Source organism: Herpailurus yagouaroundi, unplaced genomic scaffold (assembly GCF_014898765.1).
Source record: "Herpailurus yagouaroundi ecotype Mexico unplaced genomic scaffold, PumYag 142, whole genome shotgun sequence".
NCBI lineage: Eukaryota > Metazoa > Chordata > Mammalia > Carnivora > Felidae > Herpailurus > Herpailurus yagouaroundi.
The window spans coordinates 37,574,371-37,693,875 of NW_024412397.1; the positions used below are offsets into that span (position 1 = coordinate 37,574,371).

The following is a 119,505-nucleotide window of genomic DNA, read 5'->3' on the forward strand; positions in this document are numbered from 1 at the left end:
TTTTTTAAATATTTATTTATTTTTAAGAGACAGAGAGACACAGAGTGCCAGTGGGGGAGGGCCAGAGAGAAAGGAAGACACAGACTCTGAAGCGGGCTCCAGGCTTTGAGATGTCAACACAGAGCCTGATGTGGGGCTCCAACTCACAAACGGTGAGATCAGACCTGAGCCAAAGTCAGACGCCAAGCCAAATGAGCCACCCAGGCGCCCCTATTTATTTATTTATTTATTTTGAGTGGGGAGTGGGACACGCATGGGGCAGGGTCAGAGAGAGAGAGAAAGAGAGAGAGAGACAGAGAGAGAGAGAATCCCAAGCAGGCTCCGAGCTGTCGTCACAGAGCCCAATGTAAGGCTTGATCTTACAAACCGGGAGATCAAGACCTGAGGAAATAAAGCGTTGGATGCTTAACCGACTGAGCCACCCAGGCGCCCCAGATTCAGACCAATTTTCAAACCAATTTATTTATTTTTTTTAATTTTTTTTTTCAACGTTTATTTATTTTTTGGGACAGAGAGAGACAGAGCATGAATGGGGGAGGGGCAGAGAGAGAGGGAGACACAGAATCGGAAACAGGCTCCAGGCTCTGAGCCATCAGCCCAGAGCCCGACGCGGGGCTCGAACTCATGGACCGCGAGATCGTGACCTGGCTGAAGTCGGACGCTTAACCGACTGCGCCACCCAGGCGCCCCTCAAACCAATTTAAACTTCAAAAGGAAGTTCTTCATTGTGGGGGAGAACAGGCAGGTGCAGGAAGAATATTGTTTGCATGTTTAAATGGGTAGAAAGCATGGAAAATGGAATTGCATAGGATTTGGGAAATAATTGGGGAGTCTGACACAGCTAGAGGCTCGAGAACATAGGGGAGTTGTGACCAATGGGGCTGCCAAGACTAGTAGAATTCAATTAATGTGAACCTTGTACGCCAGACTAAGGACGTGGTTTTTTTCTTATAGCAAAGGGAGCCCATGGAGGTCCCTCACCTGACCCAATCAAAATATACTTATTATTTTTCTCAGTGCATACTTGTGGTCAAAAACTCAAACCTTACTGAAATGTCTACATTGTAAAGAAGACATTACCTGTTTTCTTACCCAGAGAGCTAACCACTAGTTAACAGTTTGATGTCTATCTTATATTAAAGCTGTCTAGCTGAAAGACCTCAAGCACCACATCAAGTTAAAGTTCGGTCGATTTAGCTTGCTGCAACTGAAGAACACACATCAGAGACACTGTGGGTGAGTCTTTAGGAAAGAATTGGGAAGGGCTTATAAGATTTGAGCTTGAGTTGGGTGATTCTATGGAGATTTTAGGGAAAGGAGGGATCTGTTCTGGATTGGATGCTGTCAGGAAGCAGGGAGAATTTGGTGAGTGGGTAGATCTTTGGTAATTTCTATCTACAATGCCAAAGGACTAAGGTGGGTGGGGTTAGAGATATCATTGGTAAAGGAGCTGTAATCATTTATGTTTGTTATAAGAGGAAGACGTTAGTGATTTTTGTGGTTTCAAGGTGGCCTTGACTCTGTTTTGTTCCACAACAGTCACAGAATGACCTTGTCCAGTTACTCTTTATATCCTATGAGGATAGTTGATGTTTTGTTAGGAACACTACAGCCCGGCTATCAGCTTCCAGGGTTATCTTTTTCCTTTCTCAGTTCCCCATGTTAGCAAGGGCAGATGAAGTCAGCCTGCAGGATATGTTATTCTGTGATGTTCAGACCCATTGTCAAGATTTCATTGATTGGAAGGTTGCTTAGAGAACATCATCTGTTATTGCACTGAAGTCAATAATCATGTTTCTTCTGTTGGAACAGGAGCTGTTGAGTCATCTGATGTGACCATGGCTATATTTACACGTACAGGGAAAAACAGCCAAAGTACCCGATCTCCTAATTCCTTTGTTTCCTGGAACATTTTAGTAATATTAATGATTTCAGAGAAGTCTATAGGGATATAAGTATAGTTGACCTTAAACAAGGCAAGGTTTAGGGGTGCCAACCTCCCTGCACAGTCAAAAATCCACATATAGCTTTTGACTATAACTAAAACTTAACTACTAATAGCTTACTGTTGATTGGAAGCTTTACCAATAACATAAACAAATGATTAACACATATTTTGTGTTTGATGTATTCTATACCATATTCTTATAATAAAGTAAACTAGAGAAAGAAATTGTTACCAAGAAAATCATAAGGAAGGGGGCGCCTGGGTGGCTCAGTTACTTGAGTGTCTGACTCTTCATTTCAACTCAGGTCATGATCCCATGGTTGTGGGATCAAAACCCACATTGGGCTCTGTGCTGAGTGTGGAGTCTGCTTAAGATTCTCTCTTTCTCTCCCTGTGTCCCTCTCCTCCTGCTCGTGAGCTCTTTCTCTTTCTGTCTCTAAAATAAAGAAAAAAAAATTGGAAAATACGAAATAAACCATTAATCTAATTATTTCTATTAGACTTCCCCCCCCTTTTTTAGTGCTGAAGTGAAATGCACATAACATAGAATTAATCATTTTTAGTTTTTTTTCTTTTTTTATTTTTTAAGTTTATTTATTTTCAGAGAGAGAGAGAGAGAACTCACACATGAGCACATGAGCAGGGGAGGGGCAGAGAGAGGAGGGAAAATCCCAAGCAGGCTCTGTTCTGTTAGTGCAGAGCCCCATGTGGGGCTCTATCTTATGAACTGTGAGGTCATGACGTGAGCTGAAATCAAGAGTCTGACACTTAACCAACTGAGCTGCCCAGGGGCCCCTATTATTTATTATTTTTTAGTAATCTCTATGCCCAACATGGGGGTTGAACTCACAACCCTGAGATTAGGGGGTCGCATGCTCTTCCAACTGAGCCAGCCGGGCATCCCAGAATTAACCATTTTAAAGTGTGAACTTTAGTGGCATTTAGTACATCTACAACGCACTGCAACCATTACTTCTATCTAGTTCTAAAACATTTTCATCACTGCAAAAAACAACTCCGTTAAACAGTCGCTTCCTTGTTCCCCCCGCCCACCCCCCGCAGCCCCTGGCAACCATTATCTAGCTCTGGCTTTATCTATTCTTGACATCCCATATAAATGAAATCATACAGTATGTGCCTTTTGTGTATGAGTTCTTTCATTTAACATAATGCTTTTAAAGTTCATCTATCTTCTAGCATTTATTGCTGCTTCATTCCTTTTTTTCACTTAATAATATGCCACGCTGTTTTGATTTCTATAGCTTTGTAGTAAGTTTTGAAACTCACTTTGCTTTGCTTTTTCAACATTGTTTTGGTTATGCAGTCTCCTTTGCAATTCCACATGAATTTTAGAATCAGCTTTCCCATTTCTGCACAAAAGGCCACTGGGTTTTAACATGAATTGCATTGGACTTGAAGATTGTTTTATGTAATATTGTTATATTAACAACATATGTCTTTTAATCCATGGACAAGTTGTGTCTATCCACTTATTTAGGTCTTCTTTGATTTCTTTCAAAAATATTTTTGCAGTTTTCAGTGTATACCTGAAAATATCCTTGGTTAAATTTATTCCTGTATTTTATTATTTTTTATGCTATTGTAAGTGGGATTATTTTACTAATTTCATTTTCAGATTGTTTATTGCTAGTATATAGAACATAGAACTACAACTGATTTTTGTGTATTCACCTTAGTTCTGTTTTTTTTGCTGAATTAATTTAAAAATTATTTAAAATGTTTATTTCTTTTTGAGAGAGAAAGAGAGACAGAGCATGAACAGGGAAGGGGCACAGAGAGAGGGAGACACAGAATCCAAGGCAGGCTCCCAGCTTCATGTTGTCAACACGGAGCCCGATGTAGGACTCAAACTCACCAACCATGAGATCTTCATCTGAGTGGAAGTTGGATGCTTAACCGACTGAGCCACCCAGACGCCCCCTGATGAATTAATTTATTAGCTCCAGTGCTTTTGTGGATTCCTTAGGTTTTTTGTTTGTTTGTTTTGTTTTTTTTTTTAGGATTTTCTTATGTGTAAGATCATGTCCTCTGTAAATAGAAATAATTTTATCTCTTCTTTTACAATTTGGATACCTTGTATTTCTCTTTATTGCCTAATTGCTATGGCTAGAACTTCCAGTATAATGTTGAATAGAAGGTGGCAAAAATTTATATACTTGTCTTGTTCCTGATCTTAGGAAGAAAGCTTTCAGTCTTTCATCATCGAGTATAATGTTAGCTGTGGGTTTTCCCATACATTTTATTATGCTATATATATAACATTATATATGTATTATTATTATATAATATTATGTTCAGAAAGTTCCCTTTTATTCCTGCTTTGATGAGGTTTTTTTTTTTTAATCATGAAAGTATGCTGGATTTTTGTCAAAAATTTTTGTTTTTTCACCAATTAAAATGATCACGTGTTTTTTCTTCATTCTTTTAAATTAAAAAAAAAATTTTAATGTTTATTTACTTTTGAGAGAGAGAGATGGGGAGGGGGGAGAGGGGCAGAGAGAGAGGGAGACACAGAATCTGAAGCAGGCTCCAGGCTCTGAGCTATTAGCACAGAGCCTGACAAGGGGCTCAAACCCAAAACTGCAAGATCATGACCTGAGCCAAAGTCAAATGCTTAACCGAGTAAGTCACCCAGGTTCCCTACCTTCGTTCTTTTAATATGATGTATAATATTGATTGGATTTTGTATTTGAACTACCCTTGCATTCTTGGAATAAATCCCACTTGGTCATGATGTATAATCCTTTTAATAGGATGATGGATTGGGTTTGCTAGTATTTTGTTAAGGATTTTTGCTTCCATATTCATAAGTGATATTGGTCTAGTCTCTTCTTGCAACAATCTTTTTTTTTTTTAAGTTGAAGGAGCGCATCTCTTTGTTACTTAGTGGCCATTCCAAGAAAGCCAAAGATAGTTTTGTCTTTAATTTTTTTTTTAAGTTCATTCATTTTTGAGAGAAAGAGAGAGACAGAGCACGAGTGGGAAGGGCAGAGAGAGGGAGACACAGAATCTGAAGCTGTCAGCACAGAGCCTGATGTGGGGCTTGAACTCACAAACTGGGAGATCATGACCTGAGCCAAAGTCGGATGCTTAATGGTTGAGCCACACAGGCGCCCCAAGCCAAAGATAATTTATGGGGGGAAAATGCATCATTCTGATTTAAAATTTTTTTATATTTATTTTGAGAGAGAGAGAGAGAGAGAGAGAGAGAGAGAGAGACTGCAAACGGGGGAGGGATCTGAAGCAGGCTCTGCGCCGAGAGCAGTGAGCCCGATGTGGAGCTCCAACTCACAAACCGTGAGATCATGACCTGAGCCCAAGTTGGATATTTAACCATTGAGCCGCCCAGGTGTCCCAACATTATTCTGAATTTGAGCCTGTATCTGGAAAGACAAATCAAGAAGTATAGTCAGAGGAGGGGTGGCTGGGTGGCTCAGTCAGTTAAGCATGACTTTGGCTCAGGTCATGATCTTTCTGCTTGTGAGTTTGAGCCCTACATAGGGCTCTATGCTGCCAGCACAGAGCCTGCTTCAGATCCTCTGACCACCTCCTCTCTGCCTCTCCCCTGCTTGTCTCTATCTCTCTCAAAATACATAAATAAACTTAAAAAAAAAAGAAAGTGACATAATTTGAAGGTTTTTTTTTTTTAAAGAAGTATAGTCAGAGTATATTATGAAAACAAGTTATAATTATCTAAGGGCATATGCAGTTACAGCCAATATTTTTAAAACACAGCAATTAGTACCAATGTCAGTAAATATAGAACTAACAGCTTAGTGTGGAAAGCCATGTCACATACATGTACAGAATACTGTAGAAGTTCAGAGCAGGAACAGCCAAATCAGACCAAGGACTAAGGCAGACAGAAGAGTTGGTGCTTTTACTGGGTCACTGAGAGCAAAATCTCGCTGGAGAGAGAACAGATAAACTATATAAGCATACATAACATAGATTAGTAGTGTAAGTGCTAAAGAAGGCATTCAAATCAGCAAAGGAACTTTTTACATGCATTGAACTGGCTGGGAAGGAAAAGAAGGTGGAATTTAAGATGGTCTTTAAATTTCAGGTAGAATTGAGGTAGAGAAGGAGGGAGTGGGAAGAATCAGAATTTTAGGTAAAGACATAATTTGGGAGATGATATGTAGGAATTCTGGTGGCTGAACGAGAATAGTGTAGAAGATACACTGAGGTCTCAGAGGACAGGTAAGTTAAACCTGAACAAAGTGAAGGCTAAAAACTAGACTAAGTAGATTGGAAAAACAAAAGGATGTACAATAGGGAAAGACAAGAGTGTAGAGACAGGAATAGACCTAGGAGTGAGAGGAAGAGAAAGAAGTCATCTTACCTTTTGAGGTATGGCAGAACCTCAAACTGTAGTAACATTAAAAATGGGGGGGGGGGGGAAGGGGCGCCTGGGTGGCGCAGTCGGTTAAGCGTCCGACTTCGGCCAGGTCACGATCTCGCGGTCCGTGAGTTCGAGCCCCGCGTCAGGCTCTGGGCTGACGGCTCGGAGCCTGGAGCCTGTTTCCGATTCTGTGTCTCCCTCTCTCTCTGCCCCTCCCCCGTTCATGCTCTGTCTCTCTCTGTCCCAAAAATAAATAAAAAACGTTGAAAACAAAATTAAAAAAAAAATGGGGGGGAGGGGCACCTGGGTGGCTTAGTCGGTTGAGCATATGACTTCGGTTCAGGTCATGATCTCACAGTTCCTGGGTTTGAGCCCCGCGTTGGGCTCTGTGCTGACAGCTCAGAGACTGGAGCCTGCCTCATATTCTGTGTCTCCCTCTGTCTCTCCCCCCCTCCCCAACTTGTGCTCTGTCTCTGTCTCTCAAAAATAAATGCTATTTTTTTTTAATGGGAAAGATAAACTATACCTCCGATCAAACAAACAAAAAACGTATTTGATGCCCAGTTGGTGCAAAATTCTTGAACACTGCTTCTCAAAAGATAAGAATTCCTGTGTTTTTTTATGTATCTTTCTAGAAGTTTGTATTAATGTTTAGAATGTGACAGTACCTGTTTCTTTTGTGAACTATTGTAGTACTATGTCAAAACGTATGGATTTGTCACACATCATGTCATTTGTCATATGTGAAAATGCTAGATTAATTATGGGATTTCTTTTTTTAAATTTTTTTACATTTATTTATTTATTTATTTATTTTTAATTTTTTTTTTAACGTTTATTTATTTTTGAGACAGAGAGACAGAGCATGAACGGGGGAAGGTCAGAGAGAGGGAGACACAGAATCTGAAACAGGCTCCAGGCTCTGAGCTGTCAGCACAGAACCCGACAAGGGGCTTGATCTCACAAGCTGTGAGATCATGACCTGAGCTGAAGTTGGACACTCAACCAACTGAGCCACCCAGGCGCCCCATTATGGGATTTCTGAAATTAGTTTTTAATTATACAAGGAATATGTGAAACCATTCTTGTAAAAAAATGAAAACAATAGAAACATAGCTTAAGGACTCCGATTCTGATCCTCCCTTTGACACCACTATTTAAAAAAAAATTTTTTTTTTTAACGTTTATTTATTTTTGAGACAGAGAGAGACAGAGCATGAACAGGGGAGGGACAGAGAGAGAGAGGGAGACACAGAGTCTGAAACAGGCTCCAGGCTCTGAGCTGTCAGCACAGAGCCCGACGCGGGCTCGAATTCACGGACCGTGAGATCATGACCTGAGCCGAACTCTGACGCTTAACCGACCAACCCACCCAGGCGCCCGACACCACTATTAATGTAGTGTATATTCTTCCAGACTTTTTGCCCTGCATTTACATACTTATGAATTCATATAAAATGTACAATTTTATATTAAAAAAACAAATGTTATACTGTATTTTCCCCCAGGAACTTAAAAAAAAACAAAACCCTCCAATTCACCACTGGATTTATTAATCTTTTGAACTGCTGCATGTACTCTGTAATATGCAGTATTACAATTTTTAGCCATCTATCTGTTGTGAATGTCCCATCTCTTTAGGGTTAGTAAGCCTGACAAGAAACTAGCATACAGCTCCTTGGGCAAGCATGCGATTTCCCTAGCACTGAGGGCAATTAGCGAAAGTGCAGGGTCACAGGGAAATTGTAATTTTAAAATGTAATTATCACGCCAAATAGTCTTCCAAATTGGCTATGCCAATTCACACGCCTATGTAGATATTTTTAATCACTCCTTTCTTGGCAGACAGTTTTAACCTACGAGGGTTCCAGACTGGGCAAACCCCACTCCGCCCCAGCCTGGCCCAAGCGGCACGCCCCCACATGCCTCCCGTGCGCCAGTTTTGGCCCCGCCCTTCCGCTCAGAGGACCTGCCGCTTGGCCTCGCCTCTTCCGAGGGCGGGGCGTGGGTCGGCCGTGACGTCACTGCCGGCCGGACGCCATCTTGCTGGTTTGCGGCCGGTCTTGGATGTGGCGGCAGCAGTGGTGAGGGCGTGGGGAAGGGTGGGGTGAGGGGGCGAGGCCGCGGCGCGGGCGGCGAAACTCTCCTCCCCTCAGCCCCACCGCGTGGGACGGCGTGAACGCGGTGTCGGAGGGATGTCAGCCTTCTCTGAGGCGGCGCTGGAGAAGAAGCTGTCGGAGTTGAGCAACTCGCAGCAGAGCGTGCAGACCTTGTCCCTGTGGCTCATCCACCACCGCAAGCACTCCCGGCCCATCGTCACCGTGTGGGAGCGGGAGCTGCGTAAAGGTGAGTCGCCCCGCCACCCGGCCTGTTCCCTGGTGCCGCCGGGACCCCCCTCCCCGCGAGATCCACTTCCCCAGCGACCCCAGCTCCCCGCTGCTCGGCACCGCCCTACCCAGCGTGCCCGGCTTCCTGGCGTCGGTGGTCCGCCGGCTAGGAGGAGCGGCGTGCACTGCGCTTCCCGCAGAACCTGCGGTTAGTAGGTATTGTTGCATAAGGAGTGAAGGATCAAAACAAAACACAACTCCTTCTGATTTAACACAGAGGCCGTAGCCAGGAATTCGGGACTCTGCCTCTCATTAGGGCCAGAAATTCAGGCAGTCAGGTATCTTTTTCATTCTGTGGGTTATAATGGAGGGTAAGGGTGAAAAAGGAAGTGGAAAGGAAAAGATTGGCGTGCGGATGGGAGTTAATTCCATCATTTCTATAACACATCAACTCAGTCTTGAAAAATTAATAGAGGAATCGGAATTTTAGAATTGGGGAATGTGAAATTGCATCCATGCCTGATGCAGTGAAGGAACCCTGAATTTGTAGATTTTAGAGGACTAGCATTCGGTGAATTTATTATTAATTTCTGGATTGCGGTTGCCTCACCTGAAAATGAGGGAGTTACATTGAGTCATCCAAAGTCTTTTCTTGCTCCGTGATTATGTACTTTCAGGGCAGCATGTTTGTTTTGCAAAACATCAGTCCTGTAAATGAAGTTAACTTTTTTGAGCAGTAGTCTGCTCTCGCTAGAACACTCAGAATCAATTCACTTCTGCAGAGCGACTTTTATCTGTAAGAACTGATTGTCAGTGAGACTAAATCATTTGCTTAGAGTCTGGGTTTTAACCGTAATTCTTAATTCATTGCGTAGAAAGAATGTGCGCTTCTCGTTATTGCTTCAGACATTCTCATGTATCGATATGCTGGTTATTTATTAATTAGGGGTTTTAACAGCCATTTTAATCAAAATGGATGCTTGTTTACTGACCTATATGAAAGCTGTATGATGTGATGTATTAATATGAGAGCTAAAATGTGACATTGGCTACAGGGAATGGAAACTGTCCTTTTCTTGTCTATTTGCTTGTGGTTAATCTCTTAAGAGAAATGGACCTTGGAGTGAGGTTTTTCAGTTCATATGTGTGTCTCTGTATTGGTGCTCAGGGAGGAATTCATCTTCTGTGAGTGACCAGAAAGGTTTGAGAAACATAGGATAAAAAGGTCTGGAAAATAGCTGAACTCTGAGAAGGAAGTAGTTGTCTTTGCTCCTATACTTTACTAGATTTCGAAATAAGCAAAAGGCTTATACTTTTTTGGGGTTAGGGAAGAGTATCAGAAACACATAATCAATAAAGGATTGGTACCCAGACTATCTTAAGAACTACCACAAAGCAATAGAAAAATGGCAGTACTATTAAAGGTGTCCCATGAGCAGAAACCTGAAAGGCCAATGAATGATACTTAATCTTACTGATCAGGAAAGAATAAACCAATGAGGTACCACTTTATACCCTTCAGTTTGCAAGAATTGGTGAAGATGAAAAAAAAAAAAGAATTGGTGAAGACGGGGAGAAACAGGAACTCTCCTACACTACTGGTTGAAGTGTAAAAAGGAGATAAGCTCCATGACTTCCTAATGAAGTTGAAGGTATATATCCTTTGATCTAGCAGTTCTTCTAGGAATGTGTCTTAGAAACTAATACATGTCCTCAAGGAGTCATGTTTATTGTAGCTTCTTAGTAACAAAATTAGAAACAGCTGTGGGCGAATATATTGAAACATTCATGGAATATAATACCGACCAGCAGTTTTTGTGAACAGACTAGAGCTCCATGAAACAACATCACTGAATGAAAAAAACAACAAACAAGGAAAATGTTGAGCTAAGAAAGCAAGGTGCAGACCAGTATGCCATCTGGTAAAGTTTGAAAACATGCAGGAACAATACTCTGCTTTGTTCACAGATACCTGTAGTTACAGTTAGAAAAACATGCATAGTGATGATTAACATCACGTTGCAAGATAGTGCTTACCATAAGGGAGAGAGGAAGTGAAAATGGATCTGTGGTATCTTACATTTCGTATTTTTTTTTAGTCATTTGATACCTGGGGGAAAATGATAAGATGTGCTATTAACTGGGCTTGGGGTTATTTCCATATGTTTAAACGATTTATAATTAAAAAAAAATTGAAGGCATATAAATAGATACTGTAGGAGGCGAGTGGTGTTGGGTGATGATGGTGATGATGGTAATGGTGGTGATGATCATGCTGCTGCTGCTGCAGTTTTGTTTGGTTTTGCATTATCTGCCAGAAGTTTCCTTTCCTTGACATGACTGTACCTTTGCAGGGTAGAGCCTTTGTGTTCCCCCACCTTTGCAGTGTTTTGCTCATCAACTTTATTTTTTTTAGTGTTTATTTTTGAGAGAGAGAGAGAGAGAGAGAGAGAGAGAGAGAGAGAGAGTTTGTGTGCGCACGCATGCACGCAAGTTGGGGAGGGGCAGAGAGAGAGAGAGAGAGGGACACACAGATTTCAAAATAGTCTCCAGGCTCTGAGCTGTTAGCACAGAGCCTGACGTGGGACTCAAACTGATAAAGTGAGGAATCATGATCTGAGCCAAAGTTGGACTCTTAACTGACTGAGCCACCGCAGCGTCCCTCCTCATCAGCTTTAGGATCCTCCATGGCCTGTAGCATAATGACAAGGGGAATAGTTAACTGAATATCAGCATTGTTTTAGCCATCTTACTGTGATATTGTGAATCCTCACATAATCTATAAAATAAATATTTATAAAAGGAATTGGTCAAATTTGAAATAAATCAATAAGTAAAATCAGTAGAACATTTTGTATTAAGCTTGGCATTCTTTAGTTTCTTGAAGTGATTAAAGAAGACAAATGTGACATGGGTAGGAAAAATTACTGTTCAAAATATAAGAATTAGGTAAAATGGTAATGTCACACATGGTAATTATCCAGTTATGAAGATTTCCTTTTTTGTTCCACCTTCCTTATTTTTGCCTCTTTTAAAGAATTTCTGGGGTGGGGACAAAAAAAAGAATTTCTGTTTGCAGGTATATATCCCAAGGCCTTTATGAAGACTATAAAGTAGCCTTATTTTCCCTGAGAAATGTGATAGAGTGTAACCAAAAAACGTAAGGATTTTGTTGTTTTCTAACTGCTTTATTGAGATATAATTAACGTATCATACAATCACTCATTTAAAGTGTATAGTTCAGTGGTTTTTAGTGTATCGTAAAGTTGTGAGACCACCACCATAGTCAATTTTAAAACATTTTCATCACCCAGAAAGAAACTCTATGCCTTTTAGCCATTATCCCCCAAACCCCTCCACTTTCCCTAGCCTTAGGCATCCATTAGTTTGTGTTGTCTATAGATTTGCCTATTCTTAGCATTTCACATAGTGGAAGTATACAACATGTCATCCTTTGTGCTTGATTTCCTTTGATTAGTATAATGTTTTCCAGGCTCATCTGTGTTGTAGCATTTTTAATTCCTTTTCATGGCCAAATAATAATCCATTATATGGATTTATCCATTCATCAGTTGATAAGACATTTGGTTATTTCTGTTTTTTGCTATTATGAGTAATATTGCTATGAACATTTGCATACAGGTTTTTGTGTGAATGTTTTTTCATTTTTTTTGAATATATACCTATGGGTGGAATTGCTAGGTCATACAGAAACTCTATGTTTAACCTTCTGAGGAACTGCCAGACTTTTCCACAGTGACTGCTTCATGTACTCCTACCAGCAGTGTATGAGGATCCAATTTTTCTACACCTTTGTCAGCACTTGTATTACCTGTCTTTTTTGTAGCCATCCTATTGGGTTGTAAAGTATGATTGTGGTTTTCATATGTATTTTCCTGATGGCTAAGGATATTGTGCACATTTACATGTGCTTAAGGCTATTTGTATGTTGACTTTGGAGAAATGTTTGTTCAGATTCTTGCCCATTTTTACATTTTTTTTAAATGTTTTTTTTTATTTTTGAAAGAGGGGAAGGGAAGGGCAGAGAGAGACACACACACACAGAATACGAAGCAGGCTCCAGGCTCTGAGATGTCAGCACAGAGCCCGACACAGGGCTCGAACTTATGAACTGTGAGATCATGACCTGAGCTGAAGTTGGACACCTAACCGACTGAGCCACCCAGACGCCCCAAATTGATTTCATGTTAATGTAAAATAACATTTAGTAAAAGATAACGATTTCCTAAAAATATTAAGGATTGGAGTGATTTACATTTTTGCAAATCTTTGTATCTCTTTTTTTTTTTTAATTTTTTAATGTTTATTTATTTTTGAGACAATGTGAGAGTAAGTGCAAGCAGTGGAGGGGCAAACAGAGGGAGACACAGAATCTGAAGTGGGCCCCAGGCTTTGAGCTGTCAGCACAGAGCCCGACACGGGGCTAGAAGTCACAAACCATGAGATCGTGACCTGAGCTGAAGTTGGACACTTAACCGACTGAGCCACCCAAGCACCCCTAAGATACGTATTTTTTAATGTTTATTTATTTTGAGAGAGAGAGAATCTCAAGCAGGCTCCATGCTCAGTATGGAGCTGGACTCGGGGCTTGATCTCACAAATTGTGAGATCATGACCTGAGCTGCAATCAAGAGTTGGACACTTAACGGACTGAGCCACCCATGTGCCCCTAAGATATTTGAAATTTTTATGTTTATAAAATGCGTTAGGAGGATTATAATGAATTATTTAGTTACCTTGCTGTCTTCTAGGTCATTTGGTCATTTTTGGTTCTGTAGCATAACTCTTGGCTGCTCTCAGGTACCTATAATCTTCTTTTTATAATTTTTCCTTAGTCCTTCTTTAATAACTGAGAAATTAAGTAAAAATTTTACTGTGCTTACATTAGATGCTTGGACTTTCCAGGTGTATTAAAACATACACAGATATATCTTAGTAATAACATGCACATAATGTAAAATTCAAAAGCGAAAAAAGGTTATAAAGAGGGGTAAGACTCCTTCCCATTATTCTTCTCTTCTTTACCCACAGATTTTCCCCACCTAGAATCAGTTTAACAGTTTATATATTTTTCCAGAATTTTCTATGTATATACAGTCATATAATTTTTTTCTTTCTTGTTTAGACAAATGGTAGAGTATTACATAGACCAACATGTAGACTTTGCTTTGCTTTGCTTTTCTTCCTTTTAATATATCTTTCAGATTGTTGCATATTGATAAAAATGGTGTTGCTTCATTAAAAAAAAAATTACTGCATTGTGTTCTGTTTTTTGGACGCACCAAAATTTATAACTGTTTCTTTATTGATGAACATATAGGATGGGTCTGTTTTTAATATTAATATTTATATATTAATTTTTGTTACTAAATATTCTAGTGTTTTTCTTAATGGTTTCAGCTGACTTAAGAGACCATAATAGAGGGGCCCCCTCGTTGGCTCAGTCAATGAAGCGTCCGACTTCGGCTCAGGTCATGATCTCACGGTCTGTGAGTTCGAGCCCCGCGGTCGGGCTCTGTGCTGTCAGTTCAGAACCTGGAGCCTTCTTTGGATTCTGTCTCCCTCTCTCTCTGCCCCTACCCCCCCACTCATGCTCTGTCTCTCAAAATATGAATAAATGTTAAAAAAATTTTTTTTTAAAAGAGTAATTTCATTTAAAAAAAAAAAAAAGAGAGAGACCATGATAGAAATGGTTAGGCATTAGTGTATTGTACCATTTTTTTTAATGTTTATTTATTTTTGAGAGAGAGAGAGAGAGAGAGAGAGAGAGCGAGCATGAGTGGAGGAAGGGCAGAGAGAGAGAGAGAGACAGAATCTGAAGCAGGCTCCAGACTACAAGTCAGCACAGAGCCTGGTGCGGGGCTCGAACTCACAAACTGTGAGATCATGATCTTTTCAGTTTATATATTAGCTTAAAGAGAATTCACATCTTTTTAATGGTAAATCATCTTAGGCTGAGAATCATGCTGTCTTACTCTAAATGTATTTATTGTAATTCTTTAAATAAGTGGTTCTCAAGCTTGTTTATATATCAGTTCTTGATATTTTATAAAGGTTTGTAAAGACTATTGTGCAGTGCACCCTTAACTTTAGAATAACTTTGTGCTAAATGTATCTTGTTTAATTCTAGTACAGACTAACAGAAGGATGTGTCAAAGGATTAAGCCACGTTACACAGAAAGACTTAAAACTGAAAAAATATTTTTTGTAAATTGAGAAAATGGCTTGCCTTAGTTGATTTTTGTGATGGCATGCTTTGGTCTAGCTCAGGGAACATCATTCTGCTTCAAGAGCGTGACTTAAAATCCTCATCTACTCACCAGTGTTTGTTTCATTAGTATTTGTGCAAATCGTACTGTGTACTGTATTCTGTTTTATATATTACTTTTTAAAATAACAAATTTATTTGGGTAGTCAAGGACCGTATTTTGCTTATCAGAAAATTCAGTTTTCTTAGAGTATCATGAATTATTATCTTTAACAGCACTTAATGATGGTTAATTTTATGTGGCATGCCGACTGGGCCACGAGGCAGCTAGATATTGGGTCATACAGTATGTTTGTGAAGTAATTTCTGGAAATTTAACATTTGAATGTATAGACTGAGTAAAGCAGATTGCCCTCCTTTAATGTGAGTTGACCTCTGTCAGTTGGAGGCCTGAATTAAAAAAGGCTGACCTTCCTGTAAGTAAGAGGGAACTCTTCCTGCCTGACTGTTCTTTCTTGCCTTTGGACTCACACTGAAACATGGACTCTTCCTGGGTCTGGAGCTGCTTGCAGACCGGACCCACGGGACCTAGCTGCAGATCTTGGGACTTGTCAGCGTCTATAATCTTATAAGCTACTTCCTTTTAATATTATAATCTCTTTATATGTATATACACACATATTTTATTGGTTATGTTTCTCTGGAGAACCCTTATAACATAGCAGCTTTATCTGAATTTACTACGATTTCGTTAGTAAATCAACTATATTAATTGTGGATTTAATCCAAATAAGTCCCTGTTTGAGAATTTTTAAAAAGCAGTTGATATGCTATAACTAACATATAGCACATAGAAAACTCTTCATGAGTAAAAATAATTTCATTTTATGTGTTTATAATTTGGTGCTTTAGATGTTAAGTGATGGTAGAAACATCAATATGCTGATCACACTTAGTGATCCCTTTTTTTAGCCCCTGTTTCAGTGTTACTGAATGGTATTTCTTGAGCACTACAAACTCACCTTGCACAAAACAACCCTTTGTTATCTTTCCCCACTCTCATCCCACTGTTTTTTTGGTTTTGTTTTGTTTTTTTTTGGGGGGGGGGGCTTTCCTGGTCCAGTGAAAGACATTACTGTCCACCAGTTGCCTAAGCTCAGAACTTTAAGTTTGGCTTGGCCCCTTTCCACACGTGCCTCACCTTGAGCTATTTTGTTGCTATTTTAGCACTATCTCTACTGCCCAAGTCCTCATCTTTCACTAACACCCTTGCAATAGCCTCCCATCTAATTTCCTTGTGTTTAGTCTCTTTAGCCATCTGCTTGTCCTCCTTACCAGTGTTAGCATAGAATTACCATATGACCCAGTAATTCCACTTTTAGGTATATGTTCAAAGAGTTGAAATATTCAAGGATTCAAACATATATTTTACAAGACTGCTTATAGCAGTGCTATTCAGAGTACCAAAAGGTGGAACAACCTGAATGTCCATCAATGGATGAATGAATTTATATGGTGCAGTGGAATTCATGCAGTAGGATAGTATTCAGCCAGTAAATAAAAAGGAATGAAGGGCTAATTCTGCCACAGTGTGAATGAACCTCAAAAACATGTTAAGTGAAAGAAACCAGAGACAAAAGGTAACATTTTATGATTGTATTCATATGAAATATTCAGAAGAGATAAATCCACAGAGATAGAAAGTGGTTGTCAGGAGCTGGGAGGAGGGGAGGAATGGAAAATGGATGACTTTAATGGGTATGAGGTCATCTGGGGGCATGACAAAAATGTTTTGGAACTAAATACTGTATAGGTGATGGTTGTGGAACTTTATGAATGCATTAACTGCTGCTGAATTAGATACTTTAATGTGGCTAATTTTGTTATGTAATTTCCTAAAAGAAAAAAGTCATATAAACACCTTGCACTTTTATATGTCTCTGTGCTTTTATATACTCTGTTTCTATTTCTACTCTGTCTCCTAGCCTCTAAGCTCTGGTGTCTACCTACTCCTCTCTGCAGCTTCCCCTAGTCCCCAGGAAGAGTTAATTGTCCATTTATAGTCCCTAATCCTTTTTTGGGAATAAAAATTCCAGTTAACATCCTAAATTTATAATAATCTAGTTTGAATTGATAGTAACTTTTCTTCAATACTACAAAAACTGTTCCTATAGAGCTGTCTCCCCCCCCCCCCCCCTTTGTTATTACTGTCACAAGTTACATCTTTGTAAGTTGTGTGCCCATTAAAAGACTTAAAATTGCTGTTTTATATATTTGTCTTTTAGGTCATATAGGAAACAAAAAGAGGGTTACAGATTAAAACATCAATTAATACTGGCTTTTATATTTAATTATATAGTTACCTTTACTGATGATCTTTATTTATATGTCTTCTAGTTACTATCTAACATCCTTTCATTTCAGCCTGCCCGAGTCTCTTTACCATTTCTTGTAGGACAGATCTGCTAGTGACAAAATCCCTCAGCTTTTGTTTAGGTTAATATGTCTTATTTTCTCCTTTGTATTGAAAGATAGTTTTGCCAGATTTCTTTCAGTATTGGCATCTTTTAGCCTCCATAGTTTCTGATAAGTTGGTTGTCCTTGTTACTCAGTCTTATTGAGTCTCTTTTGTGTGTGAAAGTGAGTCATTTCTTGCTGTTTTCATAATTCTTTGTCCTAAAGTTTGATTCTGTGTCTCAGTGTGGGTCTCTTTGAGTTTATCCTACTTAGAGTTCATTGAGATCCTTGGATTTGTAGATTCATGTCTTTCCTAGATTTGGGGACATTTTTGGCCATTGTTTCTTTAGATATTCTTTATGCACCCTCCTCCCTTCTGGGATTCTTGTAATGTGTATGTTTGTTGTATTGATGGTGTGCCACAGAACCCGAAGGTTCTGTTCATTTTTCTTCATTCTTTTTCTTTCTGCTCTCCACACTCCCATTTCAGTGGTCTTCTCTTCAAATTTGTTGGGTCTCCAACTCTGACATCAAGTACTTGCTACTGCTATTCTTATACTACTTATTGTACTGTATTTTAATGGTTCTGTGTTGAGTTTCCTATTGCTAGAGGACTGAGCCTATTTCTTTGTTGCCTCAGAATCTAGCATGAAGTAAAATACGTGATGAGTTACTGAATGAATGTTGGAAAGTGTGTAGAATCTGAGATTTTTAGATCTTGGAAGGAGTATTAAAGAATGTTTTGCTTTTAAACAGTTTCTTTTAAAGATAGTGCCTGACTTAGGAACTTCCAACATTTTAAGACAAATAATGAATTCCAGTTGTGAATATTTCCCTTAATGAGAAAAACTTGGAAAATTTCCACCATTTTCAGTCTGTCATACTGTTCTGCTTTTCCCATATTTATCAGTTCTTAGGGTAGTGGTTCGTCAAATGTGGTCAGTGAATCACCAAGACCTTTTTAGGGAATGTATGAGTCCACAAGGTAAAAATTATTTTTGTAATACTTCTAAGATATTTTCCCCCTTTTGACTGTGTTGACGTCAGTGTAAAAAGCAGGTGTGGATGAAAACGGTTAGTGCCTAAATATTAATAAAGGTAGAGGGACCATTCTACTGAAATTCATTGTACCTTTCACGTGACATTCACAGCTGCAAAATATATCACATTCCTGACTGCTTATCAAAGCAGCGCACGCTACTAATTTTGTTGTATCTTGACCCTTGAGTGCATGACTCTGTGTGTGTGCACACACGTGCACATTTCTTTATTGTGGTAAAGTATATGTAACATAAAATTTAATGTTTTAATGTTTTTTCTTGGTTTTTTGTGCGGTAGGTTATATATAATATACGTTTACCATTTTAACCATTTTTTACATGTGCAGTTCAGTGGCACTGTGTATTTTAACATTGTTTTGCAACTGGCATCATCATCCATCCTAGACCTTTTCTCAGCAGGGAAGGGGCAGAGAGAGGGAGACAGAGAATCTCAAGCAGGCTCCACGCTGTCACCACAGAGCCCCATGTGGGTCTCAAACCCACAAACCATGAGATCATGACCAGAACTGAAACCAAGTCAGATGCTTAACCAGCTGAGCTATCCAGGCGCCCCTGAATTTTGCTTTTGATAACAAGTTTAAGAGCTTTGCTTGGCCCTGTATTTTGAAGATTTCTTCTACATTTTGTTCTAAAATGTTTATATAGTTCTACATTTAAGTCCATGATACCTTTTCAGTCGATTTTTGTGGAAGGGGTGAAATTTAGGTCAAGGTTCAGTTTTTGTATGTGGATGTTCAGAATCTCCAGTACAGTTTGTTCAAAGGCTGTCTTTCTTTCATTGAATTACTTCTGCATCTTTGTTAAAATTGATTTGAGCTTATTTGTATGCGTCTTTTTCTGGGTTCTGTATTGATCCATGTGTCTTTCCCTGTACCAATAAATACCACACATAGTCTTTATTATAACTATGTAATAAATCTTGAAATTGAATAAACTTATTTCTTATATATTTTTCAAAATTATTATAGTTGTTCTAGTTCCTTTGTTCTTCCATATAGACTTTAAAATATTCTTGTCTATATCAATAAAAATTATTTTGATGGGATTTTGATAAGGGTTCTTTAATCTTGTATACCAGTGTAAGGAGAATTGACCTTTATTACTCTGAGTCTTCCAATCTATAAACATGGCATATCTTCCCCTTTCTTTACTATCTGTGCAGAGCCTGCTTGGGATTCTCTATTTCTCTGACCCTACCCCACTTGCGTGTGCACTCTTTCTCTTTTCCAAAAATAAATAAGCTTTAAAAAAAGTATTTATCTTGTTTTGTGTGACCTTGCTGAACATACTTATTAGTTGTAGGAGTTTTTTGGTAGGTTTCCTTGGGGTTTTCTGTGTAGACAGTCATGTCATCTGCAAATGGGTATGGTTTTATTTTTTCATCTTTGACCTCTGTGATTTTTTCTTTTTCTTACCTTATTGAACTTGCTGGCATGTCAGGCACAGTGTTGAATAAGAATGATGAGTGGACATCCTTGTCTTTTTCCTTAGTGGGTAAGCAGTGTTTTCACCATTACATATAGTGTTAGCTGTAGTTTTATTTTTAGATTCTGTATCAAGTTGAGGAACTTCCTCTCTGTTCCTGGTTTTTGAGAGATACTAAAATAAAATGTTGATGAAATTTGTCAAAAGCCTTTTTTGCATCAATTTGATCATGTGATTTTTTTTCTTTCGCCTGTTAATATGGTGTATTATGTTGATCAGTTTTCAAATCTTGAACCAGCTGTGCATCCCTACAATAGATCCTACTTGTTTGTGGTTGTTAATTCTTTACATATATATATAGCTGAATTCTGTTTGCTTAATTTTGTTAAGGGTATTTACATCTGTATTCAGGAGGACTGTTGGTCTATAGTGTGTGTGTGTGTGTGCGCGCGCACGCACATGTGTGTCTTGTTTTGAAATCAGAGTAGCACTGACTTCATAAAATGAATTGAGGTTTGTTCCCCTGTTTTCTGGAAGAGGTGTAGAATTTTTAAAATTCTTCTTTAAATGCTTGGTAGAATTATTTGGCAGAAACTATCTGGATCTGGAGAGTTCTTTTTTGGGAGTTTAAAAATTGCATATTCAATTTTATTGTTACAGGGCTGTTTAGGTTTTCTGTATATTTTCTGTATATTCATATATTTGGTTTTCTGTATATTTTCTGTATATTCATATATTTGGTGAGTTTGCAGTGGTTTGTGTTTTTCTTGAGGAACTATAGTCCATTTTTTCTAAGTGTCAAATTTATGTGTCCAGGGTTTTTCATTGTTTGCCTTTATTATCCTAATTGTCCTTTCAATACCAGTGGTAATGCTCGTATTGAAAATTTGTGTTTTCCCTTTTTTCCTTGTCATTCTTGGTAGAAGTTTATCATTTGAATTCGTATTTTCAAGGAAGCAGGTCTTTGATGCTCAACATTACTAATCATTAGGAAAATGCAACTCAAAACCACAATGAGATATCACCTTACACTTGTTAGAATGTCCATCATCAAAAAGAGAGAAATGATGGAGAGGATGTGGAGGAAAGGGAACCCTTGTGCCCTGTTGGTGGGATTATAATCTGGTACAGTTACTATGGAATTAAAAATAAATTAAATAATTAAAATTGGAGGGGTGCCTGGGTGGCTCAGTTGGTTAAGCACCTGACTTCAGCTCAGGTCATTATCTCACCACTCATGAGTTCAAGTCCCTCATCGGGCTTTGTCCTGAAAGCTCAGAGCCTGGAGTCTGCTTCAGATTCTGTGTCTCCCTCTCTCTCTGCCCCTCTCCTGCGCGCACTTTCTTTTTCTCAGAAATAAACGTTAAAAAAATTTTTTGAAAGAAAATTAAAATAGATTTAAAACTTAAAAAATAAAACTGCCATATGATACAGCAGTTCCCCTTCTGGAATATATCCAAAGGAAATGAAAATGCCAACTTGAAAAGCTGTCTGCACCCCCATGTTAATAATATCAGCATTATTTACAATCGCCAAGACAAGGAAACTACCTAAGTGTTTATCATCAGATGAATGGATAAAGAAATTGTTTTATATATACACAATGGAATATTATTCATCCATAAAAAATGAGGAAATGCTGCCACTTGTAACGTGGATGGACCTGGAGGGCTTTATGCTAAGTGAGATAAGTCAGAGAAAGACAAATACTATATGATCTTATTTATACGTTAACAAACAAACCCAGATTCAGCAAAAAGAGATCAATTGGGGCGTGGTTACCAGAGGTGGGAATGTGGGAAGGGGCATTGTAAGGAGATGATCAAAAGGTATAAACTTCCAGTTACAAGGTAAATAAGTACTAGGGATATAATGTACAACATGGTGACTGTAATTAACCTTGCTGTGTTATATAAATCAAAGTTATTAAGAGTAAATCCTAAGAGTTCTCATCCTATGGAAAAAAATATTTTTTTTGCAACTGTATGTGATGATGGATGTTAAAACTTATTGTAGTAAGCATTTCACAGTATAAGTCCTTCCATTGTGCTACACACCTTAAACTTGATGTACAATGATGTATGTCAGTTAAATCTCAATAAAACTGGTGGAGAAAATAGCTCTTTGTTTCACTGATATTTTTTTTTCCGTCTATTTTTCTTTTCGGTTTCATTAATTTCTGCTTTTACTTTTATTTCCCCATTCTGTTTCCTTGGGTTAATTTTGCTCTTATTATTCTGTGTTTTTGAGGTGAGAGTTTAGATTAGTGATTTGGGACTTGTTCATTTTTTCCATTATATGCATTTAGTGCTAAAAGTTTCTCAGCCCTGCTTCCGCTTTATACCACAAATTTTGGTACGATACCTTTTCAGTTTATTTGCATATGTTAATTGAAGTGTTCTTATGATGGATACCTTAAAATAATTCTCATACCTTTGTCATTGTGGCGTTAGCATCTATTGATTGACCTTTTTCATTCAGTTTCACATCCCCCTGGTTCTTGGTATAATGAGTGATATTTGATTGATTCATACTTTTCTTTTTGAGAGAGAGCGCGTGCCTGTGCAAATGGGAGGAGTGGAGGAAGGGGAGAGAGAGGGAGAGAGGGAGAATCTCAAACAGGCTCCATGCCCAACTTGGAGCTCAACTCAGGGCTGGATCTCACAAGTGTGAGATCATGACCTAGGCCAAAATCAAGAGTCAGACACTTAACCGACTGAGCCACTCAGGTGCCCCGATTCATAATTTTTTGTATGTATTATGTTTTGAAACTCTGGACTTTATTTAATCCTGTTTTATCTGGATTTCTATGATATTAACCCATCAGGGGAAGGTTAGGTACTCTTTGTTACTGCTGAGTGCAAGTGAGTTTGGCTGACACCACAGAGTAAGGGGTTAGGAATGTGTGGTGTTAGTATTGCTGGGCCATGGTGAAAATCCTGACTCTTCACTGGCACATCCCAGGGGGAGTGCCTTCTTACCGCTAGGTAAGGGTGGAAGTCCAGGCCTTTCTAACTTTGCCTTCTCTGACACCACTCTTGAGAGGTGTTAGTCTCTATATCACAGCTTGGTTTCCTACTTAGCCTTTGCTGATATGGATGTGAGTGGGGCACTGTTTTGTGTTTTTGGTTTTCCCCTGTCATGTTTGGCTGGAGTAGATTGGTTATTGTCTAAAAGTTTTCTGTCTTTCTAGGCTGTCCTTTTCTTGGTCCTTTGGCTGGAATGAGAAGGTTTGTGTCTCTTTATGTCTGCACCTGTTAGGATTTCTGGGTTGCTGACTTTTTCAACTCCCAATCTGAGATAAAGGCAAAAAGAAAACCCCGAGAGCTCATTTTGTATTGTTCTTTGGGTTGCAAGGTCCCTAGCCTGTCTGTTGCCTTTTTTGTTCTTATATTTGTTTTATTTATAATGCCCAGGATTTATAGTTGTACTTTCCAAGAAAAATAGGGAAAACTACATCTGCTCTTATCTTCCTGGAAGCAGATGTTCCCTACAAAACTGGGCTTTATATTGGAACTGGGGCACATCAGTTTTACTGGTATTTTTACTAGTATTTTCTTGTCCGAGATATTATAAGATACTTTCTGGTTTGCATCTGGTATTAGTATTTTAATAAGCTTATTTTAATATAACTGCTAAACAGTTCTACTTTTTATTGTTTTAAAATACACACTTGTAAAATTTAAAACAGCACAGTAGTATGTAAATTGCTAAGTAAAAATGTATTGCAAAGAGGCCAATTATCCCCAAATTAATTTATAAGTTCAGGGCAGTTTATAAGAAATGTGTTCTTTTACAAGACATTTTACAAGGCAAGGTCTTTTATAAGACCTCTAAATCTAGGGGCACCTGGGTTGCTCAGTTGGTTGAGCATCTGACTTCGGCTCAGGTCATGAGCTTGCCATTCGTGAGTTCAAGCCCTGTACCGGGCTCTGTGCTGACAGCTTGGAGCCTGCTTCAGATTCTGTGTCCCCCTCTCTCCACCCCACCCCTGCTTGTGCTCTGTCTCCCTCTGTCTTTCAAAAATGAATAAACATAAAAAGGTTTAAAAAAAAAAAAAGTCCTCTAAATCTAGAGGTCATTGGGAAAAGTAAATGTGGAGGAACAGCCAAGGCCATTTTTAATTTTTGTTTTGTGAATTTTGACAGTTTTGAAGGGAAAACCGTAATGGAGGTATTGTGCACAGACTGTGAAGGCACTGAAGGTAGAAGAGTATGATGTTGATAACAGAAATAAAAATATGTATGGAAGGAACAGACCAGAGATTTATGAGGAAACCCATTTTATGTAGTAATTTGGTAATCATTAATTTGGTAAAGTAAGCACTTTAAATTCATGCGGAAAAGGCTAGAATATTAAATGATTCTTAGGTTTCTACTTGATACCATACATAAAGTTAAAGATATAACACTGAAAAAAAAATCAACTGTGGAATCCTGTAAGGAAAACATGTTTATAGTTGTTTCTAGTCTTACACTGTGTAAAGATTTTCTAAATAAGGTCCAAGAGGTCTTGTAGGAAATAGATCTGGCTAATAAAATTATAAAATCATTGAATATAGAAAATACCAAATTTCAGTGCCTAGTTATAAGGAAATAGTCAATGCATATATTTTTTAATACAAATATAATTAACATACAGTGTTTCAGGTTTACAGTCTGATGATTCAGTAATTCTATATATTTCTCTGTGCTCATCGAAATAAGTGTACTCTTAATCCCTTTTATCTATTTCATCTACCCACCCACTCTCTTCCCCTTGGCAATCATCGGTTTGTTCTCTGTATTTATAAGTTTGGTTTTGTGTTTGTCTCTTTTTTTCTTTGTTTCTTAAATTCCATATATGAGTGAAATCATATGGTATTTTTCTTTCTCTGACTTATTTAATTTAGGATTATACTCTCTGGGTCCATCTGTGTTGTGAATGGCAAGATTTTATCCTTTTTTTTATGGCTGAATAATATTCCATAGTGTATCCATCATCTTTATCCACTCATCCACCAGTGAACACTTGGGTTGCTCCCATATCTTGGCTATTGTAAATAATGCTGCAATAAACATAGGGGTGCATAGATCTTTTTGAATTAGTGCTTTTGTTTTCTTTGGGTGAATACCCCCGTATTGTTTTCCACAGTGGCTGTGAGAATTCCACAATATTATTTTTAAAACGTTATTCTTAAAGGAGCAAAAAAGTTTTTAAAAAAAAAATTTTTTTTTTTTTAACGTTTATTTATTTTTGAGACAGAGACAGAGCATGAACAGGGGAGGGGCAGAGAGAGAGAGGGAGACACAGAATCAGAAGCAGGCCCCAGGCTCTGAGCCATCAGCCCAGAGCCCGACGCGGGGCTCGAACTCACGGACCGTGAGATCGTGACCTGAGCCGAAGTCGGACGCCCAACTGACTGAGCCACCCAGGCGCCCCAGGAGCAAAAAATTTTTAGTCTCCATCCTACTGTAGTGGCATAATGGGAACAAACCATATAGTGTGTATTCTAACAACTCTTCCATTTGACAGTGTCCTTTATAATGGTCTGATGGTTCAGGATGAAGTTTGTTCTTTTTAAGATTTAAAAAATTCATTTGTTGCATATATCAAAATAAAAAAATTTAAAGTTACTTCAGGAACTTGAATTGATTTTAAACTATTAGACTGGGAAAGATATCCATTTGTTTGGGTGTAGGTGGAGGTGTGCCTGTTTGTTTGTTTGTTTTTACCAAACATTGAAATAGGAGAGACCATTGATAAATACACCTACAGGACAAAGTCATATTGGTGGAGGAGCACTGAGTCAGCACTACCCAAAAGGCGTTTTCAGCATGTAGGTTCAAGTTAATTGTTTAATATACCAACACATGAGTTGTTGGTAACTTTTTTTTTTTAATTTTTCAACGTTTATTTATTTTTGGGACAGAGAGAGACAGAGCATGAACGGGGGAGGGGCAGAGAGAGAGGGAGACACAGAATCGGAAACAGGCTCCAGGCTCTGAGCCATCAGCCCAGAGCCCGACGCGGGGCTCGAACTCACGGACCGCGAGATCGTGACCTGGCTGAAGTCGGACGCTTAACCGACTGCGCCACCCAGGCGCCCCTGAAGGATTTTAAAGCAAAGGGTGGGCTGCCAAAAATCTGAGGCACTGTGGCAATGGTACAGGAATACGCTGGCTTTATCCACCTCGTTTTTCACCCACATCATCTGTTAAGCAGCCAGCTGCAGATGACTGAACTCCGTGGTCCTGTCTGGGACAGATAGAATCCATTCAGGAATCACCTGTGGATTATACAGTTTCTGTGACAAAGAAAATTAGTTTCTGCCATATAACCAACTATTTATCTATATGAGCATCTCTTCTAGTCTGTAGTGATAATCAGTTTACCAGGGAAATAAATGAGGCTGTCCAACAGTCAGTAGTAAGTCTTTAATAGAATTTTATTTCAAGGTAATGGCTTTTCTTCTGATTTCTTTCTGTAAGACCTATAGTAATGCTCATTGGTGTGTGTGTGTGTGTGTGTGTGTGTGTGTGTGTGTGTGTGTGTGTATTCAGTTACTTTGTTTAGAGAGAGAATATGAGAGCAGGGGAGGGACAGACGGAGAGAGAATCTTAAGCAGGCTTCATGCTCAAGTGTAATGCCCCACGTGATCCCACGACCCTGGGAATGACTTGAGGCGAAGCCAAGTCTGATGCTCCACCCACTGAGTCACCAGACACCCATTTATTCAGTTTTTTTGCTGCTTCTCCCATTTATAGGGCTTCCTCTGTAAAGAGTGTTCTTGTGTTAATAGGTAACACAGTAAAATTTTAGCTATTTGTTGTATTTATTGGCATTATTATCTGTGATTTTAAATTTCAGTCCCTGTAAAAACATGGGTGATTAAATTATATTATAATATTCTGTATTATGTCAAAATGAATAGGTATATGCTTTGTACAGTGTAAGAAAATAAGTAATGTTGTTGGTTCCTGATTATGAATAAGTAAAACGGAATTCTGAACTGATTATGAATTAGTGAAACTAGGTGGAATTTATGTAGTACTTTGACTAATTAAGTTTGTTTCATATTGTTTATCTAATAGTCCAGACTCTTCTTTTTGAAGCCTTGTAGTTGATCTTTTTTTTATTTGAATTATGTGAATTATGTAACTCTTTCTTACTTGTGTGACGAACTGAACTTCTATTGCCCTTTAGGGGATATGCTTAACATTTTAGGTAATATGATGTCCTCACATATTAGCCAGATTTTATTATTTTTATTTGTTTTGATGTACCTGTTTACATACAAGGTCCGAGGAAAAGGGGCTATACTTAATACCCATAGTAGCTTAAAATTTATAGTTCAGACAGGTGAGATATAAGAAAATGTTTCCTCACAATATAAATATTGACCGGTCCTTAATTGCTTATACTTTATTGGTGCAAATATAGCAGTACAGACACATACAGATACACTGGGACATAATATTGTATTTAAGATTGTTTCCAGTGTTTGTGTGATACATCGTCGGAGAGAGGGAATAAAGAAAGAGAACTTACATTTTTAGTGATGTGACCTATCACGTACCAGTTTATATAGAGCTTACAAGCTCTTGATTGAATAGGAAAGGTTATTTTTGATCTGTGCCCAGCATGGGACGCTATTTAAATTGAATGGAAGATTTGGAAAATAAGGAACCCTGTGACAGTAGAAATAAAGGAAGTGACTAGATCAGACTCGGTTTTAAGCCTTACTGCCAACAGTTTTTCTTTAAGGAATTATGAAATGGTTTGTTGCTCTTTCTGTTAATTTTGTATGCCTTAATAAAAATTTATGGCCCTGTTATTTTCAAATTATCAAAATTCACTTGAAAGTCATTTTTGTAATTTTCTTCTGGAATTGCTTGTTTTGATTAGTTCCTTTAGTTTAATTTGCTCTACATAAAGGTACACCTAGCTTTAAATGAAAGTAAATTTTTTCACTGAAAACTTGGAAAAGAGTGTACATTACAGCAGTTTCTAGGTATGTCTCATATTTTAGCCTGGATTCCACAAGGGAAACAAAATGAAAATAATGTCTTGATATTTGTACCCCATACCAAATCCACGCTCCTGGTATGATTTGTTTTTGGAATACACTGGGAACTGCAGTTTGAAATCTTGTGAATTTTTGCTTTAATGTATATTGTAGTAACTTTTCTGCATTAGTTTTAAGAGATGGTAGCCCATGGATTTAAAAAATACTGTAAAATACACATTTTTTAATTTGCATAGTAAAGTACACATAACAGAATTTACCATTTTAACCATTTCTAAGTGTTTGGTTTATTGGTATTAAGTACATTCACACTGTTACGAAACCATCATCACGATCCATTTCCAAAACTGGAACTTTTCATCTTACAAAGCTGGAACTCTATACCTATTAAACAGTAACTCTCTATGCCTTTCTTCCCCCAGCCCCTGGCAATAGCCATTGTACTCTCTGTCTCTGAATTTAACTATTCTAGGTACTTCATATAGCAGGACCATATAGTATTTGTCTTTTTGTGACTGACTTGTTTCACTTAGCGTAATATCCTCTAGGTTCATTCATGTTGTAGCCTGTGTCAGGATGTCCTTTCTTCTTTCTTTCCTTTTCTTTTCTTTTCCTTCCTTCCTCTTTCTTTCTTTCTTTCTTTCTTTCTTTCTTTCTTTCTTTCTTTCTTTCTTAAAATTTTTTTTTAAATGTTTATTTGTTTTTGACACAGAGACACAGCTTGAGCAGGGGAGGGACAGAGAGAAAGAGGGAGACACAGAATCTGAAGCAGGCTCCAGGCTCTGAGCTATCAGCACAGGGCCCAACGCGGGGCTTGAACTAGTGAACCGCGAGATCATGACCTGAAGTCGGCTGCTTAACTGACTGAGCCGCCCAGGCGCCCCAGGATCCTTTCTTTTTAAGGCTGAATAATATTCCATTTATATCGATGTACCACATTTTGTTCATTTATCTGTCCGTGGATACTTGGATTGTTTCTACCTTTTGCTGTTGTGAATAATGCTGCTAACATTTTAAAATATTTTGATTGAGTTGCTCCTTGATCTTTTCCAAAGGTAACATTCTCTTTCATTTATAACATAGTCATAAGAGGCATAGTCCAGTTATTAAGAGGGAAGCTTGGGTGTTGGACTTTGGATTCAAATCCTGGCTGATCCCTTCCTGGATATTTCACTGTGGGCAATTAACCCTTTTGATGCCAATTTGTTAAACTGCCAAATGAAGGTAATAATCGTACCTCACATTCCTTGGATTAAATTAGGTATTAAATGTAAATTATACGTAAAGTGCCTAGCATAGTGTGTAACACATAGTAAAAGTTTGCTGAATGTTACTGTTATTTAGGAAAAGGAGCCCATTGGTTCAGGTACCCATTCAAAGTACTGCAGATGTTCTCCCAATTGGGTAATAACACTAATTTGAATTTTTAAAATCATTTTGATGCTGAGAAAGCAAATACTTCGATTAAGTAATATTAACCTTTCCTTTGGGTAAGATTTTCTTTGGGCAGGGTTAGGTAAAAAAAAAAAAAATAGGGTTGAATATTGGGAAAGTTGACATTATTGTCATCTTCATGGGAAAAGGTCCTAGTATCTTCACCAGTTATACTGTATAGTTTATCTAACCAGACAAGCCAAAAAAAAAATCAGAAGTTGGTCTTTGTTATTGCCATCTCTTTCATATCTCTATTCTATTCCAAGACTTTGAAAAACATGAAAAGTGTGGGGTCACATCTTTAGATAGGCAAACAAGATTCTGCAGCGGATAGCATAGGTTTGTAAAGTCTGGTCATCTCTAACTCAGTATTTTAGTTTCTTGTAAGATCGTGTTACTAGTTTCCCCTCAAGAAAGATGTGAACTCAGAAATGGCTTTTAATGCATTGAACACTTAAACTGAATACTCAAATCTAGAGGACCAAATATAGCCTGCCTGTTTTTGTCTTAAAACCAGTAAGTGGCCAACATTAATGGTGCACTGGATTATCATTCCTGACCAGAAGTTTCCTCCATCATTGAATGTGGATGCCACAAAGTACAGTGTTTCTGAATATGATGGTACGACTTTGAATAATTTAGATTTAATTCTGATAAAATTACGTTATGAAAGTAGTCAGTACAAAAGATCATGTTCAGCTAACTAAATTTTACCCATTTGTAAGACTCTTACTTGAGTCATACTTAATAATAAGCCACTTAACCTTGTAACCAGTAAAAATGTATTCTGGCCCATAATTGTTGAAATCTTTTCTGTTCTTTTTAGAAGGATGACTACTCCCACAGAATATAGTGAGTAGGGACATATTTTTGTCAAGATGAATTCGGTTATTTAAGGTCATGTAATTCAAAGCAGGGGAAAATCTAAACCACCCATTTGGTCTCTCTAACATTTAGTCCATTAGCTTGGGAAATATTTATTTCATAAACAAAATCCATAATTATTGAAGTGATGTTTCTTTCAACCTATTTTATGTTTTGTACTCTTGTTTCACAGTAACTTAATGATCGACTGTAAAGTCAACGTGGGTATTAAAACAAATTCAAGATTTAGGGTACCATTTTAATGGTACCAGTTGCCATCTTACTTTATTTTATTTTTTAAAAAATGTTTATTCTTGAGGGAGAGGGAGACAGAGCATGAGCGGGGGAGGGTCAGAGAGAGGGACACACAGAATCTGAAGCAGGCCCCAGGCTCCAAACTGTCAGCACAGAGCCTGATGGAGGGCTTGAACCCACACATCATGAGATCATGACCTCTGAGCCAAAGTCAGATGCTTAACCAACTGAGCCACCCAGGCGTCCCATCTTACTTTAAATAAGCTTTATTTCAGGTAGTGTTTAATAGTTTTAGCAAAATTTAGTACAGAAAGAGTTACAGAGATGCAGTTTTACAGAGATGAGGATTCAGTGTATAAAACTATTAATTTGGGAATTGTGATAAGACTAGGAATCAAGGGTAAGTATTTTGGGCAGTTTGGTAAAAGTGCAAGGAAACAGATTAATTATTGATTTTCTCTGCCTCTTGAGTCCTCTTTTTTCCTCACATGATCCATCTCCAGAAATTATAGAAACCTAGTGAGGTAAAGAATTGTGACTTTGGTAGTAGAATGAGAAGCTAGAGTTGAATATATTACATAAAGGTTAGTAGCCATGTTGTAGTTCTCAAACTGCTTCATTCAGATATTGAAAATGTTTGTCTAACTTAAATGAGGATATTTTAAGTAGATTTTTAAATTTTTTTATTTTTCAGCCAAACCAAACAGGAAGCTTACTTTTCTCTACCTAGCCAATGATGTCATTCAGAACAGCAAAAGGAAGGGGCCGGAGTTTACAAAAGATTTTGCGCCAGTTATAGTGGAGGCTTTTAAACATGTTTCAAGGTATGATAATTGTTTTGGGTACTAGGTAATGTTTTAAATGCATAGTATGGCCTTTTGTTAAAATTTACTGTAAGCCATTCAAACAAAAAACAGAGAATGTATTTCTTTGAAATTTTCATTTGAAAAGACTTAACTATAAATGGCATTTATAAATGTGTTAAATACTTTCTGTAAAGGAAAATTTTTGAACTGTCACAAAGTGGTAGGCTTTTGGAGTACTTGAATTAACAATTTTCCTTTAAGAGACCGAAAAAAGCAACTGCCATTTTGGAATGGACTTCATTAAGAATGAATGAGTATTGAATTGAAAACTGTGTGCTTATAAAGCTGTCTGTTTTCCAGCTATTATTTCTGGATAAACGTTGTACCCTTTACTTGCATATAATTTGAAAGTTTTTTTAGTGTTTGGGTATATATCATAATACTTTAAAGTGTTTTGGAAGTACAGGAATTTATTTAGAATAATTATAAGCCTGTTGAAAAATTTTGCTACAGAAAAGTTCTAAGGGTAAAAGTTGGTGCTTTGGCTTATGCTCTTTTTAAATGCTTATTTCCAAACATATGCAAATGTTTGGTAGATTTCTGGGTAAACATTATTGGGGTAGACTGTTAAATCAGTCTAAATTACAGAATTCAGTGGTAAGTGAAGATCTGTGTTGAATGATTTAAGGATGAAAATATGCTCACCACATGCCCAAAACCTTCAGTCATAGTGGATGCATTTTTTAAAAACTACAGTGTATGAAATACTACCATATGTTACTTTCTTAAATGAACATTATTTATCTTTCAATTTAGATACTGTCTTACCATCTTTTCAGATGTTGCCATTTTTTTAGAGTTCAGTCCTAGTCCCTCTTCCTATGGTCATATTCTTCACTTGACCTTTGGGTGATTTCATACACTGCATATATTTAGTTATTACACACCCTAATAACTCAATTAACTGTGAGATCAAGACCGGAGCCGAAGTTGGACGCTTAACTGACTGAGCCATCCAGGGGCCACTGGATGTGTTTTGTTTTAGACCTGTGGTGTCTAATTGCCTAAGGAATTTCTAGTTGTATGCTTCCAGACATCTCAGATGGACTCTGTCTCATATTGAATTCACATCACTGCGCCCCTGTCAGACTTGCTCCTCCTTCAGGTTTCACTCTCCCAGTGAATGGCAACTCCGTCTATCTGGATGCCCATATGAGAAACTAGGTGTCATCTTAAACTTTCTTTGATAGTGTAATTTATAGTGTATCACATTCTCCTTTCTCTTTCACTCCCCTTATCCATGTAGTATATATAGTTCCCACAGTTTAGATTTTTTCTATAATGTCATTTCTATATAATTTGCAAGAACCTCTAGTGTTGTTTAATCCATTTAGGAAACTAGCCACAGTTGCAGAGCTGATCACAACACTCCCTTGCCTTTGAGTTCTCAAAACTTGATCCCAGAGATCAAGTCTGAAGTCCTGAGCAGGACTTAAGGTGATGATGCTTCTTCATGGCCCTGTGTACATCTTCAGACACATGTCTCACGTTCCTTCCACACACCCACGCTTTATAGTCCACAGTTGAAGCTAACTGAACCTCTTTAAGTTCTTTCTCCCTTAAGGTTTTTATATATGTTGCCTCTCCCAAGGAATTCAATAAAATATTTCTTGACTGCCTACTGTGTGCTAGCCCTGACGATACAGTAGTGAATAAGATAAAGTTCTGTCCTAGTGGAGCTTACATTTTAGTTTTTGACCAAAGTAATAACTAGGTGGACAGATGAATATGTATTATGCCAGTAGATAAGTAATGTGAAGAAGCAAAGTAAGGAAGAACTAGAGAGTATGACAGTGCTCATGAGAACTTTATCTTATGAGATAAAGTTTTGGATAAGTGGCATTTGAAGGAAAGGATGAAATGAGTCACTTGAGCATCTAAAAGACAAGGATTCTAGGTAGAGGGAATACTTGGCAGAAACAATGAGACAGTTGTGTGCTGGGCATGTTTGAGCATCAGCAGGGAGAATTGTATGGCAGAAGGTATTAAGGGAATGTGGACTGAGAAGTAGCCAGAAAGCAGAACATATCTACCTTATAGTCTGGGATAAGGCTTTTTGGTTTTATTTTTGGTATGATTGATAGCTCTTAGCAGATTGAAGAGCATTATGATTTGATTTACAATAGTAGAGCATAGAGTGAAGAGTAAGAGCTGAGGACACCAATGAGAAGACTTTTTTTTTTTTTTAATTTTTTTTTTCAACGTTTATTTATTTTTGGGACAGAGAGAGACAGAGCATGAGCGGGGGAGGGACAGAGAGAGAGGGAGACACAGAATCGGAAACGGGTTCCAGGCTCTGAGCCATCAGCCCAGAGCCCGACGCGGGGCTCGAACTCACGGACCGCGAGATCGTGACCTGGCTGAAGTCGGACGCTTAACCGACTGCGCCACCCAGGCGCCCCTGAGAAGACTTTAAAAATCCAGACAAGAGGTAATAGCAGTTCAGTCTGCAGTGGTAGTGATGAAGGCAGTAGGATGTGGTTGGGAGAAGTCTGTTTGCCACTTCCTTGATGTTCCAGTCCTCAGATCTCAAATACTGCTTGCTCAGATACCTTTTCTAATCTCTCTTGAACTGGGCCAGATCTCTGCATGATGCTTCTCTTTAATACTTGGTTCTTTTTTGTGGCACTTGTAAATAACAGCTTCCATAAAGCTCCATTTGTGTCTCCAGTGTCAAAGATTCTGCCTTGATCAATAAATATTTGTTAAATAGGGGCGCCTGGGTGGCGCAGTCGGTTGAGCGTCCGACTTCAGCCAGGTCACGATCTCGCGGTCCGCGAGTTCGAGCCCCGCGTCGGGCTCTGGGCTGATGGCTCAGAGCCTGGAGCCTGTTTCCGATTCTGTGTCTCCCTCTCTCTCTGCCCCTCGCCCGTTCATGCTCTGTCTCTCTCTGTCCCAAAAATAAATAAACGTTGGAAAAAAAAAAAAATTAAAAAAAAAAAAAATAAATAAATATTTGTTAAATAAACTTAAAAATCACCTATTTGAAATCTTCTTGGCCTCATAATCAGCCGCCATTAGGTTAAGGGCATCTTCTCTATAAACACCTGTAGCTTGTACAAGCACTTTTTTGGGCAATTTTTTGTTTATTAAGATGTCTGGGAGCACCTGGCTGGCTTAGTTGACAGAGCGTGTGACTGTTGATCTCAGGGTTGTAAGTTTGAGCCCTATGTTGGGTGTAGAGATTACCTAAAAATAAAATCTTAAACAAAAATGTCTGTAAGCTTTTAAAGGAAGCTGGGAGTATGTCTGTCTTGATCACTTCACTCTGAACTTCTGATCACATAGTCGTGCTCAGTAAAAATTTGGACTGCTTTTTCTCAGAGAATGAATGTCTGTATTTTAAATCACCATTGCCTTTTCAGTAACACTGTTAATTGTTAATATTTTTATTTTTTCTTTAGTGAAACTGATGAAAGTTGTAAGAAGCACCTTGGAAGGGTATTATCTATTTGGGAAGAAAGGTCTGTTTATGAGAATGATGTGTTAGAACAACTTAAGCAAGCTCTGTGTAAGTGTGTAATCTTTTATCGTGATCTCTCCATTAAAGTGTTTCCTTTCATTAAAACTTTTGATGTTCTTTCAATTCAGATGGCGATAAGAAGCCTAGGAAGCGAACTTATGAACAGATAAAGGTGGATGAAAATGAAAACTGTTCCTCTCTGGGATCTCCAAGTGAACCACCACAGGTAGAAGTTTTTCTCTGTTAAGGGAGTTGTGTTACTATTACTTCATGTGGCCACTAAGCTTTATTAATTTTGAGGTTTTACTAATATAAATTGACTTTTATTATAATTCTGAGTGCAAGAAAGAAGCTTTGTGAATATCTCTTCTGATTAACAGATTGCTTATGTTTATTATGGTATGTTGTATGTTTTATATTAGGCAGTTATATTTTACATAGAAAGAGGTTATCTGATTGCTAAGTATGATTAGGTCTGGTGAGATATCTGTCACTTAAATAGTTTCCTTTTAAATAAATGAAACATTGTATGATAAACCCTTTGTTGTATGATTTAACTACACTGAGAATGCCATTCTTAGAGATATACAACTGCCCTTTACTGTATTTTTGCTTTTAAACATGTAAAAATGAGTGTTATAGCAGCATGTACTCCTACAGTTCCATGTAACTATATAGAACCATATAGTTCCATGGTAAAATAAGACAGATTAGAGTTATTATCTTAATACCCCATGTCCTCCCAGGTTGGTACAGTATAGCATTCCTTAGCCATCAAATGATTCCAGAAAAACATTTTTAACTTTTAATTATGTGGGCATTGAGTGTTAAAGCTTCCTCCTTCTATGTTTCAAACATATAGGAGGGACAGATAAAATTTAAAAGGAGAAAATGAAGACATAGCCATACTCATAAAACAAGGTAAATATCTTTGTGGACTAGAAATGGTACAGAAGCACAATTCAATATGTGGGCCAGAGCCTGGTTCTTGCTGAGCTTTGGTCAGGAAACAGACATGGCTTTCCAGAAATAAGTATCCTGTAGGGTAATAAGAACTCACAGTGCTCCATGGGAGTTGGAGGACTGGACCTGAATTCACTGCATGCAGCCAGAGGCTGGTTGAAACTCTTTCCCCAGTGAAAGGAGCTAGAAAGAAAGATAGAACCAATCACTGCCTAGAACTTTGTGTGTATATTCGTAGTAGTACTGGGGAGGCAGAAAGAATCTGACCAAGGTGCTCAGCTGGGACCTGAACCAAACTGCCTGTTCACTCATTGATAGGAGGTACTGAAGCCCATATGATCACCAGGGACAAGAGCTTGAATAAAAAAGTAATAAGAACATAATGTTTTGAACAACCAAACCTTAAGGTGTATATTTTTTTCTATTTGGTAATAATTTAAGACAAAGCACTTTGTGCAACAGGCCCTTTTATGATTCCATGAACAGTATTTTATCTGAGTTTTAGATACAGAGTCTGATCCTTTTTTATTTTCCCTGATGACAGACTAACTCCAGTTGTACTTCTTAGGAGTATCTAGTACTTAAATAAAACACTGTTGCTTTTCATTTTATGATGACTATTTTCAGATTAGTTGTACTGCTTAATTTTCAGTGGTTCAGCTTTGTAGTTACCATTTTGTGTCATTCTTTATAAGAATGACTAAAATTTCTCTTCGTAGGATCCGTTTGAACTCATTTCATTCTCCTCTATTAGAAAGTTGTAGGCTAGTGTTGTTTTCAGACAACTGTGCTTTTTTATCTGATCTTTGACCCAGCACTAGAAACTTAGAATTAACTCATGTGGGAATGTGAATGTGAGATGAAAGCATGCGTATCAGGACCATAAAGCCAGATGACTTTTCAGAACTTCAGAAAGCTTTAGAACTTTCTAGGACTCATTAAGAAATGACAATATAAAAGTTAATTGGGGCCCACGAGAAAAAAAGCTTCATGATAATCGTCATTGCTCTTAAGCTCACTTTCATTTGTAGGGGGGATGTATCTTATAACAAAATTATTTTGTAAAATAATAGAATGTTAAAAACATAGTAACGAATTAAAAGCATACATGGGATAGTATATTTATTAGGTGTCATTCATTGTTATCATGCTGGATCATCTACTGTGTGCTAGACCCCAGTGATAGCATTTTTTTTTTTTTTTTTTTTGGTCAGGGAATAGCTTAAAGAAAAATCAGTAACTATCAGTGTCATCTCAATGTATTCACAGAATTGGTTATATCCTATATTTTTCAAGTGTGTGTATAATTTCCTACTGTTCCAGGAACTAGTCTTAGAGATTAAAAAAAAAGGAGGTGGACAGGGATGGAAACCAGTAAAAATAAAATATTCATTTTTCTTTGGAGTAAATTTATAAATATTATGAATTGTGAAATTATCAGCAAAGACTTGCCCTTTCTTCCTAATTATATCTTATATGAAAACAGTATAAGTAAAATATTCTAATGATAAAATAATTTTTACATTGGTTAAGTGTAATATAAGTATTAGCCGTCAGATATATGGAATTTTGTGATCTCTTAATGATCTTATTAGCAAACTGTAGGATAGTTGAAGATAACCATATTTGAACATATTCCAAAACTACATTGCTTTTGTGCTTTAAGTACATCATTTAGAAATAGACTTTGTGAGACCCTTCTGTGTTGTAGCAGAACATGATTTGTATCCTCCTTCCCCCAATATCTAATTTAGTATTAAAAATTCTCATGTATAATAATATAATGAATATGTCATATGTAAAACGTGTAATGTCTAGGTTGAAGTTATAGCCTGCTTTCCCTTCTACCACTGTATGTATTTGGCATATAAATCAACCATGTCACTTTCAGAGCCCAGTAATTATTTTTACACTGTCTCCATTGCTTGAGTATGACTTCCTCAAAGCTGACGGCCATGTCTTATTTTAGTTTCCAATTTATATATTTCCAATGACTAACATAGTATAGTTTCTTTTTCTTAATATATAAAAGAAATGGACTATCTTTAAAAGCAGTTTATACTTGAAACTTTAAACAAGTATATAGCCCATAAGGATAAAGGAATATGAAATAAAATTGAGGTCTTTTGTATTTGTTTAAGCTTCATTTATTTTGGTTCTAAAGTTGTGTAACTTTTTAGACTCTAGATCTTGTTAGAGCATTACAAGATCTAGAGAATGCAGCTTCAGGTGATGCAGCAGTTCATCAGAGGATAGCGTCTTTGCCTGTTGAAGTCCAAGAAGTATCCCTACTAGATAAAATAACAGGTAAGAAAAGAAAATGTGATCTGGAACTTTTTGGAAGTCAGGGTGAGGGAACGATATATGGCATTGTTTTTGTTGTGTAATAATTCTATTATTCTGTGCTTTTCTTAGATAAAGAATCTGGAGAAAGGCTTTCTAAAATGGTAGAGGATGCTTGTATGTTGCTGGCAGATTACAATGGCAGATTGGCGGCTGAAATAGATGATAGGAAGCAACTCACTCGAATGTTAGCCGATTTTCTTCGTTGTCAAAAGGAAGCCCTTGCAGAGAAAGAGCATAAATTGGAAGTGCGTAACCTTTTCCTTCTTTAGTGCTTAGTTGTTTAATTTATTTTTTGGTAGGAATTTCAAAATATTTCTGTTCCTGTACATTTTGCATATTTTTAGACAGTGACCCAGGTAAGCTTCTCCTTGCAGGAAAGGGCTTCTTTCTACTTGGACCAAGTCAACCTAAGTAAACTTAGAAATGTGGAATTACAGAAACGGGCTGCTTTTTAAAATTATTGATGTGAAATCCCAGTAATAGTAATTCATCATAAGAGTTTAAACTCTTCAAGAACAAAACTAGTGGGAAAATAGCAGTTAGTATGAAGTCTGGTGTCATCTATAGTAAATTATGGTTGGATTTATTGAATTCCTGTTCAGAATACATGCAGGCTTTTAGGTATACAGTTCAGAAATAAAGAGAGTTTTTTTGGCATAGAATTTGTTGTGGGTATGCTAGTCCCCCTCTCCCAGTCCCTGAACAATTCATCAGTTTTGTTCACAAAGTCAGTCTTCAAGTTACTCTTTTGTTCCATCCCTGATTCTGATGCTTAACATATTCCCACCTCTCTCCTGGCTCATACACACCCTTAGGTAGAAAGTCGCTCTTTTAAATTAAATGGTGATTGCTGCAGTTGATGAATCTGGAGGTGCAGGGTGAAAAAAGAAACATTCTCATATTTTCTTTGAGCAGAGTATCTGTTGTTGGGTAGATGGGCCAGATTTGTTTTTGTTTTTGTTTTTTTTTTAAGAATCTTTTTTGACTAGTTCTTGTTTAAATTGTTTATTGCTGTAGCAATTTCCTGTTGTAATTTGATGTAATAGATTTCTAACTTGTCTGGATCCCTTTATTTAAACCGTTCTCTGTAAATTTGTAGGTCTGTTAGGATACTGCCTCTATTAAGTTGCTTTTTAGTGTTCTTGTTTTAGCAGTCTCTATGCCAAAGAGGATTGTCCCTTCTACTTGTGAGACCTGCTGTTTGATCAAGAGCTTTCCCACCCCAAATTCTCAGCTCTTCATTTAGCATTACCCCTTTTCAGTGTGGAGCAAAGTTGTTGGCACCATGCTCCACCTTTAGAAAGGTTTCCCAATTGTACATAAAAAGGAAAAGGTAAACAATTTTAAAAAGGTACATGTGATACGTAACTTGCCAGTTTTGATCTTGTGATGCAACTTGTCTTAAACCTACTGTACTTGTTTTACTGTTAGCAGAATTAAGGGTAAGTAATGTGCAATTCTTGTCTTTAGTCTTTTGGTATGGTTTCTTTAACTTCTATTGAGCTTCTGTTGCAGGTATTGGACATGGGCGTATCTTCTAACGATGTCATCATCATTAGCATATTCTTCCTGCTAAAAATAAATATCAAACTCCAAAGCCTGTATCGTCTCCTGTTTTTGAAGATTCAAGACTGAAACTTTGTTTTTCTACTGTATGCTTTTTCACTTAAGTTGTTTATTTATTACTGGTTACAAAAATAGAATTTATGGGGGCGCCTGGGTGGCGCAGTCGGTTAAGCGTCCGACTTCAGCCAGGTCACGATCTCGCAGTCCGTGAGTTCTAGCCCCGCGTCGGGCTCTGGACTGATGGCTCAGAGCCTGGAGCCTGTTTCCGATTCTGTGTCTCCCTCTCTCTCTGCCCCTCCCCCGTTCATGCTCTGTCTCTCTCTGTCCCAAAAATAAATAAACGTTGAAAAAAAAAAATTAAAAAAAAAAAATAGAATTTATGTTTGAAATGTAAGTGTAGGAATAGATCAGATGTCACCCTCCAGTTACCTCTTTTCCCAGTTCCTTTCAGCTAGATTGCGTAGTTGATAGTTCTGGTGATGAGGTTGATGATAATAATAACAGTAACATTTACCATGTGTCAGGTGCTATTGTAAGCATGTCACGTCTGTCAGCTCATTTAATCCTACATAGCAGGCAGAATTATCCCCACTTTACAGGTAAAGAAACTGAGGCACAGGGAAATTACATAACTTACCCAAGGTCACAAAGAGATTGTAAATTGTTAAGAACCCAGGGACTCCGCCTCCAAAAGACACATTTGCTTCCGGGTTTTACTTAAAGAAATGTAAGATCAAAGCAAAAACTGAAACCCTATCCAGTTCTTTCTGCTTCCTCTCTCTTCAGAGGAATCTACTCTTCAGAGAAATCACTGTCTTAAAGTATTCTAGGAACGTTTTTGTTTTTCAGCGTGGATATTATCATAGTAAAAACAGACGACCTAAATTATGCTAAACATTTTTTTACAAGTAAAAAAAATTTACATCTCTAATAAATCAGGAAGTCATTCTACAGAACTCTGTAAATTATCATTTATAACTGATTTCTTTCTCAGAAGATTATGGAAATGATTTTAGATATTTAGACATTTTTTGTGTCAAGTAGGTGGCATCACTTTGAAGTTGAGACAGAGAGGTCAAGATTTATACTTCCCATGTAAGCTGTGATGTCATCAGACAGTTTTCAGTTATCTGCATCTTTGAGCATCACCTGTCATTGACCAGGTATTGATGACTCACTGGTTTTTCGTTTTTTGTTTTTTGGTTTTTTTTTCTTTAAATGGAACAAAAATTTAAAGTATCAGTTCAGGGATTGTCTATTTCATGTTTTTTAAGGAGGTTGCTGTTAAAGCATTTGTAATGAATGAAAAGATGAAGTGTTTTTAAAAATTTTGGGTATTATGAATCATTTTTGGAACTTTAGCTGGTTATTAGGCAGATAACTGTCTAAATGCACTATTAATCTAATTTGTATTTATAAAATCCATGTCATAGATTGTTGTAGAAATCATATTTCTACATGATTCAGAAATTCTTTCACATTCAGTAAGGTAATGTCTTTGATGCTCAATTTTGGATTCTTTTTCATGATACAGTCAGTATAAGAAAACATGCTTTTATCAAATCCCTATCTATGTCATTGTACACTGACAGTGTGCTAGGATTCCATAGAAAATTGTCTAGTTTATGGAGTAGTTTTACATAGAAAATTGGAAATCACAATTTGATTGATGGCTCTTAAATTATAGTTCTAAGGTTTGGAAATCAGGATGGACTTCATAGAGGACTGTGTTTATCTTTTGCAGTCTTACATCAGTATGTTCTTATTTAGCTCATTTTTTTAAATGAGGCATAATATTAATTGTATGAATGTTGTTTATTTAAGTCTGTCCCTCTTCTCATGGCGTTAGATTGCAGCCACTGAGTTGCTTTTATTAGTTTTGTGCATTATATATAGTGCTGCAGAGAACATCCCATCCTGGTGATCAGGCCTGTATAATTGTGCAGGTATATCTGTGGGATTGATTCTTAGAAGCAGAATAAAATAATCTGGGTCCAAGGGAATGTATGTTTAAGTGTTGACAGTATACTCAAGCCCACCAAAGCATTCTGCCGTTTCAATTTTTTAAATTTTTTTGTGCTGCATCTATTTATGTATGTATGTATGTGTGAATATAGTTGATGCAGTGTTATATTAGTTTCAGGTGTAAAGGCTCTGCGTTTTTTGTGTGTTTTTTTTAATGTTTATTTCTGAGAGAAAGAGAGACCAGAGTGTGAGCGGGGAAGGGAGAGAGAGAGGGAGACACAGAATCCGGAGCAGGCTCCAGGCTCTGAGCTGAAGTCGGACACTTAACCAGCTGAGTTATCCAGGTGCCCCAGGTTCTGCCTTTTTAAACTCCGTATCGTAGGAGTACATCTTTTCCTGTGTAACCTAGCACTTACTATCAGTGATCTTTTAAATTTTTGCATATCTGATACTTTATAAATTATTTTTTTGTTCACTCAGATTGGTCATCTTTTAAAAATATTTATTGCCAGGCGCCTGGGTGGCTCAGTTGCTTGAGCATCTGACTCTTCATTTCAGGGTTGTGAGTTTGGGTCCTGCGATGGGCATGAAGCAGTGTCAGGCATGAAGCCTACTTAAAAAAAAAAAAAACAAAAAAACCTAGCCATTTTATTTCCGTTTCAAATTTCCTATATCCTTTAACTACTTTTCTCTTTGGTTCTAAGTTTGTATGTTAATATTTGTCTTTGTTTTTGTAGATTTTGGGCTTTCTGGATATAGTTAAGGTGGTCTTCTCAATTCATTACTGTAAAAATACTTTGCTCTTTTTCTTTGTTTTTTCCCCTAATATTTTTATCCATTAGGATTTTTTTTTGTTTATGATGTGACATAGAGATCTAATTGAAAGTAATAGTGAATGTCCCTTGTCATGTATTAATGATTAATCAGTGACTCAGTCTGTCTCTTATTATGTTATGAAGTGCCATTTCTGTTATACTTAATTCGTGTGTGTGTGTGTGTGTGTGTGTGTGTACACATGGGAATGTAGTTAGTCCCTTTTCTATTCTATTGGCCAATTTGTCTTACCTACCTTTACTTATGCAGATTTTTGTTTGTATTATTTTTGGTATTGTTTGTATCTACAATTTAAATAATGATTATTGTATACATGAATTTTTACTTCCCACTTTATACATATTTATAGCTTTCATACTTGATATTTCTCATGCCATGTTGCTAAGTAGATGTTTCTTAATTTACTTGGCCTTTTACTTGTTTCTGAATGTACTGTTTACTCTTGTTATCCTTCCCCTCTATCTGCTAGATGGTATTTTCCTGATTTTCAAAAGTATTTAATTTCATAAAACTTTGTTTTCTCGGGCACCTGGGTGGCTCAGTTGATCAATTGTCCAACTCTTGATTTTAGCTCAGGTCGTGATCTCCAGGTTTGTGGGACTGAGCCCCCCGATGCTTAACCTAATTTTTATTTTTTAAATGCTTAAGAAAAATTTTGCTTTACCTGAGGCATTTATTATTTGTTTGTTTGTTTTTAATTTATTTATTGTGAGAGACAGCAACAGCACAAGTGGGTGGAAGGGCCGAGAGAGGGAGAATCCCAAGAGGGCTCTGCGTTGTCAGCACAGAGCCCAATGTGGGGCTCAGACTCATGTGAGATCGTGAGCTGAGCCAAAATCAAGAGTTGGACACTTAACCAGTTGAGCCACCCAGGTGCCCTTTCCCTAAGGTATTTAATGATTAGAAATTTCTAATATTAATTCTCTTACTATAGGAAATAATGTTTTAAATAGTACTGAAAATTTTAAATTAAAATTTTATTGCTGGAGGTGTTTACCTGCATGTAGCAGGTTGAGCTGCTGGTTGTAACAGTCCAAAGGATGGAGAGGAATGGTGGCAGTGGCAGTGTTTGACAGTCTGATTGAAGTTACTGAGTGGATTACAATGGGGACAAATTTCAATAGGGAAACAGAGCTTAATTAGAAAGTTTTATATTGCAGATAATGTAGGCCTGAACCTTACTTGATGATAGCACTGAGAAAACAAAGGAATGGGCGGGATGGGAACAATTGAATCATAATTTAATTGGGTCTGAGCATAGAAAGTAGAAGGAATCAGTGATAAATGAAATTTTGGAAACCATGGGGCAAATGAATCTGGCATTGACTAAAAGGATACTAAAATAAGGGACTAGTTTTGCTGAGGAAGATGATGTGGTTTTAGGCAGGTCAAATTTTTTAACTTTTTCCTTTCATTTTTGTGCAGTGAGGTATATTATTATTTTTTTCCCAGTTTTGTTGAGATAACTGGCATATGAGTGAATTAAAGGGTTTTTTTTTTGCTTTCTTAAAAAATTGAAACATAGTTGACACCAGAGTTTTTCTAGTTGTAAAAGTAGTACATGTTCCTCGTAGTTTAGAAGCCATTCATAAGCACACACAGATGCCACCTAAAATCTCATTACCTCCTAGAGAACCATTGATAAGATTTAAGAGATGGAATCCCAGTGTATGCTATTTTATGTAGTCTTTTTTACATATTTACAGTAAACATGATTCTCATGTTTCTCATGATTCTCATCTAAAATGAAGTATTTCTTTAACCAGATATTTATTGTTCAGCGTTTGTTTTTTCCAGTTTCTTGTTATCAGAAAAACATAGTTTTGAATCACACTTTAGGTAAATCCTTGCTTACTTTTGATAATTTTTTCTTTTTTTTAATGTTTGTTTATTTTTGAGAGACAGAGCATGGCTTGGGGAGGGGCAGAGAGAGAGGGAGATACAGAATCTAAGCAGGCTTCAGGCTCTGAGCTGTCAGCACAGAGCCCGACGTGGGACTTGAACCCACGAACCGTGAGATCATGACCTGAGCCGAAGTCGGACACTTAACCGACTGAGCTACCCAGACACTGTGATAATTTTTTCATAAATTCCTAGATGTAGGGGGAAAAAATGAAAGCAGTGAGGCAAAGGTAATTTTAATGCTCAGTCTTCTAGAATTTAAGAAAACAAAATGATATTCTGTCTGGTGACAAAGGGAGGTGGAAGTGGAGACGTCTCAACTGCATATCAATTGATATAAATTCATAATGACACAACCTGTGTGAAGACAGTTGATAATAAGTATCAGAAACCCTTATTTTTACATAATTATTTTTTCTGCTCTTTTCCTTTTACCAGGTCATTTAAATTGCATAATGCTCTCAGAGTAGCTAGTTGGTAGGGAGAATTCTGGGAGCCATTAAAGTGATGGTATATTTTTTGCTTTTGTATTTTAAAAAACCGTAGTTGGGGCACCGGGGTGGCTCAGTCGGTAAGCATCCAACTCTTTGGCTTGGGTCATGACCTCATGGTTCCTGAATTTGAGCTCCACTCTAACAATGTCTCCCTGTGTCTCTGCCCCTCCTACACTTTCTCTCTCTCTCAAATTTAAAAACTTAAACAACATGTGGTAAAATACACGTAAAATTGACCATCTTAACTATTTAAAAACATTTTTTTTAAGTTTTATTTTTTGAAAGAGAGTGTGTAGAGGGAGGGAGAGAAAGGATCTTAAGCAGGCCACCATGCCCACCAGGGAGCCTGATGGTGGAGCTTGATCTTGTGATTGTGAGATCATGACCTGAGCTAAAATCAAGGGTCAAGGATGTTTAACCCACTGAGCCATCCAGGTGCCGTGACTATCTTAACCATTTTTAAGTGTATGCTTCAGTAGTGTTAAGTACATTCTCGTTGCTGTGCAGCCTATCTCCAGAATTCTTTCATCTTGCAAACTGAAACTCATACCCATTACGCAGCTCTTCATTCCTTACTGTCTCCGGCCCTGACAACCACCATTCTTTCTGTCTCTGAATTTGACTAGGTACCTAATATAAGTAGAATCATGCACTTTTTGTGATTGGCTTACTTCACTCAGCATAATGTACTCTAGGTTTATTGGTGTTGTAACGTGTGCCAGAACTTTCTTCCCTTTTAAGGCTGAAATACTCCATGGTATGTATATACCACATTTTGTTTTCCCATGTGTCTTTTGGATACTTGGGTTGGTTCCACTTTATTGCTGTTGTGAATAATGCTGCTATGAACATGGGGTCTTAGCATGTATTTATTTTGAGTCCTTACTTTCAGGTCTTTTGGGTTTATACCCAGAAATGGTATTGCTGCATCATATGACAATTCTATTTTCAAATTTTTTGAGAAACTGATGTACCATATAGCATACCATTCATAACAGTTGCACCATTTTATGTTACTACCAAAAATGCACAGGGTTCTCATTTCCTCACATCCTTGACAGCACTTTTTATTTGGGTTTTTGTTGATAGTAGCCATCCTAATTGATTGGCTATTTGTTTATCATCTTGGAGAAATGTCTGTTCAAGTCCTTTGTCTATTTTTTAAATGGGCTGTTTGTTTCATTGTTGTTATAAAGGGATGATAGATAGATAGATAGATAGATAGATAGATAGATAGATATAGTCTAAAGTTGATACTTGTTATTAAAAAGAGTTTGGAGATAATTTAATGCACCAGTGCTGGAAATTATTCTAGAACATTTCCCAAAACACATTCTCTACTTGAATGTTTCTGATGTAAAGGGAACACACTGTTTTGAGAGCAGTCTTTTTCCATTTTCTGGAAAACTGCTAGAACATACATACTTTTTTATCTTAACATTTTCACAAATGTATTTGCTCAAATATATATATATTTGTGTGTGTGTGTGTGTGTGTGTGTGTGTGTGTGTGTACATACACATTTATTCATTGGGGAAAATGGAAAATACCAAAAATCCAGAATGGAAGATAAAAACCAAAATCTGCTATTGATATTGAAAATGCATAATTTGAAATAATAGCCCATTACTCTCTTCCCTTCCTTTTTATAGACCCAATTTTGTTTATAGGATCTTAGATCCTTTTATTGGTGTGTAAAGAATCCTATTTTTTGTGTGTTATTGCCATTATTCATGTATTATTTGTCATGAAAAAATTTACATGAATAGCTATTTCTGTCAACTATGTCAAAATAAAGGACAGGATATAGCAGTCATGAAAAATAACAAAAAGTCCTTGCATGTCTGAGAACAGCTTTCTTTTTTGCTCACCCATCACTGACTGCTTCACTGAATGTAGAATTCTTGGATCATGTCTTTTCTTTTTTTCTTTTGGCCTAGTTAATGTATTTTTGCTTTCTCTTGCACATTTAACACTTTGCCTACACATACATAGGATATTGGTCTTTTAATTTTGCCTGATGTTTGAGGGGTGCCTGGATGGCTCAGTTGGTTGGGTGTCCTGCTTTGGCTCAGGTCATGATCTCACAGTTCACGAGTTGGAGCCCCACATCAGGCTTTTGCTTAGGATTCTCTGTCTCCCTCTCTCTCTGCCTCCCCCCTTCAAAAATAAATAAACATTTAAAAAAGTAATTTTGTTTGATGTTGATGTTCCCTTTAATTGCAAAGATCTAAGTTGCCTTTTATTTTTGCTTCTGATTTTTTATGGTTTCTCCTTTTTTTTAAGTTAAAAAAATATTTTAATGTTTGTTTATTTTTGAGAGAGAGGGGATGGGGGATGGGCAGAGAGAGAGGAAGACACAGGATCCAAAGCAAGCTCCAGGCTCTGAGCTGTCAGCACAGAGCCTGATTTAGGGCTTGAACCCATGAACTGTGAGATCATGACCTGAGCCGAAGTCAGACGCCAAAAAGACTGAGCCACCCAGGCACCCCTCTCTTTAACTTATGTGTATATTGAGTATTCTGAATCTTGACTTCATGTTTATCTTTTTTCATTTTTCCTCATGTCTATAATCTTCCTTTAGTTTCCCTTGAGTGTTTAAAAAATATATGTTTTAGTGTTTATTTATTTTTGAGAGAGAGAGAGAGAGAGACAGAGTTAAGAGTGGGGTAGGGTCAGAGAGAGAGGGATACACAGGATCTGAAGCAGGCTCTAGGCTCTGAGCTGTCAGCACACAGCCTGACACAGGCTTGAACTCAAACAGGGAGATCAGACCTGAGCCGAAGTTGGATGCAGGTGCCCCATCCCTTGTATTTTTTTTTAAATGTTCATTTTTTAGAGCGAGAGCATGCGTGCAAACTGGGGAGGGGCAGAGAGAGAGGGACAAAGGATCTGAAGCTGCCTCTGCACAGACAGCCCAGAGCCTTGTGCGGGACTCGAGCTCACAAATAGACAAATAGTTAAAGTCTGACACTTAACCAACTGTGCCCCCCAGATGCTCCAAACTTTTTTTTTTTTTTTTTTGATTAGAGTATGCGGGAGAGGGGCACAGGAAGAGAGAGAGAATCCTAAGCAGGCTCCACACACAGTGCAGAGCCTCATATGGGGCTTGATCCCATGACCCCAGAATCACAACCTGAGCCAATGTAAAAACTGGGTACTCAACTGACTGAGCCACCCAGGTGCCCCTTCCCTTGAGTTTGTTGTTTTTGTTGTATTCTTCCTTACAGCCTGCTTGTCTGATGTTGGGAGTGGAGATTGTTTTCTCACCTTTTTATGGGACTCTGTTGAAACAAAGGGATTTATTAGAGCTTTTACTTGGACAACTCACAGATCCTCCCATTCTGGGACAAATCAGAAGGAAATCAGTCAGAGGAGATGGTAGTGCCAGAGTTTTGTGAGTTTGACAAGTCAGCCCAGATCTGGCTGGAACCTTACCTCTGTTTTGCCAGCACACCAACCGCAGCCTTCAGTACTGATTTGGTTGTTGCAGTCCCTGGATCATCATGGTATTGGGAGTCCCAGCAGGCACAGGTTCCCTGTTGAAGTGACCCATAGGAGAATTCAAGTATAAATGTTCCTAACAAGTTAGTTACACCTCGAAAAGCTTGATGCAATCTGCAGTAGTGTTTGGACCTATTTAATGTAAATGTAAAATACTGTTTAATTAGACACTAAGTTTTATAAACCTTAATGTGGTTTTTTTTGTTTATCTTTTTTTTTTTTTTTTTCTGCAATGAGTGCTTAAAGCTTTTGTTCTCCCTGGTTTTACATTACTTTTTCTAATCCATGGGTTTAGGAATTATGCGAGTAAATTTGTGAGAGTGTATGTCTGATGCAAGCAATGGGCTCTGAGAAAGAATCTAAGCATCATTTCAGTAAACAAAATGTAACTACAGTAAGACCTATAATGTCTTTATATTTCTTATTTTTAAAATAAAGAATATTTAAGTAAGGTCCAGTAAATACAGTTTTTTACTACAGCATGAATAATTTATGGTGTTTATTTCTGCTGTGTATAAGCTTTACTTCTAAGCTCTGAAGTATTTTTTTTTTATGAAGTGTAATATTTTTGACAATGTAGCATCAGCATTTTTGATCATGTTAATTTTGGTACTACTTCATTGCTTTATTTTTTTAAGTTTGTTAATTTTGAAAGGGGGGGGCAGTGAGAGAGAGAGAGAGAGAGAGAGAGAGAGAGAGAGAGAGAGAATCCTAAGGCTCTGTGCTGTTGGTGCGGAGTCTAACACAGGGTTCCATCCCACAAACCGTGAGGTCATGACCCAAGCTGAAATCAAAAGTTTGGGGATGCTTAACCGACTGAGCCACCTAGGCACCCCTAAACCTCTTTATTTTTTTAACATCAGCCATTCTTGGAAGTTGTTCATCAAATTCTTATAAAATTAATGTTTAAAATAATATATCTTTCTTATCTTAGTGTTTCATCCTATGGGATTTCTTAAAAACTTGACTTGTCATTTCTTATTTTGGCTTGCTTTCTTTTTAGATTTCTTAAGAATATATTTATTCTGAATTAAAGATTAAAATGTTTTTATGTGTTAAAGATATAAGGCCAGGACATAGGTCTGTGGTTAGAAGTTTTTCTTAGGTGACTTTGGCCTTAGAGCAGTGAACACTTCAGGAAGCACTTTAGCTTTGTGATGACGAGTGAAGACTCTCGAACTGGATTATAGGAGTTTAAATTCTGGCTTCAGCGCTTACTAGCTCACTGACATTCAGCAAAGCATTTGGCCTCTTTGTACATCAATTTCCTCGTCTGTAAAATAGGGATAATACTTACACCTGCTTTATATGTTCATTATGTGATTTACATGAATTGGGTGCTTAAAACTGCCCAGCTTATAGTAACTACCTCAGAAGTTCCGGCCCAAACAAGAAAACGTGGAGGTTTTCTAGCCAGCCTGTGTCTTGTCTTACTGTATCTATAGTTCCTCTCAAAAAAGGAGATGTTTATATTGCTAGTTATAGTCTTAGCATCTCAGGGATTGTGCCTGGATTCCTAAACTCTTAATATGTATAATCATTTTTTGAGATTCTGATTTATCTGTATCAAGGCCTACTTGTCTGTTTATGGAATCTACCTCTTTAAAATTAGGTACCAAATAAATAAAATTAGGTACAGTATTTGCAATACTGTAATAATTTGCAAAATTAGGTACATTTCACCCTTTTGGTAATTTTTCATGATTTCTTGAAGGTAATTGTCTCAGAAATTAAGTTAGTCTAAAATGTTTTCTATATTTCACCCCAGTGTTCTGGAGTGTAGTTGATTATGTTAAGAGACTTGCAGTCAGAGTGTCACATGATTTCCTTGATGATTTAGATTTTCATTCTATTCCATAGAAAAAACAAAAGCAGGATAGTTGTTCAGACATTCTACCCATGACTTCTATTTTAAGATGTTAGAATAAATATATAAAACTTAGTGTAACTAATAAAGATGTATATAAAGATACATTATATATTATGTTACATATCTTATTTGCATAAATGCAAAATAAAAAGATCTAATGAAAAGAGGGGAGAGAAATAAAATGGAAAGACAAGATGAAGGAATTGAGGTGAAATATAGAGAGATAGCTGCATGCACTATTCAGTAGGCCCCTTGCTGTTTGTGCTATTTAAATTAGTTAAAATTAGGAGCCTGGGTGGCTCAGTCAGCTAAGCATCTGATTCTTGATTTCGATTCAGGTCATGATTTCAGTTTGTGGGTTTGAGCCCCGTGTCAGGCTCTGCTCTGATGCTCTGGAGCCTGCTTGGGATTCTCTCTCTGCTTGCTCTCTTAAAATAAATAAACTAAAAAAAGAATAATTAATATTAAATAAAACAAAGTTTAAATCCTCAGCACTATCCAGATTTCAGATGCACAATAGCCTCATGTGGCTTTTGGCTACTTTGTTGGATAGTGTAGATACAAAACATTTTCATTGTCACAGAAAGTTCTGTTTGTAATGATTGATCAGCCTTGCATAAAAGATAGGTATAGATAAAATGGAGAGATATATGAGAAATGAAGAAGTTTTATTTACTATATATAAAATATGTAATAGCTCTGCTCTAATAGAAGAAATGCAGTTGGTGCCCCCTATGGCAGTATTCTTAGAAGGCAGATCCTGAACAGGAATTGAAGAGAGGAACCACATCTTGGCATTTACTCTTCTTCAGGTGGGAGCGTTTACACAAATGCTCTTTGCCCCACATTGAACACCTGGAAGCAGGAGGTTGGAACTAAGAGTGCTCCAGTGGAAACAACCAGGAGGGTCAGCTCCTGTGCATCTCCTTTCTTGGACCAGATTGCAGTAGTGAGGAACCTCTCTGTATGGGATCTTGGAGCAGAGGAAAAGCAGTGTTCCTTCTGCCTGGTGAGGCCCAGGAGTGATGGTGATCATCTGTATCTGGAAAACAACTCACTGCTGTAATCCATGTTGGATCTTGCCCACTTTACTGACAACCCAGGCAGGTTGTACTTACAGTCTGTAGTTACATAAGATAATATCACCAGAACCACCAAGCATTTTCAGAAAGACAATATATAAGTAGAATCAGAGGGAAGAAATTTCCCCTAGGAAATAGTTCCATAGAAACCTGTCTCCTTTTCTCTCTCTCTCTCCCTCTCCCTTTCAAAGTAAGTAAACTTGAGGGGAAAAAAGGATGCGCCTGGTGGTTCGGTCAGTTAAATGTCCGACTCTTGATTTCAGCCCAGGTCTTGATCTCCTGGTTCATGGGATCAGGCCCTGTGTCAGGCACTGTGCTGACCATGTGGCCTGCTTGGGATTTTCTCTCCCTCTCCCCCTGCCACTCCCCTCAGCCACCGTCTCCCTCAAAATAAATAAATAAACTTCAGAAAAAAGAAAACCCAGCATTGTGATGTGCTGAAAATGTCTAAACACCGGGAGGTCCCAGCCCGCCCCTAATGAGTAGCCATCAGCAGATAGAGTGTCCTCATAGCCCTGTTAGGGAAAGCTCTCTACTTTTTTTATTCTTATCAACAAAGGAATGGTTGGGAATTCTAGGCAAGTAAGCAAGCAAACTATAAGCAATAGCTGTAATAATGGCTGTAAAATGGGAGTATAAGACAAACAGTGGGACAAGTGAGCTACTTTGTGAGATTCTGAAAAAGTAAAGCTACTGATGAAGTTTAAACTTAGTATAGTAAGTCAGTGCTCCATCCTTCCATGTAATGCATTCCTAAAAATGTGAATAAAAGTAAATGACATTTTAGAACAAAATTTTTGTAAGTATTGGTCCGGTTTTTATTTGTAGCTCTATGAGGTAGATAACTATAGTTACACATGTTTTACAAATGAGAACACTGAGGCTCAGAAATATTAACATATTCCAAGGAAATTTGAAAAATCCATTTAAATGAATACATTAAAACCACTTAGCTCCTGAGAACATTTTCATACATTTTCTTTTGTCTTATGAAAATCATAGATTTGAAACATTATTGTAAACTGTAATAAAAAATGGGGGCGGGGAGCACCTGGGTGGCTCAGTCAGTTAAGCATCCCAACTCTTGCTCTTGGCTCAGGTCATGATCTCATGTTTTCATGAGATTGAGCCCCATGTCAGACTCTGTGCTGACAGTGTGGAGCTTGCTTGGGATTCTGTCTCCCTCTCTCTGCCCCTCTCCCCCCACCCCCTTCTGTCTCTCACTCAAAATAAGTAAACAAAAAAATGTTTATCTTGAAAAACAGTTAATAGCCATACTGTATGTACAAATTTACATTCTACTTGGATATCTTAGTCTTCAGTGAATAGAGTATGGATTTAGAATAATGAACCTAGAACTTAAGGGTTATGAGTTCTAGAATTTACTATATGAACTTGAAGAAATTGTATAGTATCAAACCTGTTCTTTTCTCAACCTTAGGATGTAGATGTATTATAAGGTCTATTAACGTTCTAAAGTTCAGTGCTCTTGACTTTTCCCCCTATTCCTTATGTTATACTTGGGAATTTCTAAGTACTTTATCTTAATTCAACTTATAAAAGCAATATGCCATTTTCTTCATACAGTAGTCTCCCAGCATAAAAACAATACATGTTTATTATAGAAAGTAGGGGCGCCTGGCTGGCTCAGTCGGTAGAGCATGTGACTCTTCATCTTAGGGTTGTGAGTTCAAGTCCCACATTGGGCGTGGAGCCTACTTAAAAGGAGAAAAAAAAATCCAGAAAATACTGAAAAAGAAATAACAAAAAAACATTCACTGGTTTACATGAACCAGTGAAAACATTTAATTAATATTTTGATGTACTTGTTCCACTCTTTTGTTTTTAAGTAGTTGTGTATATTCAGTTTCATTTTTTTAAATTGTGTAAGTGATTTTCTAAACATTGACAGCTGCTGGCCAGCATTTATTTTTTTTGTTTGTTTGTTTCCTTCATTTCAAATAGGAGTGGAGCTTTAAGGGGGAAAAAGACCATTTATCCATATTAAGTTAAATAAGTTATACCTGTTGGACCTATTTAAAGAACTAGGTCTCTGTGACAAAATTGTGGAGGAATATGTACTATCAAGAATATTTAAATTTTAATAAAAGTCATTGCCTCTTTATGTCTAATTCCTTCAGCACACCATTGTAATTAGGGGAGTAGTGGTATTACTTGTAATTATGCCATTTAATTTATCCACTTCTTGCTTTTGAAGTAAGATTTGTGTTAGAACTAGAACTTAAGTCTTGATAATTTTAATACCATTGCACACATCAGACTTGTTCAAGTAAAATGTGAACCTCTCACGTAGTTCAGTAAATGAAAAGTTTAAGGAGAACTGTGCATCGTTTATACTAACAGTCTCCTAGAGCTCTGTCAGACTTAACTTCCTAACATGAGAATTCTTTTTTAAGCATCTCCTGAATCTGGTCGTGTTTAGATCAGTTTTTGGAGAAAATAACTGCTTCAGAGCAAAGCCTGTTCTTCTTGGAACCTTTCTAAGATCCAGTCATCTGACTCTAATATAAAGTAATATTCTTGGGAGGTTTTAGGATTAATAAGCAATACATTTATTTAACAATACATTTTAAAACAATGCACATACAACAAAATGCATAGATATTAAGGCAGCTCATTATCAGTAAACTTGATCAATTTGATGACTTACTAGATGCTAGACCTAACATTATGCTGCAGTTAATATGTTTTGTATTCTAATTCTTCATAAAATGCTAGTTACTGTTTGACTTTTGGGAATATGGTTAAGTGTGTTTAGGGTTTTTTTATTTAAAAAAAAAAGGAGTGTTCATGAAAATCAGGAAGATTATAGAATACGAGAAGAACATAGACGTTGTTAACCTTTTTTGAGTTGTCAGCATCTTTGAAAAATCCACATATGCACATAAATTTGCTTACAACTTCAGTTGAATTAGGGCCACCTCTGAGACGAACAGTGATTCACAGTTTAATGACCTTTGCTCCGTAACCAGTGCAAAATTAATGGGATCTGTGGGAATCTTGCATTACTTTCTCTGCTTAAAAACTTCCAGTTATTTCCTCCTAAACTCACTGCATCAATACAGTTAGGACATGGCTTGGCATCACTTCATGAGAGAAAGCACTGGTCATGCAGCAGTTAGCATTGTGACGTAGCTGGTATAAACAGTGTTAAGCTACACCAAGTTTTCAGAATATGCCAAGTAAGTACTGTTTCTTTGAAAGCTGGTTCAGTCACAGCTGGGTTTCTGTATTCAACTCTGGATTGCACATTGGCTAATGGAATTAACTACAGTGTATCCAGAGGTAGGGGCCAGGATGGCAAAGAAATAGAAACACAATACCTTGGAGAACAGTTGAAGGAAATGGGGAATATCAGAGATCAGACTTGTGCTACCTATCTTCACATGCTTTGAAAACTATCAGAAGAGATGAGTTAGGTTTAGGCAAGAGCGCAAAACTAGGACCAGTGGGTATGTTACAGGTGACAAGACCATTCTGCTAGTTAGAAATGACATTAATATGAAAGAACTATTAAAGTAATGAGTGTCAGCCTCTGCTGTCTGTATCTACAGCAAACACAGCCCAACTCCTGGCCAGATTAAGATAAAACCTCACAATAAAGGCCTACTTACCCCAGTTCCTGATAATCAAGTTCAGCTTTTGAAAAAATTACAGGGCATGTCAGAAGTCACGAAATGGTTTGAAGAGACAAAACAGATTCATGTAGGACACAACTTTTGGAGATGTCAGACCAGGCGTTTAAAGTAACTGATTAATATGTTAATAACTCTAATGGAAAAGTAGGTACCATGCTAGAAATGAGAAACAATGACAAATGAGTGCCTTTGGTGGTCACCTCGGTAGATTGGACATTGCTGGGGAAATGACCTATCAGCTATGTAATAGGTCAATAGAAATTTCCAAACTGAAATGCAAAAAGGAAAAAAAAAAAGCCCAACACAGAAGATTCAAGAATTATGGGAACATTTTGGAAAGATGTCATGCATATTCTTGGAACACCAGGAAAACAATTGAAGCAGAAGAAGTATTTGAAGAAGTAATGACCAAGAATTTTCAAAATTAATGACTGACATCAAACCACTGATTAGGAAATTCCAAGAACAAATACGAGGCAGGATTACAAAAAACGAAACAAAACAACAAACCCACAGTCTACACTTAGACATATCTTCTTCAAACTGTAGAAAACCAAGATAAAACCTTGAAAGAACTGGGGCAAGGGATACCTCTTACCTATAGGATGAGAATTAGAGCAGGTTTCTCAGCTGAACCACTCAAGGAAGAAGGAAAGAGGAATGAAAAGTGTTGAAAACATCACCAACCTAAAATTCTATATCCAATTAAACTATTCTTCAAGAATGAAGGTTAAATAAAGTAGTGCATTTGCTGTTGGAAGTTGTCAAGAAGAGGTTGAATGACCAGGACAGGAGAAATGTTGGGTCTCTTGTTTGTATTCTATATATAAACTATTAGCCCTGCGAGATGGTAGGATGTATTCATCAAAAATGTGTTTCAGTGATTTTGAGGAATTTTACAAAGCAGATTCTGCTCTTGGAGCTTTGCCCTGGACGTGAGCATATTAAGGGTTGGAGCAGGGATGTAGCTAAGAAACTTATTTTTTGCTTCAAAACAGCCCAGAATCTCTGAGTTATGGTCTGCCTGTTAAAACCTTGTGCAGCAGTGTTCCATGAAACACCCAATTTGGGAAGCCCCAGATTAGCTGATCTTTATGACCCTGAGAGTCATTCTTTAGTAACTGGATAATACATACTAAGGGAGTGAGGCTAAAAACTTGACAGGAAGACGAGAATAAAGATAGCATGACTAAGTCTACTTCTTCATTTAAACTTTAGTACAAATAGAAAAAAATCACCTTGATTGTTATAGCTCATTTACTTAAATTTCTTCTCCCCACTTGGTTTTTAAAATTTATTTATTTTGAGAGCGTGAGCAGGGAAGGGGCAGAGAGAGGAGAATCCCAAGCAGACTCCGCATTGTCAGTGCAGAGCTTGATGGCATGAACTGTGAGATCCTGACCTGAGCCAAAATCAAGAGTTTGACACTTAACTGACTGCCATTTAAGTTGTTTAATAAATAGAATCAGCCTAAGTTATGTGCTGTTAGCTTCTGGACAGCCTCTTCCCCACCAAAGTCAAAACATTATCGGCAGGTTCTGCTTTCCTGGAATATTCGTCATCATTCCTAATTGGACTAGCCCCTTGTGTCTTTTCCCTTGTGTCTTTGTGTTGCTGTTTTTTATTGGTCTCTTGTGTTTAGAAACATTAATAGGCCCATGTGCTATAATTCATAAGAAAAGGACAACTCTCCACTATTGGGAATTCCAGAGATTTTTTTTTTAATTTCTGTTTTTGAGAGAGAGACAGTGTGTGAAAGAGGGAGGGGCAGAGAGAGAGAGAGGGAGGGAGATGCAGAATCTGAGCTGTTGACACAGAGCCCATGGCAGGGCTCGAACTCCTGAGCCAGCATATTGAAGTCTGAGCCAAAGTCAGATGCTTAACCGACTGAGCCACCAGGCGCCCCCTCCAGAGATGTTTTAATGGCAGAAATAGACTACCTAATACAAGTCACAATTCGTTTAGTTACAGGATTTTGTTTTATGGATATGAATTAGCCCTGTCACTGTGGTGGTCCTGTATTTGGTATTAAGTAGCTTTCAGTTGGATAACCTACTTCAGAATACCCATCCTGTTAATAATTCCAAGATATGAAAAGCAGGGTAGCTTAATGGTTAAGCATGAAGACTCTGAACCCAGACTGTCTAGGTTTGAATTCCTTTTTGCTCCTTAATCTGTTGACTTTGAGGAAGTTTCTTAATCAATGGTTGATTGTGCTCTAGTTTCATTATATGTAGTGCATGGTTAATAATTCTACTTATGAAGATTAAATGGATCACTTAGAACAATGATTGGCATTTAGTAAGTATATCAAAATTTTAGTTAGGGTCACAGTATACTAAATTACATCTAGAAATACATAAACTTAATTATAACAGTATCCTCATTACAAGTTAGCATTGATTTTCCAAAACTCAGTTGCTAGCCAGGTATGGGCATTGGGTTCCTTGCAGAAAAATTAGTCCCTGAGTAAACTGTCTTTTCCACTTGTTTGCTAGCAATTTAGAAGGCTAATGAACCTTTGCAGTAATAGAATTGAAACTTAACAGGTGGAAATTGCTCATTTCAAGGATATTTTTAAAGTAAAATCTGTCTTTAGAAAACTTCTTTAAGAGAATGATAGTAAGCCTTCAAAGGATGTCAGAGGGTGTGTAGAGGTTATTCATTTACCCTAAGTATTTCCCATTAAATGGTAAAGCTGCACACTGTCAGGGAAAAATAACTCCATCAGAGAGGACTGGGATGTGAGAAGAAATGAGAGAGGATTTGATACCTGTGTTTTATATTTTAAAAAAATTATCAAAAGCAGGATTGGATTCCAAGCTAAATTTGGGTATTTTTATTTATTAAAAAAATTTTTTAATGTTTATTTTGAGGAGAGAGAGAGAGGGAGTACGAGTGAAGGAGGGGCAGAGAGAGAGGGAAACACAGAATCCAAAGCAGGTTCCGGGCTGCGTGCTGTCAGCACAGAGCGTGATGTGGGACTTGAACTCACAAACCGTGAGATCATGACCTGAGCTGAAGTTGGACACTGAACCAACTGAGCCACCCAGGTACCCCTGGGTATTTGTTTTTAGAAGATAAGTTAGAGCAAACCACTGAGATCTTCCCTCTTTCTCCTAGAGATGGCAACTGACTTGACTAATCAGTCTCCAGAAAGTCCCCAACATCATGGAATTTTTTTTGCCTTAAAAGAAAAAAACTGCCCTTTTTTGGGTTTTTATTAACTTTTTGTATCCTAGGAAAGAGATCCAATCTGAGAACCAAAATGAAATAAATTATAGTGGATCCTGAAAAATGAGAATCAAAGCTTATAGTTGAATTGAAGAGAGAGGCTTAAGAAAAATGTTTGTGTTAACTTTTTAAGAGAGGCAAAGGACATAAATACATGTCAAAGAACAAAACCATTTAGGGGTTTGCAAGAGAACAAAAGGAACCACGATTGTGAAAGTGGGGTTCTGTAATATAAAGATTATGTCTCGATATTTATTTTGAGTGAAGATAACTAGCCTTATCTTCAACATTAGTTCTTTTGTGATCCAAGAATTCACTTAATTCCCAAATATTTAGTTATAATAAGGACTAATAATAATGATAAAATAGAGAAATTTTAAATAGAACTGAATCATATTTCGGTCTAATGATACATATATTGAGATCTACAGGGAGAAATTAAATTGTTTAGATATTTGCTTTCTGGAATATGTTGGAAATAAGGAGTTATGAGAATACTACAACCCTATCTCTATCTTTAAGAAATACTTTTGGGGTGGGGTGGTCTTTAACCATCATGCTCAGATGTTCCTGTTTTCTTTGCTGAAAAAATATCCTAGTATATCTTTTTTATTTTTATTGGGTGTTTTCCAGTCCCATCATACTGTTCTACTTGAAAGGGATCCTGAAGATTGATTTTACAGGGGTGTCTGGGTAGCTCAGTTGATTAAGTGTCAGATTTCACCTTGTTTTGTGAGTTCGAGCCCTGCGTCAGGCACTGTGCTGACAGCTCATAGCCTGGAACCTGCTTCAGATTCTGTGTCCCCCTCTCTCTCTGCCTCTCCCCTGCTCTCACCCTGTCTCTCTCTCTCTCAAAAATAAATATTAAAAAAATTTTTTTAAATATTGATTTTACAAATGAAAAGTGAGAGAATGACTTCTCAAAGCCCTGTTTTCAGAGCATTCTGAAACCTGGACTCTGCTCAAACTTGCATCCTACAAACACTGCACAATTTGCTCACTAGAATCGGGATTTGGTTTCCTTGCTTGATGCATTCTTCCTGCTACAGCGGCTCTCAGGAAGTGTATAGGGAGCAGGGGCCTGTGACCTGGTAGGCATGATGCTTGTAGTTGTTGACCATGGTTTTTAATGACCACATGTGGAAGCAGTTGAAATTCTTCCAAGTCTTTTTTTTAAATTTTATTTTATTTTTAAATAATTTATTGACAAGTTAGCTAACATACAGTGTATACAGTGTAGTTTTTGGCTTCAGGAGTAGATTCCTGTGATTCATCACTTACATACATCCCAAGTCTTTTTTTTAAAAAGTCACAGTCAAGGCACAAGAGAAGAATTATTAGTAGCATATGCAAGAAAAAGGCAGCCATATAAATATTTAAATTCAAAAAATAGTTAAAACATTGAAAGCAATTGGAATTTTGAACAGCTGTATGTGGGTCAGCCCTAAAATGGAATAAGAACAAATTTTGGGACATTTGTTTTCTTTGCACTTCATAATTTAAAAACTTGTGCATTAACTTATTTAATCCTCACAACTCTATAAAATACGTACCCCTATTTTATAAAGAAAGCATTTGAGGCTTAGGTAATACTAGGGAGTCTTGCATAAAATTGTTTGGAAGTAAATTGAGGAAGCAGTACTTGCACCCAGATCTTCTGACCTCATGCCCAGAAATATTGACTGGGACCTGTTCATACCCAGTGCTCTGCTGGATGCAAAGTGTGTTTCCACTAGTAAACCCTATAGTAGTATTTAAGTTCAGAAATAACTCTAATAGTAGCAGAACATAGGAAGTTAGTGTGAGACTAAAGTAGAAAAAGTTCCTGTGGCAGTGTCTGGCGTTAAAGTAGGTCTTTTAAAATGGGGAAGATTGGACACTCAATATACACTCAGCTGTAAAGAAAGCGTTTTCTTAAGGTTCAGATTAACCCACTTTGAGTGTACACAAGGCAGATCAGACCTCCTGATTCATTAATGTTGAAGTACTTGCTGCTATAGTTTTCAGTCCTTGGGATGGAGACAGACAGGTGTGTGTCTGTAAATGAAAAAACACAGAGATAGTTTCAGTAAATTAAAGACAGAAATATGGGCCTTGTTAAAATGAAGGAAGTAATGAAGGAGATGTAAATGACTTATATAAAGTTGACAGGAGTGAGTTGTAAAGCATTCATTCCCAAGGTGATACTCATGCCATGCTCGTGCCTGAGAACATTTATTCTAGTAGTTGTGTTAATTTCAGTGTGTGAGTTAAATCCAAAGTAGCCCAACAGAGCTGATTAAAAGTTGGAAGAGGGTATGAGGAAGCCTGGGGTTCTGAAAAAAATCTATCTTTTGATGTAGAGTTTGGGGTACATAACATATACACTAGCAAGAGTATAGTGTGTACTTAATACACTTATGGGGACACCCAACTAGCTCAGTCAGTGGAGTGTGTGACTCTTGATCCTGGGGTCATGAGTTCAAGCCCCACATTGGTCGCAGAGACTACTTTTATTTTTTTTTTAAATTTTTTTTTCAACGTTTTTTATTTATTTTTGGGACAGAGAGAGACAGAGCATGAACGGGGGAGGGGCAGAGAGAGAGGGAGACACAGAATCGGAAACAGGCTCCAGGCTCTGAGCCATCAGCCCAGAGCCCGACGCGGGGCTCGAACCCACGGACCGCGAGATCGTGACCTGGCTGAAGTCGGACGCTTAACCGACTGCGCCACCCAGGCGCCCCTAGAGACTACTTTTAAAAACTAGTTCTGGGTTTAAGTTGTGTCTCATTTAAAATATTGTAGGGGGTATCTGGGTGGCTCAGTCAGTTAAGCATCTGACTTTTGTTCTGTTCAGGTCATAATCTCACAGTTAGTGAGTTTGAGTCCCACATTGGGCTCCATGTTGACAGTGCAGAGCCTACTTGTGATTCTCTGTCTCCTTCTCTCTCTGTACCTCCCCTGCTCACTCTCCATCTCTCTCTTCTCTCTCTCTCTCTCTTCTCTCTCTCTTAAAATTAAATAAAATATTATAAATAGCTGTTGGCTAAACAAAGGTGGTTACGATGGAAAAGAAGGCAGAATTTGTAGAGGAAAAGGATGTAAAGTTTGCCTCTGGTTAATTTAAGTATGTTATTTGTTCCTAGTAGAAAAACACTCAGGTAAATTTTTTTATTTATATCCTCTTCTCAAAACTTTTTTAGAGGATGTAACTCAACCATTATATGAAGAAAAGATCTGTATTTTCTTGCTTATGAATATTGCATTTCTTCAGAAACGTGATAAATTTGTGTGAAAGGGCTTTAGCCATTCAGATGATACAAATTTTTTTCTATTATTTTTTGGTGTTCTCATTCATCAACGTTTTAAGTGTATCCTATATGTAGTATGGGAATAGTTAGCAGCATGTCAAAGCAGGATGTTGTTGAGTGGTCAACAAACAGTAGTGAAAGTTCAGTGTGGGAGAAGTAATCAGGGAAGGTTCATTTGGACGGCTTGGGGTTTAAGCTGGCACTTGAAGGATGGATAAAAATGGGATGAGGATCCTGGACAGGTAAAAGAGGAATAATTTGGACAAAAGATTCTAAAGATGTACCATTTTTGACTTCACAAAAATTTTGTATCCAGATCAGGCTTAATATTATACAGTTCCTCATATTTTTATTAATAAATTTAGTATATTACTCTGTTATTCAGAATCTGAAATTGCAATTGGTTTTGCAATATTCTTAGCAAATCTGCATCAGAATGTGAATAATACAAATGGTATTCTACAAAACATCTTGAAAAATTTTTGATTATATTATCCTTTTGCATGCTGATTGTTGTAGCATTTGACCAAGAATAACTAAGATCTATTAGTTTATTATTCATTAATTGTGATGAATGTTATTAAACAAAATGTGTTGTATGGCTGGCTTCTGGCATTTATAACTCGAGCAATTTATGCTTAGTCTTCTAATTCTTAGTGTTTTCATCCATAAAACAAGGATAGTGATACCTCTTGCAGGATTTTTGTGAAGTTTAAGATAAGAATGTATGCAAAGTGGCTTTGGTAATCTGTGAAAATATTTAATTTGTCCATTAGACTTCTTTTTAAATAAACTATTTTAGGCAATTTTAAGTTCACAGAAAAGCTATGAAGATAGTACAGAGTTCTCATATAGCCTATATCCATTTTCCCTTATTTTTTAATGTTTATTTTTTGAGAGAGAGAGATACAGTGTGAACGGAGGAGGGGCAGAAAGAGAGGGAGACACAGAATCTGAAGCAGGCTCCAGGTTCTGAGCTGTCAGCACAGAGCCCATCGCAGGGCTTGAACTCATGATAACTGTGAGATAATGATCTGAGCCAAAGTCGGACACTCAACCAACTGAGCCACCGACTGCCCCTCCCTTATTGTTAATATTTTATATTAGTATGGTACATTTGCCACAGTTGGTGAACCAATATAGATATATTTTATTAACTAAATTCCATAATTTTTTCAAATTTTACCTAATGCCCTTTTTCTATTCCAGAATCCCATTTGGGTTATCACATTACATTTAATTGTCGTGTCTCTTTAGTCTCTTGGCTGTGACACTTTTAGACCTTCCTTGTGTTTGATGACCTTTATAGTTTGGGGAAATATTGCTCAGGGATTTTTAGCATGTCCCTCTGTTGGGATTTGTCTGATGTTTTTCTTAAAATTAGACTGGAGTTCATGCATTTTGGAAAGGAAGAGCACAGACATAAATTGTCAATTGCATCACATTTTATCAGGGATACTTACTCTCAAATGACAATCAGTGTTGATGTGCCCTTGATCACCTGGCTGAGGCAGTATTTGTCAGGCTTCTTCATTGTAAACTTAGTTGATTTTTTCTCTTTTCATACTCTACTCTTGAGAAATAAGTCACCGTGTGCAGCCCACACTTGAGCAGTGGCAATCCATTAAACTTTTCAAGTTTGAAATGCTTTAAATGGATCTTTTTGAAATCTCAAATTACAACCAATTTGAATTGAATTCTTGTAAGAACTTGGAGAGCAGATATTTTGAGTTGGTTAAGTATGATTGCTGAGTTCTTCAGATGATGAACATAAATGGTATATTGTTCTTCTGAGGGTTGGATAGTCCTAGTCACAGTACACGAAGCATGTGTTGGGAAAATTAGTATTTCCCTGAGGAAAAAAAGTTCAAACCTTTCCATGTATATACTTTCCTGATTAACTTTGACTGCTTTTTTCATTTCTTTTTAATACTGGGAACATTTCTGCCTTCCATCGTTAGCCTACTTCTCTTTCTTCTTGTATGTCTGATTCCCAGCCAAGGATGGGAGGGGACAAGCCATATTCTTGGTGCACATTAGAATCATAGGATGTAGTGTGGTATGGTAGATAATTCAGGAAATCAGGTTTGTAGAGATTTGTTTGTTCTGAAACCACAAAAACCAGAGTTTGACAAAATCTTGGCTGATGGTGGATATGCAAAAGATAGAGTTGTGTTAGGGTGAGGCAAAATGGCTTAAAATGACTCAGAAACATTTCTGTATACACCCATATAGGCTTAATGGGCCATAGACTTTTATTTACTGCTGCCCAAGCCGAAATCTTACTTCCAGTTCAGAATGCTGGAAACCACATTTCCATTTCCAAGTACCTACTACCAGAAGTCCTCAAGGATAGCTCACACTTCACATGATGAAAACTGTACTGTTTATCTTCCCCAAAGGAGTGTCTGCCTATTTTTGCTATTTTAGGTAACAACACCTCCATCTAGCCACTGATCAAGCCTGAAACTTCTTTTTTTTTTTTTAATTTTTTTTTTCAACGTTTATTTATTTTGGGGACAGAGAGACAGAGCATGAACGGGGGAGGGGCAGAGAGAGAGGGAGACACAGAATCGGAAACAGGCTCCAGGCTCCGAGCCATCAGCCCAGAGCCCGACGCGGGGCTCGAACTCACGGACCGCGAGATCGTGACCTGGCTGAAGTCGGACGCTTAACCGACTGCGCCACCCAGGCGCCCCAAGCCTGAAACTTCTTCATTCCTCACATCAGAACTACAACCAGTGCTGCTGAGTTTTCTTTTCTTTTTTTTTTAATGTTTATTTATTATTGACAGAGAGAGAAACAGAACAGGAGCAGGGGAGGGGCAGAGAGAGAAGGAGACACAGAATCCAAAGCAGGCTTCAGGCTCTGAGCTGTCAGCACAGAGCCTGACACGGGGCTCGAACTCACAGACCGCGAGATCATGACCTGAGCCAAAGTTGGACGCTCAACCGACTGAGCCACCTAGGCGCCCCCTGAGTTTTCTTACTACACATTGTTTTTGTCTTTTTAATTAAGGTATTATGTGCATCCAATGTAGTGTGTGAAGTGCATTGCTACTTGACGAACGGTGTGATTTGTGCAGTGCTCTACCACTGCAGGCTTGGTCTAGGCCCTAGTCTTTCTTTCTTAGACATTTGCTGTCAACTCCTGATTGGGATTCTTCCTCAGGTTCATCCTCTTCTATACTATATCCAGACTAATTCTCTCATGACTTAAATGTGACTGTATTTGGTAATGGAACTAATTTCTTCACTTTGCACCATGCACTGTGTAATAGTGACTTGTCGTGCTCCTGTCATGCTATTTATCCTCTCTAGCCTGTTATCTTGCTGTTCCCGTAATCCTGTTGTATTCTCTTCACCTATCGTTAATTCTGAAAACCCTCCCTGAACTGTGGTAAAGTCCTCCGTCCTCCAGTTCTCGTATGTCATAGCGGTTTTCACCTCTGATGGAACATCTTCTACTTTATTGTAATTACTCATTTGTTCGCATGCTTATTAAATTGTATGTTCTTCTCGGTAAGGGTTATGATTCATCTTTGTGTTCCCAGGACAGTGACTGGCACCTTCTATAGTAGATACTCAAGAAATGTTAGTTGAACTGAAGTATGGAGTAGATCACTTGAGACCTTCGAATTCAGTATCAAACAGCAGAATGATGCGTTTGTTTGAAAATTGCAAATAATATGTAGTAAGAGCTAGAATCTCAACTCAGAAAACTGTCACACTGACAGCTCAAATGTTGGTATATAAATCAGTAGATGTTAGAAGTTACAGGTGATGTATAATACAAACAGTTATTATAAACAATATCTGTTTGTTTTGTATGGAATTGCTTTTGTTTGACCCTTTGGACCATCACTCATGTTCATCACTGGGTTTTATGTAATATTTGCATTAACAGATTGGTCTTTCCAAGAAGTCAGGTTGGAATTTGGTGGAGAGTGTATTGTATGAGCTTGGCATTTACTGCACCTAGAATAACCAGCTCACCTTTAATTTATCCTTGAACGGCTTTTTAAATTGTTTTAACATTCATTTTTTTAAGTTTATGTTTAAAAAAAATTTTTTTTTTCAACGTTTATTTATTTTTGGGACAGAGAGAGACAGAGCATGAACGGGGGAGGGGCAGAGAGAGAGGGAGACACAGAATCGGAAACAGGCTCCAGGCTCTGAGCCATCAGCCCAGAGCCCGACGCGGGGCTCAAACTCATGGACCGCGAGATCGTGACCTGGCTGAAGTCGGACGCTTAACCGACTGCGCCACCCAGGCGCCCCTAAGTTTATGTTTTAGAGAGAGAGAGCATGAACAGATGAGGGGCAGAGAGAGAGAGGGCGACACAGAATCCAAAGCAGGCTCCAGGCGCTGTGCTGTCAGCACAGAGCTTGATGTGGGGCTTGAACTCCCCAGTGCTGAGATCATGACCTGGGCTGAAGTTGGACAGCCAACTGACTCAGCCACCCAGGCGCCCCTGAACATTTATTCATTTTTGAGAGACAGAGAGAGACAGGGCACGAGGAGGGGGAGGGGGCAGAGAAAAAGGGAAACACAGAATCTGAAGCAGGCTCCAGGCTCTGAGCTGTCAACAGAGCTTGACATGGGACTCAAACCTACGAACCGTGAGATCATGATCTGAGCCCAAGTCGGATGCTTTACCAACTGAGCCACCCAGACGCCCCTATCCTTAATGCTTTTTTTTTTTTTTATTTAAAAAATTTTTTTTTCAACGTTTATTTATTTTTGGGACAGAGAGAGACAGAGCATGAACGGGGGAAGGGCAGAGAGAGAGGGAGACACAGAATCGGAAACAGGCTCCAGGCTCTGAGCCATCAGCCCAGAGCTTGACGTGGGGCTCGAACTCACGCACCGCGAGATCGTGACCTGGCTGAAGTTGGACGCTTAACCAACTGCGCCACCCAGGCGCCCCCCTTAATGCTTTTTTTAAGGGAATTTTTTTGTAAAGTAGCAAAACTTGGAATCCATTTGCCATTAAAAGCAATATTGTTTGTGGCACTGAGGTTCTCAGACTAATTCACAAAGCCTTTTTTTTCCCCCCTCTCTTTAACATTTTTATTGAGATGTAACTCACATACCATGTAACTTGGTGTTTTCAATGTACGGGGTGTTGTGTTTTTTTTTTTTTTTTTTTTTTTTTTTTTTTTTTGTATTACAACCCTGAGATGAAGAGTCGCATGCTCTACAACTGCACCAGCCATGTGCCCCTACAGTGTACAGGTTTTAAATATATTTACAGGATTTCATAGCCATCACTACATTGTATAGCTTTAGATCATTTTTGTCTACCATAAAGGAAACCTCTTATCCATTTTCACTTCATCCCACCCCAAACCTAAGCAAACTCGGGTTTGCTGTCTCCATAAATTGGGCTGTTCTGGAGATTTCATATAAATAGAACCATACAGTATATGATCTGTTTAACTGGCTTCTTTAATTTAGCATGTTTTCAAGGGTCTTTCATGTTGTAACATATGTCAGTACTTTGTGTCTTTTTATGGCCAAATAATATTACATGGTAGGACTATATCATATTTTGTTTCTCTTATCAATTGAGGGATATTTGGATTTTTTCCCCCTACTTTTTAGCTATTGTGAACTATGAACATTCATGTTAAAATTTTTGTGTGGGCATACATTTTCATTTCTCTTCTTGTATATTCCTAGGAGTAGAATTGCCGGGTTATATGGTAACCCTGATTTTTTAGGAACTACCAGACCATTTTACATTTCCATCAGCACTGTGTGAGGGTTCCATTTCTTCCAGATGTTTATCAGCACTTGTTATTGTCAAATCTTTTTTGATTATTGCCATAATTGTAGTTGTGAAGTGGTATCATTGTGGTTTTGATTTGCATCACAAGTTTTTCATACCCACAGAATAGCCAGAATACTATACATTTGCAGTAAAAGCCGTATATATCAGCTCATTATTTATTGCTAAAGGAGAGAACTTAATTTCTTAATGGTTTTGCTCTGGGGAAATTTTTTTTTTTTTTAACGTTTATTTATTTTTGAGACAGAGACAGAGCATGAACGGGGGAGGGTCAGAGAGAGGGAGACACAGAATCTGAAACAGGCTCCGGGCTCTGAGCTGTCAGCACAGGGGCCCAATGCTGGGCTCGAACTCACGGACTGTGAGATCGTGACCTGAGCCGAAGTCGGTGCTCAACCGACTGAGCCACCCAGGCGCCCCAAAATTTTTTATCTTAAATCTTAAAATTCGGGTTCCTCCCTTTGGTGCTGGACACAATTAAGTTATTTTAGGAAAAAAAGTTTATACACAAGATAGATTTTTTAAAAATGTTTATTTTGAGAGAGAGAGAGAGAGAGAGAGAGAGAGAGAATATGAGCAGGGGAGGGAGAGAGAGAGAGAAGGAGAGGGAGAGAGGGAGAGGGAGAGGGAGGGAATCCCAAGCAGGCTCCACACTGCCAGCACAAAGCCCTACTTGGGGCTTGAACTCACAAACTGTGAAATCTTGACCTGATCCAAAAGGTCACCCAGGCACCCTAACACAAAATAAATTTTTTGAAAGCTGTTTTTGCAAAATGCAGGTTTAGTTAGAAAAGGATGAGAAGGTTCTGAAAATAACTGATAAACCAGTATTATAAACTGATAAAATAATTGATAAACCAGCCTTTACCTATTGGTTTACTTGTCAGGTTAGGCTTCCACACGCCTGTCTTTACCTGATACAGTACAGGTGTGCCCCTGGGCCCACAGGTATGTTTTCTCTTTCAATGCTTAGGGGTTTTTGTGGGTCTTTTTTAGTTTTTTTTTATTCGGGAGGGGGCTGTGGGTGGTTTACTAATGTAATAAGAAGAGCTTTCTTTTTTCCCAGCTTTATTGAGATAAAACAGACATAAAATTTTATATATTTAAACTGTACAATGTGATGATTTGATGTATGTGTACTTTGTTGAACTGATTACCATAATTGGGGTAATTAATATCCATCATCTCACATAGTTTTGTGTATATGTGGTGAGAACACTTAAGATCTCTCAGCAAATTTCAAGTACACAGCCTATTATTAACTGTAGTCAACATTTCCCCCTGCCATCCCAGCTCTTGGTAACCACCATTCTACTCAGTTTCTATGAGTTCACCTTTGTTTTTTGGGTTTTTTTGTTTGTTTGTTTTTAAGATTCCACATATAAATGATACAATATGTATCTTTCTCTGGCTAGTTTTTTTAAAAAAAATTTAATGTTTATTTTTGAGAGAGAGTGCAAGTGGGGGAAGGGCAGAGAGAGAGGGAGACACAGAATCCAAAACAGGCTCCAGGCTCTGAGTGGTCAGCACAGAGCCCAATCCAGGGCTTGAATCCACGAACCACGAGATCATGACCTGAGCCAAAAAAGTTGGATGCTTAACTGACTAAGCCACCCAGATGCTCCTCTGTCTGGCTAATTTCACTTAACATAATGTCTTCTAGGTTTGTCCATGTTGCAAATACCAGAATTACCTTTTTTCTTATGGCTGAATAGTATTCCACTGTGTGTGTGTGTGTGTGTGTGTGTGTGTGTGTGTGTGTGTGTGTGTGTGTGTATTCGCCACATCATCTTTATCCCTTCATCTGTTGATAGAAACTTAGTTGTTTCCATATTTTGGCTGTTGTAAATAATGCTGCAGTGAACATGGGGGTTCAGTTACCTCTTCGAGATAACTGATTTTCTTTCTGAGGCCAGTGTTAGATATCTGACACCAGGACGGCACCTTCCAACTGTCTTACTGCGTTTCTGTCCTGCAAACTAGTTGGTCTTCAGTTTAGCCCCTGTTATGAATGAATCTCCTAATTGCCTTTCACCGTAGCTTCCACTGTTCTTGGCGGTACCCTTAGGCTTGAATAACTTCTTGCTTTGTTGTAACTAAAATCAGTTCCTTTGTGAAGAGATTAGGTTCTGTTTTATTGCCTGTTTCTTCTGTCAGGCAAAAATCTTTTGTGTCAGGGGTCTGTAACTAGGGGTGGGGACCATAGTAAACTTTTCTTTAGGGTTACCCCTGCTGTAGGAGCTGAGCTCTTAGTGAAAATGAGAGGTGGGTGGCAGCCTGTGTTCATCTTAGCTTTTCCCTTTGGGTTAGAACATTACCTCCTGAGTCGGGGGCAAGGGTTGTGAGTGCCCCAGCATTCTCAGCTTGCCACATCCAAGGTAGAGTCTTTTTATCACCAGTGGGGGCTGAGTAGAACCGAGCCCCATGCCTTCTAAACTATCCTGAGGCAGACAGTGTAAGCAACAGGTAGCTTGGGGAGGATTACATGCTAATGGCCTAGCCTTCTCAGGAGGAAAGTCTGTCTGCCGGGAGTGATCCTTGGGTTCTCAGCTGCGGCAGTCTCAGGGGACTCTGCCTTACTGAGCTGGGAGTAGGGAGGGACGGAATATCTTGGTTTACATACCACAGACGCTTGCCTTTCTTAATGGATTTTCTGGAATAGATGTTTCTTCATAGGTCCTTTTTCTTTAGGATAATTTCCAAAGGCTTGAAATGGCCAGTAGGGTTTTTAAAAATAGTTCTCACCTGGGGCCCCTGGGTGGCTCAGTCGGTTAAGCGTCCGACTTTGGCTCAGGTCATGATCTTGCGGTTTGTGAGTTCGAGCCCCGCGTCAGACTCTGTGCTGACAGCTCAGATCCTGGAGCCTGCTTCCGATTCTGTGTCTCCTCCTCTCTCTGCCCCTCCCATGCTCATGCTCTGTCTCTCAATAATGAATAAATGTTAAAAATAAATTTAAAGATAAAAAAAAAAATAGTTCTCACCAAGGAGTGGGGCCTTTGAGCTCCTGGCTGTATCATGCTGGAAGTCAGCCTCCTCTAGGTCAGTGGCTCTGAAAGCTAACACTGTCAATCTTTAATCCTCTCTTAACCCTCCCCAGTATTGCTCCATCATATTCTCCTTTTGCCCAACTTTATTTTCTTCATTGTATTTATACTTGAGATTATGTTTTATGTCTCCTTCCTCCTGATCGGTTAGTTTTGTGGAGGCAGGACACCTCATCTGTTTTGCTTAATGCTGTATCTCCAGTACTCAGTAAATATACACTTGCCATATGGCAGGACTGCCGTGCCATGAAAGAGGGGAGTACATTCATGGTGCTGTGAAGATTCTAATCTGAGAGAAGTACTGACGTTATTGTACCTCAGAATCAAAGTAATACACACATCCTGGTGAAAGCATTGTTGCCATATGAAACCAACCTGTGAAATCTTAGAGCCTCTTTCTAGACCACCTCGTCTAGCAATTTAAAACTTTTAGGACTATGGCCTGGTTCATGTAATCGAGTAGTTACAAGGTGAAATCCAGTTTCTTCTTCAGACTCACATCAGACAGCTTGACACAGTTCCTTAAATCTTCTGGGTAGGAGATCCTGCCTGTGACAGTAGCAGAAAGCTTTGGGAAAGTATGGCTTCACATGCTGATGAAGGATAATAACTTTTCTCATGGGATTATTGAGAGGATTAAATGAGTTCATATTTTAATGCCTGGCATATAATGGACATTCAATAAATGGTAGCTTTTGTTTATATTTACCAATATTTTGTTTGCAGTATATACCAAAAAAGCTGAAGGCTTTTAGTTGCCAGTATCATTTGAATGAAATCTTAGTTGAAGAACAACCTATCTGGATGCTAGAAACTAAAAATTAGGCTGAGCAGTAATGACCACTAACAGCACATATGACATTTCTCAAGTCGCTAGCAGAGAATGATTGCTTTTGAGCATGTTTGAACAACATCTAAATGTGTCATGCTGACCCCAGAGTGCTTTATGTATTATGTATTCAAGAGTGATTCAGCTAAGAACAGTGAGACAGATGGAGACAAGTGTTTGTCCCCATACCGGTGTGTTTTGAGGAAGAAACGTGCTAAATGTGGACTTGTGTTATGAGAGCCTACTGAGAAGTAGGCCTCTGGAATGTGAATCTTTCGTATGCCACTCTGAGCTGCTGTGCTAAAACTTACTTGGTGTTCCAGTGTGTATCACTGGTGAAGGGGATGGGGAAGAAGAAAATCATACCTTGAGATTACAGATTTCTATTAAACTCTCTTTTACTCCATCTTGATCTTCATGATAAATTAGAATTGCAGGGACAGGTAGACATGGCAAGAATTGACACCTCTCTTAGGTGCCCGAAGCTATGCTTGAACTTTTCCAGCCTTCAGCTTTACCTGCTTTGCCTGCCACTGTGCCCAGTCCCCCATGCTTCCAAGGTCTCTTTTCCTCCTTCCTTTAGAACAGTGGAGTTTCAGTAAGTCTAACAAATCCCTTTCCCCACATGGGTTTTTTTTTTTTTAATTTTTTTATGTTTATTTATTTTTGAGACAGAGAGAAACAGAGCATGAGTGGGGGAGGGACAGAGAGAGAGGGAGACACAGAATCTGAAGCAGGCTCCAGGCTCGGAGCTGTCAGCACAGAGCCTGATGTGGTGCATGAATCCATGAACCATGAGATCATGACCTGAGCTGAAGTTAGACACTTAACCAGCTGAGCCACCCAGGTGCCCCTCGTGTGGTTATTCTTTAACGGAGGAGGTTCAGTCATTCAAAGAAACCCCACTAGTTGATTTCATTTTAGGCAGAAAAACTAAAAAAGTGGCTCATAACTCTGTGTATTAGCATCCTTTAGGGAACTTGTGTAAAATCCATGAACTCTGGACCCACTTCTAAAAATTATCCTCATTTAATTGATATGTAGGAGGACTGAGCTTCTCCTGAAAAATTTGTTTCTTCAAGAATTTCTTAGCTGATTCTGATGTATAGAGCTGAGGAACACTAAAGAAGAGCTCTTTGTGGATCATTCTTCTTCCCAGAATGAAAGCTTATCACTCACCTGTTCTGTCTTGTTTGTGAGATCAGCCTTGGTTAGAAGGAGGATGTTCTAGTTTTTTCTGGAAGGAAGAATACCCATATTCTAGATTACCTCCTTCCTGTCCCACCTCTACTAGGTAATGGAGTATAGAAGGATCCTGTCTCTCCATGTGGAAGTCTGGAAACTTCCATTAAAAGGAAATATTGCCAGTAGAGACAGTGGACTGTTTCCCTCAAAACCAAACATGATCTTGATTGGTTTCCAGTTTCTGAGTCTTTAGGCCACTGTTTGCAAGGTTTCCTAACCTTTTAGGGGACCACTGGAACTTTTAGTGGTCTGGTGAAGCTTTGGGCCCTTCTCAAGTTTAATATTTAAAACAAAATTTGTTTTAACATTTATTCATTTTTGAGAGAGACAGAGCGCAAGTTGGGGAGGGGCAGAGAGAGAGGGAGACACAGAATCCGAAGCAGGCTCCAGGCTCTGAGGCGTCAGCAGAGAGCCCAATGCAGGGCTCAAACCCATGCACCATGAGATCATGACCTCAGCCGAAGTCGAATGCTCAACTGAGTGAGCAGGTGCACCTCAAGTTCAGTATTTTAATGTAGAAAATAAATTGCTTAGCATTACAAAGGAAACAAGTTATATTAAAGTATAGTTATTGACGTAATATTTGTACAATAATATATGCTTCTTTATTGACACATTAAATAAGATTTAATGTTTGGTCTGAGAATTACCATAATTTCAAAGTCATGATAAATGTCAGCAGCTCAAGATAGCTTTAAAAAACTGTAATGTAATATCATAGCAGCTTGTTTCCATTGAAGACAAATTCACAGTTACTGATAATACTGTGATTTGTTGCTAGCATTCACAATTGAAAACAGTGCTAAATTTCAGTTTAGGTTTGTGAAAACAGGTATGTGGTTTTTCTTATCCAAGCTCAGGGACACGTGAAGATCTTACATGTTGAGGTTAACTATATTGACATGGTAATATTCTTTTCACAGGTGTGTGACAACTGTTTAAGATGATGGTTTTTCATAATAATAGAGTTTATCTACTAGTATATTTCCAAAGCCCGCCCTTTGATCTTAATGCTAACTTGGTAATTATCTTTTTTTTTTTTTTTTTAGCATTAACTGAGTGTAATACCAGATTTTATGCAGACCATTAGCTAGATAGCTCTTCTCTCAACTCCCAGAATGCTAATGAAAGTGGTTTGATGTTATAGGAATACAAGCGCAAGTTAGCCAGAGTTTCCCTGGTGCGCAAAGAACTCAGGTCCCGGATCCAGAGCCTGCCAGACTTATCCCGATTACCCAACGTGACTGGAAGCCACATGCACCTGCCCTTTGCAGGGGACATCTACAGTGAAGACTGATGACCAGTCTCTTTCCAGGGCCCAGGACTTTGCAAGAGATGGAGACAGGTTAGGTGGACAGTCCTGTAGCGTTATTTTTGTATATGGTTGAGAGAATGACTAACAAAAGAAGTGACAAGTAATTTATAAAATTGTTTAAAATGTTGGTTTGTTTACTATTTTATTGGTAAGTTAACATGACTTAGTTTAAAAAAGTGATGATCTCTGTGTATTAATAAGCTCACAAATAGTGATTATTTTCAAAAGATCTTTTTGTAAATTTTTTTGATCCAGGGCCTTGTGAGAAATTCCATGTTTCTATTTCTTCATGTATTTTCAAGTGTTTTTCCTTTTTTTTCTTCAATATCTATAATCACTGTATAGTATGTAATTCCTAAGGGTGAGAACTAATCAGGAGTTGGTAGAGACTTTATTATGGTATAGTTAGGACTTGATTGTAGAAGGGACTAAATGTTCCAACTTAAACTCCACCCTTCTCCCTGACCAAAATAGCAGTTCTGTGCCTCTTAATGCCTTGATTCCTTATTCCTCAGAGGTCAGGAATTGAACACTAAACTGAGGGTCAGATCAAAGCTTAGAGAACTTTTCCACAATAGTACTGTAGGGGTTCCATTCCAGCTGCCAGTGTAGAATAAAAGGAGTATTAAATAGGGACCCCCTTGATTAAACTATTTAGAATTATTTGAGTAGGTTAATACGAAAATGCTTTGGAAATGTTGTAAAATTTGACCTTCTACCGAGACGACAACTTTGATTCTGGAACTGATTGCTATTTTCAGATCAGTCTCCTTTTAACATAATTGATCCCTTTAACATAAAGCCGTCTATGGGATTAAAAGAACCGTAAAATACTTTTATTATTCGCTTAGCCATTTAACTTTAAAAACAGTAGTATTTTTAGCTCTAATATCTCAACACAATATTCCTTAAAGTTCAGTAAAATAGCCTGGAACATTTTTAATGTTTCCTTAAGGTTTTTGAATGACTGTATATTTGGAAATTAAGCAGTGCTACACTACAGGGTAGATCTGGCAAATATTATATTTGTATATTTAGAATTACCAAAACAAATGTACTTTTACCTTTTATTTCTAACCCTGTGTGTTAGAGCAGTTGCATGCTCTCCTGCTTTCTTTTTAAAATCACATTGTTAAGCTGTGGATTTGTACTCAATAATGACTTAGGATAAACATTTTTTTTTATTCATTACATATTAGACATTTTGCTTTTCCTTGTAAGCAGATTCAAATTAGATAGTCAATAAAACATCTTTTAAATCCCCCAAGCCAATTATGTCTCTCTAGTCTGAATGGCTTCACTCTTTTTTTCTCAATATTAGAAATTATAGTTAAAATGAATTTCTATGTGAAGAAGGCAAATATTTATTTTCAGTAGCCAAAAGTTCTGGAAACAGTGCTTTTAACAGTTTGGCCTCTCTCCAGAACATAGACACATACTAGTAGTCCCCATCCATATATGGCTTATATTCCAAAGTCTTTTAGTCAACTTTTGGGATTCTGGGCACATTTTCTCACAGAAAGAATAGTAGTAGTTAGGTTCCCTATAAACACTACCACACAAAGGTCACCAGGGAACCTAATCCACTTAACCATGAATGTACTTAACTTGTAATGTGGTTGACAATTACTAATAGATCCTGATCAGCATTTGTAACATCACTCTAACTAAGGAAATGGTGTGCAGCAGCCAGATTCACACATTGTGGTATCTGTCTGTTTTGTGTACCTCTGTCCCTAGGTGTAGATTATATAAAAAGAAGATTCAGCATGGGGGTGGTGGGGTAACAAATGCACAATTATAAAAACCTAGTTATACCTGTTCTAAAAGTATACCATGTAAGTTAGTTTTTCTTGTTAAAGTGAAAGCAAAAACTTGTATATTAATTTATTTTCAATGTCTTCACCTTATTTATGATCTGTTAAAGTGGTGGTTTATCCATTCAAAATATATTTTTTTCCATTTAAAACTAATTTATAAACTATGTACTCCTGGGAAGATTTGAATTATTCGAAGTTTGTTGGAATATTTTCACCATTTAAGACAGACTTCTGACTTAGATACTGATTTTAATGCCAGTATCTGTTCTAAATATTTATGATAAAAAGGCATTATTTTTTTAAAGAGCTCGATGCGATTTGTGATAAGTGATAGTACTCAACCTGAATCCTGCCCCCAGTCGCACCCTTTGACCAGTCCTCCACAAACCTTTAAGCTGTTGGTTAACTCACTAACTGTAAACACAAATGATACGGTCTGGTTTAGAAGTTGTCTTTTCAGCCTTATGTTAACATGGTAAGCCTTAGCAGTGAATGGTCTTCTTTTCTAAAAGGTAGACTTACATTTTCTCAACAAATGGGGTTAGATGGGGGTACTATAATACCACATTCGAAATCATGAGTGTTTTCTCCACTGTGTATGAACATGAGGCAAATCATGCATCTTTGAGTGCAGTTTGGCCCGGCCCCTCAAGAGAGAAGCATGTCCCCACACTTGCCGCAGTGGTACTGTGGTTTGAATGGATACCATCACTCTTTTCTCCACAAACAGTGCAGAGAGCTGTCTGGAGTGGCCATTTGAACAGATTCCCTGGAGTTCCCTCCGCTCCTTCCATCACTACAGTAAGTAAAAGAACCACATGGGGGAACCCGGGAGTCTGAGAAAAATCAGCTGTGCTCAAAGGCCACCCTCCCCCTCTAGGAAAACCAGTCCAGATGCAGCTATTTTGGTACCTCTTCTCACATGCACTCTGAATCAGGGTTTTTCTATAAGAATTCCTTCAGAATCAGCAAACGCTGGGATGACCTGGTTGTCTTGATTTGCAAAATTAAAAGAACAAAACTAGGTTGTCAGTTGTCACGGTAGATGAGCAGCTCATCTATTAAAGTGTAGTCATTGAACTGGTTCTGAGAAATCTTTAGAAAGAAAAAACTTCAAAGTACAAATTAATTGGGAAAGTTAGAATGCCCTTTCTGAATTTTACATTCTACAAATTTGTATTATATGAAATAACATAAAGCTACAAAACTGCTTTGTATTCTATTAAGAAATAGCTCCTAAAGATGTAGTCTTGTTTCATAGTTGTTGCACTATATCGAAGCTTTTTAAAGTGTAAACCCAGTTCTTCTCTGTATAGAAAGGGAGCATTGTGTTACACACTGAATTTATTTATACAGAGCATTTGTTGCCATCTGTACTTCTAGCCATCCGCACGTGAGTCTGTTCTGAGGCGGCGGTAGCACATGGGAAGATGAAGTTTCCCTGTTTACCCCTTTTTCTTTGGCTGTATCTGATGACAATATAAGATGTTCTTAATAAAGTTTTATGTTGTTTTTGAAACGTGTAGATAATTTCTATGAATCTGATTGATTGAATGTGACGTGGGAGGGGAGAGATTAATGGACTGGGAAGGAAGCAAGGGATTGGAAGTATTCCGTGACTTTCTGGCCGAGAAACCGCTGAAGGAGATCCCTTTTGCATGGCCTGTGCTTCCCAAACTCGAGCGAACATCAGAATCACCTGGAGGGCGGTTAAACTACAGATTGCTGGGCCCCACTCCCTGAGCTTCTGGGATAAGGCCTGCTGGTTTATATTTTTAACAATTTGATGCTGATGCCACTGAGTTTAGGGACCACACGTTTTGACAACCAGTACTCGAGACCAACTTTGAAGTCCATGACTTACTTCACAATTTGTAATTCCAGGTAATACGATAATAAAGTAAGGGCTTTACAGCTCATCCTATAGTAAGTTCCTTATGGGGAGAGAACAAGATCACCTCCTCTACTGCCCAGTAATGCTGAAGTGGTTTGGAGTGAACGGATTCATTTGGTACTTTGAACTTCTGGAGCACAGGCCTTCACCACATATTGCATTTAAAGCAGATTGGGATATGCTAAAAATCTGTGGGAATATCTAGGGCAGCATTTGCCAAACTTCCGTGATAAGACTCACTTGGGACATTTTCATAAAGGGCACATATCTACTAAGTCAGATTTTTCTGTGATTCTTAGCATCTAGAAAGTTTGGGAAATGTTGTCCTCTGACCACTGTCCCTGGTTCTCCATTCCTAGAAGGCCCTCTGGTCACTTTATCTGAATCCAGGTGCTTCCCATCCCCACTCCAGTTTTCCACCTTTGCAGTGGGACGTTTTAGACAGTGGAACCTATATCCAAAGATGCTGGTTCAGAAGTCTGCATTTTAAGCAAGGTGCCCAGGTGATTTTGATTGATGCGTGTCATTCGTAGATTGCACTTTGAGAAACAACGCCCTTTGAAGCAAATGGTAGTCTATGATCTATTATAATGTTCGTTCACATGTATGGTACTTAATATGCATCCGGAACTACTGTAAGCACTTCATATGTCCTTTACTCTGATTATTCATTCCACTTCTACAAATGAGGAAACTAAGACACTGTCCATTCTGTGTGCCCCTGAACAGGTCAAATGGTGAAGCTGGGACTCACATCCAGCTCCCAGATTGGCTCTGAGCCCTGTGTTTTATTTATTTATTTATTTATTTTTAATGTTTATTTTTGACAGAGGGGGGGGCAGAGCATGGGTGGGGGAGGGGCAGAGAGAGAGGGAGACCCAGAATCCGAAGCAGGCTCCAGGCTCTGAGCTATCAGTGCAGAGCCTGATGCAGGGCTCAAACTCACGAGTTGTGAGATCATGACCTGAGCTGAAGTCTGTTGCTCAACCGAGCCACCCCGGCGCCCCAGTGAGCCTGTGCTTCTTAACCACTACATGATGATGCCTGAAACACTGATAGGTTGTGTAGCAGCTCCATGATCACCAAATCCATGTTTTGCATAACGTGTCAAGCTATAGTGAAATTATGACATTATGCAAGTTAAAAACCAACATTTTAGTTAAAAGCACTACTGGAGTGGGCTTGTAAAAAGATGGTAAATCCAGGGAGTTTTTTTGTTTTGTTTTTTATGGAGGTAAAAAACACGTAACAAAAAATTTACCAGTTTTAAGTGTACTTTGCATTAAGTACATTGATGATTAACACTGTTGTGCAGCCATCACCACCATTAATCTTTAGAACTTTTTCGTCTTCTCCAAGTGAAACTCTGCCCATTAAACAATAACTCCCTATCCCTCCAGTCCCTGGCAACCACTGTTCTACTTTCTGTCTCTGTGAATTTGACTTCTCTGGGTACCTCATATATGTGGAATTAAAAATATTTGACCTTTTGTGACCGGCGTATTTCACTCAGCATTGTGTCCTCTAGGTTCATCCATGTAGCCTGTGTCAGAATTAAATTCCTTCCTTTGTAAGGCTGAATAGTATTCCATTATATGAATGTGCCACATTATGTATATCAATTTGTCTGTCAACGGACACTTGGATTGCTTCCACATTTTGACTATTGTGAACAATACTGCTAATGAACATGGGTGTACAAATTCCTGTGCAAGTTCCTGCTTTGATTTCCATTTGTTGTTGTTTTTTTTTCCATTTGTTGTTTTCAGAGGAGTTACTTATATTCACACCGACAAAGTGGAGTTAGAATGAACTATTGATAAGGGTATTCTAGATAATATTTAATGAATACCTACTGGCATGGTGTCTAATCTTTCGAGATCCAGAGAGGTTATTCAACTACATGTCTGCTCTCAAAGTTTACAACCTAGTGGGAATGAAATACAGTGACAACTTAAGCCTGCTACGGATTCTGGGTCTCCTTCTCGGCCCCTCCCCCACTCTCTCTCTCAAAATAAATATTTTTAAAATCCAGTTCTGTACTTTATCATGATGCATGGAATTCAAATGTGAAAGGTAGGCTCCAGGCTCTGAGCTGTCAGCACAGAGCCTGATGCGACACTCAAACCCACAAACTGAGATCATGACCTGAGCTGAAGTTGGATACTTAACCAAGTGAGCCTCCCAGGAGCTCCTAAAACTGAAATTTTGAAGTTAAGTGAAATTGTTAGAGTCATTAGCTTATTCTGATATCCTAGAAAAATTCAGTACAAGTGAAGTTTTTCGTCCTATTCAGGAAAGAAATTTTGATTTTACTTATGGAAACACAAGTTTAATGAGAGATTTTAAGAGGTTTAAATTGTGCATTAATACATTAGTATTTATTGTCTCCTTTTCCCAGCTCTTGCTTTTAAGTTATAAAATCTTGTAGTACTTTTAGGAGATCAAGTTAATAGCAGAGTGCTACTGATGCTGTTGGAACTCTTCTTAAGATCTCTTTGTATGATTCAGTTATAATTCCCCTCAGGTGGGAATTGGTTCCGCAGTTACAGACTGCAGCTGGAATGTGCCTAATGGAGGGAAATTAAACTGTTTCATGCTGCTTTTTGAGCTGATGTGGAGCAGTGCAAGAACTCAGGTGAGGTTCATGCCTACTTCCTTTTCCTATCCAGCTCCTAGCTCCTAACTCTAGATACTCTAGCCTGAGGCAAATGTCATTATTTGTGCTTAACATTCTCCCTGTTTGAATTGCTAGTCTCTCCTCCTCCTGGCAAGCTTGATGAAGAAATACCTACTTCCTTGATCTTTGGTTTGTTGCTTTTATATCCGTTGATGGACAGAACGGTTACAATTGTGAAATTTTGTGTCAACAGCACAAAGCTCTTTTTCCAGTTGGGCATAATTTTCCTCACCAGGAACCAATAAAAAGCTAACTGCCAAGGATTGAGTTTATTGACTAATTGATTAAAGTGGAATTTTTTCTTAGCAGTTGCAACATGGCAGAGAGGAGGGTTTTTTTTAAAAGGCTAAATATCTCTTTTAAAGCAGATGACTTGAAAATAATATTAAACAGAAAACCTATCTTCTTATGTTTTTTTTTTTTTTTAATTTTTTGGGGGAGAGAGAAAGGGAATCCCAAGCTGTCAGTGCAGAGACCAACATGGGGCTCGAGCTCAGAACCGTGAGAATCTGACCTGAGCCGAAGTCAAGAGTTGGATGCTTAACCGACTGAGCCACCCAGGAGCCCCCTTTTTTATACATAATTTTTTCGAGCGGAAAACCTATCTTTTTAAATATAAAGTGTTTTCAGTGTGAATTTTTTAAGAGCTCTATATTATTTAAATTAGTCTAAAAATCCTTGTAGTTCTATAATGAAACAACTAGTTAAAATAACCTAGGGCAGTAAGTATGGGATTTTATTTTTCAGATGTTACTTAGTCATAGTAATATTTGAAATACAATATTCACTAGATATATTTCTGGCAGCTTAATAATTACCTTTGAATACTTTAATGAGATTAGATATAGTAAGGAGGTTTATTAAGTGCTTGTTTGCTATCATTTTACAAATTCTAAATAGTTATTTTTATTATAAAAATTAGCACCAGTCTTAAGCGTCATGTGGTTAAAATATTCTTGTTCCATTTTTAGTTCCGAACTTTGATTTGGTTTCTATTTTTGTTACATTATTCAGTGCATCATATGGATGTGACAGCATTCGGTAGGCACGTTAAAACCTCTTTCCTAGAAATCTCATTTGTTACTAAAATAGTGTTAAGGATGTACAGACTTGTTTCATTGTATGCCACTTAATGAAATGGTCATTTGTATTTTATGTTCTCTAAGAATGCTTCTGCACAATGTACTTTTGTTTTCTAAAGGAAAAAACTAAAACCTGATTTCAGCAATTGTTCTCAGAGGTCATCAGATTAAAAAAATAAGTAGTCTCACTTTCTAGAAAGACATACCATCTAAAGTACTCAGTAGAAGCCAACAAAATAGTTGTAAACTTAGAGTTGTATCATTTTCAGTTCTTTTTATCAAAGAACTCCGCAAGTGTTCATTGTGCCCGAACCCATGCCACGTTTTCTTTAGAGCAGGGGTGACAGTCTATATGTCCTACATGCCCTTTTCCCCATAAGTTTCTTCCTCTTGCTTATGGCATATATTTCTAATTTATGAAGCCCCATCAAAATCAGAGCTTCATGTAGCCATCACCTGGTTTTTTTAGTTTGTTTAATTTTTTAATTTACATCCAAGTTAGTTAGCATAGCATATAGTGCAACGATGATTTCAGGAGTAGATTCCTTAATGCCCCTTACCCATTTAGCGCATCCCACAACCCCTCCAGTAACCCTCTGTTTGTTCTTCATATTTAAGAGTCTCTTATGTTTTGTCCCCCTCCCTGTTTTCATTTTTATTTTTTGCTTCCCTTCCCTTATGTTCATCTGTTCTGTGTCTTAAAGTCCTCATATTAGTGAAGTCATATGATATCTCTCTTTTCTCTGAGTAATTTCGCTTGGCATAATACCCTCTAGTTCTAGCCACGTAGTTGCAAATGGCAAGATTTCATTCTTTTTGACTGCCGAGTAATACTCCATTGTATGTATATACTACCTCTTCTTTATCCATTCATCCATCTGGACATTTGGGCTCTTTCCATAGTTTGGCTATTGTTGATAGTGCTGCTATAAACATTGGGGTGCATGTGTCCCTTCGAAACAGTATACTTGTATCCCTTGGATAAATACCTAGTAGTGCAATTGCTGGGTCATAGGTTAGTTCTATTTTTAATTTTTTGAAGAACCTCTTCCAGAGTGGCTGCACCAATTTGCATTCCCACCAGCAGTGTAAAAATGTTGCCATTTCTTCACATGCTCACCAACATCTGTTGTTGCCTGAGTTGTTAATGTTAGCCATTCTGACAGGTGTAAGGTGGTATCTCGTTGTGGTTTTGATTTGTATTTCCCTGATTATGAATGGTGTTGAGCATCTTTTCATGTGTTGGTTGGCCATCTGAATGTTTTCTTTGGAGAAGTGTCTATTCATGTCTTTTGCCCATTTCTTCACTGGATTATTTGTTGTTTAGGTGTTGAGTTTGATAAGTTCTTTATAGATTTTGGATGCTAACCCTTTAACTGATACGTCGTTTGCAAATATCTTCTCCCATTCTGTGGGTTGCCTTTTAGTTTTGCTGATTGTTTCCTTTGCTCTGCAGAAGCTTTTTGTTTTGATGAGGTCCCAGTAGTTCATTTTTGCTTTTGTTTCCCTTGCCTCTGGAGACGTGTTGGGTAAGAAGTTGCTGCAGCCAAGATCACAGAGGTTTTTGCCTGCTTTCTCCTCGAGGATTTTGATGGCGTCCTGTCTTACATTGAGGTCTTTCATCCATTTTGAGTTTATTTTTGTGTATGGTGTAAGAAAGTGGTCCAGGCTCATTCTTCTGCATGTCACTGTCCGGTTTTTCCAGCACCACTTGCTGAAGGACTGTCTTTATTCCACTGGATATTCTTTCCTGCTTTGTCAAAGATTAGTTGGCCATACGTTTGTGGGTCCATTTCTGGGTTCTCTATTCTGTTCCATTGATCTGAGTGTCTGTTCTTGTGCCAGTACCATACTGTCTTGATGATTACAGCTTTGTAATACAGTTTGTAGTCTGGGATTGTGATGCCTCCTGCTTTGGTTTTCTTTTTCAAGATTGGTTTGGCTATTTGGGGTCTTTTCTGGTCCCATACAAATGTTAGGATTATTTGTTATAGCTCTGTGAAGAATGCTGGTGTTATTTTGCTAGGTATTGCATTGAATATGTAGATTGCTTTGGGTAGTGTCAACATTTTAACAATATTTGTTCTTCCTATCCAGGAGCATGGAATCTTTTTCCATTTTTTTTGTGTCTTCAATTTCTTTCATATGCTTTCTATAGTTTTCAGTGTATAGGTTTTTCACCTCTTTGGTTAGATTTATTCCTAGGTATTTTATAAGTTTTGGTGCAATTGTAAATGGGATCGATTCCTTGATTTCTCTTTCTGTTGCTTCATTGTTGGTGAATAAGAATGCAGCCAATTTCTGTGCATTGATTTTATATCCTGCAACTTTGCTGAATTCATGAATCAGTTCTAGCAGTTTTTGGGTGGAATCTTTTGGGTTTTCCATATAGAGTATCATGTCATCTGCAAAGAGTGAAAGTTTGACCTCCTCCTGGCCGATTTGGATGCCTTTTATTTCTTTGTGTTGTCTGATTGCAGAGGCTAAGACTTCCAATACTATGTTGAATAACAGTGGCGAGAGTGGACATCCCTGTCTTGTTCCTGACCTTAGGGGGAAATCTCTCAGTTTTCCCCAGGATGATATTAGCGTTGGGTCTTTCATATATGGCTTTTATGATCTCGAGGTATGATTGTTCTATCCCTACTTTCTTGAGGGTTTTTATCAAGAAAGGATGCTGTATTTTGTCAAATGCTTTCTTTGCATCTATTGAGAGGATCGTATGGTTCTTGTCCTTTCTTTTATTGATGTGATGAATCACATTGATTGTTTTGCGGATATTGAACTAGCCCTGCATTCCAGGTATAAATCCCACTTGGTCGTGGTGAATAATTTTTTTAATGTGCTGTTTGATCCACTTGGCTAATATCTTGTTGAGGATTTTTGCATCCATGTTCATGAGGGAAATTGGTCTATAGTTCTCCTTTTTAGTGGGGTCTTTGTCTGGTTTTGGAATCAAGGTAATGCTGGCTTCATAGAAAGAGTTTGGAAGTTTTCCTTCCATTTCTATTTTTGGAACAGCTTCAAGAGAATAGGTGTTAACTCTTCCTTAAATGTTGGGTAGAATTCCCCTGGCAAGCCAACTGATCCTGGACTCTTGTTTTTTGGGAGATTTTTGATTACTAATTCTACTTCTTTACTGATTATGGGTCTGTTCAAATTTTCTATTTCTTCCTGTTTCAGTTTTGGTAGTGTGTATGTTTCTAGGAATTTGTCCATTTCTTCCAGATTGCCCATTTTATTGGCATATAATTGCTCATAATATTCTCTTATTATTGTATTTATTTCTGCTGTGTTGGTTGTGATCTCTCCTCTTTCATTATTGATTTTATTTATTTGGGTCCTTTCCTTTTTCTTTGTGATCAAACTGGCTAGTGGTGTATCAATTTTGTTAATTCTTTCAAAGAACCAACTTCTGGTTTCATTGATCTGTTCTGGTTTTTATTTTTGGTTTTGATAGCATTAATTTCTGCTCTAATCTTTATTATTTTCTGTCTTCTGCAGGTTTTGGATTTTACTGACTGTTCTTTTTCCAGCTCTTTAAGGTGTAAGGTTAGGTTGTGTTATCTGAGACCTTTCTTCCTTCTTTAGGAAGGCCGGGATTGCTGCATACTTTTGTCTTATGACTGCCTTTGCTGCATTCCAGAAGTTTTGGGCTGTGGTTTTATCATTATCATTGACTTCCATGTACTTCCATGTACTATAGCCATCACCTATTGACTGGAGCTGGAATGGGAATTGAAATGTGTTTCTTTGCTGTCTAGGTGAAAATTTTGATGAATTCTTCAGTTTCGAGAATGGTGCCAACTGAACTATAGTAACCAGTGAGAGGTATATGTTCTCAGAGTTGTAGTTTCCCAAGAATACCTAGTCCATAACTTCCTCAGCTTTTCAAGATTTTATGGACCTAAGTTGCCAGAAGCCCAATTAATATATCTAAATAAATACCCCTTTTCCATTTAATAAAGCAAATGTAGTTTCTGTGGTTTTTGAATGAATGTGTTATGTTGAGCCTTTAACTTGTGGCAAATACAATACCAGAAGCTGAGAGAATTGAAACAGAGAAAGACACCGTGTTGCTTTTATAGAACTCAGAATCTAATGTGGGAGACCCACACCGACTATATTAAAATATCATAAGTTCTACACGATGGTGTGAAAAAATGTTACAGAAAAGGTGAATGGCATTTGAACTCATCTCTGAAAGTTGCTTAACTGACCATGGGTTGAAAACATAATTAAAAGATTTTTTATTTATTCTTATTTAAAACATTTTTAAAAATTTATTTAAGAGAGAGAGAGAGACAGCACAAATGGGGGAGTGGCAGAGAGAGGGAGAGAGAGAGAATCCCAAGCAGGCTCTCCACTGTCAGTGCAGAGCCCGATGAAGGGCTTGAACTTAACTAACCATGAGATCATGGCCCGAGCTAAAATCTAGAGTCAGATGCTTAACCAACTGAGCTACCCGGGCACCCCTATTTTTATTTTTTTGAATGTGTTCTTTACCTGGTGTCTCAACAATACTCATGAATTAAGTGAAAAACTAAATGGGATAGTATATATAAACAAACATAAACATAGATTTTTGCTCGATGGAAATCTGAAGGCATTAACTTTTACTCATGTTGAATAAAATGGCTAAGTTTAGAGTAGGTCTACTGGATAGAAGACTAAGGTTTTAAAGAACAATGATGTAGTTGCCTGATTTCAAGCATGTGTTGCTTCGGTCAAACAACACAAGCTGTCTTTAAAATTGTTCCCTGTTCCCCCAACCCCCACGCCCCAAGCCACAGCTGTGTATTTATTTTTCTCTTCTCTGTGGCTAAAAAGGCAATACAGTTTTTTATTCTGTCCATGTAGTACGAAATGCTGTGATGGCTAGAACATGACTCCATTATCTGAAATCAATTGCAATAATTGTAATAGTATGGACCAGTAAAGACCCTCACAGGAAAACATGAAATGATGGGCAATCCAACTTCTTTCACTATATTGTTGCCATGGCTGGGATTGATTGTATTTGACAAAGGGACAGTGGGACAGACTGTCTTAGACCAAGGACCGTGCCACTTTCTCTTGTTGCTAAAATTAGTAGATTTACTCTTGGGTGAATGCAACATCTAACTTTGTCTAACCACATCATTTGAGGAATGCCATTTGTGACTGTGTAAAGCATCTGAAGCAACAGCCAGAACTATGTAGTAGGTGAAGCAAAATACTTGAATTCTAGAGGGGCATCTTTCACCCAGCTTTGGCTGTGTCTCTCAGACCTGGACCTTTATTATAAAGACCTGAGTGATGGTTCTGTTTATGGTTTTAACTTAAGGACTGGCTAGTTTAACCTAAGGACTGAGAATGTATTCTCCTGCTTTTATTAAAGTTAATAACTCTTCTGTGAGCCTAAAGCACTCACATGTTAATTGAGGTTATCAAATTCCCCCACGTAAAAAACTAAGACTACGAGTATTTTTCTCTCATGCACTTAAGTACTATAGTTTTTAGGGAAATGCTTAAGAGAGAATATTAGCATTTTTGATGCACATATATTAAGGCTGGTTAGAAAGTTCCTAAATTCTTTAGAATAGAATTGAAATGCCAGCAATATTTTAGACAAACCATTCTGTCTAATGAGGACTTTTATCCTAGACAAGATAGTACGTCTTAGAGGTATAGTTGAAGCTCGGGGAATAGTGAAAGTCCTTACTGAATTGATATGAGGAAACAACACAGCACTTAACAGAAATCTTAGCAGAGGAGTACGCTCCCTGCAAAATCCCTAGGTCCAAATGAGAGTTTTAAACAGTTTAAGCAGGGGCGCCTGGGTGGCTCAGTTGGTTGAGCATCCGACTTCAGCTCAGGTCATGATCTCACGATTCGTGAGTTCAAGCCCCGTCAGAGCCTAGAGCCTGCTTCGGATTCTGTGTCTCCCTCTCTCTCTGCCCCTCCCCCACTCATATTCTCTCTCTCTCTCTCTCTCTCTCTCTCTCTCTCTCTCAAAAATAAGTAATCATTAAAAAGTTTTAAAAAAATTAAACAGTTTAAGCAGTTTAAACAGAATCTTGAAGGCAGCCACCCAACTATTCCTTTATATTCCAGGTGTCTAAAAGGTATTTGATCAATGCAAAGGCAGAAGTTTGAGTATGTATTTAAAATTCAGAAACATTGCTTGTATTGACTTGGGAATTCAACGTAAAACTACTTTTAAAAAGATAAAAACTGTCACTAGTAAGTAAATAAAATAGGTATGCTTTTGCTACAAAGTTAAAAAGTTACAAGAAAATTTTAGACCTAACTTAAAAAACTTCTATTTGTCTCTTTTTATTAGTCACATACAATCATATTTAAATACCAGGTATCCTGCTTGGTGTTTCCTTGAGGGTCTATGAAAAAAAGTAGCTGGTAGTATAGCTAGCTAATCCTAACAGGCAAAATTATTATTTAGATCTATACGCTGTAAATGTAATTCCAAGATACTGAAGCAAAATCCCAAAACATAGATACTTAACACCACTATCTAACCTTTACATGAGTTTTGTGTGATCTTTTTCCTCAGTTCAGAATGAAATGATGAAACAACCAATCTCAAATTAGTATGATTTCCTGGGTTTTTTTTTGGGGGGGGGTGGTTAAAAAATTATTTAAAGTTAAGAGGTGCATGAAAGAAAACTGAAAAACACAAGAAATAAAGAACAAGGTCATCCATAATCACAGTTTGACTTCTAGGTCCCATGTGTGTATCTACACAACTAAACATTTTCATGTAATTAAGATTGTACAGTTATGTGTCCTGCTTTTTCACACACCATGAATATTTACCATTTCAAAGTCCCCAAACCATGAGTATATTGATAACCAAGAACACACTACAGCAACTCCATCTGAAAGAAAAAAAAATGTAATCCTGCTTTTCTTGGTGACAAAAAATAAAGGACAAAAATGGCAACAGTCCTCTAGATAAAGATACTGACAGAGTTATAATTAAAATACTGCATTCCTGGGGCACCTGGGTGGCTCAGTCGGTTGAACAGTCAACTTGGGCTCACGTCATGATCTTGTGGTTTGTGAGCTCGAGCCCCGCGTTGGGCTCTGTGCTGACAGCTCGGAGCCTGGAGCCTGCTTTGGATTCTGTGTGTCTCTCTCCCTCTCCCCCATTCACACTCTTTGTCACTCTCTAAGTACCACATTCCCTTAATGTTCGATTAAAACTGAGACATAAAGTAACAGTACATAAAGTATAATACTTCTAAAAGAATTCATTATCCAATCTATACTATTCAAGTATTAGCAAGGAGGTATGTTTCCACTGAATTGTTTGTTTTTTAGAGAGAGCATGAGTGGGGGAGGGGCAAAGAGAGAGGGAGAGGATCTTAAGCAGGCTCCCCTCCCAGCACAGAGCTCTACAAGGGGCTTGATCTCACAACCCTGAAATCATGATTTCACCTGAGCCGAAATCAAGAGTTGGATGCTTACCCAACTGAGCCACTCAGGAATCCCTGAAGATTGTATATTTTTCAAAGTTAAGGATTTAAAGACATATTTTAAATATTGTAAATTATATGTATGTTTGATGCATATGTGTGTATGTAATTGCATTTTAAAGTTAGTAAGGAAATGTTCTCTAAAAAGCTAATTGGTCAGGAAAGATAAATTTAAAATATTTCATATCAAAACAAGGGTAAAAGGGCTTAACAAATTGAATTGAATGTATTAAAAACTGTATACTTTAAGCTTTTGTCTGTTAACTTTAATGACAATTGATCATGGTACCCAGGTTTAAAACTAACATTTTGGGATGCCCAGTTTCTAAAAGAATTTGTTAATTCCAAAAGTGTTGCTACAGTTTCTGTCCTTGAGAAAAGTAAAAGATGATTTGGAATTATTCCAGAGAAACTTGTGTATAAAAATCTTGTGCTTCCAACTACGCACTGAGCCACTCCAGGAGGATGCAACTGCTGTGGCAAGGACCCTTAGACAGAACTTTGGAGACTGAACCACTGATTTTCTGCATTTCTTGAGGTGAATTCACAGATCAGACTTCCCTCAATCTCCACTACTTACATGCCACCTCAAGGAACCAAGTGCCAAAGTAAGTTTCCACTTGTTAGAACACTGAACTGCTTTGAACTGAATGTGAATTTAAACAATTAGATGAAGAAATACTTGACAGGTGTTGATATTGTCCAAGAAAAAAATTATTCTAACACTTGTTAAAAGGGTAAGAAAGACTTTTCTTCAGGACTTTTGTATTATGTATCAAGATTATCCCCATGGGAGACCTATGGGGCTCAACTCTGAAGATGTCAAAGACAGCTTGGGATTTATAGCAAAGGAACAGACCGAGGGGGTTAATGGGTAGAAAATCAGTAAAGGGAGACATCAAGGGTAATGGGATTCTCGTCAAAAGCAGGCCACGATGATCAGATAAAAAGGGTGGGGGAATTCTTGCTTAAACGGGGCTAGACAGGTGGAAGAGCCCAAGGAAGATGCCTCGTCAAACCTGGGGCTCTGAGAAGCCTGTGTAATGTTTGGTCAAGAAGAGAGTGTTCATCAATATAATCGCAATGATTTTTTTACAAATACCTCAAAACATTTTGCCTACATCAGTGAGATGCATTCCAAGGACAACCACCTTAGGATAATGCTAGACCTTATTATTCTTCTATTATGTTTTTAATTGATGTTGATGTTCATATCTTATAGATTTGGGGGAGTCCATTACGATAACAGCACAAATTGCTTGAACACTTTCCATATGCCACTCTTCTGGGTGTTTTTCATGTACGATCACATTGGGTCTTCACAGCATCCTCATCAGGTAAAGTACTATTATTAGTGTCGCTTTACATATAAAGAAACAAACTCTCAGAAATTAAGAGTGCCAAAGATTGCACCGTTAATTAAATGGTACTGCCTACTGCAAAGACTACAGTCTTGACCAGCAGGCTGTACTGCCTCCCAAACAAGTAATTCTTGGTCAGAATTAAGAATTATAATTAAAGGAATAATTTTATGGTTTATAAGATACTATCATTTGGTTGAAGGGCTAAAACATGTAACTAAGCATTTGGTGATGATGTCAGAGGTAAATTTTAAAGATGAGAACTCAGGGGCACCTGGGTGGCTCAGTTGGTTAAGCATCCGACATCGGCTCAGGTCATGATCTCACCATTCATGGGTTCGAGCCCCATGTTGGGCTTTGTGCTAACAGCTCAGAGCCTGGAGCCTGATTCTTTGGATTCTGTGTCTTGCTCTCAGTCTGCCCCTCCTCTGCTCATGCTGTCTCTCTCTCTCAAAAATAAGTAAACGTTGAAAAATTTTTTAAAGATATGAGAACTCAGGATTTTTTAAGAATTCATCTTTTCCAGCCCTTACTCTGGAGGGATCTGGTAGCAGTACCATTACTGTCCCTCAGTAGAATTATCTCCTGTTTCTGGCATCACTACTTTCTGCTCAAAATTAGCCTGGTTTCTGGGAAAGTGGAAGCCTCCATGCCATAGGCCTGAGAGAGTGAAGAGGGTCCTGGAAATTTCTTTGTAAGACAGCAAGGAGGGCACTTTCGAAGTTCTGTTGGGGTTGAAAGAATAAAGCTAGTTTAAAGGGGGCTCCCATTGGCCAAGATATAACAATTTAAACATCAAAATAGAAAATTAAAATTGTACTTAATAAAAGCAAGTAGTCTCTGGAAAAATTTGTCTCCATAATTTCTTTTAAAAGAAAATATGTGGGGTGCCTCAGTCAGTTAAGCATCCAACTTCAGCTCAGGTCATGATCTCACGGTCTGTGACTTCAAGCCCCACATTGGACTCTATGCTAACAGCACAGAGCCTGCTTTAGAGTCCCTGTCTCTCTCTCTCTCTCTCTCTGCCCCTCCTTCACTCGCACTCTCCCTCTCTCAAAAATAAATAAACATTTCAAAAAAAAATTAAAGGGCACCTGGGTGGCTCAGTTGGTTTAAGCATCCGACTTCAGCTCAAGTCATGACCTCAGGGTTCATGGGTTCGAGCCCCACATCGGGCTCTGTGCTGACAGCTTGGAGCCTGGAGCCTGCTACAGATCCTGTCTCCCTCTGTCTGCCCCTCCCCCACTCACACTCTGTCTCAAAAATAAATATTAAATATTTTAAAATTCTTTTTATGTTTGTTTATTTTTGAGAGAGAGAGACAGCGTGAGCGGGGGAGCAGCAGAGAGAGAGGGAGACACAGGATCTGAAGCAGGCTCTAGGCTCCAAGCTGTCATCACAGAGCCCAATCTGGGGCTCGAACCCACAACCAAGAGATCATGACCTGAGCCGAAGTCAGACGCTCAACTGACTGAGCCACCCAGGTGCCCCTAAAAAAATTTTTTTTAAATTAAAGAAAAATTTTCTTTTCAAATTGCTAGTATGATTATACAAATTTATTTTTATTCATAAAATTCCTGTTGTAAGTTTAGTCCCAGTTGGTGGGGAGGTGGTAGTGGGAATGAGGGTTTATTTTGTTTCTTAGTAATGGCGTCTGTGGGGATGTACCAGGAAATACATCAAGCTGTCCACAATCCCTGTCCTTCCCCATCTGGGACACTTGGAGGTGGGGGTGGAGGAGTGAGAAGGAAGAAGCAGGGTAGGATTGATAAGCGGACAAAAGGCACTGGTAAATTAGATCTTGGGTCTGTGGGAGGGAGGGCATGGGCCCTGGGTTCTTGGCATCCAGACCTGGCTGCTAGGACTTTCCCTTCCCTTTCTTGGCTTTGGCCTTGAGGGTGCAGGACTTGGTCACGGGAATGGTCTTCTGACACTGGGCATTGGTCTGTGCCTTCTTCAGAGTGCCTTGGCGGGCTTTGGCGCCTGTGCCCCGTCACATGCCCCCCGCCCCCAGCTCAAACTTGTACTTGCAGTCGGTTCCAAGCCGCTTCTTCCAGTTGCAGGCACCCTGCACCGGATGCGCAGCGTCTCGGCACCACAGGTACCCTTGCAGAAGCCCACGCTGAAGTCCTTGCTGCTGGGGGTGCCAGGCCCCCAGGTCCACTCCGTGCACTCACTCCTGGGGCCGCCCTTCTTCACTTGTCTTTTTTTTTTTTTTTTTAAGTTTATTTACTTAGAGAACAAAAGAGACAGAGAGAGAGAGAGAGAGAGAGAGAGAATCCCAAGCAGTCTCTGCACCGTCAGCGCAGAGCCCGACTGGGGCTCTGTCTGACCAACTGTGAGATCATGACCTCAGCAGAAAGCAAGAGTCTGACACTTAACCAGCTGAGCCACCCAGGCACCCCCACTTTGTCTTTCTTTTTGGCCACCGTGCTGGGCACCGTGAGGAGGGCAAGGATCAAGCCTCAGCACTGCATCTTGTTCACTGCCTGCGCTGCTACGCTCCCTCCCACACCAGGCCCAATACTATCATGTTCATTTAAACCAAAGTATCCATACTGTAATCTGTTTAGGTAATGTTTATTTTCATTTTTTTAATGAAAGCTTTACTGAGATAAAATTCACCCTTTTAGTGTAGAATTTAGTGGGTTCGAGTATTCAGAGTTGTGTGATCCTAATTCCAGAACCCTAATTTTCCTCACCCTAAAAACCCTAATTTTCCTCACCCTAAAAAAACTACATACTGGTTAAGTTATTCCCTGTTCCCCCAGGAACAGGTAGCCAGATTAGTAGCCTCAGGCAGCCACTAATTTATTTCTATGTATTTTCCTATTCTAAGCATTCCATATAGATGGACTCATACAATATGTGGCCTTTTGTGTCTGCATTCTTTCAAATGACATATTTTCAAGGTTCATCCATGTTCTAGCATGTATCAGTTAATTCACTTTTATAGCTGAATGGTATTCCACCATATGGATGGAATATGTTCATTCGACAGTTGATGGACATTTGGGTTGTTTCCACTTTTTGGCTATTACAAATGTTGCTACGAATACTCCCATGTAAGATTTCGTGTTTTCAGTCCTCTTGGGTATATAATGTGGGTCATATGGTAACTTTATGCTTAACTTCTTCAGGAACTGCCAAATTCTTACAGTGTGGTTGCACAGATTTTACAATCCCAGTGATGTGAGTTTGAATTTCACCACATTCTCATTAACACTTGTTACTGTCTTTGTTATTTTTGCCATCCTAGTGGGTATGAACTGGTAGGTATCTCTGTTTTGATTTGCATTTCCCTAATGAGTGTAGGATAGAAGATGTTCAGCATCTTTTCATGTGCTTGCTGGCCATTTATTTTCTCTGGGGAATTGTCTGCTCAGAATCTTTGTCCGTGTTTTGTCTTTTTATTATTGAATTTTAAGAGTTTTTATAATTCTGGATGTAGGTCTTTTAAGAGATCCATGATTTGCAAACATTTTTTCCATTCAGTGGCTTTTCATTTTCTTGATGGTGTCCTCATTTGAAACACAGGTTTTGGGTGCCTAGGTGGCTCAGTCTGACTTCAGCTCAGGTCATGATATTGCAGTTCGTGGGGGTTTGAGCCCTGCATTGGGCTCTGTGCTGACAGCTCAGAGCCTGGAACCTGCTTCTGATTGTGTCTCCCGCTGTCTCTGCCCTTCCCCTGCTCGTGCTCTATCTCTCTCTCTCAAAAATAAATAAACGTTAAAAGAAAAAAACGAAACACAAGTTTTTAACGTGAAGTCCAATTTATCTATTTTTTCTTTTGTTGCTTGTGTTTGATGTGATAACTAAGAAACCATTGCTTAATCCAAAGCTATGAAGATTTAGTTCTAGGTTTTCTTCTAAAGTTTTATGTCCACAGTATAATTTTAATATTCTCTTTAGAGATGCCCAAAGACCATTCTACCAAACACAAAAGAAAGAATCCATGGTTTTTCATTTGCAACTGAGGTAATAACTCCCCACCTAGAAGTTCCTTTTACTACTTTTTATTTTTAATGTTAACATTTATTCATTTTTGGGAGACAAAGTGTGAGCAGGGGAGGGGCAGGGAGAGAGGGGCACACAGAATCCGAAGCAGGCTCCAGGCTCCGTGCTGTCAGCAGTAAGCCTGATGTGGGGCTCAAACCCATGAACCATGAGATCATGACCTGAGCTGAAACCAAGAGTCTGACACAACGACTGAGCCACCCTGGTGCCCCTACTTTTACTACTTCTTATCCATTTCCCAGTCATGTGATTAAAAGGACCTTAGTTCTAAACCTGGTAAGGAATTCAAATGTAAATGTGGTGGCTTAGGGATATTTGGAAAACTTGTGCTGTGTGCTAGGGGCAAATCAAATGAGATCATCCAGGCCTGCAAAGAGCTCACAGGCAGTTGAGGACACAGTCAGAAACAGGAAACTACCGGGTCACCACTTTTATGAGTGGCCCCTCATAATGCAGTGGGGTTGGAGTGAAGGACAGTATGCAAAAGCATGCCAAGGCCCAAAGCTGACGAGAAATGATATGTTCTAAGAACTACAAAGAGCTCACTATGGGTGATCAGGAATGGTGGTAAGGAAGCAAGAGCAAGAAGAGAAACATGTTCCAGTGAGAAGTTAGCCAGAAAGGTAAAGCACCATGACCAAAGTATTGTGCTAGGTGCCCTGGACACAAAGGGAAGGTCCAGCCTCCCTATGGCTAAAGAAGTTCAAAATGATGACTCTTGCCATCCCTCTCTGACGCTGGCACTAGTTAGTATAATTTCACTTCACATAAGACCAATTCATTAATAACCTTGGCCTTTCAGTCTGCCAAGTGCTCATGGGAGAAACTTAAGTTTAAAATTTGTAAGCAGCAGAGAGGCTTGGAAACAGTTTATAGTTTAAAGTATCTAAATTATTTATTTAAAGAATTTTTAAAAGACAGGTTGAATACAACCCCAGCCTTTCATTGTGGTATATCTATGTTCCAGAAAAGGTTTAAGATAGCTAAACTGTTACTATGTTATATTCTGCTGTAAATTTTAGGCACAGAAATAAGTCTTCACCAAAGCAAATGAAATGCCACACATTATAAAATATTACTAGGCTATTACTAGGAACAACAAATTTGTAAAAATGAAATTTTGTGTATATGAATGATTTAGAATCAAGAATGTTCCATATTTTTACTTTTGCATGCAAAACAAGAATCATGTTCAGCTCTTCTAATACAGTTATGCAGATGATTGTGGAAAACAAGGACACTTCATCCTTTTCCCGAATTAGCAATGATAGACACCTAGAAAGGAGTAGGCCCTTTCATAAAGGTCTCAATTTCCTTATGAAAGAAAACTGCTAATTAAGGGAAGAGAAAATAATAATCACTCAATGTCCATAATATCTTTGCTATTGACAAGGACCTTTCATATATTTTTGATCCTCACAGCCACCCTGTGAAGTAGACAGGTTTCAGTTATTAATTTTAATGAAGCATTTTCTCCATCAACATTGAAAAGAGCCCAGAGAAGTTTGCTCTTGGACCTTAGTTTCCATGTATTTAAATAATCAAAGTTTTAGAAAAGATGTTTTTGTGACTAACTTTAGTTTCAGAGTTGTATTAAACATTTATTTTCACAGGGGCGCCTGGGTGGCTCAGGTGGTTAAGCGTCCGACTTCAGCTCAGGTCATGATCTCGCGGTTCGTGAGTTCAAGCCCCGCGTCGGGCTCTGTGCTGACATCTCAGAGCCTGGAGCCTGCTGCAGATTCTCTGTCTCCCTCTCTCTCTGGCCCTTCCCCTCTTGAGCTCTGTCTCTCTCTCTCAAAAGTAAATAAACGTTAAAAAAACAAAACAAAACAAAACATTTATTTCACAGACTATCCTTTACAAAGACAGTAAGAAATTTCTGAAGTCCACCTTTGAATTCTTTTGGGATTCACTCCGACTAAGCAACAATTTTAATTTAGAGAAGTGTTTCTTAGTTTTGCTCACACTCTTTGAGCAGGTGGGTGTTGACTGTCCAGATGTCGGTGTCCTGAAAACAAACATAAAACCACACTTAGGTATACTGATAAGTAAGTTTTAAAAGTGTTTTTCCTACTTAGCCTAGATAATTGCTACTAGAATCCTTTTCTACCCTTGTGTATTATGGCCACATATGAGCATTGGCTGGACCCAGCATTCATTTCCCATTTTGTTAAAAACTCCCTGACTACAGAGGCTCTAGGCAATATTCAGGAGGTATGCTGGGTGGTTCTGGAAGTTTCCATCAAACCTCAAGAAGGCTAAAGGTAAAGTGTCATCGGGTCTGAGTTCCCTTTAAGTCTGACATTGGGATTCCTGACAATTCTAAGGACTTTAAAAACCTGTTTCTTCACAGCTCAAGATCACTTCCTTTCTCAAAACTGAAGAACTCAACCTCCACACGCAGGTGCCACTCCATCGTATCTCCCCGCCTGCGTAAGCTCCCCAGGGTAGACTGTGTACTACTAGTCGTGCATTCCCCCGCTACTTAGCAGTGCCAGGCACAGAAGGGGTCTTCTAAAAATATTCCCTGGATAAATGGTTCTCCAGCTGCTGTGTATGTATTTAGCTTCCTTCTATTTCATGCCCTCCAGTTGTGTTCCACACCCACGAACCCTTATTGGGGTTTGTCAGTCTGATCCCTCTTCCACTCCCCATCTGTATGATAAATGTGAAACATCTTTCCCATTCCTGCATATATCTAAAAAGCAGTCTGGTCTAAATACAAGTTAATTATTTTAAATATGCCAAATCCTCTTTTATCTATATTTGTCCAATAAAGTAGAAACTTCTGTGATGAATTCCTACCAGCCAAATATCAAAATAATTAAATCAAAATATGGAGAAAACTGGACTTGAAATTTTAATTCTTACCCAATTTGATAAATGTCAACACCAATATAAAAAACTCAATTCAGTAAACAGAGATAATTCAGTCCTTGCTGACTTATGTTATTTATATTCAAGAAACTACCAGACTGTTTCTCTTGCGGCAAAAAACGTCCAAAAATTCCTTTCCCAGTTTCTATGAAACTAAATTTACTGACTATCAAAGTGAATATAGTACTGTGAACTACAAAAATAAGACATGTGCTCAGTCATACAGTTAATTTAGTAGCACCTGACAAATCCCTATTCAGCAAGATTTCCATAGGAACTTCTGACAGAGGAAATCAGAGGAAATACCAAGAACAAAGGTTTAGAGCAAGAAAGTAAACTGAGTGGTTCAGTTTTGCTGATACGTAAGATGAATTAAGGTAACGTACAACAGGCAGACAGATTGGTGCCAGGTAATAAGGGCTGGGAAGCCAGGCTGGAACATCTGACCCAAATGCTACGGAGGTGAAGTGTGAAAGGCTTCTAATCAGAGCTGTGCTTTAGGGAAATGATCGGGCTAGAAGGGTTTGAAACTAGAAGCAAGAAATTACTATAGTAATCCAGCAAAATAATCCATTTACTGGATAATACAGTAATCCATTACAGTAGTAAATCCCAGCAAAAGGTGGATACAGACCTGAACACAGCAGTAGGAAAAAAGGAGAACAGGTGCAAACACCATGGAGGTAGGACAGATGGAAACTGGCAACTAACTGGACAAGGACCAAGGGAGTAGGAGCTGTCAACTCTACTCACCATGTCAGGTCAGAATGTCAAGGGCATGTTCACTGACAGAATAAGGAACTTAGGAGGATGAAGAGGTCTGAGTAGTCAGCTGTGGGGACATGGTGGGGGGATAAAATGGATGTATTTAGCAGGCAGCTGGGAACGGGCCCAGGAGAGGATGAAGTAGAGGAATATACCTGGAAGTTATAAACAGAGAGGAGAATGAAAAACATGGGAGCATAGGACATTAGAAAAGAAAAGGATATGGAGGGAAAAAAGGGGCCAAGGCCTAACCTGCGTGGCAAATTTAGGGAGTGTATATTAAACAAAGGAAATTAGAAGAAATAAGAGTTAACACCAGCAATTCAAATAGCTTAATGAATTCAGATACCTGAATACAAAGGCTGGCCTCTTGCCTTTGGAACCACACGTGTGATTTAGGTTTGTGGAACTTGGAGTCTTTCTCTCTGGTGTCTTCGGGCTGAGTTTAGTTGTAGGAGTGGTAGGACTGCTCTTCAGTGTGGATAGAAAGCTTCTACTTTTACCATGATGTTTAACTGTTCTGTTGCATGTTTTACAAGTAATCAACTGTCATAAACAAGAAGAAATACTGGGCCTGATTTCTTTTCCAATTTAATCCAATAAACTACATGTTCATTAAATTCTTGTACATAAGGGACTACACCAGGCAATACTGGTGAGTAACAGGGGCTCCCCTGAGGGAGTTTATAATCTAGCGGCAGCAATCAGACAAGATACAAATTTAAAATGAGAAAATCTTTGATAAAAAGTTACTGGTTAAACATTTGTATTTAATTCAAAACACCTTTTTATTTTCATTTGATTTTTAAAGATTTTACTTTTAAATAATCTCTACACCCAATGTGGGGGCTTGAACTTACAACCCTGAGATCAATGAGCCAGCCAGGTTCCCCTAAAACACCTTTTAAAGATAACAAAGCCTCTACGTTCTCAATATAAAACCATGTTTGGGGAGAATGGAGGAGACTGTCATTGAAACCCTTTGACATCTGGAAGGATGTTCTTTACAACAGCAGTTGACATTTAACATTTGTTGCAGACAAACTCCAAGTGGTTTTCCAATAAAACATGGCAAATTATCACTGAAATTTTAAGTGACCTCTTCAAACTCTTAGTGATTCTGCAAATATAGGTCTAAGTTAATTTATAAAACCAATCAAATGAATTCTCACATTCTCCTACCTCTTCACTCCATTAGCTCCAGAGGCTGACTTAATAGTAGGAATTTCATAATGTAATTGTCAAATCACTATGTGTAAACTTGAAACTAGTATGTCAACTATATACTTCAATCACAAATTTTTAAAAAATAAGCTTTACTCTTGATGAAACATCACCAGAAGAAAAACTTATGTATATATTTTGACAATCTGAATGTATGATCACAAACTTCTGAGTTATATGTAGTCTGATCTTTAACCAACTTCAATTTAAGTAAAAGAAAATTCTAGTTTATTTATACATACTAGAATTGAAATCTTACCAATACACTTCTGGAGTCTTTGTATTTTTTCACAATTTTTGCTTCTTTAAAATTGAGTGTACAATTTCTTGCCTCTCGGTTAAGAAGTTTCTGTATTTTGGGTGTCAGTTTGGATTTGGGTTTGAGGCGCACTCGAGAGTTATCCGAGACCAGCAACTGGAAACAGTATGGACATGTTCCTTCAAAAGTGTTGTTATCATCTGAAATTATACAGATGAAACTCATGATTTAGTCCATCAGAATAGTTTGTTACCTCAAGCCAATATTATGTGAAAAAGTGTATTGTTTAATATAAGCAGATATATATTTTCCTTAAGCAAACTCAAAATAGAACTTACAAGAAGATAAACTGGCAACAATTCATTTTGCAAAACACTAATTCTATCCATTCATTCCTTTTAGCGACAGGTTAAGTCCCCACTCTTTGCGATGTTACTCGTTACTTGTTACTAAGTAAAAAAGACGATCTTGCCAATTTTACATATTTATCATAAAACAATAAATTATACTGATTTCTTTTTTAAACAATTAGCATAATTTTGTGATTTGTGGGCCAGGCTTTCTGCAGATAATTCTCAGTGCAAGGTAAAAGGACAACAGACTTGGGGCGCCTGGGTGGCTCAGTCGGTTAAGCGGCCGACTTCGGCTCAGGTCATGGTCTCACGGTCAGTGAGTTCGAGCCCCGCGTCGGGCTCTGCGCTGACAGCTCAGAGCCTGGAGCCTGTTTCAGATTCTGTGTCTCCCTCTCTCTGACCCTCCCCCGTTCATGCTTTGTCTCTCTCTGTCTCAAAACCAAATAAACATTAAAAAAATTAAAAAAAAAAAAAAAAAAAAAAAAGGACAACAGACTTGCCCCAGACTGTTTATGCAATCAAGACAGCCATCTACCACACTGGGCTAGGGAGACATAAATATGGAGTAAGAGAGTTGCTATCTTTAAAGAACTCACATTCTAGGTGAGCCCTAAGCAAAAGAAAATACAGTTCTGGTAAGAACTGTAATAGAGTATAATTAAAATGCCCTGGAAATTATTAAACTCTGTATAGACCAGCCAGAAACACTCCAAAAGAAGTGGCCTGAGAGAGGTCAAATACCTATATTTAGAGAATGGCGTCTATTATTAGAAAAGGGCTTTCAGGCAGAAGTACAGTGAAAAAGAAAGCACGGCTATTAGGGAAAGGTGAGGTTGGGGAAGTGATGCAGCTGGAAAGGAAGGTGGGTACACCATCAATTTATTCAACAAATATTTATTGGCGAGCACTCTACATATACAACTAAAGACCATGCTTGTAACCCAGCTCTGCCAAATGTTAAATTCAATCATATTTATTAGTGACTGTAAAGTGACAGGAAGAGTTCTGGGTGCAAGAGATAAAACAGTGAATAAAGGACAGTTCATGGAGAGAGAAAGTAAATGTGGCAACACCAAATACTAAGTGCTGGGGGAAAAAAAGGGGAATAGGGAGTGGCAATGGAGGTGCTGAAGTCCTTTTTTTTTTTTTTTTTTTTGTTAGAGTTTATTTTTATGTATCTTGAGAGAGAGCGAAAGCAAGCAGGGGATGGGCAGAAAAAGGGGGAACTGTTCCTGTCAGTGCAGAGCCCGACTCGCAGCTCGAGCTCACGAACTGTGAGATCACGACCTGGGCCCAAATCAAGAGTCAGATGCTTAATCAACTGAGCCATCCAGGCGCCCACACAGCTGCTGTCGTCTTAAATAAGGTAGCCACGGAAAGCTTTGTGGAATGACATCTGTAGAGAGCAGAAGGAAGCGAGTGAGAATGGAATCCATGAAGATACACGAGGTTAAGAATTCCAGGTAGAGGGAAGGACAGCTGCAAAGGCTGCGTTAGAACAAGGAGGGCTAACAGTGGCTGGAGTTGAGTAAACAAAAGGGAAGAGCAGGTTGGAGAGGCAACCTTGACCTTTGATGTAGGTCCTTGTGGTCCATTTAAAAGATTTTCACTTTTACTTTGAGATGGGAAGTTATTTGAGAGTTTGTAGCAAAGAATACCATGATCTAGCTTAGGTTTCTACTGGGCTTACTCTTGCTGCTCAATTGAGAATGGACTGTACTATGCATGAGCTTGTTGACGTGGTCCAGGATAGTAACATGATAAGTGATGGTGATAAGTGGCTAGATTCTGGATATATTTTAAAGCCAAAAGTTTGCTGGCATATTGGCTTGGGGAGGAGAGCTGTTAGGGAGTCAAAAATGGCCCCAGAGTTTGGGGGCTGATAACTCTAAGGATGGAATTCCCACTAACTGAACTGGTAAGAGCTAGAGGAAGGCTGGGTTGGGAGGTAAAGCTCGAGTTTTGGCCTAACAGACACTCAAAAGAAATTGTCAAGAAGGCTTCTGGATAGAAGTCTAGAATGCGGAGAAGTCCTGGTTGGGGGTACAAATTTGGAAGTCCTCAGCATACAGAATTTAAAAGCCATGAGACTGGATGAAAAGCTGTCACAAAGAAGTGAGGTTAACGAAAAGAGATCCAAGGAAATTGGAACTTTTCATGAAACAGAAGCCTCTGGGGTAGTTGCGGGGGGAGGCGGTTGGGAGGGCAGTGGGTCGATGAGATTTCTCTTTGGGGTCATCCTGAGCGCTGTGCGGAATGGAGGGGAGCGGGGCGACGAGCGCCTGACCCGCAACCGTCGGACGTTCTCCCTACCGTGTGACGAACTGTAGGCCCAGCTGTAAAGGAGGAGGAGAACCGTGAGCGAAGAGGGAAGACCCACCACCGCCGCCCGCATCCCCTCCTGCCCCTTTCTTACAGGAGATACCGGGCCTGGCCCGGACAGCTCTCGTAGAGTTGTCGCGCCGCAGCCTCAAGGTAATGCTTCTGCCTCATCGCTACCACCGCTCCCACGCCGCTAAGCCCCGGAGACTACAGCGGACTCCGGAAGCCGGCTTCCCAGCGCACCGGACTTTGACCTCGGACTCCAAGCTTCCCCCGGAAACAGGCGCCCGCCGCAGAGGCGTTCCGGTTTCCCTCGAGTCCCGCCCGGCGCGCAGGCCGACCCCCTCCCCGCCCTTGGCCCTGCCCCCAGGCTCCGCCCCGTCCCCCCGGATCCGCTTCAGACCCACGCCTGCGCGGAGTGGCGGGAGCCGGCGGTGGTTTCGACGCTGGAAAAGAGTGACCGTCCGGTCTGTCTTTGGCTCCTGATGCCGTCCTATGTGATACCCCTGTTGTCGTTTCCTCAGCCCACGCCGCCTTCTAGATTCTCCATCGAGGATGTGGACTTGGGTCCGCAAGGAGGCCACCGGGGTAAGCGCGGCAGCGGGCCAGCCTACTCTATCAGTGCACCAGCGAGCTTACCTTCACCCCCGTTAACTGAAGTGAAATACACATAGGAGAGTGTTGACAATTCAGTATATTCTCAGTGTTGCGCAAACACCACTGTTACCTAATTTGGAAACATTTCTATCACCCTAAAGAAAACCCCTTCCCCATTTAGCAGTTGCTTCCCATTCTCCCCTCCCTGCCAGGCCCCGGCGACCACGAGTCCGCTTTCTGAATCTGTGGGTTTATTCTCGCCATTTCTTGTAAGTGGAATCATACCTGTCATCTTTTTTTTTTTTTCAACGTTTATTTATTTTTGGGACAGAGAGAGACAGAGCATGAACGGGGGAGGGGCAGAGAGAGAGGGAGACACAGAATCGGAAACAGGCTCCAGGCTCTGAGCCATCAGCCCAGAGCCCGACGCGGGGCTCGAACTCACGGACCGCAAGATCGTGACCTGGCTGAAGTCGGACGCTTAACCGACTGCGCCACCCAGGCGCCCCATACCTGTCATCTTTTGTGTCCGGATTCTTCCACCTAGTATAATGTTTATGATGTTCATTCGCCTTGTAGCTTATATCAGAACTTCATTCCCTTTTATGACTTTATGTCGTATGTATACCAAGTAGTCTTTATTCGTTCATCAATGGTAGACAGTTGGATTATTTCCTTTTGGCTGCTATGGATAGTGCTAGTGTGAACATGTATGTTTTCTATTTTTTTTGCGGGGGGGGGTAAATGGGAGTGAAAATTCTGGATCCTAAAGTAATGCCATGTTTAACAAGGATTCCAATTTCTCCTACATCCTCACCAACCCTCATTTTCCACTTTGGTTTTTGTTCTGTTTTCTTGTATTTTTATTCTCACCATCCTAGTGAGTGTGAAGTGGCATCTCACTGTGGTTTTGATTTGCATTCCCTAGTGAATAATGATGCCAAGTATCCTTTCATGTGTTTGTTGACAACTTGTATATTTTCTTTGGAGAAATGTCTATTCAAGTCCCTCGCTCGTTTTAAAATTGGGTTGTTTGCCTTTCGTTGTTGAGTTGTTAGAGTTTTAAAAGATATGTTCAGGAGACTAGACCCTTATTTATCCTTCATTTTCAGTATTTGAAAGGACTCAAATTGAGATAGGGAAACTGAAAGGATTCCATTTTTAGAAAGGCTCCATCTCTGCTGTTTTTCTGCAAGGCCCCATTTACTCATGTTCTGTATTTCACCTTGCGTCTGACTAAACCAAATAACCTATGTTCCCACTCCAAGAAGGAGGCAAGAAAGTTAATCATTCTTTGAGTTTTGTTTTAGGCCTCCAAATGCCTGATAACATCTAAGAAGAACTGGATTTCAAACATGTTTCAGGACATTAGCTTCAAACAAATCTCACCCACCGCTGGCATCGATATCCCCTACCTGCGATGATTTTTGAAATAACAACTATTACTCACCTGTCACTCACCCTCGAATCCAACCCTACCCTGGATTCCTGGAGGAACACATACCCTGGACCCTTTCAATATAAACTCTTAACCCCAAGTGGTGAGACTGTCTGCTATACTCTGTCACTTACACTGTTCAATAAACTCTGCTTTCACTTCCCACTTCCTGATTTCTCTCCTGCACAAAGCCAAGGACCCTCTTGGCTTGTCCTGTGGGACCTCCTCTGTGTTCCTGGACCTGGCTTGTCTACGTCAAAATGATACAGAAGTTTGTAAAAAGAAAGTATATATTTACATCTGTATAGACGTATTTTAATTTTTCAAAGGAAAAGTTATTACATCTGTTCTTCCCACCTTTTCATCCTACTTCACTGGTTGATGGACGTTTAGCAGATAGGTATCTTCTCCTCTACGTCCACACATAAGTAAATGGATGCGTGTATAAACATCCCCTCTAACCACTGTCCCCACTACCACGAACACATACACATGCACTAAAAAACCAAAACATACGTAAGAAAAGCTAAGCGAAAATTAGAAAGTTAGTCCCTTACTACATAACTTGCCTTTTTCCTTAACCAAAGACCGCAGACATCTTTCCAGGTCAGTACATATATTTTTGCAACAGCAAAAAATCTTGTATGAACTGGTACTTATTTCTTTTGTCTGAATTCCTAAAAGAGAAATTACTGAGTGGAATGATGTGTGCATCTGTATTTGTCAGACCTCCAAAACAGGTTGTAGCAATTTGTACTCTAAGCATAATATCTGAGAAAGTTGGGTTCGACTGTATGGGTGAAAATGTGAAAGCCATTGGTTCTCCTAAATACAAGCGAGATAAAGTCTCTTTTCATATGTTCCTTGATGCTTGCATTTTCTCTTGTGAAGAGAAATCTTCTCTTCTAGGAGATCTTTGTGTCTTGGGGAAAATTATCCTCTGCTTGTCATATAGAATGCAATACTTTCTTGCTTACCATTTTTCTTTGGCATGGTTTATAGCATTTTTGCCATATAGGATTTTGTATGTGGTCAAACGTGTTTCATTACTGGATCTGGGTTTCCTGTGTAGCTTTAAAAAGCCTCGCTTAGTGCTTGCTTCTACAGCACATATACTAAAATTGGAAGGATACAGAGATTAGCATGGCCCCTCCCTGCCCATGCAGGATGATATGCAAATTTGTGAAACATTAAAAATAAAATAAAATAAAATAAAATAAAATAAAATAAAATGGCCTCATTTATGCCAAGGCTAAACAACCAACTATCCATCCAAATGTTTTTCTCATACTTTTCTAGTTTGACTTCTTCCATGCACATCTTTAATCAATATGAAATGTATTTCTACTTAAGTATAGGGTAGAGCATCTAACTGACATTTTTTCCAGATGGTTAGCAAGTTACGTGAATAACTCTTACTAGGTAAATTACTCTTTTTCTATTGGAATTGAAATTTAAACAATGCAGTGAACACTGAATGTGTGCCAGGCATTTCTAAGCATCTTACTTGTAACTCATATAATCCTCATACCCCGTGGCATTAGGTGAAATGCCAGTTTATCACATAAGGTTTTTTTTTTTTTAACACAGTTGCATCTGTTTCTAGAGTCTTTATCTGCTTCACTAACCAATACAGCAGAAAAGAGGAGAAATGCACTGTGTGCGCACGTACACCTACTTCCCCTGCCCTCCACCACACTTTCCTTCAGTTCTTCTCTCGCCTCTGAGCACCACACTCCTACTTCCAGATGCCGCCTCAGCATCTCTGCTTGCGTTGCAACTTGTCTTCTCAGACACATCGTGGCCCAGATGGCACTCTTGATTTCCCCCACCAGCCTGCCCAGCCACCCAGTCTTCCTCCGTGTCAGCCCCCACCAAGCACCATTGCTGCGTCCTGTTCCCACCCCTTTTAGCCAACCCACTCTGGGGTGCCAGCTCCCCACCAGGAGCAGATGGGGACTCTTCACTTCTCCGCACACCTTGGCTACCCTCTCCTTTTGCCTGCATCCCTAGCATGGCCCCCTACATTCTTTTCCTGTGTCCTCTCTCCCAGCCCATTCTTCACAAGGCATAGTGGCCTTCTTAAAATGTAAGTCATTTTTTTGGACATGGAATGTCCTTGCTCAGAGTCTCCAGACTCCTCATTGCACCTGGAACAAAATTGCCTAGCTGTGCTCTGCAGACCTCTGTTTCTCTTTCTGCCTCCTGCCATTTGGCCAAAGATGGGAGCAGTCACAGAGGCACATGACCATGGAGTAACTTTCCAGCTCCAGCTTTCTGGTCATAGAGCCAGAAAGGGGCATTGTAGAGAAGTACTGGAGAACCGAACTAACAGACCATCAACCAGGCTCCAGATGACCACTGAGTAGTAACTTGTTCAGTGTCTATCCAAATTGTACTGCAAAGGCTTTGGAAACAACTTAAATGTGAACCACAACTCACAAAAGGCAGGTTGAGCTTGTGGTATGACCCTAAGCAGGTCTATTGCCTAAAACAAAAATATGTACATACTGCATAGGATTTAAACCAGACCCAGGGTCTCATTACAAAATATAATTTCCAGGAGACAGTCCAAAATTCTTGGCATATGAAAAACCAAGAAAGTCTCATCTCGCATGGGAAAACAACAATCAACAGACATCAACAGTAAAATTGACACAGATGTTGGAATTATCTGGCAACGACTTGTCCACAGCTATTGTGCGACTGCTCCACCAAACAGTCACACCCTTGAAAACCAGCTTTTCTCATGAAGGGCTTGGTAGTAAGTATTTGAGGCAAGACCTATGGTCTCTGCTGCCTCCCCTCCACTCCGTGAAAACAGCCACGGACAGCCGTCCACAATCCATAAACGAGTAAATGTGGCTGTTTTTCAGTAAATCTTTATTCATGGGATTTGCCCCATAGACCATAGTTCACCAATTCCTGATCTGTATTGTTTTTTAGATATTCTATTGATTTTTTTGTGTGTATTTACTTGTTCTATATATTATCAAGAACAGGGTCTTAAAGTCTTTCACCGTGATTTTGGGCTTGCTTATTTCTCCCCTTAGTTCTGTTTGTTTTTCTTAAGGTATTTTGAAGCTCTGATATTAGGTGCATAAATACTTTCATTGTTATGTTTTCCTGATGCATCACCCATTTATCATTATGATATTTACCTTGTTATCTGTAATAATGTTCTTCCTTAAAGTCTATTTTGTCAAATATTAATACAGTCACTTCAGATTCCTTTTTTAAAATTGAGGTAAAAAACACATAACATAGAATTCACCATCTTAATCATTTAATCTTTTTTTTTTTTCTTTTTTTTTTTTTTTGAGCAGGGGAGAGGGGCAGAGAGAGAGACAATCTTAAGCAGGCTCCACGCTCAGCACAGAGCCCGATGCGGGGCTCGATCCCACCACCCTGGGACTATGACCTCAGCTGAAATCAAGAGTCGGATGCTCAATCGACTGAACCACCCAGGCGCCCCTTAACCATTTTTAAGCGTACAGTTTGGTAGTGTTAAGTATACCCACACTGTTGTGGTATATAGATCTTCAGTACCATTTCATATTGTTAAACTGAAACTCTATACCCTGAAATGCTGGTAAACCCTCCTTCTCACCCTCTCCAGCCCTTGGAAACCACTTTTCTATCTTCTATTTCTATGATTTTGACTACTGTAGATACTTCATATTAGGGGAATCACACAGATTTTGTCCTTTTGTGACTGGCTGATTTCACTTAGCATGTCTTTGAGGTTCCTCCATGTTGTATAACATGTGACAGGATTTCATCATTTTATTTATTTATTTTTGCTTCTTATTAAAATTTTTTAAAGTTTATTTATTTTGAGAGAGAAAGAGAGAGGCGGGGGAGGGCAGAGACAGAGAGAGAGGGAAAATCCCTAGCAGGCTTGGTGCTGTCATGCAGAGCCTGATGCGGGGCTCCAACCCATGAACTGTGAGATCATGACCTGAGCTGAAATCAAGAGTTGGACGCTTAACTGACTGAGCCACTCACACGTTCCAGGATTTTGTATTTGAAAAGCAGCATATTCCTTTGTGTGTATATACCAGATTTTCTTCATTCATTCATCTGTCAACAGACATTTGAGTTGCTTCCACTTCTTGGCCACTTTAGATAATGCAGCAACGGACATGGGTATGCAGACATTTTTTTCAGATCCTGTTTTAAATTATTTTCTTTTTTAAAATTCCTTTTAGATAAATACCCAGAATCGGGATTGCTGGGTCACATGGTAGTTGTATTTTTAAGTTTTTGGAGGCACCTCCAGAAATTAAGTATCTCCCACAGCAGCCTCCCCACTTCATAGTCCTGCCAACAGTACACAAAGCACTTTAGTTTCTCCACATCCTCACCGTCACTTGTTATTGCCTGACTTGTGTGTGTGTTTGTTTAGTGGTGACCATCTAGTAGGTCTGAGAGGATATCTCCCTGTGGTTTTGATTTGCATCTCTCTTATGACTTGTGAAGTTGAGCATCTTTTCATGTTTGCTAGTTCAGATTTCTTCTTTCTCGCTGCCTGGTATAACTCTTTCCGTCCTTTTACTTTCAATCTACTTGTGTCTTTGTACTCAGGGTCCTTTTTTTTTTTTTTTTTTTTTTGTATATAGTGTGCAATTTTTTTTTTTTAAGTTTCTGTTTTGTTTTTAATCCATTCTGACGATCTCTGTCATTTAATTGGCATGCCTAGTGTATTTAAGGTACTTCCTGATACCAGGAGGTGATCTTTGAGGGCAGAGGGCAGACTCTGTTAGCATAATGGCCCACTGAAGATGTTTGTGACCTAATCACCAGGACCTGTGAATATGTTGTTTTACATGGCAAGAGGCATTTTGCACATGGGATTAAGGTTACTGACCTTAAAATGGGGAAGTTATTCTGGATAATCTGGGTGGGCCCAGTCTAGTCACATGATTCTTCAAAGCAGAGAACCTTTCCTGGTTGGTCAGAGAGATGAGACAGAAGAAAAAGGAGGACAGATTTGAAGCATGAAAGAGACTCAACCCAAAGTGGTGGCCTTTGAAGATGGAGTAAGGAAGCCTCGAGTCGTGGAATGCAGCATTGCCTTGTGGGAGCTGGGAATGAGCCTCGCCGACGGCTAGCAAGAAGGCAGGACACTCAGTCATACAACCTCAAGGAACTGAATTCTGCCACCAATCTGCGTGAGCAGAAAACAGATTCTGCCCTACAGCCTGTACAAAGCCTGTCAACAAGTTGACTTTGGCCTGGTGAGACCTGTTCAGGACTGACCTCCGGAACTTTAAGATAATAAATCTATTGTTTTAAGCCACTAAGCTTGTAGTTTCTTATGGCAGCCATAGAAATCTAATACAGTGTATATTTAGGGGTTCATCCTCTCCACTGATTCCTCTCTGAATTCCTTCCCTCCCTTTCTAGTTCTCCTCATGGCCTCACACTGTTTTCTGTCCTCTTCAAGCCAGTCAGGCTGTGGCTGTCTGCAGTTGGGAGCTGCTCATGGCTTGGAGGTTGCCCTCAGGTAAAAAGCCACAAACTCACAAATCTCAACAATTTCTGTTCATCTTTCAAAATTGCTCTCCTGCCCAATTTCTGTCATCTTTTGGTCAGTCTCCAAGGCCTTCAAATGCCACTTTTAAATGTTTTACTCAGCTTTTATAATCATTATCTGCAGGAAGATTAGTCCACCGATACCAAAAGCTAGGACCTCATTATTCTTTTCTGCTGCCTTTTATGTTCACAATTTTCCTTGGAAATAAATTGTTAAAAAAATCAGTTTGTGCAATGTCTTAATTTTTCTCATTCTCACTAATCTGAAGGCTAAAACGGAGTTGCCTTCTCTTAATACAACACTTTAAAAAAATGAATAAAAGGAAGGTTTTCTAACTTTTGACGGGGGTGGGGGGGTGGAAGGACCCCAACCTTAGCAGCCCGGAGGCCAGGGATCCTCGGTGGCAGGTTTGTTCCAGCACATGCAGTTCCCCACAGTCACCAGCAGGGGGAAATTAGTTTTCTGTTTTCGATGGATCCCGCGCCTAGCCGCTAATTCCCTAGCCACAGGAAAAGGGAAGAGCGCCGGGGAGGTCTGTGTCAGTGTACGGAGGGAACTGGCCTCCAGGGGTCCCTGAGAACGCCAAGACCCCGCGAAATAGGGTGTCCGCGTTTCCAGCCGCCGTCTCTTAAGGGGCACACGGATAAGTTGGCCGGACCTCCCCGCTGACCCCGCGGGCAGGGCTGCGGCAGCGCAGAACCGCCTCCGGAGCCGCCGCAGGCAGCGCGGGCAGGACGCGAACCCAGGTGCGGCCGCGCGGCTCCGCGGTGACCAGGTGAGCCCGCGGTGACCAGGTGAGCCCGCGCCCGGGTCTGAGAGTGATCCAGGTGAGTCCGCGAGTGAGCAGGTGAGCCCGCGCCCGGCTCCCCGGCGGGTCCAGGTGAGCCCGCGTCCGGCCACTCCAGCGCCTCGGTCAGAGTCGGGTCCAAGGACTCAAGCAGTCCGTGGGCAAAATGGGTTGAAGTGAAGAGCGCGACCGGCTGGTGATTCAGGGTCCGGGCCTGGGCACAGTTCTGCCTCCCAGGGCTGGGGTCAGGAGATCTGAAAGGACCTTCTTCCACCAAGCGGGTCCGTAGTATTTTAGCCTTGAAAACAAATCATGCAAATGAGATTATGTGTATGGGAGAGGCAGTTGAGTTGTTATTAGTGCTGAGCATTAATCATTCCCTTGAGGACCTTGGCTAAACTGTTTATTTTGTAACCAGTGGCACAGCCTGGGTCTGTGCCCCTGAGTTTTGAGTAACCGCGTGGGTAAATCATGAGCTGCAGACGGGCAGAAAGCCACCACTTCAGGGGTGCTTTAAGATTGAAAGTCAGAGGATGCTGAAGCAGTGAGAGAGATTGGAAACGGAGAGCAAAGAACAGAAAGATAAGAAGCAAAGATATGGGAAGTGAAAACAAAACAAAAACCACCTGGAAACAGCCGAGTGGATCCCACAGCTCGGTGAGGCGCGCGGGAGAGCGCGGGAGAGCTGTGCCGGCTGAAATGTGTGGGGACAGGACCCTGAACCCATCCCTGGAGTCAGAGGAGGCCTCTAGTTAGGAATACGTTGGTTAATCTCTGGGATTTTAAAAGTTATCACGACAGGTATAGAAACGGATGCAGCATGTAGGCGACAAGTTTTCTTTTGACAAATGATCAAACGGTAAGATATAATCATAAGATAAGATATGTAATTGGATTAGTAGATAAATTGCAAGGTGCTGTGTTTTTCTATACCTCGATGAACGTTCAAGGAGGAATCTCTAGAAAAGCATTTAGTGCAAATAATTAGGCTTCAGGATTAAAGTGGTAAAAACCAGCACAACAAATTATTCATTATTCTAGCTTTCAATATTGTCTATGGCAGCAGAACTCTAATTACATTTAAATGTATTTCAAGAACGTGTTCATTTGTTTTAGATAGCTAACTACTAGTTTAAAATAGATGAGAATATAAAATATTCCAATACTTTGAAATATATACGAAAGTCAAAGAGAACATTTGCCAAACCCTACATGAAAATGAGTGAAGTAATAACACAGGCAAGTTCAGCTACTTTTCAGAAGACAGGTATTATGCGCGGATGCTGCCATTTCCTCCGCTCTTGTATTTGAGGGCTGAGTGGATATTTGTCATTGCAGACTCGCGTCGGTGTGCCCATCAGGCTTGTAATACCTCAATGGCCTTGCCACTTTTTAGCTTACCAGTCTGAGGGTCTTCCTAGGTTGTTGTTGTTGTTGTTCTTCTTCTTCTTCTTCTTAATCCTATTGTGTTATAAAACTTGCCTTTTGTGATGTTTTTAAAAATTTGAAAGGGGGAAGAAAAGGCAGGTTACTTATCCATGAATCAGATATGGCAATAAAGCCTCGGTTATTGAAGAGGGTTTATTGACTGGATGGAAGTGAGAAATGGGCGGGGAGGGAGGCTATGGTGATCTTATTTGAACTATTTGAACTTTGCATACTATTTCTTCCTCCACGGTGAGGTGTTCAGAATAGGTACTCTGCTTAGGTTTGGCCGAAAGACGTTTAAAGTATTTTTCTGAGGCAGGGTTTATATGAGGAGCCTCTTAGCACTTTCTCATAAGCTTCCAGGGACTGCATCCTAGTACCTTGGAGGCAAGGTACTTGTCACTAAACTATTACCTTAAATCTTGCTTTAGCTCATTTTATATGGCTCTAATGGAACTTAACAATTAAACAGAGCATGTACTATTAGTTTTTTTTTTTAAACAGGAAATGAGTGTGGGCTATGTGATTCCTTCTGTTAGTGGTTCACATTTGAGCCTATGTCCCCTGGAAGAACCAAATAACTATTGCCTAAGTAAGGTAGAGGTCTGTACTTTATTTATTTATTTACAAATTTACTAATTTTTTAAATGTGTAGATGCTCTGGAAGTAGGGGCAGCCCTTGGCTGGCATAGCAGCTCCTCTATCTCACCCGGAACCTAATCTCCTTGTCTCTTTCTGCTGTGCTCAGTGTGTAGCTTCCATCTTCCAAGATGGCTGCTGAAGTTCCAGTCATCGCACCCACATTCTAGGCAGGAATGAGGAGGAAAGGGAGAAGGGCAGAAGGTCACCTGGTAGCTGAATAAGATGTAACAACTTCCACTCACATTTTGTGGTAGATTGTCTGCAAAGATAGCTGCCAGTAATTCTTGCTTATGTCACTTTTTCCATCAAGGAGTGAAATTTATTTCTTCTGGAGTGGGGGCCGGCCCTGTGACTTGCTCTGACCAATAGAATGCATTCCTAGGCCTTGCTACTTCTGTTTTTGCCCTCTTGGGATCTAGCTGCCATGTAAAGAGGATTGCACTAGATTACCAAACAATGAACCATGGAGGAGAGATGTAGCCAGTCCCCAGCTATTCCAGCATCCTCAGCTGAGGTTTCAGTCATGTGCATGAAGCCATCTGGGATGCGCCAGCCCCAGCTGAGCGCCAGTAGGCACCACATGGAACATAAGAACCACCCAGGTAAGCCCTGCCAACTTACAGAACTGTCAGCGATAATAAATCATTGCTGAATTGGGCTGAAACACAATCAGTTGGCCCCCTGCCTCCAAATGCCAGGATGTCCAAGAAGTGAGGTTCATTAGTGATGTCCTCAGTTGCACTGGACACGGTAGAAATTTGTACAACATCCCAGCACGTCCCCTGGGATGGTTACTCACATCCTTTGGCATTGATGAGGTTGGATCACCCACATAAGCTGAGTTCCTATGTTCCGCTTCAGCCCCTTTTCTCTGAAGCTTCTGTGCCCGTACCCCTCAGGTAGCTCCTGAACCATCTTTTTGCACACTGTGAGCTTACAGCTCCCTGCTGCTGTCAGGTCACCTAGCTCTTGTTCTTAGAGTGGAAACCTTGGATCAGATTATTTTGCAACCAGGCCATGGCAAGGTCATTGCCGTGCTCTGGATTTGCTGCGCATCCCTTACCTCTTATCCCTTTCCTAGTCAGGAGAGTGACGTGGTCCTTGAGCTCTGGAGACCCTGGATCAAGTCCTAGCTACACCCCTTGCTGGCTGTGGGACCTTGAGCAGGCTTTCTTGCTTTTTGCCTCAGTTTTCTCATCTGTAAAGTGGGACTAATGGTACCCACTGGTTATTGTGAAGATTAAAGATAGAGTGCATGTAAACACATGGTGTGTGGTCAATAAATGATGGCCATGGCAATTACTGTTTTGTTGTAACTTACACAAGCAACTGTGAGCTTCCTTTATGGAACTGATGATCTTGAAAAGTTAGCTATCAGTCGTGATACTTTCCCATAGATGTCTGTCATAAAATGAGAATTTTTTTTCTCACTGAAAAGATTATTTTCAACCACATTACTACATTTAAAAGCTTCTTTTATGGGAATGTGAGCTGGTGCAGCCACTCTGGAAAACAGTATGGAGGTTCCTTAAAAAACTAAAAATAGAACTACCCTACGACCCAGCAATTGCACTACTAGGCATTTATCCAAGGGATACAGGTGTGCTGTTTCGAAGGGACACATGCACCCCTATGTTTATAGCAGCACTATCAGCAATAGCCAAGGTATGGAAAGACCCCAAATGTCCATCGATAGATGAGTGGATAAAGATGTGGTATATACATACAACGGAGTACTACTCGGCAATCAAAAAGAATGCAATCTTGCCATTTGCAACTACGTGGGTGGAACTAGAGGGTGTTATGCTAAGTGAAATTAGTCAGAGAAAGACAAAAATCATATGACTGCACTCATATGAGCACTCTAAGAGACAAAACAGATGAACATAAGGGAAGGGAAATAAAAATAATATAAAAACAGGGAGGGGGACAAAACGGAAGAGACTCACAAATATGGAGAACAAACTGAGGGTTACTGGAGGGGTTGTGGGAGGGGGGATGGGCTAAATGGGGAAGGGGCACTAAAGAATCTACTCCAGAAATCATTGTTGCACTATATGCTAACTAATTTGGATGTACATTAAAAAAAAATTTTTTTTAATAAAATAAAAGCTTCTTTTAAAATACTGCCAATCTTTTTTTCAAAATCATGAATTGAAAGGTACATTGTCTGATAATATACTAAAGATAATCAAAAGTCTTTATATATCACATACACTTGGTTTCACTCTGTCTGGGGTGAGTGGGGAGGTTGAAAGCATGAGGAGGTCCTCTGCATTCCATGTCACATGGTCCCCCAATGCAACTTTTGGGTGGGACTTACACTGCTGCCCCTGGGACAGAGGCAACTGAAGAGAAAAACCAGGGACATCTGGGCGCTTTTGAAGACACACTTTTTTTTTTTTTTAAATAGAGAGTGTGCATGCATGTGCGCACACAAGCAAATGGGGGAGGGGCAGAGAGAGAGAAAGAGAAAGAATCTTAAGCAGGTGTCACACCCAGTGTGGAGACTTTATCTCATGACAGTGAGATCATGACCTGAGCTGAAATCAAGATTTGGACGCTTAACCAACTGAGCCACCCAGGCACCCCTTAAAGACACAGTTTCAATTTGTTCTAGGCTGTGCCTTAACCCAATGTACATATGATCTTCCATGCAGGGAGGGTTTAAAATTTTGTGTAAAGTGGATTCTCTCATAATTGCTTATTTAATAGCTACGGGCAGGGATGATACAGTTTGTTGATGCCTTTATTGGATATATTTTGTAAGTGTTTATAGTGAGTACAGGTTTGCCATTCTGCTTATGATATATATACCTTTAAAATTACTGCTTCTATTATATATTACTTCCATGAAGACACATTCCTCAAAGGGGGCTTTTTGCCCTTCCTAGATTGTAAAGCACTATCTAAATGTAGGCATCCCTGTAATTCTTTAAGTTGGACATACCCTAACTTGGTTGTGACATTTCTTTTTGTACCACATGTAGAAAATTATGATTGATTTTGTGAGCTCGAGCCTGACACAGGCTTCATAACCACTGGTCAGACTGTATACTCACATCTCCGTGCAGTCTGTTGATAAGAGGCAAGGGGGGGAAACGCTTTTCCTAAAACAATTAGTTTTTACTTATTCATAAGGTAATGTACTCTTATCAAGTTCAGACAGGACAAGAGGGTATGAGACCTCCCTCTCATCCCCCAGAGGTAGGCAACCACTGCTAAGAGTGTCTTATCCTCCTTCTAGCAATTTTTCTGTACATCAACAAACATGTACTTGCATGGTTTGCTTCTGTTTCAACACAAATGGTCACACTGTACATGTTCTTATGACGTATTTTCTTTACCCATCTCTAGGGCTGGGATGTGTTTCCACTGCAGCATCTATGGCTCCATTTTATTCTTTTTAGCTGCTCCAAAGCCTCCTCTTGAATGGCAGGACCAGGATCGACCAGTCCCATGTGGTCATTTCCAAATAGGCTGGATCTAAAACTAAACACCTCGCTAGAATTTTTCAGAATTATTAAACCAAGTTCTAGTAGACTTTATTTTTGTAAAGCAGTTTTAGATTTACAGCAAAACTGAGCAGAAAGTGCAAAGATTTCCCATATAACCCCTCCCTCCACACATGCCTAGTCTCCCCCATTGTCAATATCCCCAGCAGAGAGTGGGACATTTGTTCATTTGTCGATGAACCTACACTGACACATCATTATCATCAGAAGCTTATAGTTTACATTAGAATTCATTCTTGGTGTTGTATATTCTATGGGTTTTGACAAGTGTAATGCCATGTATCCACCATTACAGTATATACAGAGTAGTTTCACTGCCCTAAAAATCCTCTGTGCTTTGCCCTACTGCCCCCCACTCCTGCCCATCGCTGATCATTTTATGGTCTTCTTAGTTTTGCCTTTTCCAGAATGTTATATAGCTGGAATCATGCAGTATTTAACCTTTTCAGTTTGGTTTCTTTCATTCAGTAATGTGCATTTAAGTTTCCTCTAGGTCACTTCATGGCTTAATAGTTCATTTCTCTTTTGTGCTGAGTAATATTCCAACGTGGAGAAGTACCATTCACCTACTGAAGGATATCTTGGTTGCCTCCAAGTTTAGGTAATGATGGATAAAGCTGCTATAAACATCCCTGTGCAGGTTTTTGCGTGGGCATAAGTTTTCAACTCATTTGGGAAAATACCAGAGAATGTGATTGGTAGATCATATGGTAAGAGTATATTTAGTTTTGTAAGAAGCTGCCAAACTGTCTTCCAAACTGGCTGTACCAGTTTGCGTTCCCACCAGCAATGAATGAGAGTTCCTGTTGCTTCACATCCTCACCAGCATTTGGTGTTGTCAGTGTTTTGGATTTCGGCCATTCTAATAAGTATGCAGTGGTATCTCATTGTTGTTTTAATTTTCAATTCCCTAATGACTCATGCTGTTGAGCATCTTTTCATATGCTTATTTGCCACTTTTATATCTGCTTTTGTGAGGTGTCTGTTCAGATCTTTTTGCTTATTTTTAAAATCAGGTTCAGTTTCCTTATTGTTGGGTTTTAAGAGTTCCTTTTAAAACTCTTATATCAGATATATCTTTGGCAAATATTTTCTCCCAGTTTGTGTCTTATTTTCTTGTTCTCTTGACTAGATGTTTTCTGATTACTGGGCAAAAAAATCATGCCCTTGTTGCACGTGTAACAAAGCAAAGATGTATTAACAAAAATGAAATAATCCTCTCTTTCTCTCCAATTCCATCCTTTGAGGCAACCAATCTGAATAGTTTGGTTTGTAACCTTCTATATCTTTCTCTGCTCAAACGTTCGTGTGTGTGTGTGTGTGTGTGTGTGTGTGTGTGTGTGTGTGTAAGTGTATGTGCATTTTTCTTTATATTTCTGTCTAAAAATAAGCTTCTTTATATATATTTATCCATAGCTTTCTTTTTTTTTTTTAAAGAAATCTCTGCACCCAATATAGGGCTTAACTCATGCCCTGAGATCAAGAATAACATATTCTACTAACTGAGCCAACCAGGTGCCCCCATAATTTTCTCGTATACACTTCCTCTAAATAATACATCATTGGTATATTTCTAGGCAAATATGTATACATGTAACCTGTTCTTTTTCATGGCTGTGCGATATTCCCTGGTACAAATAACATAATTTAATTAGTTGCTCCTTAATTGTGGATATTTAGGATGTTTCCAACTTTATTTTCCTTTTCTGTTATAAACAATGATATTGCTTTAATTACTGTAGGGGAAATCTCCTAAAGTACGACTCATGGGTCAAAGTTGATATGTATTTCTAGTTTTGGTGGATATTGTCAAATTATTTTCCAAAAAGTTGTAATGATTCATACTCCCACCAGCAATGTATGGAGTGTGCATTTCCTCACATTCTCACCAGTGCTGGCTATCTTTAAAACATTTACCCATCTATTAGTATTGTTTTAATTTGTTTTCACAACTAGTGGTCTAGTGGTGTTGGGCATCTTTTTGTAGGCATGTGGGTTGGTTGTTTATATCTTTGCCCATGTGTCTACTAGGTTTAAATGTGGTAGCCTTTTAATTTATTTTTATTTTTATTTTTATTTTTATTTTAGAAGGAGAGGGAGCACAAGCAGGGGAGGGGAGAGAAAGAGAGAATCCACACTCAGTGTGGAGCCTGACACGGAGCTTGATCCCATTACCCTGGGATCACAACCTGAGCCAAAATCAAGAATTGGACGTTTAACTGACTGAGCCACCCAGGCGCCCCAAATGTGGTAGCGTTTTAAAGGCTGGAGTAGGACCCAGCAGACCGAGCAGTCAGGACAGGCACCAGCTTTCTGGCAGACGGGGGGTAGGGTTCCATCCTCTGGGCAGCTGCCATCATCACAGTAGGATGGTGATGCCCACCAGTGATGCATCTCCCCCACCCATCTGTGTGTCCACTCTGCAAGTGGCATTGCTGAAACAAGACCAGTGTCGCACCGTAAGCTGTGTGTGTGTCTGTTTGCCATCTTTGTGGACTCTGAGCTTACTCAACTTTGATCCTCAATACCTAGTACAGTGCTTGGTGCATAATTAGGCCTCCAAAGTGTTGGCTCATTGAATGAATAAAAGTGTCTGCATGAGTTGGCAGGCCTCAGGTGGTGGTGGTTGTGGTGTGTGTGTGTGAATGTCAGGCATTAAGGCTGGCCCTTGGGTAGGAGCTGCTGTCAGGAAGCTCAGCCTGGGCGTGGAGGAGAGATGTGTGTGCCCAGCAGGCGGGAGCCCCTTGTTTTCTGCTTTACCCACGTCCCTCAGAGGCTTCTCTGCTGTTCCCTCTCTCTGCAACTTTATATAGGAGTCTTTCTCCTTTCCTGGGAACTTCCTTCGACCCACAGCTTGAAGGGCCTTTCCACATCAGGGCAAGGAGATTATGTTAGATGAAGTGAATTATTTCCCAGAATATTCCTCCCAGGGAATGTGATTATACACACTAACCATTGGCTCGTGTGTGGTTTGAAAGGAACTGGCTGAACCCCATAGACAGAGCTCAGAAAAATCATGACCAGCTATTAATGATTAAAGGAACTAAGTGTAGGAGGAGGGAGGGTAGGGAAATGCAAGGTGAATGCGGTGGGGATAGGGAAAAGAAAAGAAATTGAATGGACAAAAAAAGCTATTTTGTTTATTCGTTTTCTTCCATGCATTCATATAACAGATTTTAGACAGGTTTAGGATTCACAAGTTTAGAATTTTTGGTATGTGGCAGGGTTTTTATTTTTATTTTTATTATTTTATTTTTTAAAATTTACATCGAAGTTAGTTAGAATATAGTGCAATGATTTCAGGAGTAGAATCCAGTGATTCATCCCCTACATAGAACACCCGGTGCTCATCCCAGCAAGTGTCCTCTCTAATACCCCTTGCCTATTTAGCTCATCCCCCCACCCACAATCCCTCTAGCAACCCTCAGTTTGTTCTCTGTATTTAAGAGTCTCTTACGTTTTGTCCTCCTCCCTATTTTTATATTATTTTTGCTTCCCTTTCCTATGTTCATCTGTTTTATATCTTAAATTCTACATATGAGTGAAGTCATATGATATTTGTCTTTCTCTGACTAATTTCACTTAACATAATATCCTCCAGTTCCATCCACGGTGTTGCAAATGGCAGGATTTCATTCTTTTGGATTGCCGAGTAATATTCCATTGTATATATATACCACATCTTCTTTATCCATTCATCCATCGATGGACATTTGGGCTCTTTCCATACTTTGGCTAATGTCAATAGTGCTGCTATAAACATGGAGGTGCATGTGCCCCTTCAAAAC

General features: G+C 39.0%; 2 protein-coding genes and 1 non-coding gene across 6 annotated transcripts; 2 read left to right on the top strand and 1 right to left on the bottom strand.

The window, feature by feature from the left end:
• Positions 1–8,355: 8,355 nt before the first annotated feature.
• On the top strand, positions 8,356–76,982 carry RPRD1A (regulation of nuclear pre-mRNA domain containing 1A). Of its 4 annotated transcripts, XM_040479054.1 has the most exons (8): positions 8,360–8,660; positions 31,069–31,198; positions 34,645–34,751; positions 34,832–34,929; positions 37,847–37,973; positions 38,082–38,257; positions 73,472–73,669; positions 76,190–76,982. In XM_040479054.1, exons 1-7 carry the CDS (start codon positions 8,510–8,512, stop codon positions 73,619–73,621), a joined length of 939 nt encoding a protein of 312 aa, XP_040334988.1. In that variant the 5' UTR covers positions 8,360–8,509; the 3' UTR covers positions 73,622–73,669; positions 76,190–76,982. The 4 variants fall into 4 exon arrangements, with proteins under 4 accessions (XP_040334989.1, XP_040334990.1, XP_040334988.1 ...); XM_040479055.1 differs by lacking the exons at positions 73,472–73,669; positions 76,190–76,982 and adding an exon at positions 39,528–39,684 and having other exon boundaries at positions 8,356–8,660; XM_040479056.1 differs by lacking the exons at positions 73,472–73,669; positions 76,190–76,982 and adding an exon at positions 50,960–51,458 and having other exon boundaries at positions 8,357–8,660.
• Positions 76,983–95,794: 18,812 nt separating this feature from the next.
• Positions 95,795–102,029, bottom strand: RMP24 (ribonuclease MRP subunit p24). Its single transcript, XM_040479057.1, has 5 exons — positions 101,866–102,029; positions 101,763–101,785; positions 99,097–99,296; positions 97,963–98,159; positions 95,795–95,979 (listed from the first exon to the last, which is right to left on the bottom strand). Exons 1-5 carry the CDS (start codon positions 101,940–101,942, stop codon positions 95,829–95,831), a joined length of 648 nt encoding a protein of 215 aa, XP_040334991.1. The 5' UTR covers positions 101,943–102,029; the 3' UTR covers positions 95,795–95,828.
• Positions 102,030–104,897: 2,868 nt separating this feature from the next.
• Positions 104,898–105,008, top strand: LOC121033279 (U6 spliceosomal RNA). The gene has a single exon (XR_005791802.1). It is a non-coding gene; the product is annotated as a U6 spliceosomal RNA (small nuclear RNA).
• The last annotated feature ends 14,497 nt before the right edge of the window (positions 105,009–119,505 follow it).

Coding starts and splice junctions, on each gene's coding strand:
- RMP24 (XM_040479057.1), bottom strand. CDS start 101,942: ATGAGGCAGAAGCATTACCTTGAGGCTGCGGCGCGACAACTCTACGAG. Junction 101,786..101,865: donor GGCCAGGCCCGGTATCTCCT/GTAAGAAAGGGG, acceptor CCTCCTTTACAG/CTGGGCCTACAGTTCGTCAC. Junction 98,160..99,096: donor AAGACTCCAGAAGTGTATTG/GTAAGATTTCAA, acceptor TGTTTATGACAG/TTGATTACTTGTAAAACATG.
- RPRD1A (XM_040479053.1), top strand. CDS start 8,510: ATGTCAGCCTTCTCTGAGGCGGCGCTGGAGAAGAAGCTGTCGGAGTTG. Junction 8,661..31,068: donor GGAGCGGGAGCTGCGTAAAG/GTGAGTCGCCCC, acceptor TTTATTTTTCAG/CCAAACCAAACAGGAAGCTT. Junction 34,752..34,831: donor ACAACTTAAGCAAGCTCTGT/GTAAGTGTGTAA, acceptor CTTTCAATTCAG/ATGGCGATAAGAAGCCTAGG.